Here is a 144,179-nt window from a genome sequence, read left to right as displayed (position 1 = left end):
CATGTATTTGCATGCTGTAAATTAATCCGGATGTAGAAATAAGACTGCTGGCCAAACAACCCATAGGGTAAAACAAAAACAAAAACAAAATAATGAAAGGTGTTTTTGTTTAAAATAACAAACTGAACCCTCCTTAAGGAGTGTGGCTGACAGTGGGTGGGACTGAAATGGTGGGGTGGAGTTCGGGGACTCCATGACACCCTATCACAGAACCACCACAACCTCTACCATGCCCAGGAAAATCTGGAGGATATATTGGCTTGTCCTCCACTAGAATACAAACTGGGGCTTTCAGATTAAGGATTGACATCTGATTCAATATAAAGGCTTTACAGATGAGAATGCTGGCCTATGGCCTTTCCAGAGGCACTTTGGTACATCTTTTCCCTTTGGTCACAAGAACAAAGTAATTTTGAGGATGAAGTTTACCTTGAGACAAACTTGCTTCCAAATAGATGCTGATAGCCATGCCAGGGATGGAGATCAGCATACAGAGTCCCCTGACAAATTTGGCCAATGTGAGTCAGAGCTGAAAACAAACAAACAACATGTATTTGTGCTACACAAATTTCTTCATGATGGGGAGATTCTAAAATAGTAATCCTAGAAAGAAACGTCTCCATTTAAAAAATTTAATCAAGAAAACCAAATTCCTTCATGAGTTATTATAGTAAGTGTTTGGTATAAACAGATTCTTATTGTCTTCCTTCATTTTGTGTTTTTATTAGAGTTTTACCTAAGTGTATATATTTTGTCAATTAATTTTATCCTCTGTTGATGTCTTTTCTTTTTTTATCCATTTCTTTCCTCTTTTCTTCATTTTTCTTTTTTATATCCTTTATCTCCTTTTCTCCCTTATTTTTTTCCTTTTTTATTCATTATTTTGCCTACTTTTTTATATTCTATCCCTTCTTCCAACTCATGTTAGTATACTGTCATGAATATTAAATACTTTTAGTCTATTAATATTATTTATTATCCATTTTTCTTTTGCCTAGTAGAGTTATACAGATCACTAGTAATAACTTTTTTTGCATCTGTAGATACATGGTTTGTTCTCAATGCTATTACTGGTTGTTACTTTCTCCTCTTAAAGTGGAATTGCAGGTTGACCTTAACAATGATTATGATGATCAAATGTGTTGAAGCTAAGATATATCCCCCATCCAGAAGTGTTCCCACAGAAAAGAGGAAGAGGAATCCATCACAATAGATGCACAAACTTAGGACCTCAGAAATCATGAGGAACAGGACAAAAAAAAAAAAAAAAAAAAAAACAACTCCAAAATTTATAACACTCCAGAAACAATCCACAGATAAGAACATGAACTAAATACTGTATAAAGAATTTAAAAAGTTGAATTTCAAAATGATATCTTATCTGAAATTCTACTACAGAACTATCATAATAAACACAATATGGTATAGGCATTAAAACAAACATAATGGTATAGAATATACAGAGACAAATACACATAGATATAGTCACATGATACTTGATGTATTGTGCCAATGTATGGTGCCAAAACATTTTTAAAAAGTGACATTTTTAAAAAGTGCTTCTATGAACCATTTGAATATTCATTGTAGAAGAATGAAACTACATTTCTCTCTCTTTAACCCTGAATAAGATTCAACTGAAAGGGGATCAAAGACCTGGAAATTAGACCAGAAATTTTTCAGTTGTAGAAGAAAACAAAAGCTTACAATACAATATATTGGTAAAGGCACAATTTCATTTATAAAACCACTAAAGCTCAAGATAAAAAGACAAAAATTCATAGAATAAATGGCATTAAATTTAAAAGATTCTGTGTAGCAAATGAAACAATTAAGATTATAAATAGCAAGCCTACAGGATGGGAAAACTTTTTTTCCAGCTACTCCACTGACAGAAGATTGGCCTCCAAAATAAATAAAGAACACAAAAAACTAAACACCAACTAAAATGAACAAACAAACCAAATAATATAATGAATAAATGGGCATAAGACAGAACAGATATTTCTGAAAAGGAGAAATACATATGTCCAATAAGTATATGAAAATATGTTTAACAACAGTAGCAATCAGGGAAATAAAATTCAAAAATACATTGCAAATTCATCTTACTCCAGTCAGAATGGTAATAATCAAGACTTTAAATATTAACAAATCCCGGCATGGATGTGAGAAATAACATTTTCCATGGGGTTGCACATTAGTTTCAACCTATTTGGAAAGCACTATGGTGATTTCTCCAGAGACTGGTAATGGAACTACCATATGACACAGCCATCACACTCCCAGGTATTTATCAAAACTTCTAAGATCAACATACCATATTGATAGACAAATCAATGTTATAGCAGTACAACTTATAATAGTCAAGTCAACAGATGAATGAAGAAAGAAAATGTGACATGCATATATTAGAGTTTTACTCATCCTTAAAAAAAATAGATTGAACTAGAAAACATCATGCTAAATGAAATAAGCTAGACTCAGAAAGTCAGAGATGAGATTATTTTTCTCATACTTTAAATCTAAAAAAATAAAATAAGGGGAGAGAAATGGAAAGCATTCCTTGAAAATAGAAGCGAGATCAGTGCAGTAAAGGAAGGAGATAGCACATTCCTAATGCATGGCTCTAACCACTTGGAAGAAGCTGACCTTTATTCTCTAAATCTGTGTCCTATCTGTCTATGTAAGTTGCACACAGTGTGCCATTGGCTTCAATATTGCAGAAAGATACAATGCAGTGTTAAGGTGAATTGATGATGCTGACACACCCAGAGCAACTCCGAAACATAGTCTTGAAAATAATGTGTATTTACTGAAACCTGTGGAACCCAAAAGCAAGGAGTAAGTTGCTTTCATGTTCAAAAAAACCTGGCTTCAGGCCAAAATTAATCAGAAGAGAAAAAGGTCATTTTATAATGTTAAAGTGAATAATTCTACAAGTAGTTATAACAATAGTAAACATTTATTCCCCAAACATAAGTGCTCCTAATTATATAGCATAAACACTTCTAGGCTCAAATATACTCAAATGTATTACAATCCAGCAATACTGGGAGATAGTAACTGATCTATTTTTATCAATATAGAGGTCACTCAGACACAAATTAGCTAAAGACCCTTCAGACCAAATAATATAATAAATCAAATGGACTTAACAGATATTTATAGATTATTTCATTCAACATTATCAGAATACATCTTCTTTGCAAGTCCTCTTGGAATTTTTTTCCAAAATAGACTATATTTTATATCACAAAGCAAGTCTTAGCAAATAAGAAAATGACAGAATTCCTTGCATCTTATCAGAACATAGTAAAATGAAATTGGAGATATACAACAGAAACAGCAACAACAAAATATCACAGAAACTATATACAGGGAGCTTGATCAACACACTTTTGAAATAGTTGAAGAAGTGATGGGGTGCTATAAGCAACACAACATAGATCAAATCTCATAAACATCATAATTTTAAAATGGCTATGGAAATATTTGATCCTTGAATTTCTGATTCTGGATGATTTCACTTACATTCTGTAACTCCATCCATTTATCAACAAAAGTCATAATTTCATGAATCTTTATGGCTAAGTGAAACTCCATTATATGTGTGTGTGTGTGTGTGTGTGTGTGTGTGTGTGTGTACACACACACACACACACACGCACCACATTTTTCTTATTCAATCATCTGTTGACAGGCATCTGGACAGTTTGCACAACTTGGTTATTGTGACTTTGTCTTCTATGAACATTGATGTGTCAGTATAGTGTGCTGATTTTTGTTCTTTTTGGGATAGGTGGTTCGATTCCTAGCCTTTTGAGGAATCTCTATAGTACTTTTCAAATGGTTGTACTAATTTACACTCTCACCAATAATATATGAATGTACCTATTTCCCCTCATACTCACCAACATTAATTATTATTTGTTTTCCTGATCATTGCTATTCTGACTGAAGTGAGATGAATTTTTAATGCAGTTTTCATTTGCATTTCCCTCATTGCTGGAGATGATGAACATTTTTTTCCCTCTTTTTGTTATGATTTGTATTTCTCCAATGGAGAAGTGTCTATTAATTTATCTAGGAAGATTAGTGGCATAGAGAAAATGGATTGAGGGCAAGAGAAGAGGATCAGAAAAAGGGAGAAATTTTGGAATGAAATTTGCAAAGTCATGTTATATACATATATGAATATCCAAAGTGAACTTTACCTTTATGTTTATCTATAATACAGCAATTTAAAAATAAATTATAAACAAATAGATGTAAGACCAGTAAAGCAGACAAAGGGGAACAGGTGGAGGGAGAAAAGGAGGAAAAGATGAAGTATTATGGACTGCAGTAGAAAAATTTTATCCCATGCTTGTTATGTTCAAAATTTTTATCCCATTTGGTTATGTCCAAACTAACTCAAATATTATGTTTCAATGTAATTTACTAAAAAAAAAGAATTAAAAAAGAAAACAAAAATATTAGGGAAAATATTATGAAAAATACTTGTGAAGAGAAAAATAAGATTTTAATTGACACCAGTATCTCCTATTTAGCTACAGAACATAACAAAATTAAATGTGTCATCCTAAAATTGTCCAGAGTGTTTTAATTCTTTCAGAAAAAATATTCCAAATCAGAATAATCCATTGATTATTTGACTTCTATGTTTTAATTCAAAATTCTAGCCACTTCTCCCTCAAATAACTCTATTAACATGCTAGGGTACATGCAGTGCAACTCTGTATGAATTGATTATAGTAACCACAAACCAAAAATGTTCTTAAACCTGATTTTACAGTCTTTCTTTCAGTCAAGAAAGTTCAAGTGATGAGAGAGAGAGAGAGAAATAGTATTGGGAATTCTGTCATATTTTGTCTGTTAAAAAATTGTTTGTTTACTCTTTTTTTTTTAAGAGAGAGAGAGAGAGAGAGAGAGAGAGAGAGAGAGAGAATTTTTAATATTCATTTTTTAGTTCTCGGCAGACACAACATCTTTGTTGGTATGTGGTGCTGAGGATTGAACCCGGGCCGCACGCATGCCAGGCGAGCGCTCTACCGCTTGAGCCACATCCCCAGCCCTGTTTGTTTACTCTTAACACACAAGGAATAGTTTTAGGGATAAAAATTGTGATTCAATGTTGTTTTTCTTCTTAGCACTTTAAATATATCAAATATATCATCAATTTGTAGTCTGGTTTCCATTATTTGTACTTTTGTCTCATTTTTAAATGTGTTTATTTGTACTCAATTATATATGCCAGCTTTTAAGTTGTGTTTCAGTTCCAAATCACCCATCTACAATTTCTGTAAAATTTGGTCTGTGATGTTGGTTATGAGAATCTTCAAACCACATTTCTGCCTTCGCAGACAGCGCTACAGTAATCTTTGTAAATGGGGGTGATAGAATATAATTGCAAGACTGTAGGGGAAAGTATTTGCTTTTTGTTTGTTTGCTTGCTTCTTAAGTGCTTTCTATTTGTTTAAGAATGATTTCACATATTTAAAAAATGTTCTGCCCCATATTTTTCTGTCTTTAAATATCTTGTATAATATTAAGTTTTCTATGGTTTATATTTTCCTTTAACCATTTAACCCTCATTTAGAGCTTCATTCATTTTCCAAGCTTTTTAAAAATTATTGCTTGTTTTACACTGTACAACTAAAATAAAATTTATGTACCAATATCTATTACTAAAATTTCAAATGTTTTGGGGTACTTACTTTATTTTATGATTATTTGGCGGTGGGGGGGGGGCGGGAAATGGGGCTTGAACTCAGGAGCACTCAGCTACTAAGCACATCCCCAGCCCTATTTTGTATTTTATTTAGAGACAGGGTCTCACTGAGTTACTTAGTACCTCACTTTTCCTGAGGTTGGCACTGAACTTTTGATTCTTCTGCCTCAGATTCCCTAGCCCTTTGGATTATAGGTGTGCGCCACCACACCAGGCTGTTTTATAATTTTTGTATAATTTTAATTTGATATTTATCTGCCATTTAATACTCTGTTAAATATTAAACTAAGCATTATATAGCTATCTTTTCTGTTATGACACAAAAGCATTTTGAAGAAATTATTGTTGATGTTTCTTACTCATGAGAAGCTTGAGATTCTGATAGTATGTATGGGTTACTCCAGTTTATATTTTATGTAAATGTTTGGTTTTCTTTTAGGTCAGAGTAAAACTAAACTATTTCAATAGCATTTATATCAAATACATTTTTTATCATTTGGTTTTAGTTCATCTTATTGATTTATATTTTGATCTCTAGCATCTGTTTACCATACATCTGGCAATGGTCCATACTTTTAACTTGAAATTTCAAATTTCACCCATCCTTAGGACATGTGGTTTCATTGGGAATTCACCTCTACATATAGAATATAGCATGTGTTTTGCATATGTGATATAAGTCATATTATTCTGATTTACATGAAATCATTGTTGATTTTCTTTCCTCCTCTTTCTCCTTCTCCTTCTTTTTTAAAACTTAAAGGCAAATTTGGTTTAGGATTTGAAAGAATATGAAGCAAGAATGCTTCAGTCAAACTGGGACTCTCTGCAAACCAAGAATAAAACCAATACATGGAGCCCAGCAAAGTTGAGCCAAAAATCAGAAGCAAATATATTTTCATGATGCAGCTAATATCCAGGATTCAATCATTCCCAAAGCTAGATTATTTCCACCCAAAACTTATTTCTACAATGTTATTGCTAACCAATTTTTAAAGTGAAACTTATTACCCAAGGCAATAAAAAATATACTGAGTACCTGATATAGTAATTTTAATGCTTAAAACAACAATTAAGGTAGATGATATTGTTATACCCATTTATCAGAGAGGGGAAATAAAGCCCTGTGTGTGTGGGGGGGGTAATTTCTAATATATTAGAATTTAAATAAAGACTTAATTACAAGTATTATTTGTTCAAAACTGTGATAAGCACCAGTTAGTCCTGGAATATTCCTTTCACCTAATGATTTATTTGCTAGCCCTTATTAAGGCAGCACGCTATCTATTCTCAAAGTCTGTTCAGGCATAACATGTGAGTTGAATTTTGCCAATAGTTTTATACTATTTAAAAAAACAGAATTATTTTCTTCATTTTAATTCTGTCTTCATAGTGTTTCATGAAGTTTAGTTGCTAATTTTAGAAATTTGATGGTTAATATTTTAAATAAAGAAAAATAGTATTATGGATGGAAAAAATCTACATTACAGAAATCCCTGCAAGATAACTTCTATATTATTGCTTATAGGTATATTCATGGCAAAATTGTAAGCATGAATCTTTAAAAGTATGAAGGAATAAAAGATAAAATCTGAATAGAATACAAGAAAACATTTTATGTGTGATAATAATGCAATATAACTGCAATTCACTTTGTAAAAAAAAAAAAAAAAAGGATAGCATTGTCCTGCCACAGAAATAAGATTGCATGTTTTTTGATAGGAACTATAAAAAGTTACATTACTTTGTTCTAAATTGAACCATTTAGAAAACCTGCTACTGCAGAATCATACAATTTTCCTGTAAAAATTTGTCTTGTATATCCCAGGATACTATTATTGGAAACAATAAAATACACTATTGTAAGATCAACGAGGGTTGAGATGACTATATTCTCATAAGCTAAAAAAGACAATCAGTATGATAATTAGAGCATGTTAATTACTCTCCACCAGCAACAAAAAATGCAAATGATATACAGCAGGAAATTAACAGCAGTTACTGCTCAATATTGCATGACTTTTCCATTAAGAATAATATGAGAAGTTGTTAAATTATAGAAAATGAGAATAATGAGGCTAGAATATTAAAGAGTTTTAGGTTTCCGGTCTGGCTGTGGAGGGAATCATTAGGAATAATTCAGAGCAAGTGCTACATTCTGTGTGGGTTCAGCAAGCTTGTGGAGTACAATTGGGAAATCTTCGTGTATGCTTTTGTTTTTACAAGACAGAACAAGACTGGGTATTCTGGCTCAGCTAGAAGCAGTTCAGTAACCTTTCCTGAATAATACATTTGCCAAAATCTGCTAACACCATTTCACCCTTTTCTTTCAAAATGTTGGACTGATGGAACAATGAGTATAATTTGCCACAGTCTCAGAACAATCTGAAGAGTTGCAGAAAGTCTTTATAATTGCAAATCATTTTTAAAGAAAAGAAAACAATTATATGACTAAGATGTAGATGAAATATAAATATGGTAGGAAACTAAAAAAAAAAACTTTAACTGCTTTATAGGTACTACAAAGAAAGAGTCATATTAGCTTTCTTTTAGAAAGTTTTAATATGAAATGAAACTGCATTATAATAGACCCCCTAACTTGCTATGGTCCCTATATAATTCTGTCTGTCAAATGTGATACAAACACAGCAGGAGAAAAACCTTGAAAGATTGATGTTAACTATATATTTGAAAAAAGTACAATTATAAAGTATGCTTTAAATTCTGTGGTAAACAATCTGTTCCTAAAGAGAAAATTATATGAATTTATTGAAGCTAGTGGGACACAATTTAGGACAATAATAAGCTACATGAAAATTAAAACATGTTCTTTGAAAAACTGTGGAGGGGTATGGGAAAAAAAAAACAGAATATTCTGCAATATTTAGAATTTTTATTTGTTGGGAATTTTTATAATGATTTGTGGAATTTAATGTGCATTCAGCTTGATTTTGACTAGAGGAAAATTTTTATAATTTTCTATAACTTTATTTGTTTTATTCTTAGTATAAGCACTTATATTTTAAGTTTTTCTAAAATTTCACAACGAAATAAACAGGCATTTAATGTACTCAATATTCTTTATCTGAGATCATGATTATTGTATGGCTTCTAAATAAAATTTCAACTGTGGAACTGTTTGAGACATACCATCACATGCTATTCAGAAATTATAGTTCCTCTTTGAAAATATTTCTTCATTGCTTAAATACAACCTATTTTTCCTATGAAAATATTTAAATATTATCAAAATCCCCTCATTTGACTTATTTCCCCCATAATATCTATTTATGTCAGGTTTCCCTAATGATATCACTTGTGGAAAGCTGTTTTAAAATGTCCTGGTAAGTACTACATCACTAGAATTATTCCAAAGCAAAATCACTGGTATAAAGACATATCATAACTAAATACAATCTGTTGCTAACTACACAAAAACAAGCTAACATGCCTCTTATATAATATCATTGCACTCCAGGTAGGCAATTTATTCCTTTGTAAATATCTACAAAACAGCCCTCAAAATGATTATTTCAGAGTAAATATACATTTTACTGCTTAGTGTCTTGTTTCTGTTGATGATGTTTTTGTTTTCTACCATAGCAGTTTTTAAAACTTTTTTTTTCTGAAATTAATATACCATATCTAAGGTTTAGAATCCATGCCAATTTTTCATCAGTATACACACAGATACATTCATGAGGAAGTCAGATTGTCCTAAAGCATTTACACTTTTCTCCCTACTTCATTAAGATCATTTGATCTTTAACTGAACACCCAGGAAGCAATAAGATGGCTTTCATTAGGAAAGAATTGAACATACATAGTTATGTTTTGAACTGCTGCTAATTTTCACAGCTGATTACATCATGGTGTGACAGTTGCATACCCTGTTAATATTAAAATGAAGGAGTATACAGAGATCACCTCCAGGAGTTTTTAGGAATGTATTGTCCATTAAGTTGTAACAGTATATAGGGGTTTCAGGATCTGTTGTACTGTCAGGAGAAGCACTTCAAATGGAAGAAGATAAAGCAAAGACACAGCAATAGCAAAACCAAGAGAGAATCCTAAATTAAATTATGAAGTTTGGGTGATAATAATATATTAATGTTGGTTTTATAATTGTAACAGTACATAAAGATGATGGTTGGGGGTTATAGATGCAGAGGTGCTGTGTGTTTATGGAGACTATATGTATTTTCAGCTTAATTTCACAGAAAAGTTAATTTTTTTCTCAAATAAGATCTGTTAAAAATCAAAAAAATCCTGAGGGGAAAAAAAGCATAATATGATAATATTGAATTAACTTGTTAACCAGACTTGCATATCAGATCAAAATGAGTCTTTTGCCATTAAGTCGATGTTGTAACTCCAAACTAGGTACTAGGGAATCCTTAAAAATAGTTTTTGAAGCTTACAAAAATTTGATTTCCAGGTCACACAATAACATTATTTTACATTTTTAATTTTTTGGTTTTCAAACATATTTATATAGTTTTCTTTGTATAAAGAGCCAAAAATGCTCATGATAGAAATATAAAAATTTCAATATATCTAAATGTTATTTGCCACCAAAAATTCAAATTGCTGTTTTAGTATCTATAATATATACAATTAATGAAATTTAAAAAGTAATATAAAGAGGCTGATAATTTTGAACAGGCATTTTATAAAAACATGTGTGTGTGTGTGTGTGTGTGTGTGTGTATGGCTAAGAACACAGAAAATATCAAGCTTTAATCATAATGCAGAATTTTACTCCTCTGTATTTATTCAAAGATAAAATTTTATATAAAGAGAAATTATGAGAAAGTTATTAGCAGGTTTATTAATAAAAGATAACATAGAAAATAGCCTAGATGTCCACCAATATGTTAGTGAATTAACAAATTGCAGAGTATTATTATAATGAAAGATACTGTATCCTTGCTGTGAGTGACTACTGATATGTACAAAAGCAGAAGTGTGCATATATGCATATATATGTGTGCATCTGCATATAAAGGCATACATATATGAAATACATATAAATATATACATATAAAATGAATTAATATATGTGTTCATCATTTTACAGAGTTATAAGTAAAGCTAAAACTGATCAATGGTGATAAATAGAACTATTGTTGTTTGACTTCAAAACTGACATTGGACAAAATTCAAGTGGAATAGAAATTTCTGTATTTTGATTATGATGAAGATTACATTCAGATCATCAAAAATTATTTCCTGTGCATTTGGATATATTTAAATTAAACATCAATAAAATCATTTTCAAATATGTACTATAATTGTGTGTGTGTGTGTGTGTGTGTGTCGCGACCCCCTTGCCCGCAAGGAAGACGCAACAACAGGAATCTTCTTTCAGCCGTTTATTCAGGTCCTTGATATTTCTTCTTCTTCCTCTCGGATGCCTCTCCCAGCCTTAATAAAGCATCTCAAGCCCCAATGCGAAGCTGCCACGTGGAGCTTTCTCATAGGGTGTTAAAAAACCATGCGCCAACTCTCCCAAATAAGGAGTTGTTTGTTACAGACCACAGCGGAGCCAGCGCCATCTTGTAATGGCGACCACAGTCCGCAGAAACGGCTCACCACAGTTCCCCCTTTTGTTTTCCAAAAACAATACAGGCGAGAGTAGAGGTCCTATCCCACTGTGCAGAAGTGGCTGCATAGTATGGCTCAGCCCCAAGGAGGGCCCTTCCCCAGATCTGAAGCCATATCAGCCGACGCCTTTTTTCGTGGGACGGGGCGTGGACGCGTCTAACCCGCATGCAATAGGACATGCTCTCCTTGAGGTCCACTTCAAGGATCACTCAAGTGCAGTGCCTTGCCTCGCATCCTGTATCGTGATGATGGTGGACGAAGGGGGATGGCTGAGGCTGAACTGTGGCTGTATAGAAATACGACGACAAACAAGTTGGCAACACCCTAAAAGAAAGGCACGGGTCTTAAGGCGATAGAAAAGCACTAGTGTGGAAACCCATCTGCGTGCAATGGCAGTAAAGCCGGCAGAGTGCAAGGGCTTTCCAATACTAAAAGAATAACAAAGAAAGACATGTCGATCCCAGTGCAATGTTCATAAAACTTGGGGTGCAACGACCATGTCAAAGATTTACTGTTTAATCTGCGCAAGCCAGACTTGAGGTGAGATGCCATTTTCTAAAGCTGCAAGAGCTTGTATTATCATAGCTTTATCTGGACCAATTTCCGGCCAAATATTCGCCAATGATACGGGAGGCATTCCTGGAATCATTAAATCATGAACCGGCATCGGCATTGGCCAAGCCCGTGCCGCTGCCCACCACTGCATTGGTGTCGTCCATGTCATCGGCACCAGCACCAGAGCCAGAGCACTCAGCAGAATGAAGATCCTCATCACGGGATTGCTGTGGTATTTCTTGTTGCTGAGTAGCTGGCGTCAAGACTCTTCTTGTCAGGCGTTCAGGGACCCACAATGGATCCTGGGGAAAAACACATACAGATCCTCGTGCCCATGTCAGCACGGGGTCGGGGCTGTTCCATTGGCCCATAAGAACATCTTTCCACTTAACATAGCCAATCACAGAGGGCTGAGGGGACACATGTCTATCGGCCGCAGAGCGACCGTGAATATCCAAATTCAAAAAATTAATGGTAAAGAGAGCTAAGGACAGGCGTTCTTTAGGAGTATGTTCAGCTCCTATTCCCCCCTTTTGTTTTTGTAAAGTTTCCTTTAAGGTGCGATGAGCACGCTCAACAGTAGGCTGCCGCATAGTGGCAAGCACACATAATTGGAAAGGTTTATCACTCTGGAGCCTGCATAAAGTAGCATGTTGTATAGCTTCTTCTACTGTCATAAGGGCCGCTCTAGCCTCTTTAGTGAGGCTACGAGGGGAAGTAAGATCTGGATCACCCCTAAGAGTAGCATACAAAGGCTGTAGCATAACATTAGAAATATGTAAATATCAGTTTTTGATAATCATTTAGAGTTTGGAGATCCTGAGTTCGTATGGTGATTTTTTGTGGTCGTAATTTGCCATACCCAATTGTTGCTCCCAAATACTTAATAGAATCCCCTGTTTGAACCCTTTCAGGTGCAATATGCAGTCCATATTGAGCTAACAACTTCACTAGGTCTTTATAGGCCTCATGAATTGTCTGCTCTAATTTAGCAGCCAATAATACATCATCCATATAATGAATGATCTTGATGGAGGAATACTTTTGTCTGAGAGGTGCGAGTGTCTTCCCCACATACATCTGACACATCGTGGGACTATTAGCCATTCCCTGCGGCAACACTACCCACTCAAACCTTTGATCTGGTTCCTCGTGGTTACACGATGGAAGGGTGAAGGCAAAACGCTGCGAGTCTTTAGGATGCAAAGGAATAGAAAAGAAACAGTCTTTAATGTCAATAACAATAATGTGCCAGCCTTGAGGAACAGAGGAGAGCAGAGGCAGCCCTCTTTGAATGGGCCCCATAAGTTGCATTTGAGCATTAACTGCTCGTAGATCATGCAGTAGGCGCCACTTCCCTGATTTTTTCTTAATGACAAATATGGGAGTATTCCATGGAGAAGTAGAAGGTTGGATGTGACCCAAGTCAAGTTGTTCTTTAACTAGAGCATGGGCTGCTGCCAATCCAACCGAGGGAAGAGGCCACCGAGGCACCCAAACAGGCTCCTCGGTGAGCCATGCTATGGGTATTTGAGCCCCAGCGGCCCCTAGGAAAAACCCAGACCAAATCTGTCAAGCTTTTCATGACCTTGTACAGGATGCTTACGTCCCTGTAAATGTTTTCCTAGTCCCAAACCTGGCCTATACCCCATACTTTGCATAATTTGTTGAGACACCGGGGAATAATCATTACTAAGAGTGAACCCCATGTCTTTCATCAGATCACGACCCCATAGAGAGATAGGTAAATCAAGCACATGAGGCTGAAAGGTACCATTATGTCCTTCTACATCCTTCCAGAATAGATGTCTACAGCTAATCTGAGGAGCTTGGGCATATCCAAGTCCTCTCAGAGATTGATCAGAAGTCTGCACTGGCCATCCCTTAGGCCAGTCCCTAAGCGCTATAATGCTACGGTCTGCTCCTGTATCAAGTAATCCCACAATAGATTTACCTTCTATGCTTAATTCCAAAGTAGGGCGATTGCTCATATCTAGTGACAAACAAGCACAATTCCCTCCGGTGGCACCAATCTCATTCCCTGTCCGTGACCTTGAGTCAGCAGGGAAGTGATTATGCAAACTAGGCAAAATTAGTAATTGAGCAATCCGATCTCCTGGGGAGATGGACACAATGCCCCCTGGAGCTTCCACCATAACCTTTACTATCCCTACAGTATCAGGACTTATGACTCCGGGGAAAACACGAAGACCTTGTAAAATAGAGGATGCACGTCCAATTAGCAAACCTACAGTGCCAGGTGGTAAAGGCCCTTTGAACTCAGTTTCCACCAATTGGACTCCCATCTTAGGTGTTAATACGAGTCTGGAGGAGGAACAGAGGTCCAATCCCGCGGCACCTGTAGTGGCTCTCCGCGTTTCATGGGATGGCGTAGAGATGGCCATGTCTCGGGTTCGGGTGTAACATTCTCCACTGCCCCATATATTTGTGGGCCCTGGGGTCGAGGGCCCCGTCGGCCGTTTTTTGGCCCAGCTGAAATAGGTTGTCCATGAATGTCCCTCACTGATCTACACTCTTTTGCCCAATGCTTCCCCTTTTTGCATCTTGGACACAACCCCGGTAGACGAAAGCCATTGGAAGGGCCACCGTGAGGAGGTCCAGTAAAATTGTCTTTTTTGGGACATTCACGTCTGACATGACCGGGTTGACCACAATGGAAGCACGTTCCGGCGGCAGGACCGCCCCCTTTTGCAATCCGAAGGACAGCAGCTGCAAGACCTGCATTAGTTAAAGGTCCTCCAATCTCTCTACACACCTTCATCCATGCTTCTATGCCTTTGTTCTTATAAGGAGCGATTGCTGCTTTACATTCCTTGGTGCATTGCTCAAAGACCAATTGCTTAACAAGGGGCATGGCTCTATCAGGATCCCCAAAAATCTTTCCAGCGGCATCCACCATCCTTGCTACAAAGTCTGAAAAGGGTTCTGTAGGGCCTTGTATAATCTTGGTCAAATTACCAGATACCTCTCCTCTGTTTGGAAGTGACTTCCATGCCCGAATGCAAATGTTATTAATTTGATCATATACCTCAAGAGGGAATCCTGTCTGTTGACTAGCAAATCTACCTTGCCCCAAAAGCATATCCTTATCCCAATGAGGATGTCCCGCCGCATGGTTTTGGGCGGCCTGTTCTATTGCGCCCTCTAACACAAATGTTCTCCAGTCTAAATATTTACCTGGGGAAACACAAGCCCGAACAAGGCTAGCCCAATCAGAGGGAGTCATACAGTATCTAGACAGACTCTCCACCTGAGTTAGTGTGAAGGCGGCATCCACCCCATAAGTGCGCACAGACTCCGCCAGGGTCTTCACAATTTTAAAATCTAAAGGCTCATGGAATCTTCCCCTATTATCGTCCTGAAAAACTGGATAAGCAAGACCCATCTCAGCGTGAACAGCCTTCCATGTTTGAGCATGGAAAGCTCTCCCCGAAACACCCCCACCATACGGCGGTGGATCCGGAGGATCACATTTCTTGAGCCCCTGCTTATCTTTGCTCCCTTCTCCTACAGCTAAACTCCCTAGCTGGCGAGACAGCCTCCCAAGCTCCTCCTCCTCATTCTCCTCTTCCTCTGACCCACTTTCACATGGAGGTGTGCGCAGCGCACTGAGATCTGGATACAATCGCCTCTTCCCCTGTTTCACGCTCCGCACACTTCCATCCTCCCGAGATACCTCACTTCCTGCCGTCTCTGATTTCTCCTCATGTAATTGTTCTAGAACTTCCTGTCCTTTAGTAAGTGCGTCATGACATCTGTCCTCTGTGAGGCAACTACGGACTATTCTCCAAAGGGGTATCACCCCGCCCTCTAATATGCCCTGCTCAGAAGCAAAGTCAAGATCTTTGCCTAATTTATCCCAACTAGGTATGGTAAGGCTGCCCGAAAATGCAAACCACGGTGCAGCAATATCTATCTTCTGTAAAAATCTCTGTAAAGTACGATGCTTCACTTCCAGGCCCTTGGAACGTAACAGGCCATCTAGGGCCAGGAGAAGCGGACTTGAAGATGCGGCACCCATGACACAACAACAAAAGAAACACAGAAAACAAAAGACACAGACAACAAAAGAAACACAGAAAACAAAAGTGAAAGTACACATTGCAGCTGCAATAAAATATGAGGCTCTCTCTTTCTTTGTAGAGGAGCTGACCCCGCTTTGGTCGCGGATCCCACTTACTGGGACTATCCCCGCTTTGGTCGCGGGTCCCACTTACCTGGGACTATCCGGTGCACCACCCCTGACGACTGAAAGTTCTGGTTCCCGGGTTTCGGCACCACTTGTCGCGACCCCCTTGCCCGCAAGGAAGACGCAACAACAGGAATCTTCTTTCAGCCGTTTATTCAGGTCCTTGATATTTCTTCTTCTTCCTCTCGGATGCCTCTCCCAGCCTTAATAAAGCATCTCAAGCCCCAATGCGAAGCTGCCACGTGGAGCTTTCTCATAGGGTGTTAAAAAACCATGCGCCAACTCTCCCAAATAAGGAGTTGTTTGTTACAGACCACAGCGGAGCCAGCGCCATCTTGTAATGGCGACCACAGTCCGCAGAAACGGCTCACCACATGTGTGTGTGTGTTTGTGTGTGTTTCTGGAGCCCAAACCCAAGAACCTTACAAATGGTAGGCAAGTACTCTACCACTGAGCTACCCACCAAACCTCTATAAATTTCTACATATTTTAAGTGAATTGAAAAAAATACTTTCACAAGTAGTATTAAAATAATTTCATATGTTCTTAGGATATATCCTAGTTAGTTAAGACCAGTAATCCTCTTTATAAATTATTTGCACTATTTTAAATTCATTTCTTATTAATATAATGCAAGTGTATGAAAATGTATGTGTGTATATTGATACATTTTGCATGTTTTCCATCATTGTCACAGTGAGTCTGAAAAAATAACTAGCTCTTGGTAGGTGATGAATATTTATTTGTTGATTAAATGAGAGTCCAGATATCTACCATTATTAATTATTTTAACTAGTATAAAGAATTCAGGACTGGTATTTATCTCCATATAACCAGACCACTGGTTCTGAACATTCCTATAATCAGCACTCAATAAAGAAACCAAAGATTTGCAGCTCCCATTCATGTCTTTCTTCCCATTAACTATATCTTATTGTTTTGTTAAGCCAATTTCTAATTTTTTTTAATTTTTAAATTTTATTTATTTTAATTGGCCATATATGAGAGCAGAATGCAATTCAATTCATATTACACAAATAGAGCAAAATTTTTTATGTCTGGTTGAACACAAAGTAGAGTCACACCATTTGTGTTTCCATACACATACATAGGGTAATGATGTCTGGCTCTTCCACTGTCTTTCCTGTCCCCATAAACCCACTTCCCTTTGCCCTATCTAAAGTTCATATATTCGGGCTGGGGATGTGGCTCAAGCGGTAGCGTGCTCGCCTGGCATGCGTGCGGCCCGGGTTCGATCCTCAGCACCACATACCAACAAAGATGTTGTGTCCGCCGAGAATTAAAAAATAAATATTAAAAATTCTCTCTCTCTCTCTCTCTCTCTCTCTCTCTCTCTCTCTCTCTCTCTCCTCTCTCACTCTCTCTTTAAAAAAAAAATAAAGTTCATATATTCCTCTCATGCTCCACCCCCTATCCCCATAATGAATCAGCATCCTTATATCAGAGAGGACATTCAGCATTTGGTTTTTTGGGGATTGGCTAACTTCACTTACCATTATCTTCTCTAACTCCACCCATTTACCTGCAAATGCCATGATTTTATTCTCTTTTAATGATGAGTAATATTCCATTCTGTATATGTACCACATTTTCTTTATCCATGCGTTTACTGAATGGTATCTACATTTGATCCACAATTTAGCTATTGTGAAATGTGCAGCTATAAATATTGATGTAGCTGTGTTCTTGTAGTAGGCTGAGTTTTTTTATAATTTCTTTTTTTTTTTAAGAGAGACAAAGAGGAGAGAGAGAGAGAGAGAGAGAGAGAGAGAGAATATTTTAATATTTATTTTTCAGTTTTCTGTGAACACAACATCTTTATTTTATTTTTATGTGGTGCTGAGGATTGAACCCAGCATCCCGCGCATGCCAGGTGAGCACATTACCGCTTGAGCCACATCCCAGCCCCAACAGTAGTAGGCTGTTATTAAGTCCTTTGGGTATAAACCCAGGAGTGGGATAGCTGGGTCAAATAGGGGTTCCATTTCCAGTTTTCCAAGAAATCTCCATACTGCTTTCTATATTGGATGCAACATTTTTCAGTACCACCAGCAATGTAACAGTGTGCCTTTTTCCCCACATCCTCACCCAAACTTACTGTGCTTAGTATTCTTAATATTGGCTATTCTGACTGGAGAAGATGAAATCTTAAAGTAGTTTTGACTTGCATTTCTCTAGTTGTTAGAGATGTTGAACATTTTTTTCATATATTTGTTGATTGATTGTATATCATCTTCTGAGAAGTGTCTCTTTAAGTCCTTGGCCCATTTATTGACTGGATTAATGTTAAGATTTTTGAGTTCTTTATATATCCTAGAGATTAGTGTTCTATCTGATATGTGTGTGGTAAAAATTTGATCCCATTCTGTAGGCTCTCTATTCGCTTCACTGATTGTTTCTTTTGCTGAGAAAAAGCTTTTGAGTTTGAATCTATCTCATTTATTGATTCTCAATTTTAATTCTTGCACTACAGAAGGCTTATTAAGGAAAATTGGGACCTAATCCTACATGATGGAGACTTGGGCCTACTTTTTACTCTATTAGGTGCAGGGTCTCTAGTTTAATTCCTAGGTCCTTGATCCACGTTGAGTTGAGTTCTGCACATGGTGAGAGATAGGGGTTTAATTTCTTTCTTTTTTTTTCTGCATATGAATTTCCAGTTTTCCCAGCACTGTATGTTGAAGAGGGCCATCTTTTCTCCAATAATGTTTTGGCATCTTTTTCTAATATAAGATAACTATATTTATGTGGGTTTTTTCTGTGTTATGTATTCTGTACCATTGGTCTACAAGTCTATTTGGATGCCAATACCATGCCATTTTTTTATGATAGCTCTGTAGTATAGTTTAAGGTCTGCTATAGTTATGCCACCTGCTTCATTCTTCTTGCTAAGGATTGCTTTAGCTATTCTGGGTCTCTTATTTTTCCAGATAATTTTCGTGACTGATTTTTCTATTTCTATGAGGAATGTCATTGGTATTTTGATTGAAATTGCATTAAATCTTTATAGTGCTTTTGGTATTATGGTCATTTTGATAAATATTAATTCTGCCTATCCAAGAACAAGGGAGATCTCTCTATCTTCTAATGTTTTCTTTAATTTCTTTTCTTAGTCATCTGTAGTTTTTGTTGTAGAGGTTTTGCACCTCTTTTATTTTTGATCCCAAATATTTTTTTTTTAGGCCATTGTAAATGGGGTGGTTTTCCTTGGTTCCCTTTCAGAGAAATCTTATATTTTATATTCTGCTACCTTGTCAAATTCATTCACTAGTTCTAGAAGTTTCCTGGTGGAATTTTTGGGGTCTTCTATGTACACAATCATATTATCAACAAATTGTGTTAATTTGAGTTCTTCTTTTCTCATCTGAATCCCTTTAATTTCTTATGTCTGTCTAATTTCTCAGGCTAGTTTCAAGAATTATGTTAAAAAGAAGTGGTAAAAGAGGGCATCCTTGTCTTGTTCCAATTTTTAGAGGAAATGCTTTCATTTGGAATGGTGTTGGCCTGGGCTTATCATAGATAATTTTTACAATGTTGAGATAAGTATGTGTTATCCCTAGTTTTTCTAGTGTTTTGAACATGATGGGGTGCTATATTTTGTCAAATGCTTATTCTGCATCTGTAGAGATGATCATATCATTCATATCTTTAAGATTATTAATATGATGAATTACATTTATTGATTTCTGTATGTTGAACCAACCTTGCATCCCTAGAATGAACTCCTCTTGATTGTGGTGCAGTATCTTTTTGATATGTTTTGTATTCAATTTCCCAGAATTTTATTGAGAATTTTTACATCTATGTTCATTAGAGATATTGGTCTAAAGTTTTCTTTCTTTGATGTGTCTTTGCCTTGTTTTGGAATTAGGATGATATTGGCCTCATAGGATGAATTTGAAAGTGTTTCCTCTTTTTCTATTTCATGGAATAATTTAGAAGTATTGGAATTAGTTCTTCCTTAAAGGTCTTGTAGAACTCAGCTGTGTATCTCTCTGGTTCAGCAGTTTTCTTAGTTGATAGGCTTCTGATGGCATCCTCTATTTATTTGCATAAAATTGATCAGTTTAAATTGTGTATATCATCCTGATTCAATTTGGGCAAGTCATATGACTCTAGAAATTTGTCAATGCCTCCAATATTTTATATTTTATTGGAACACAAATTTTCAACATAATTTCTAATTACCTTCTGTATTTCTGTAGTGTCTGCCATGATATTTCCTTTTTCATCATGGATGTTGGTAATTTTAGTTTTCTCTCTCTATCTCTTCATTAGCATGGCTAAAGTTTTATCAATTTTATTTATTCTTTCAAAGAACTAACTTTTTGTTCTGTCAATTTTTTCAATTGATTCTTTTATTTCAATTTGATTGATTTCAGCTCTAATTTTAATTATTTCCTGTTTTCTACTGTTTTTGTGTTGATTTGTTCTTATTTTTCTAGGGTTTTGAGATGTAATGTTAGGTCATGTATTTGTTGACTTTTTCTTCTTTTAAGGAATTTACCTCATGCAATGAACTTTCCTCTTAGTACTGCCTTCATAGTGTCCCAGAGATTTTGATATGTTGCATCAGTGTTCTCATTTACCTCTAAGAATTGTTTTAACTTCTTCTTTGATGTCTTTTGCAACCAATTCAGTAGCATATTATTTAGTCTCCAGGTGTTGGTGTAGCTTGTATTTTTTATTTTATCATTGATTTCTAATTTTATTCTATTATGATCTGATAGAATGCAGGGTAGAATCTCTACATTTCTGTATTTGTTAAGAGTCACCCTCATTGTTATACAAAATTACATATAAGAGGTTGTGAGGGGAAAGGGAAAAAAACAAGGGAGAGAATTAAATTACAGCAGATGAGATAGGAAGATGGGAGAGGAGGGCTGGGGGGATAGTAGAGGATAGGAAAGGTAGCAGAATACAACAGTTACTAATATGGCATTATGTAAAAATGTGGATGTGCAATGTGGATTCTGCAATCCGTATATGGGGTAAAAATGGGAGTTCATAACCCACTTGAATCTAAAGTATGAAATATGATATGTCAAGAGCTTTGTAATGTTTTTAACAACCAATAAAAAGAGTCACTTTGTGGTTTGATATATGGTCTATTTTAGAGAAGGATCCATGTGCTCCTGAAAACAAAGTGTATTCACGTATTGATGGATGAAATATTCTATATTTTCAGTTAAGCCTAAGTTATTGATTGTTTTATTCAGTTCTATTGTATCTTTGTTTAGCTTTTGTTTGGAAGATCTACCCAGTAGTGAAAGAGGTATGTAAATTCACCCAGATATATTGTGTTGTGATTTATTAGACTCTTAACTTGACTAGAGTTCATTTGATGAAAGTAGATGCTTTATTGTTTGGGGCATATATATTTATGATTGTTATGTCTTGTTGATATATGGTTCCCTAGAACAGTATGAATGGTCCTTCTTTATCTCTTTTAATGAACTTTGGCTTTAAGCCTACTTTATTTGGTATGAGGACAGAAACCCTTGCTTGCTTTTTCAGTCCATGTGAGTATATGTTTTTTCCTAATATTTCACCTCCAACCTGTGTATGTCTTTTCCTATGAGATGAGTCATTTGGAGGCAGCATATTGTTTTATTATTTTTTAATCTAATCTACCAGTCTATATCTTTTGATTGGTGAGTGTAGGCCATTAACATTCAGGGTTATTATTGAGACATGATATGTATTTGCAGCCATTTTTGTTTATTTTTGGTATTTAACTTGATTTGGTTTCTCATCTGATTAGATTTTTCTTTAGTGTAATATCTCCCTCTGTGGATTTTCATTGTTGTTTTTCATTTCCTCCTAATAGAATATTTTGCCAAGGATGTTTTGTAGTACCAGCTTTCTAGCTGTAAATCCTTTTAACTTTTGTTTATCATGGAAGGTTTTTATTTCATCAACAAATCTAAAGCTTAATTTTGCTGGATATAAGATTTTTTTGTTGCAATCATTTTCTTTCAGAACTTGGTGTATGTTGTTCCAGGATCTCCTAGCTTTCAGGATCTTTGTTGAAACCTGTACAGATATCCTAATTGGTCCCCCCCTCTCCTTATGTAATCTGATTCCTTTCTCTTGTGGCTTTAAGATTCTATCCTTATTCTGTATGTTAGGTATTTTTATTATAATGTGCCTGGGGGTAGATCTGTGGTGATTTTGTACATTTGGTGCATGACTCTTGTGTATGGTTTTCCAATTAATTCTTCATATTTGGAAAATATTCTTTGATTATTTCATTGAATAGATTGCTCATTCCTTTGGTTTGAAACTCTATGCATTTCTCTTATCCTAATAACTCTTAAATTTGGTCTTTTTATATTATCCCATATTTCTTGAATGTTTTGCTCATGCCATTAACTATATCTTAAAAGAAAAACTAGATTTTATTTCTAAAAGAATGGATTAGAGTTTCAGAGAATCTATGTGAATAGATTATCTTTAATTACTTCCATTCCTATCTTTCTTACTTTCTTTCACAGCATTTTGTTATCTTTTTTTGGTTTTAAAATATATTACCTTAAACTTGATACACAATCTTTTATTTGAATGAAACTAATAGCTAACTAACATAACAATTTGAAGACTTAAGCCTATTCAATCTGTCATACCATATTAAATCATATTTCATTATTTTATTTAATCTGTATATATGTCTTGTATGCATACCTAACAAGTGGACACATATGCATATACATATGTATGTATGCCAAGCTATAAAACACACACACTTATTTATACCATCATTATTCATACTGTACCATATTCTTTTCACTTATCTATATTTTTTCTTCTCTCCCATTGATCAACTTATTAATTAATTGAAATTTCTTTTATTTTTTAAAATTTTCATCTCTAATTGGAGGTTTTTTTAATGCCACCAATACAAGTTGATCTCTTTTTTTTCTGTAAACACGCAGAATGTTAAATAAATTCATATAGTAGATATTACAACCATACATGAACTGTAATGTGATGAGGACTATATCCCTGGGAAATAAAAGACCCATAAAACCAAAATTATATTGCATAATAATTTTATATTTATCTGGCTACATTGCTTATTTTTTGTGTTTATGTTCATGTCATGTGCATTGAACTATCCTATTGATTTTTTAAAATATAGAAGTCTCCATCTCACCCCATTTGAATACTCAGCTTCAATAAAGGCAATTATGAAAATGTGGATTTTAATCAACACATTTATTGATCATTTGCTGTACTCTATGTTAAAAACCATTGGGCAAGTGAATTACTTATCATGAAAACATTGCATATTCAATTATTCTATTATTCATGTTGATTTATAAATCACACTTCATACAATCAGAAACTGTAATTGAAATTTTATTTCTAAATAGATATCAGCACGTATTATATGTTCTGTGTAGTAGAGACTTTTGTTATTCTATAATTCATTGAAACATCATCTTAGCATAATTCAGCCAGGTGATTATTGACAATATTATCCCCATTTTGCAGATGATGATAATTAAATTGGGAAACATGAAATTGTTTTTCAAAGATTACATCACTTTTAAATACTGCTGTATACTGTATTCTTACAAACTGAAATATACTCCTGGAGCACAAAGAAATACACATAAATACATATGCACTTATAAAATATCTGAAATTAAATGAAAGTCAACTTGAAGCATACATAAAAGTATAAATCACTCTGGAAAATATAATGAACTAACACATTCTGTTTATTCTTTTAGTTAATTCATAAGTGGAAATCCTTACTTCTTAGCAACATGCAGAGCACTTATTTAGTATCAGACCCTAAATGCTAGTCTGTATAAAGTATGTTTCCTATAATCAATATTGTTAAAACAGTGTGTGATGATTCAGGGAAAATAAGTATTTCTGAGAATTAGGCCTGGAATTTGTCTTACTCTTTATGATTTCATTAAACCAAAGAAAAATTCCACAACAAACTTGACAATGATTCTTATTTACTTGCTGTTAACTACGAAATGTTGATATTACAAATACATTTCAAATTTGTTTCAATGTCTCATCTGGATATGTGAAACATTCCATTTATAATAAATGTTTGTATGAGACAATGCTCCTCAGTGGTTCATCTGGATAAATAATAAATTCAAAGTCTATGGTATACAATATTTAATTCTGTAAAATAATTAAGTATTGGTGAACAGCAAAATCTATAGCTTGAAGTTATTTTAGAATAACTTTCTACAGACATTTTATATGTCTTGTCTAATATAAGCCTTATAAAAATTAGAAAGTAGTTATTATTTAGAAATGAATGTAACAAGTACGCAATTTGATTAACTTATCAGTGAGTCATTTTCAGATCTAGAAGAATCTATTTCTTGAAGGTGAGGAAACTTTCTGAATAGTCTATTTTATAGACAATGACTATCAGAAAGATGTTAAAGGGATCATTTCTGTGTAAATTATATATGGAATACATTCACACACACATAGACACACCACATATATACATATTCATATATACTTATGTGTATATGGCTTATGTTCATAGTATTCTGTACATCACATACATATATCTCAGATTCAGTATTTTTTTTACTACATACAGGATAAAATCTTACTTTTATTTTGAAAATGCAGATGAATCTTGTTTCTCCATTGAACAAGCTGCTATTTGGCTGCCTCCTCTGTGAAAGCACTGCATTAGTTGCTGAGAGTGTATTGACCAGGTCTTAGCTCATAAAAGTTTTCTTGGGTAAAAACATGATGATAAAATAATATAATTAAAATTAAATCTTGCTATGTGGTAGAGAAATAATAAAGATTTATTCATATATATACAGTAAAAAATAGGTAAGAACTGTTTCAGGAGATGCCATTGAGGCTCAACCCAATAACAGAAAGCCAGGTGTTTTACACTGACAGTCTCAGAAAAAGGTTTGTGGCACAGTTTCTGTAGAAAAAAATTAACTTGATTTTTTTCCATGATTGGGAAAAAAATAAAATACTAGTTTTGTTTGATCTTAATTGGTTAAAGAACTATAAGCATCTGTCTCCATAAAATATTTTATCACACTTGATTCCTTAGTGCTTTTCAAAAATGGTAAGAGGAGTTGTCAGTACCAGAAAGGTGGGAAAAGAAACAACAATGTTAATTCACATTCTCTCTACATAAAAATCTTATTTCTTTGAGTTGGAAAGAAAATGGAGATAGATTTTACAGTTATGCCTATCAAGATCCAATTTCACATCTTAATTTAATTAAGCTCAGAAAAATGTCTTGTCTATTAACAGTAATCATTATACAGGAAAAAAAGCATAGATAATACATTAAAGAATGAAAAGAGAAAACTATGTAAATAGGAAGGCCATTATGAGTGGTCAAGGAATATGTTTCTCAGGAAGATAAGGGAAGTGAAAAAGTTGAATGCCTTTGGACTAAGTTTAGGCATATAATATTTGAACCACTGAAAAATGATCTACTAATTAAATAATATTGGAATTATCCAAATATTTGAACCATTAAATTCATCCACTATTTCAATTTCAACTTTATGTAGATTTTCTCAGGACATAAATAATAGTATGTGCACAAAGAAGCCACAATCCACATAAGAACATTAAGGATGTCAACATAAAATACATTGTACTATTTAAACTGGACAGAAAGGAGTAGATAGAAACTTAAAAGCAGAAAAATAATACTGACCAGGATTTTTCTGAGGAACATTGGAGGAGGTATTTAGTATTTCTGGGATGGATAACTTTGTGTATACACCTAATGACTCAGGAATGAAGAAAGTAGAAACTGTGAATTCACTCAGTTTTGAAATGCTATTCTTACTCTCAGAAGGGCTTCTGTAGAAAAGATGCCAGAATATGTAAGAAAACCAAAAAGCTATTACTAGAAGTAAGAGAAATGAATTATAGCTATTCTGCTTAACACAGGCACCAAATCCCACTTGGATAGCATATTCAATATTGATGAATATATGTCCTTTCCTTGCATATTCTGCCTAAAATGGTCTTGTGGATCTTAAGCTCACAAGTACCAGGAAAACTGAACTAGAAACATAGGGCATATTTGGAGAAATCAACCATGTGTACAGAGATAAAGGAAAGTTCCTTGTTTAGTAAGAAAAAAATACTTATTTCCATTTCACAAGCAGAGATCTCCAAATGACTTACAAATAGGTCAAGCAGTAAGTAAGTATAAATATATATATGACCATCCCTTAGATATCAAGGCAATCACTATGCAGTCTGAAGAAAAAGGCTAAGCTGGTATTTGATCTATTCCCTGAAACTAGAAAATTCAGAGATTTAGATATGAATGACAGTAGAAAGGTATTGATGAAAGTGAATGATATAAGAACTGTCAGCATAAACTTTTGAGAATGCTCAACCAACCAGATTATTATTTACATTTAGTAAAAGGCAACTTCTGTAGGACACCTGTTCTCTTTATTTATAGGAATGTAGGTTCTTCTTTGATGAAAGCAAGATATAAGTCATGTGGAGTGATGGAAGGAGAGAGAAAGGAAATTTACAAATCTATTTCAGTATTAATGCTGAAAAAGAAAAAGAAGAATAAGTTCTGACTCAAACTGATAAAACGATGACAAGGGAAAAAATAACTAAGTAAAATAATGGTGTAACACTGCTGTCAGCAACCAAGTACCATGAAATGGGTTGGATTTAATGCTGAAGAAATTTAATAGAACAAAATATAATATGTTTTACAGAAGACAAGAATGACAAAACTATGCAATTTTACAGAACATTTTATAATATCTATGAGATTTTTTGATGAACAATGAGATTTAAAGCATGATAGTATTCTTAGTTTTGCTATGTCCAACTGTAGCTTCTGTATAGGTCATAACTGAGATCCTGTGTTTAAGTATGTATATTTGTGTGTTCATAGATATTATTTGATTAAAAGGCTAAACTTGCCATTAAGAATCTTCTGTACTTATGTGTGGTTTACACTTTTTGATCTTCTTTTTTTAAATTTTTTTAATTTTTTTTTTATTGTTGGTCGTTCAAAACATTACATAGTTCTTAATATATCATATTTCACAGTTTGATTCAAGTGGGTTATGAACTCCCATTTTTACCCCGTATACAGATTGCTGTATTGCATCAGTTACACTTCCATTGATTTACATATTGCCATTCTAGTGTCTGATGTATTCTGCTGTCTATCCTATTCTCTACTATCCCCCTTCCTCTCCCCTCCCCTCCCCTCCCCTTTTCTCTCTCTACCCCCTCTACTGTAAATCATTTCTTCCACTTGTATTATTCTTCTCTTACCCCTCCTTTCCTCTTATATGTAATTTTGTATAACCCTGAGGATCACCTTCCATTTCCATGCGATTTCCCTTCTCACTCCCTTTCCCTCCCTGAAAATATTTTAACTATCCTTTCAAATTTATACTAAAATTTAAATAAGATATTGAAAATGTAAATACATTAAATTAATATATATATGAAAATATTATGACTGATAAGAGATGATATCAGCATACTTCAGTAGTACCTGTATTCCAATGGGTAAAGAAAAGGTAGTATATACATGATAAGAGTTCTACTTAGCCATGAAGGAGAATGACTAGCTTATATTTGTTTCCAGTTTGCACATGGAGGAGGTCAAGTACATGTACAACTTCATAGCTTGTAAAATTACAGATGTTTTTGAATATATGTATATTTATATACATTTTAAATATGCACAAAATATTACAAAATATGTATAAGTTGACTTTATCAATTAAAAAATATATCATCTTTTAGACTTTGTTGAAGGATCAAATAGCCAATTCCCCTCAAAACGTGTTTTAGTTAGCTTTTAGGCTGCTGTGACTAAAGGACTCAACCAGCACAACTGTAGGGGAAGAAAAGTTTATTTGGGGGCTCACAGTTTCAAAGGTCTCAGTACATAGCAGGTTCCATTCCTCATGGCTCCAGATGAGGCAGAACATCATGGTGAAAGAGTATAGCAGAGAAAAGCAGCTTACATAATGATCAGGAAGCAGAGAGTCAGAGATCTCCACTTGCTAGATACAAATATATACTGTAAAGCCAAGCCCCCAATGCTCCACCTCCTCCAGCCACACCTCACCTTCCTGCATCTACCACTAAATTAATCTCATTAGGTGATCAATTCAATTATTTGATTAAGGTTCTGATAACCCAATCACTTCTCTGAATCTTCTTGCATTTTCTCACACATGAGCTTTGGGGAGAACCTCACATCTAAACCATAACAGAGCTATTATTGTTTCCCTCCAAATAATTCATTGATTATTTTAAAAATAATTTTGTTTTCTAAAATATCAAGTTACATAATTTGTTATTATTTTAACATTAAAATAATAACAACTGCATTTTGTCATTTCAAATCTTATAACTCTATCCTAAAATATTTCTAAATTAAATTATTTTCATTGTCTTAATTTAGTAAAGTTTTTTTGATGCCACAACAACTTTATGAATAATATGTTATATGATTGGCAGTTGCTGCATTTTTTAGCTGGCATTTTCCCCCAAAGGCTTTGTCTTCACTTGGCAGAGAAAGTTGGAATCTTTAAGAGTGAGGTGTATGGAGAGGTCACTGGGGAAGGAACCTCCTATGGAATATGGAACCCAGTTTCTTCCTTCCTCTCATCCAAGCCATATGTTAAGATTCTGCTGTCTATGATTTCTATCACAATATACTGTCTCACCATAGGCCCCAAATGAGTCTGTTTGACCACAGTCTAAAGCCCCAAAACAGTGAACCAAAATAAATTTTTCTATTTAAAAATTTGGGCTGGGGATGTGGCTCAGCGGTAGCGCGCTCGCCTGGCATGCGTGCGGCCCGGGTTCGATCCTCAGCACCACATACCAACAAAGATGTTGTGTCCCCCGAGAACTTAAATAAATAAATAAATATTAAATATTCTCTCTCTCTCTCTCTCTCTCTCTCTCTCTCTCTCTCTCAAAAAAAAAAAAAATAATTATCCCAGGTTTTTGTTACACTAATAGAAAGGTGTCCAACATACCAAAACAAGTTTAAGGATGACAGTGTTCCACTTGATAAAGCAAAATAGATAAAAGTAGATTCACAGATTAATTACAAGAAACCTTTACTCATATGCTTAGATTTTAATTTTTCCTCTAATGTTAGAAATATTTTTGTTTTAAAATGTACTTTAATACTTATAAAACCCTTTAATATTATAGATAATCGTTTCAATCAAATAAATTTCCATAGACATCACTGAGCCTAATAGAATATAATCTATATCGTGGTGATTTTGAAATATAAAATAAATTTTTATTTATATTTCTTCCTTTTCCCTTGGGAGTGAATACCCTTTCTGAGTTTCATGTGAGATATTGTCATCCTTCTATTTATAATTTTGCACATATATAAAACCTTGCATCATGATATTTTAATTATCTTCTTTATACATATTATATATACATATATACATATATTTTTTATTAATCTTTGTATTCAATTACTGTGCATTCATTTTAACTGCTATATTGTACTCATTGTATGAATATATCAGTATAAATTATATTTACTTATGATGTACATGTAGCTTTATGAGTTCTGGTATTTATGTTTTAAATAATATAGTAATGATTATTAATACCATATTAGCATTTTAAAGCTGTGTATCAAACATTATAGTATTTTAACAAACGTAAGATATATATAACTTAAACTTGATTGTTGATTATTACAAACTCAGAAAACTTGTACATTTCTAGAGTAAATGAAAAACATGTCTTTGGGGATATTTTTGAAATGAATTGTTGGGTTATGCTCAACTTCCTAGGTAATTCCAGGTTGACTTTGTGACTCATTATACAACTTTACATTCGGATAGCTTTATACTTTCCTTATTTTTTTCCCAACTTTCTAGATAATACTAAGTATTGACTTCCCAATGTATAAAACTTTAGTGAGTGTAGAATCCCATTTTAAATTGAATTACTTCTTTTTTTTTAAAGAGAGAGTGAGAGAGGAGGAGAGAAAGAGAGAGAATTTTAATATTTATTTTTTAGTTTTCGGCGGACACAACATCTTTGTTTGTATGTGGTGCTGAGGATCGAACCCGGGCCGCACACATGCCAGGTGAGCGCACTACCACTTGAGCCACATCCCCAGCCCAACTTTTCTGATAAATAGTGAGCTTGAAGATTTTTTTTCTTTTGTAGTTCAGATTATTAAAATGTTGGTGCAATTTATTTGGATGTTTATTCATTTTGACATATTTTTAAATGAATATAACATCATTTGATCCATTATAATACCTCCTCTATTCTCTTTTTCTGATCTCCTAGTGATTTTTCTTGTATTAACTCATTTCTAAATTGGTGCACTATAGTTATACATAAAAATTGAATTCACTGTGAGATAGTCATACATGTTCATAGCATAATTTGTTCAATTTCATTTCCCAGATTCTTGCTTTTTCCATTCCTCCCAACCCCTAGATCCCTTTTTCCACTCTACTGTTCTCCCTTCTATTTTCATGAAATTCCCTTTTTAAAAAATATCATATTTTTCTGTAGCTTCTGCATAAAAGAGAATACATTTGACCACTGAATTTTGGAATTTGGCTTATTTTACTATGTATGATGTTCTTTTCAGTTCCATCTGTTTACCAGCAGATTCCATAATTTTAACTTCAGAGTATGTCTATACCACTTTACCACATTTTCTTGATGCAATCATTTATTGATTAACACCAAAGCTGGTTTCATATCTTAGCTATTCGAAAGTTTGATGTTATAAACTTTGATTGAATGTATCACTATAGTATGTTCACTTTAGATCTTTTGGATAATTACAGAAGAGAGTCATAGGTGAGTCATATGTTAGGCCCAGTTGTAGTGTTTTGAGGAATTTCCGTAGTGCTTTACAAAGTGGTTGTACTAATTCGCACTGCTACTAAGGAGGCATGAGAGCACCTTTACCGCACATTCTAGACAGCATTTATAGTTATTGGTTTTCTTGATAATTGCCATTGTAACTGGATTGAGATGAAATTTACTGAAGTTTTAATTTGTATTTCCCTAATTGGTAAATATATGGATCATAGTTTCAAATATTTGTGGCCCATTTGCATTTCTTCTTTTGAGAAATGTCTGTTTAGTCATTTGCCCATTTGATTGGTTTATTCATTTTATTTATTTTTTTGATGTATAGCTTTTTGAGTTCTTTGTATATTCTGGATATTAATCTCGTATTAGAAGGGCAGCTTGTATTTTTTTCCATTCTGTATGTTCTCTCATCATATTCTTGTTTCTTTCTCTGTGCAGAAACTGCTTGAGGTGAAGCCATCCCACTTATGGATACTTACCAGTATTTATTGTGTGTTCTGAGTCTTATTAAGAAAGTTAGCACCTGGGTCAATATATGGGAGTATTGACACTATTATTATTATTATTATTTTTACCATTTACGGTGTTTATGGTCTAATGCCTGGTCTTTGATCCACTTTGAGTTATTTTTTGTGCATGTTGAAATACAGAGATCTAGTATTGATATTTTCCGTTTTTGAGTTTTTGATGCTTTTGTGGCAGGCCTATTTATACCTCTTTATCATTGTGTACTGTTTTTAAAGAGTGTTTTTATTGTTTCCAATAACAACGTAAGTATTCTTCCTATCAAATCTCAAGATTATAACACTATACTAGTATTTTTTTAACACATATTACAAATTCCTTCTTTTGTTTGTCCATGTATTTGGTGTATCTTTTGATAAATAAGGATTCAAAATTTTATGTACTTACTGTATCTTTTGATAAATAAGGATTCATAATTTTAATGTATTCGATTTTATCAATTTATTATTTTATCCTTTGTGCTTTTGTACTCTTAGACATTATTACTACCATGGTTAAATAATACATACTTCCACATTCTTTTTTCAAGGAACTGAAACTGGTAGTTTTTACATTTAAGTATATAATTCACCTTGAAGAAATATGAAGTTTGAAATTGGTATGCATTTTGCTTTCTTTCTTTCCAACAAGTAGAAAGGTAACAGTTCCATTAATTGACAAATTCATCTTTCTCGCATGAAAATGTGGTGGTAGAATTCTCATACATTTTGGGCCCATATGAGGAGTACCTGTGCTCTATTCCATTGGTCATTTTGACTCTACTTACAACTGCATTGTTTGATGTTATACTGGGCTTAATTACTATTTTTCTATAATAAAAATAATATGACTATAACTAAGCATGACTTGTACTGTCCTTAAAGAATGTCTTAAATATATATAAAATATGCTTTAGTGACAACTGAATTGACACTGTGTGTAGATTACTTTGGAAATAATAATTTGTATGTAGTTACATATATTTATTTACAATTCAATCTTGCTATTCAATAAACAGTGTATTTTATTTTTTATTTTTTTCTGGTTTTAGGAATAGAGCCCAGAACCTCCCATGTGCTTGGCAAATGATCTACCACTGATCGACGTCCTGAGACCTCATTTTCCTGTTGATTTAAGAAGGTAAATTTATTATGGTTTAATGAGTTCAAAATGAAAATCTTGTACATAATTGTTTTAATTTCATATAAAATAGCAATTCATTATTATTAGAAATGCTATATTTCATTTAATTTACTATTTTGTCTTATATTAGTTTCATCATGCAAATGAATCCTTATATTAATATTTACTTGGGAAATTTTGTTATATCTGATTGTTAACTCTGAGACAATATTTGCAGATTTTTGTGGAGTTTGCATGTAGACAGTCCAAATCTGTGAAAAAATCATTTGATTCTTCCTTTTCCTTTTTTGAATTTTATTAATATTTTCCAGTTTCATTATCCTTTATAGAATTCTAATGCATTGTTGATTGGAGGTTGAAATATTAGATAGCTTAATATTGTTTCTTACTTCAATTGTAAACTACTTAAGACACATGAAAAGTATATTTGTTGTAGAGATTTGATGAATAAATATACAAAAGTTAAGTAAGTTAAAGTAATCCATACACTTTTGGCTTGCTAAATTTGTTGAAATAAGTGTTCTTTTATTATATTCTGTTTACTATACGTTCAAATTCACCTATATCCGTTTTAAGTTTTATATTTTCCTTGTTGCATTTATGTAAGTGTACTTTATTTCTTTAGGTCATTACAAACCCTGTATACATTTATTCATTTCATTATTTCTTTAGTAAATCAACTTCTGACTTTGTTGGTAACTGTATTTTATATTTGTTTTCTATTATTTCATTTTCCGGTCTTAAGTTTATTATTTTATTTCTTCATTATTTAAGCTAGCTCTAAAACTAGATGATTAGTTCACTAAGTTTTCATAGGTTACATTAAGAATATAAAATATTTGTCTATATATCGTGATGCAGCTAAACTAATACAATCACTTTTGTCTTATACAATTTTAATTTACTTCCAAATTATAACATAGCAGTTTCACTGTTAAGTATAAACCCTAGAGAAATCTTTTGAGAGGAAATCATTGCAACAAATACTTACAATAGAATTTATAGTATAATTAATTTTACTATAACAAAGAAAAGCATTCATATATATATATATATATATATATATATATATGCATACACACACACTATATCTTTAGCATGTATTGTTGTTGATATATGTAGCAAACCATAAATAACAGGGTAGTTGATATATTATTTCATTTTTGTATATGTTACAGTTATTGTGTCTAGTTGTTTTATCAGTTAGATTATATTATGAAATATAAAAATAATGTTCTTTACTCTCTTATAACTGAAAATGTTCTATTAGATGCCTGTGTAATTCTAATTGATATATTTTCATTATAGCTAAATAGATCATGACAGTTATTATTACATAATTATGTTTAGCAAATGTCACCTAATTACTGACCTTTGTTTATTTAATTTGATTGTACAAATTCATTGCTCAACAGTAAGTTTACAAGTATGCCCAACAATTTTAGAACTTTCCACACGGAGAGTTTTCTCTGTGATGCTAGCCTATCGTACCTTTAGAAATCAAATTAAAGATAGAATTATTAAAGACATCCATTTTTAAGATATCACTTATATTAAGAAAGAGGTACTTTATTCTATCAGAGTAACATTATTATTATACAAATTTCCAAGTATTTTCATTGATCACAGTATTATTTGTCTATTACAAATTTCACTTTCTATTGTTTATTATAAGAACAATACTACTAGATCAAATTGTCGTATAAAGAATATAAACCTAGGACTGCTTTTTCTATTTCTGTGAGGAATGTCTTTGGGATTTTGGTTGGAATTGCATTAAATTTATATATATGCTTTTGGTAGTGTGGTCATTTTGACAATATTAATTCTGCCTATCCAAGAGAAAGGTAGATCTTTCAATCTTCTAAGGTCTTCTTTAATTTCTTTTTTTTAGTGTCCTGTAGTTTTTGTTGTAGAGATGCTTCACCTCTTTTGTTAGGTTGATTCCAAAGTATTTTATTTTATTTTTGAGGCTTTGGAAATGGGTTAGTTTTCCTCATTTCCTTTCAGAGTCTTTGATTTTTGAAAGGCCTTTGATTTTTGAAATGTCTTTGATTTTTGAGTGTTGACTTTGTATCCTGCTACTTTGCTGAATTCACTTACTAGTTCTAGAAATATTCTGTTGGAACTTGTTGGGTCTTCTAGGTAATAAGAGATCAAGAATAGCTAAACCAATCCTTAGCAAGAAGAGAGAAGCAAGTGGTGTCACCATACCACACCTTGAACTGTAGTACAGAGCAATAGTAACAAAAACATCATGATATTGGCACCAAAATAGACTGGTAGACCAGTGGTACAGAATAGAGGACACAGAGAATAACTCACACAGTTACAACTATCTTATATTAGGAAAAGTTGCCAAAAACATATATTGAAAAAAAGATGGCCTCTTAAAACGGTGATAGGAAAACTGGAAATCCATATGCAGCAAAATGAAATTAAACCCTTATTTCTCACTGTGCACAAGTCTAAACTCAAATTGGATCAAGGATCTAGGAATTAAACCAAAGACCCTGTGTCTAAAAGAAGAAAAAGTAGGTCAAATCTTCATCATGTCAGATTAGGCCCAACTTCCTTGATAGCACTCCTATAGCACAAGAATTAAAATCAAGAATTAAACCGACGTGATTCTGCAATCTGCATTTGGGGTAAAATTGGGAGTTCATAACCCACTTCAATCTAATGTATGAAATATGATATGTCAAGAGCTTTGTAATGTTGTGAACAACCAATAAAAAAAAGAATTAATGAGGGATGGATTCAAACTCAAAAGCTTCTTCTCAGCAAAAGAAACAATCAGTGAGGTGAATAGAGAGTCTTTAGCTTGAGAGCAAATTTTTATTACTGGCACATCATATAGAGCGCTGATCTCTAAGCTATATAAAGATCTCAAAAAGCTAAACACACAACACACACACACACACATACAAAAAAATCAATAAATAGGCCAAGAAACTGAACAGACACTTCTCAGAAGATGATAAACATAAATCAACAAATATATGAAAAAAATGTTCAACATCTCTAGCAATTAGAGAAATACAAATCAAAACTACTCTAAGATTTCATCTCCTCCAGTCAGAATAGCAGCTATTAAAAATACAAAGCATATATACACAATGAAATTTTACTCAGCAATAAAAGAGAATAAAATCATGGCATTTGCAGGTAAATGGATGGCATTGGAGATAATAAAGCTAAGTGAAATTAGCCGATCCCCAAAAAACAAATACTGAAAGTTTTCTCTGATATAAGGAGACTGACTCATAGTGGGGTAGGGAGGGGGAGCATGGGAGGGATAGATTAATTCTAGATAGGAAAGAGGGGTGGGAAGGAAAGGGAGAAGACAGGGGATTAGCAAGGATGGTGGAATGTGATGGACATCATTATCCAAAGTACATGTATTAAGACACGGATTGGGTTTCAACCTACTTTATATACAAACAGAGATATGAAATATCCTGGTATATATATGTAATAAGAATTGTAATGCAAAAAGTACATGTATAAAGACACGAATTGGCATAAACATACTTTATATACAAAGATATGAAAAAATGTGCTCTATATGTGTAATAAGAATTGTAATGCATTCTTCTGTTGTGTATTTAAAAAAATAAAATCAATTAAATTAAAAAAAAGAATACAAAGAACAATAAGTGTTGGTGAGGATGTTAGGAATAAGGAACACTCTCACATTGCTGATGGGAGTGAAAAATGGTGCAGCCAATAAGGAAAGCAGTATGGAGATTCCTTGGAAATCTAGGAATGAAACCACATTTTGACCCAGCTCTCCCACTCTTTGATCTATACCCAAAGGACTTATAAACAGCATACTACATGGACACAGCCACAACAATATTTATTACAGCAAAATTCACAATAGCTAAACTGTGGAACCAAACTAGATGCACTTCAGTAGATGAATGTATAAAGAAAATGTGGCATATATACACAATGGAATATTACTCAGCAATAGAAGAGCATAAAATCATGACATTTGCAGGTAAATGGATGGAGTTGGAGAATATAATGCTGAGTGAAGTTATCCAATAACCCCCTCAAAAAAAAAAAAAAAACAAATGTTGAATGTTTTCTCTGATATAAGGAGACTGATTCTTAGTGGGGTTGGGAGGGGGAGCATGGAAAGATTAAATGAACTCTAGATAGGGCAAAGGGGAGGGAGTAGAAGTGAGGGTTGCAAGGGAGTAAAAAAATGGTGGAATGAGATGGACATTATCACCCCAAGCACATGTATGAAGACATGAATGATGTGAATATACTTTGTATACAACCAGAAATATGAAAAATTGTGCTCTATATGTGTTTTATGAATTATAATGCATTGTGCTGTCATATATAAAAATTAGAATAATTTTTTTAAAAAGAATATTAATTTATTCTCAATTTTTTTGTATAGTTTATCTTCTGTGTGTCTGCTTGTTCCCAGAATGTGAAATTTCTGCATTTTCTTGTTCTTCTCAAGTTAATATGATATTTTAATGTTTAAATACCTGAGTGCATGTATTTTTCTGATTTTATAGTGAATACAATGGATGTAATTATGTAGTATCTTAATATATAATTAATATATGCTTTGAAAACAAACATGCTGAAACTGTTACATAGTACATACAAATATGATATAAATATATTACATAAGTGTGGTTATTCACAGTTTAAAATATTTTGCTACTGTATTTGGGAGAGGGTGATTGCAAAAATTACCTTTTATTATTCAATAAAATTTCTAAAATATTTTATCTTATGAATCTCATAGGAAACGTCTTAGGTTATGTGTTTATTTCTTTACCAATCCTTTCGTAAATAATATTCTTTATATTTTCACTAATCTATAAACTGATAATTTGCCTTTAAGTCTGAATTTATTATTTTTCTTTTAAAAAGTATTTAAATTAAATTAATTTCAATTTATTTAGTGACATAAAACATAAAATAAGTAAGATAATGTGTGAACTTTTAATAAATTTATGATTTCCTTAATGTTCAAACCAAGGTAAACCTGTTTATTTCCTTAAATATTTATCATTTCTTTTTGGTAAAACTTTTATAAAATATTATCATTACTTTAGTCACCCTATTGTTTAATAGTGCAGCAGAATTTCTTACTCTTAGTTAACTGAAACTTGGTAAATATTGATAAATCTTATTTACCATCAGATCCTCCTTCACCCTGCCCCTATTTTTTTCAGGCTCTGGTAACCAATATTGTCGCCCCCAACATCTGTGAAATCAAATGTTTTGACATCTTAGTATGTATGAAATAATGTGATACTTGTCAGTCTGTAGTGCATAGCTTCAACCATTTTGTTGCAAATGATAGAATTTCATTTCTATTTACATTTAAATATCATCCCATTGTGTACATGCAACATATTTTCTTTATTCCTTCCTCAGGTAATGGACACTTAGAATGTTTCCATTTCTCGGCTATTTTAAGTAGTGCTTCAGTAAACATGATGATACAGATGTCTCTTTGACATACCTATTTTATTCCCTTTGGATAATGACAAGGAGTGGGATTATTGGGTAACATGATAGTTCTCTTTGTAATTTTCTGAGGAACCTATATAATACTGGCTATATTTTTTTGTACTAAGTTGTACTCCCATCATCAGTGTGCAAAGGTTCCAATTTTTCCATATCTTCCACTAGTATAAAACTTTTGTCATTTTGATAATAGTCATTATTTACTGGAGTGAGATGACGCTTGTGTGATTTCATTTACATCTTCTTGATGATTAATAATATTGAGCCTTTTCTCATATATCTGTTTGTTTTTTGAGAAATGTCTGTTTATATCTGTTGCCCATTTTTGAACTGAGTTGTTTTCTTTTTAACTGTAGAGGCTTTGGGATTCCTTATACATTCTGCATACAGAAATTTCTGTTAGATACATAGTTTGGAAATATTTTTCCAGTTTCATGGGTTGTCCTTTAACTCTATGAGTTTGTTTCTTTCACAGTGCAGATTTTGGTTTGGCATAATTCCATGTATATGTTTGGCTTCTGTATACTGTGTTTTCTGCCCATTACAATGACCTAAAGAATTTCTCCTATGCTTTTGAATGAACTGAAATAAAGAAGTGAAATATGTCTAGAAAAAAAAGCTATAAAATATTGAAGAAAGGTGCTGAAGAGAACACTCACACAAATGAAAAATATCTTCATGGATTTGAAAATTTACTATTGTTTAAATGTCCATAGTATGCAAAATAATCAACATTATTCACTTGCAATCCCTATCAAACAACTAATTACATTCTTCACAAAACTAAAAAAAAAATTATACAATTGTATGAACCTGCAATAAAACTTAAATTACCCAAAAAATGGACTTCTTTTAAAATTAAAATGTTTGCTTTATGAAAGACAATATCAAGAGAGAAGAAAAGCCTCCAACTGATAGGAAATATTTTCAATACACATCTAATAAAGGTCTATTGTGCAAATATATACAAAGAATTCTTAAATATAACAAGAAAATGAGAAACTTTACTAATGATGAACCAAAATTATCTGAGCAGAAGATATATAGATGACAACCATTTAAAGAATCTCAACAATATGTCATTAGGGAAATGCAAAATATAAACAATGACATACATATATATGTTTACATTATATATATATAAGTATAGAATGGCTAAAATATAAGAAAAAAGTGACAACAAATGGTGGGCAGAATGTTTAACAACAGGGATTCTCATTCATTGTTGGTGGGGATGCAAAATAGTACAGCCAATTTGGAACACTGTTTGGCAGTTTCATACAAAACTAAACTTTTCTTACAATAAATACAGTGCAATAGTCAAACTCCTTGGTGTTTGTCCAAATGAATTAAAAGCTTAAGTATACAGAAACCTGTACACAGATATTTATAGAACTTTTATTCCAAATTGTCAACAGATTGCTGCTTTAGAACTGGAAGCAACAAAGATGTTGTTAAGTAGGTGAAAGTATAAATAAGCTGCAGGGCAATGAAAAAGGAAATCTTATCACCTAAATAAAATGACCTAGTAATGCATGAAAAGATATTGAGAAATTTTTGATGTGTATAATAAGCAAAATAAGTGAATCATTGAAAAATACATATTGTATGATCCCAAACATGTAACATTCTGTAAAAGTAAAAATTACAGAGACAATAAAAACATCTGCAGTTTCCCAGGTGTAGGGGAAGGGAAAATTGAATAGGTGGAGCAAAGAGGATTTTCAGGATGGTAAAAATACCATTTGATACACTTAATGGTATAAATATATTACATATGTTTTTGAAATATATTAGATGTATAACACTAACATAACTATAATGTATTTTATGGACTGTTAGTGGTAATGATATACTATTGCAAGATTATCAATTTTACCAAGCATGCTGCTATGGTGCACAGTCTACATAATGTGCATAGGGTGAGTTATACATTTGGTGGGGGGGAGGTAAAATGGATTTACTGTTTAATTCCTACTTAAAATTTATGTTGATCTAAAATATTTTTAAACAAATAAAGCCTACTTCTAAAAATGCACAAGGATTTTGAATAGGTGCTTTTCTAAAGAAGATAGAGAAATAGCTAATAAACACACAAAAAAGTTACTATCATTAGTCATTATAGAATCCCAAATCTAGCGGCTTGGATTGTGGCTCAGCAGTAGCATGCTGACCTTGTACCTCTGAGGCACAGGGTTCAATCCTCAGCACCACATAAAAATAAATAAACAATATAAAGGTATTGTGTCCATCTACAACTATTTTTTTAATTAAAAAAAAGAATCACAAATCTAAAGCACACAAACTACAAGTTTTTCACCATTGACACAAATATTATTAAAAAGAATGATAAGTGTTGTCAAAATATGTAGAAATTATACCTCTCAGGATTCTGATGGAAATAGGATATACTCATCCTCTCTGAAACAATTCTACAATTTTTGAAAAGCTGTACATAAAGTTGTCATATGATTCCAAAATGTAATAATTATATACATCCCAAATAATTGAAAAATGCTAATACACAACTTGCAATCTTATACTTATACACAAAAATGCAATCCTATTGTTTACAGAAACCTTATTTTTAATATACCTAGAGTGAAACCAGCCTAAATATTTATCAATCATGAGTGTATATATATATATATATATATATATAGAGAGAGAGAGAGAGAGAGAGAGAGAGAGAGAGAGATAATAAAAAATATGATATATCCACCTAACAGTATTCTAATTAGCAGTAAAAAGGCATGGAAACTTGATACATGACAAAATATGAAAGAGTCTTGAAAATATTATGCTAAATACAAGAATCCTAAGAAATTAGTTTCTATTTTGTGGATTAACTTTAAAAGAAGTGTTCAGAATCAGCAAAAGTATAGGGATCAAAATCAGGTTAGTGCATTATGCAGTCTGTAGGAAATTGGAATAAGGAGTAACTGGTAATTTATTCAGGTTTTTTTTTTTTTTTTTGAGGAGTAAGGGGATGTTGAAAATATTTACATATTAGAGACTGATGATAGTTCCAAAACCTTGTGAACATGTTAATCACTAATGAATTATATATTTTAGGACAGTGACATTCATGATAAATGAAATATATGCATACATATTTGTGTGCACGCGTGAGCATGTGTGTGTGTTTATACAAAATCATTCCTGTTTTCATCATAATGATTGAAGTTTCAGAGAAAGAGCATCTTATTGAAGTAATAGCTCTGACATTAGTATTTTTGGGTTGGTTAAAGGACCCTCATTTACTAGTAGTGCAATAGTAGGCTGGATATTTAATCACATCATCTGTAAAATAGAATAACAAAAATGCAATCCTAATAAGATTGTTCTAAGAAGCACAGTAAATGATAATGATCATCATCACAGATACATTTCATTGTACAGTTATTACTTTCCTTGCTTAAATTTATTCCTATGCATTTTATATTTCCTGCTGTTGTTCGAAATAAAATCATTTATAAGTATTTTTAGTTTGTTGTTGGTGTTATTTTGGTAGAATAATTTTTTCTGAGTTTTACAGAATTTGTATGTTAAAATATCCATATTGCCCTAAGCAACCTAACAAAGTCAATGCGATTCTTATAAAACTACAAGGACATTTGGGTCAACATTTTTTCACCATCAAACTGCCAGACAAGAACAATTTAGATAAGAAAAACTTCATTTTAGTCTCATGGTTTCAGATTGTTGGACAATTGCATTGCCCTGAGCACAGGACAATGCATAATATCATGGAAGAATGGCATGGTAATGGCAACCTATGAGATCATGCCAACCAGGGAGGAGAGGGAGAGAGAGAGGCGAAGAAGAGGGAGAAAGAGTACAAGGAGCCAGAGACAAAATATAACCACTAAGGGCATGCCCACAATAATTTCCTTCCTCCAACCAAACCCAAACCTGCCTACAGTTATGACCCAGTAATCCACTGAATTTATTAATCCATCTGATGGGTTAATCCACTGATTAAATTACAACTTTTATAATCTGTTCATTTCACCTCTGAACATACCTGCATTGCCACATGAAGTTTTCAGGGTCATTGCATCCCCAAACCATAACAACATATTTCACAAAATTGAAAAAAAAAAGTTAAAATATACATGAAATCACAAACGTTCATAAATAGCCAAAGCAATTGAAAAGAAAAATAGAGCTATAGGTATCACACTCCCTCATATAAAATTAAATTACAACTCTACAGTAATAAATGCAGAAAGATATTAACATAAAAACTGACACAGAGCAACAGAACAAAAATAAACATGTCCCAAAATGAGCAACTAATTTTTAACAAGGTTACCTAAAATAAAAGTGGAGGAAATAATATCTCTTCTATTAACACTGCTGGAAATTTGGACATGCACAATGGAAAATATGAAAGTAGACCTTTGTCTTATACAAGCATGAACACTATCTCTAAATTGACAAAAGACTATTAAAAATAAATGATCTAAAACCATAACATTTTGAAGAGAACTAAGGAAAATTTGACATTGCTCTTGGCAAACTGTGTATATATGTGTGTGTGGGGGGGAGGCTGGGTGTGTGTTTGATACGACACCAAAAGCAAAAATAAACAATAGAACTACACAGATTATGAAACTTCTGCAGAGCAAAGAAAAGGACAATGAAATAAAAATAATAATAATAACCTTCAAAACAGAAAAAAACAATATTTGAAACCATGTAACCTTATAAGTTGTCAATATCCCAAACTCACAGAAATCAATAGAAAAACAAAAAAGGAACCCTTCCAAAAAGCCTAAGATTTGAATAAATTTACAAAAACATATACACAAATAGTCAATGAGTGTATGAAAAATCACTAATTATCAAAGAAATGCTATAATGAGATACCACGTCAAACCTATTAGGATAACTATTACAAAATAATAAACAAAGCCAAATATATATAATAAGAGTTTGACAAAGTGTTGAGAGAATAGGACCCTTTATACTATTAATGAGAATGTAAAATGTTGAGCCAATATAGGTAATAGAATTAATGTTTCTCAAAAATTTGAGAGTAGATCTGCCAAGTAATTCAGCAATCCAATATCTGGCATGTGTGTAAAGGAAAATAAGTCAGTATCTTGAAGAAGTTTTTCAATATCTATACTATTGCAACATTATTTATTCCAAAATAATATATATGGAATAAAACTGTCATTAGCAGATGAATGGATGAGAGAAATGTGATTTATATCTATAATGAAATATAATTCAGCTGTTAACAAGAAGGAAATCTGTCATTTCTGACAATGTGAATGAACCTGAAAGGTATTACACTAACGAAAACAAGCCAGTCATAGGAAGACAAATCTTTTATGATTTCACATATTTGTGGAATCTAAAAATGTCAGACTCATACAGAAAGTAGACTTGTGGTTGGTTACCAGCATCATGGGGAGTGGATAATGAGAAAGATTGGTCAAACTGCATGGTTATAAGATCTGCAAATTCTGGAGAGTTAATATGCAGCATGGATGGTAATGAATGTGTTGATTAATTTCATCATGTAATTATTACATAATATATGCACAACAAAATACATTTTACACATTGAATATGCAAAATTGTTGACAAAACTATTTTAAAATAGAAAACATTAAAATTTTAATAGTTAAGTATTGAAAATTTTTAGCAGAGAATAAACTATTGTTTCTGGAGGAAGAACTATAATTATTAATATTATATATTGAAATTTCAGCAAAGTAGGATCTGCACCCAATTGAAGCAGTTACTACTATCTCCAGAATTTAAAATCCCAAGACAGAGAAGTAATCTCACCTTCGTTTTCTTGTTAAATAGTCATTTTTGAATTAGAAAAGGTAGGTATTTGATCATTAATTCACTTAAAAAATCCTTTGGGTTGAAGACTTTTAATGATATACACATTAATTTTGTAAAATATACCTATTTCTAACTTACCAAATGTGAAGATATTAATATATTTTGGTAAAAATATGTTTTAAGGTATTATTTGAATAAATTCTAAACTTCTTTGAAAATATCTACAATTATGGTGAAAAAATGGCATGTTTCTATGATTCATGGCATTTATTATGCTTTCATCACTAGTAACTAATTGAATTAGATTGGCAATCAGAAAGAAGGAATTCTGATATTTAAAATACCAGATAGATAAAACACCCATTTATTTTCATTTCTCTAGTCTAATATTCTGTTATTAAATCTACCTCTACTACATTTAATTCATTGCTTTTCATTTAGAAGTGTTACATTTTATTTGGCTTGTATAAAATAATCACTTTTGTCTTCATTGGATTTAGTATTCTACCAAAAAACAAACCAAAAAAGTGATATAAAATGTAATAGACAAAGGTGAAGCAAACTTAAATATCCTTCCTAAGATTAATCATGGGTAACCATTAAAAAATATAGTATTTATTCTCATGTATTCTGCATTTCATTGGCAATCAATATTTCTTGAGGCAATTAAAACAAATTTTGTAATTAAAATATTATACATCATGAATTCAGTGACAAATTTGATATGTAATGAAAGATGTAAACCCCAATTTTTTGAGAACATTTTTGCTCTTATAAAATAATAGTTAATTGAGCTCTCAAAAATATTTTATTTCATTTATATATGAAAGACATAAAATAACTTCCAAAGTCATTAAGAGGGCTAAATTTTATCATATATGTAAAATATATATTTTAATATTTCCCAACACCTTATAAATATATAGTGTGTGACACATAGGTTGCCAGATAATTGTTGGCTAACTATATACATTGCTTCACTTTAGCAATACTACTGATATATTTTCTCTGTCTGAATTGGCATTCTTGTCTCTCAGATTTTTTTTTCTTTTTAAATATTTTATTTTGACTAGCCTATGCTAATTGTATGTGTTGATGAGTTTAATGGGCTATGTATCCCATGCATCCAGCATGTGCTGGTTAAATGCAGTCTCCTGTTAACCATCATCCAAACCCTTAATCACTATTCTATACCCAGGCCGATTTTTACTGTTTTTTGAGAGAGAACATGTGATACTTGTCTTTCTATGTATGACTTATTTCATTCAAAATCGTGACCTCCAGTTTCATCAGTGTTGTTTCAAAGGACAGGACTTCACTATTCTTTATGACCCAATAATATTCCAGTGTTTGTTTGTGTGTTGTGTATATATATACATATATACACACACATACATGTACATATATATGAAAAGTGGGTTTTTTCCATTTGTCATAAATGAGCACCTATGTAGACTGAATATCTTAGCTACCATGATTTTTGCCACAAAATAATCTGGGGTGCAGTTATCTCTTTGGTGTACTTATTTTGTTTTGTTTTTTTGATATATAGAAAGATAGCTATATATGAATAGTTCATTCATATGATAGTTCTATTTTTGATTAATAAAATTATTTATTTTTAAGTTTTGTTATCAAATTAATTTTTGTTTAAATTTTATTTACACTGTTTTATTGTAATTTAAAGAACAGGCAGCCAATCAGCTAGGTATTTTACATTCACATACATTTCCTCAAATGTCATCTTTAGTGTTTTGAGGACCCTGCATACTATTTTCTTTAGTGGCTCTAGTAATTTTATTACCAGCATGACATGAGAGTTTCCTGTTCTTTAAAAACTTACCAGCACTCAAGGCTGGGGTTGTGGCTCAGTGGTAGAGTGCTTGCCTAGCATGCATGAGGCACTGGGTTCAATCCTCAGCACCACATAAAAGTAATAAATAAAGATATTAAAGGAAAAAAAAACTTACCAGCACTGCTGTTTATTAATTTTCATAATAGTCTTTCTAACTGGGATGAGATGAAATCTCATTGGATTTTTGATTTGCCCTTCCCAAATGGCTAATGATATTGAGCCTTCTTTAGTATATCTGTTACCATTTATATTTCTTTTTAAAAATATTTTTAGCTGTCAATGGACCTTTAATTAGTTAGTTAATTCATATGTGGTGCTGATAATCAAATGTCATGCCTCACACATGCTAGGTGATCTCTTTACCACTGAGCCAGAACCCGAACACCCCCATTTGTATTTCTTCTTTTAAGAAGAGTATAATCCGATCATTTGCCCATTTTAACTAGTTACTAGTTTTGTTGTTAAGTTTTCTAAGTTCCATATATATTCTAGAAATTAATCCTTTGCCAGATGAATATTTGGCAAATATTTTCTCCCATTCTGTAGGTTAGATCATCACTTCCCTCTTTTATTGTTTCCTTTGTTGTGCAGAAGCTCCAAGCCAAACTTGGAAATGTGTCATTTTATTTGAAAATTTCTCAATAATTCTAACTTTGACCACTCCTCCATGCATATATATGCATAAATATATTAGTATTAATACACATGAGCTTATATTTTAAATATATCTTTTTTTTTTTTTTTTTTTTTAGAGAGAGGGGGACAGAGAGAGAGAGAGAGTTTTAACATTTATTTATTTTTTCTTAGTTCTAGGCGGACACAACATCTTCGTTTGTATGTGGTGCTGAGGATCGAACCCGGGCCGCACGCACACTAGGCGAGCGCGCTACCGCTTGAGCCACATCCCCAGCCCTTAAATATATCTTTAACTTAATTTTTTTCTTCAACTTGATATTTATTTCTGGAAATAAGAGCAAAATTTACAGACTGTTGAATATCAGGGTATTGGATTTGGTTTTGGCACACATTTTTCACAATATTAGGTTGGTGAAAATTTGTTATTGATTAAATGTGCAGTCTAATCACTATTGTATTTTAATTTTAGTCAATCTGTGACTATTAGGAAGAAGGATAAAATGATATTACTGCTTAAAGATTTTGCAAGTGTACTTATATCTACCCCCCAAAATTAGAGTATTCAGGCCAGTTCATGTATATATTTAAGAGAAATGAAATATTTTTTTTTTAATTTCTATTCAGGTCTATGTATCTCCTATATTTTCAGACAGTTCAAAGAGACCTGTGGTGTCTTTACAACTCTGAGAACATTAAACTGACCCACATTAGGGTCATTAGGTTGATTGGATAGGATTAACAAAAGTTGGTTTGCTTCCAAAAGACTTTGAGAAGATTCAGCACTCCAGGTACAAAGTCATAGATCTGGAACTTCAAACAATTTGTCAGCTAATGTTAAGGAGTATTCTAGGATATCTTTTGCAAAATAAATGTCATCACAGTTGGCACCATCTACACCAAATAAAATAGCATGATTAACAGTGAGGATCTTTAGATTATAAAGGAGGTGTACTCCACTTTTCAGAATAATGCTCTGGATCACGTATTGGGTAATTAAACAGCCTACTAGCTTAGAATAGGCCTCAAACTGGGAAATGGTTTCCTGTGTAGTAGATCTGCATTGCTATGAAAAATGGCTTTAAACTTGGTGTTGGAGGTAGAGTTGCAAAGCAGGGTGGTATCAGGGGAGCAGCTTTGTGAAATTTTTGATACATTCCAGTAAAGGAATAATAATGCAGATTCCAGATTTATGTAGAATTTTTCTGCCTTTCTGGCAGAAATAATTTTTGGCAACCTACTGAGCCCTTGTAGAGGCATAAATCCTGAATATAGGTTATCATATGATCATGACACTTGTGTTATACTTTATGAGTTATGTACTGTCAACTCATTGAGTCACAAGAACAAGGACACAAGCAAAAACAAAAATCATATGTGATTTTCACAATCAGGAAGCCCAGATTCCTATATTCTATTGCTGCCCCAGTGCCTTCTCTCAGCTCATACCAAAAGATATGATAGCTATTCCAATATCACCAGCTGAATATAGAGAAAATGTCTGAACATGGATTATGGTAGAGTTGGCACATTTGAGGGATGCTTTTTTCAAAAATAGATAATAACTTCACTAAAGACTCATTGAGGATAGATGTTGAAAGATACTGGCAAAGGAATGCCCTCCAGATGGGCAGAACTTCAAGTAGTGCACCTGTCAATCATTGACTAATGAACCAAGGTAAATTGTGTGGTTACAGACTTTTTGAAGGAGACAAAAAAATAAGATTCCCAATATCAAGAAGGTCTAAAGAAAACATATGAATGAATATATGAAAGTAGTCAGGAGTTAAAGGCAAAAAGAACATCTATTATAGAATAGGAACTAACTAACTAACTAACTAACTAACTAATCACATTAACAAAATATCATACCTGTTGACAATAGACAATTCCCATTGTGCTGGAATAATATTGTGAAGAAAGTGACCATGGTGGCATAAATGAGCTGTCTATACACATGGTGCAAAAATCAAATACTTTGTTAATATCATTAAGTTCTATATTTCTACCTCCAGATTTCTTCCCTACTAGGTGCTGGCACAGATGTTGTACCTATTACAGGACTCATTATCTTGAGATGATCATTGTGCTTCTTGATGGTAACTTACTTAGAGTGGATCTCTTTAATCTATGAAGCAGTTTGTTTTCACAGGATTAGAAAACTCTTCTAGGTTTAAATGTGTTTTATCTGCCATCAGGACCTTTGTACCAAAATCCAATATTTTACATCCTTTAGTCTTACCCTTAATATGAATCAATTTATTTTCTAAGTCAGGTCTTACTGCTTAGTTCATATATTTAGTAAATGACTTCCTAGAACAGACACAGGAATGTCATCTAATGAGGGACCTGTGCCTTCTCAACTGTTCCTTTGCCTTATGTCAGAGAAAGGACATGATTCTGTTTTTTTTTTTTTTTTCATGTGTCTAGAAAACTGTCAACTATTGAAACAAACAAATAAACAAACAAACAAACTCTCTAGCCCACAGTTTCCCTTCTGAACACAATGGGGCAGTTTGGTGCACAAGATGTAATTAAAACAGGAGTGAGTCCAAATGCAAATATTAAATGAATTTAAAAAAATAACAGTTCACAATATAGGTGCCTTTTTTGACATTTTATTTAGTTATTTGTTCAACACTGCAAATATTTTACATGTCTTAAAATTCTAAATTAAAACATTAATGCAAATATGTTTGTAATATCGATTATATTTTCACCAACATATAAAAATAACTAATACAAGACCTGTGGCCAAGAGGAACTTTTGGGCCAATTGTATAGTAATCATCAAAAATATTAAAAGTAATTGTTCTATTGTTTGACTAGTTCAGAGGAAATCACAGTCACTATAAATTAGGGAATGGCTTCTTTAGGGCCTAGCAAAGGGAAAGTAATTTAAGTTCAAAATTATAATTCTCACTAAATTGACTAAATGTAGTTTTTTTAACTTCATAAGCTACATTTCACTTGGCTTTCAAAGTCTGCAGGTGGTCTGAAATATACAGTTTTCTGTTAGATTTGGTCATTAGTTCCTCTGGCCCCTAATGGACTACAGAGAAAAGGCCTACTTACCACTTCATTTTTGCTTCAACAGATTACTACTTCCCAGGGTATCTTCATTTTTAAAAGATTATTCCATTTATATTGCACTGACTTGTTCAAAATAAATCATTCATAGGAACCACTTCATTTCTTTTTCAGGAAATGAAGTAGGGATTTCGCCAGAGAAGGCAAATTCTTTTTTTTTTTTTTTGGATTCCTTAAATTCAAATGATAGGCTCCATGGGTGCCTCTATCACAGAATGGTTGGTTTAAAAAGGAAATTTTCTTTGGTTGTGGTGCTAAGCACTGGAATAAAGTCTTCTTAGGGAGTTGCCATGGCAACATGCACGCATCACCTGTCTTGCTCACATTTAAATTTGCTACCTGAGATCTTCCATGTGTATTTGTTTTTGCACTTTATATAACCTGTGCTAACCATTTGGTGGGATTAATCAAGCTCAGATCACAAGTCAATAAAATAAACTGAATTAAAAACTTGTATACATAAATAAAAATTTACCAAACTCACAGAAATGGGTGTTAAAAAAAAATCTGCCAAATATTAGTACTCAGTATTTTAACATTAGGTAAATTTTTAAAACTATGTATGGTTCATCAGTTTAATTCAGTTCCTTTAGGGTAAACTTATCTACATAAAAGCTAAGAGGAACAGTGGGGTGTGCTGAATGAAGACAATCTTGTTGTTATTGTTACAGCTCTTCCTGCTTTATCACCACCTCTACTATAAATATGTAGTTTAATGATGGCTTAGTTTGTGTGATGGATTCTGGTAAGCATTTAGTATTACTGTTTTTGTCTTATTATTAAAACAGCCCTGTGCAATAAACATTGTCATTATTTTCAAAGAAAAAAAATGGGAAGTTTAAATGTTAAGCTCCTATCTAATACCACACTGGTTATATAGAATTCAAAACAAGCCTAACTTCAAAAAGCACATTTTCAACAATGTGATGCATTTTAATTTCAGAAAAATTCTTATGAACATTTGTTGGAAAACAAAATTCAGAGGATGAGTTAGACGTCAACAAATAAAGACTTGTAAGACATACTTTAACAAAGCAATGCAAAAAGAAAACACCACATCCTTAAGAAGCTATGCTCTGGATATTTCATGATACCATATTTCTATCTAATTAATTTTGAGACGTTTGATAAAAAAGTATAAAGCAGAAGTTGAACTGCATAGCAGGAGCTATCCAATATTTGGTAACATTATCTGTTGTGGGGAGGAGCTATGTATTTTTGTACTTATGTGCAGCGTTTATGCTGCATGTATCATAAAACAATTTTGACACCACAGCCTGACTCTTCTAACCTGCTTTATTTTTTTCTCAGAAGGATTTATCACCTCTTAATATGCATATTTTGTACTGCATATAATGCAGTGTTCTATCCAAACCCTTCTTCAGGGCAAACACATGTCCCAGCTGCTAGGAAATTTGGCAATTGATGGAATATAGCTTTGATTGTCAGTTGGAATTGCTTTATCAGAAGAATCAACTCTTCCAAAATTACCTTCATATCTAGCATTCAACCAGTGTCCAGAGATTCAGGAATTCAAAGTCCAGCTGCCTTTCATCAATTTGAGACAACTTGGAATACTCATCCTAGATCGTAAGTGCCCAGTATAATTGACTGAATCCTCCCCTAGAACCACATACTAGTACCTTCTTGCTCTTGTCAATCTTTTTCCTTTACTTCCTTAAAATGCATTTTTTCTCTGGACAGTTTCTCAATAAAATTTCACAGGCAATAGTTTATCTCAAAATAGATAAACTTGCAGTTTGCAAATTACTGTGGCTACAAAGCAGAAAAAAATCTTTATTTTCTCCTAAAAATGTATAGAACCAACTGTTATTGCTATTGTTGTGTGTCTTACCTGTGGTCTCAGAAGAGAATATGCATCTTTAATTTCTCCCTTTTTCATAGCATCAGTATCCTATACCGTACCAACAATGAGTTGAAACCACTGTCCTTGATTGTTCCTAGTTGTTAAGTTCTAATCCTTTCCCTTGTCATTTAATTTTGAGCATCAACTGTGTGAGAAAAAAGTTATCATTTTCCATCCAAATTAACATTTAAAAACATAGGTCAGGTTATCTAATATTTCAGAAAAAAATCACATAGGATAAGAAAATAGGAATGAAAGGGATATTGCAACAATATTAAATGTTAATATTTCACCTAAAATTCTCTTAATTTCTTTATTTTCATGAAACCTCAAGTTCTAATTTATCTTTTAACACAGGCGATCATGGTGTTTAACTCCCACTACTTAAAGTTCTTTAGATAAAAATTATTTAGCATTCCTAGAATTATATCTTTCCTGTTTGAAACAACCACATAATAATGCCAGCAAACACAACTAGGTTGCAAACTTTACCACAAAATTTAAAGAAAAACAATGTAACTTGATTAGCAGTCATTAGAGAACTATGATTTCAAGAGCCTGATGATGTATCTGGTGTCTTCTAAGCAGGAACATGCATGTTCTACTAATTCCCATTTTGGGTCACAAACAGTGCTAAAATGACACTGCTGCTTGTTGCCATATTGGAGCAAAAGACAATACACATATCATTGGGACAAAAAGATACCAAAATAAACTAATACTGGGAAACTCTTTTTCTAAATCTTTATAGAAAAAAAGTCTTTGTACATTTGGACAACATCTTTGTTCACTGTAAAATGAAGTCTTTTAAAAGAACTTCACAAACATTAGGAGAGAAGATTGAGGTCATTTGATGCTTGTATGCAAACATATCACATCTGAACTTCACATCATTTATTTAAGAATATTGAAGGTTATTGATTCCAATATATTTAGAAGTGCACTATATAACTTGAAATTTGAGCAATTTTTAAATAATTCATTTATCTGAATCTTCCCAGAAGTAAATTATTGGGTATTACTCCAATGATCCCCAAAATTTTAGCATTTAAATATTTTATCATGATAATTTGAATACTAATCAAACATAATTTGATATACCATAGATAAAATATTCTTTAACTTGGTGTACTCAGGTATACAAGATACAGATACTTAGGGGTAGTGAGTTAATGTTTTATTCAAATTATCTTTAATTCTGTATGGAGCAAAATTGCTTTAGTGATTTTTTTTTTTTACTGACTGTATTTTAACTATTTAAATTGCTACTACATTTCAAACTATTCATTTTTGTTTTTGATTAGGACTTTCTAATCAACGTGTTAAATCTACCTTGAATTTCCAACTAGTTGTGTTTTTAATTTATTTTCATTTTGCTATTTAAAAGCTAAATAAAATTACAATCATAAAAAAGTAATTGAGCAAACTTGAGCAGGTAATTTAATATATGCGGGAACACCTATCTGGAATACAGAAAACTTATCTCTAGGACTAAAAATCCCAGAAAAATGTTTTATGCTGATGATTATCATATTTATAAGAATGTATTTCTCTGTTTTCCTTCTAAGCTCATGAACAATTGCAAAGCAGCCTAGAAGTATTATGTGGTGCAAAGTCAGGAGGATAAGGATGCTCTGTGTGATTGAGCTCAATTACTGGGAAGCAGCAAGGAGCTTTGTGGAGAGAGTGTAGGTGAAAAGTAAAGATTCCAGACAGCTAAGCATGAAGGTTGGTGAAAAGGGCATCAGCAGGAGTAAAAATCTCATTGCTCTAAGAAGTGCCTTACCTAATGCCTAGGCAATACAGCACATAAGTAAATTTAGTAAGAAATTCACAGGTGAAAGGAATTTAGAGCAAATACTTTTTCTGTCTTAAAATGTGTGCAGAGCATATTTATGTTTTAAATATAGTTATATGTAGTATGTGTATGTACCTATCTTGTATGATTAAATATATCTTAACATACATAAATTCATATTTTTTTCAGTTGCCTAGAAGAATATATGTTTTTATTTTCTATCTTTACCAGAAATGTACTTTGACCAATTTTATTGTCACACATTGAATTATAATCATCATCACAATATCTTCAAGACAATCATCATCAAAATGACCCTCAAAACAATGTTTATGATTTTCTTTCTAATTTTATACTTTCCTTAAAGACAGGATTATTAAAAATAGATTGAGAATGATTCTTACATAATCTCATCATGCATTGTCTGGGGGTACATGGTCCTTTACATTAACAGCCTTGCTATGGGAGACTTTTGAGTAATGATATTTTCTACAAAGGAATTCCTTAAATCAGAAATTCCCTTACTAAAATTGTTCAAAGCTTCATTAACCCAATAGTATGATTTGTTAAATAGATTAATTGGGAGTTATCTTTGTCTCTGGACCTAAACTAAAATTTAGATGTTTCAGTGTGAATAGTTGGTAGAATTAGGAGGAGAAAAGTTTATAATAGCTTTTGCTGTGTCTGATCAAAGACAGAAATGTAAATTTATTCTTATGACTGCCATTATTTTTTACCATTTTTTTACTATTAGTTCTACTGCTATTTATTTCTACTATAATCAGAATTTTATTAGTACTTCTATTAGTATTTTTTTAAAGAGAGAGTGAGAGAGAAGAGAGAGAGAGAATTTTTAATATTTATTTTTTAGTTCTTGGCAGACACAACATCTTTGTTGGTATGTGGTGCTGAGGATCGAACCCGGGCCGCACGCATGCCAGGCGAGCGCGCTACCGCTTGAGCCACATCCCTAGCCCCAATATTTTTTGCCGTAAGAATATATTATTTATCTGTTTTTTTCTACCAAATTTATAATAAAAATTGTAGGACTCAAATTATAGCATAAAAGATGTCTATTACAGGAGTGGGATTGTATAACACCAACATAGTATGAGTTAGAAGCAACATTAATAGTCAAGTGTTAACTGTAGCAAACAAAAATCAAAGGGAAACTTAGGTAAATTGTGACTAATATAAAGGAAATTTTGGAAAGAGTTTTAGATACCAATGACTAAGAAGAGAAAACTAATAATAACTAGGAAAATAATCACAGCTAAAAGATAAACTTTTTACCATAAAAGGATTTGTAACTATCAAAGGCTCCATCCATCCTACTACCAGCAGACACCCTCAGAGCCCAACCTCCTCATGGGCCCTCCTCTTTGGACCAGCAGACTGTAGAAGGAGAGCAGAGCTGGCCCAGATCCCCCACACTGGTCTGCACAGGAAATAGACTCAAAATAGGCCTTGTCCATCCTGCCACCAGAGCTCAGCCTCCAGCACAGGACTGCCCCTTCAGACCATCAGACTACCAAGGGAGCTCAACCCTGGACCAGATCTGTCCTTACCAACTTCTGCAGGACCCAGGTCCAAGATGAAACAAAAAAAAAAGAAGAGAGGAAAATTCCTCAGACAAACCTGGATACTACAATAACAGAACCCATGGACTGAACCCTTGAAATGAGGGATAGGATAACCAAAATAAAAATCTCAATAGAAAACATAACCAACAAACTAGATCACTTGGAAGAAAGAACATCAGATAATGAAGTCAAAGTATAAAATCTGGAAAAAAAAAGTTGATCACACCATTGAAGATAGTAAGAAATAATGAAGAGAACATCCAGGAATTATGGAACAGCATCAAAACACCAAATCTAAGAGTTGTTGGGATAGAGGAAGGCACAGAATTTCAAACAAAAGGAATGCACAATCTCTTTAATGAGATGTTAAGATGTCAAGAGAATATCATGATTCAAAGACCATTAAAATACACAGAAAATTAGCATCACTAATGCTTTTACATTATTCTATTTTCTACAGTGATTTGGTATCTATTCTGTGGCAATTAGAAGATTTTTAGGATTCTCATCAGGTGATGTATGCAGATACATATACATTTTTCTTCTGATTTTAAAATTTAAATAAATGACTTGTTTTCTTTATATATTTTTTAAAGTCTTTGTTCCAAATGTTAAATTTAAATGTTCTTTATCATTATAATCATAGTTTTATTCTAATTATTTAATTTCCAATTTTATCTATATGCTTAGACAAAGTATTTTATTAGTTGTGTTTTATATTAACATCCTGATATTAATATTTGCTTTGTTTAAGAAACATGTTATTACCTTTATCTCCAGTGTTTATAAATTAGAGTTTTTAAAAATCTACATTAGTTTAATTTTATTTAAAAATACATTTTCACTGTTTCTTAGTCTTTTTTTTAGTTTTAGATTTTACATGCTTTAAGATTTTTTGTGTTAATTAATTTCTTTTATTTTGTCTTGAATTTGTAGATGTATTTTAATTCACAAAATAATGAAACTTTGGAACATGTTTATTTTGAAAATATTAATGGTCATTTAAAACTCAGTTAAGCTTTAACTAAAATCCCAAGAGTAGTTTCATGAGTCTGAACAATAGGATCCAAAAACAACAAGTGGTAAATTTATTCACATAATATAATTTGGAGGAAAACAAAGTTTGAAAATAGTCAAGTTTTTTTTTCTTGGAAGTATTACATCTGAAATGTTTATTAAAAATACAAATGAATATGTTACAAAAAACAGCTTGGTGTCTTAGTCTAGACTCAAAGATTAAGAATAAAATTTAGAATAGTCACCGTGTTATTGTACTTCAAATTGCAAATCAGGAATACAATTAGAGAACAAAAATATATTATTACAACATTTAAAGGGAAAATGATGAAATTCTTCTGAATATATAAGAAAGAGTTTGTAAAACATGAAAATAACCTAGGGAATAAAGCTGAGGTTTCAAAGAGCTAAATATCACCATTAATAAATAACTCCTTTGAGAGAAAATACACTGAAGATAGTTGTATCCATCAATATGACAATATTAAGAAGTTGAGTGAAAGTGCTAAATATTATTTCAGTGGGATGGATTTTTCAAGTTCATTGAGACAATATTATTTACAAAACCACATAATCAAATATAGATAATTACCTCAGGGTATTTTGGCTAATAATGGGGAGCTTAGAAATGAAATGGTAACTCAAAGAGAATCCATGACCCAGGGAGAATATGATTAACAACGTTTTTATACTGATGACAACAATCTAGTATACAGAAACTCTGATTAAACATAAAACAGAAGATGAAAAAAGCAACTTCAGGAGTACCGCTAGAGAAGGGGATGGGGAATGGGATACAGTGCACAGTGCAAGCATCAGTAATCCCTGAGGATGTAGATGGGTCACTCATGAAAACAAGAGATAAAAGAGAACAGACATGGGTGCAGTTAGGTAAGGAAGGCTGATTCACTTCTTTATAAACGTTCCTATGTGAGTTGAATTGATTTTTGTGAAATAAGAAGTCAAGTTAAAATCCGTGCTTGAGTTTGGTGGTTGAGTTTGAGGAAACTAGGGATTAATACTAAAATAGTCTAAATGTTGGAAAATAAACAGAGATAGAGAAGTGTCATGGATATTCTGGGGAGTGCCAATAATTAGCTTTCATAAGTAAGTCATTAACAAGAAAAAAATCAGAAAGAAACCTATGAATTTGCATTCCTCAACTTAAAATAAATATAATGCAATCATTATCTTAAATAAACATAAATTCAAATGTCTTACCACAACTTGATAACGTTTCAAACCCAACATATTGACAAAATTAAGTTTAAATTACCAAATATGATGTAATATGGGAAGTTAGGGGCCTTCCTACACTGATGGAGGATGCTATTTTTACACAAGTTTTGAAGAATTGTTGGAAAATATCTTGTCATATATATATTTTACTTCCATTCTTAAACAGATATTTTTTCAATCATAAAGTGATGAATATTTTAATGGATATACTTAAATACATTATACAAATTTATATGTGTAGCTAAAGTATAAACATCAGTAAAAGATAAAATGTGAATTATGTGTATGGTTAACTCTGGGGAGAAATGGGGACAGGCTTGAATTGGCATCAATTGTATCTTTAAGATGTATTATCTTTTTTACTCAAAATTAAACTTGGCAACCTGAGTAAACTTGGTGGAGTATTAATGTATATGTCTTGCAGTAATTTGTATACTTGTTTTTTTGACTGCTTTTAAAAATATGTTTTTTTTTTTTTTTTTTTAATATGGATCTGAGGATCGATCCTAGTGCTTCTCATGTGTGAGGCAAGCACTCTATTACTGAATTATAACCCCAACCCCTCTATACTTGTTTTTATTTTGGAAATATGCCAATTTAAAAATAATTATATAAAATAATTTTAAAAGAGTGGTTCTATTTGAAAATATATAAAAATATACATGTTTTCTCTTTTACCTTCAGTTCCCCTCATTTGTCCTTACAGTTACCTTCGATTCTCTAGAAAGAAGGAAATTTTGAAAACAATCACATTATCAACAATAAGAAGAAGCATAATTTATGGAATATATCCCTTTATCTAAAATATTTGGCCACCTGTGATGGTGCATGCCTGAAATTCCAGCGCTCAGGAGGCTGAAGCTGGAGGATCCTATGAGTTCAAAGCCAGCCTCAGCACCTTAGTGAGCCCTTTAGCAACTTAGCTAGTGGCTGCAGTCTGGCTGCAGCAAAATAGCGGGGGGTTGGGGGGTGGGGGGAGCAACTTTGTGGCGAGCCGCTTCTGCGGACTGTGGTCGCCATTACAAGATGGCGCTGGCCTTGTGGTGGTCTGTGATAAACAACTCCTTCTTTGGGAGAGTTGGCACATGGTTCTTTGACACCCTACGAGAAAGCTCCACGTGGCAGCTTCGCATTGGGTGTTTGGATACTTTATTAAGGCTGGGAGGGGCTTCTGGGAGATTAGAAGAACTCTCGAGAGCTTGAATAAACAGCTGTAAGAAGATTCCCGGTGTTGCGTCTTCCTTGCGGGCAAGGGGGTCGCGACAAGTGGTGCCGAGACCCGGGAAAATCAAAACTTGCAAGTCGTCAGAGGTGGTGCACTGAACAGTCCCGGTAAGTGGGACCCCATAGTCCCGTGGGTGGGACCCGACAGTCCCGGTGAGTGGGACACGATAGTCCCGGTGGGCGGGACCCGATAGTCCCGGTTAGTGGGACCCGCAATCAAAGCGGAGTCAGCTCCTCTACAAAGACAGAGAGAGCCTCATATTTTATTGCAGCTGCACTGTGTACTTTTCTTTTGTTTCTGTGTACTTTCGTTTTGTCCTCTGTATCTGTTCTGTTGCTGTGTCATGGGTGTCACATCTTCAAGCCCGCTTCTTCTGGCACTAGACGGCCTGTTACGTTCCAAAGGCCTGAAAGTGAAACATAGTATCTTACAGAGATTTTTGCAGAAAGTAGATGTTGCTGCACCGTGGTTTGCATATTCGGGCAGCCTTACTATGCCTTGTTGGGATAAATTGGGCAAGGATCTTGACTTTGCTTGTGAGCAGGGCATATTGGAGGGTGGGGTGATTCCCCTTTGGAAGATAGTCCGTAGTTGCCTCACAGATGGCAGATGTCATGACGCACTTGCTAAAGGACAGGAGGTTTTAGAAAAGTTACATGAGGAGAAATCGGAGACAGCAGGCAGTGCGATATCTCAGGAGGATGGGAGTGTGCGGAGCGTGAAACAGGGGAGGAGACGATTATCTCTGACAAAAGGTGAGGTATCTCGGGAGGATGGGAGCGTGCGGAGCGAGAAGCAGGGGAGGAAACGCTTGTATCCAGATCTCAGTGCGCTGCGCACACCCCCATGTGGAAGCGGGTCAGAAGAAGAGGAGGATGAGGAGGAGGAGCTTGGGAGGCTGTCTCGCCAGCTAGGGAGTTTAGCTGCTGGAGAAGGGAACGAAGATAGACCGGGGCTCAAGAAATGTGATCCTCCGGACCCACCGCCGTATGGTGGGGGTGTTTCGGGGAGAGCTTTCCACGCTCAAACATGGAAGGCTGTTAACGCTGAGATGGGTCTTGCTTATCCAGTTTTTCAGGATGAGAATAGGGGAAGATTTTCGGAGCCTTTAGATTTCAAAATTGTGAAGACCCTGGCAGAGTCTGTACGCACTTATGGGGTGGATGCCGCCTTCACATTAACTCAGGTGGAGAGTCTGTCTAGATTCTGTATGACTCCCTCTGATTGGGCTAGCCTTGTTCGGGCTTGTGTTTCTCCGGGCAAGTATTTGGACTGGAGAGCATTTATGCTAGAGGGCGCAATAGAGCAGGCCGCCCAAAACCATGCAGCAGGACATCCTCATTGGGATAAGGACATGCTTTTGGGGCAAGGTAGATTTGCTAATCAACAGACAGGATTCCCTCCTGAGGTATATGATCAAATTAATAACATTTGCTTTCGGGCATGGAAGTCACTTCCAAATAGAGGAGAAGTGTCTGGTAATTTGACCAAGATTTTACAAGGCCCTACAGAACCCTTTTCAGATTTCGTAGCAAGGATGGTGGATGCTGCTGGAAAGATTTTTGGGGATCCTGATAGAGCCATGCCCCTTGTTAAGCAATTGGTCTTTGAGCAATGCACCAAGGAATGTAAAGCAGCAATCGCTCCTTATAAGAACAAAGGCATAGAAGTATGGATGAAAGTGTGTAGAGAGATTGGAGGGCCTTTAACTAATGCAGGTCTTGCAGCTGCTGTCCTTCGGATTGCAAAAGGGGGCAATCCTGCCGCCAGAACATGCTTCCATTGTGGTCAACCCGGTCATATCAGACGTGAGTGTCCCAAAAATGTCAATTTTACTGGACCTCCTCACGGTGGCCCTTCCACTGGCCTTCGATCACCGGGATTGTGTCCAAGGTGCAAAAGGGGGAAGCATTGGGCAAAAGAGTGTACATCAGTGAGGGACATCCATGGACAGCTTATTTCAGCTGGGCCAAAAAACGGCCGACGGGGCCCCCGACCCCAGGGCCCGCAAATATATGGGGCAGTGGAGAATGTCACACCCGAACCCGAGACATGGCCATCTCTACGCCATCCCATGAAACGCGGAGAGCCACTACAGGTGCCGCGGGATTGGACCTCTGTTCCACCTCCAGACTCGTGTTAACACCTAAGATGGGAGTCCAATTGGTGGAAACTGAGTTCAAAGGGCCTCTACCACCTGGCACTGTAGGTTTGCTAATTGGACGTGCATCTTCCATTTTGCAAGGTCTTCATGTTTTCCCTGGAGTCATAAGTCCTGATACTGTAGGGATAGTAAAGGTTATGGTGGAAGCTCCAAAAGGCATTGTGTCCATCTCCCCAGGAGATCGGATTGCTCAATTACTGGTTTTGCCTAGTTTACATGATCATTTCCCTGCAGACTCAAAGTCACGGACAGGGAATGAGATTGGTACCACCGGAGGGAATTGTGCTTATTTGTCACTAGATATGAGTAATCGCCCTACTTTGGAATTAAGCATAGAAGGTAAATCAATTGTGGGCTTACTTGATACAGGTGCAGATCGTAGCATCATTGCACTTAAGGACTGGTCTAAGGGATGGCCAGTGCAGACTTCTGATCAATCTCTGAGAGGACTTGGATATGCCCAGGCTCCTCAGGTTAGCTGTAGACATCTTTCCTGGAAGGACCCGGAAGGACATCATGGTACTTTTCAGCCTTATGTACTTAATTTACCTATCTCTTTATGGGGCCGTGACCTGATGAAAGACATGGGGTTCACTCTTAGTAATGACTATTCCCCAGTGTCCCAACAAATTATGCACAATATGGGGTATAGGCCAGGTTTAGGACTAGGAAAACATTTACAGGGACGTAAGCATCCTGTACAAGGTCATCAAAAGCTTGACAGATTTGGTCTGGGTTTTTCCTAGGGGCCGCTGAGGCTCAAATACCCATAACATGGCTCACCGAGGAGCCTGTTTGGGTGCCTCAGTGGCCTCTTCCCTCGGTTAAACTGGCAGCAGCCCATGCTCTAGTTAAAGAACAACTTGACTTGGGTCACATCCAACCCTCTACTTCTCCATGGAATACTCCCATATTTGTCATTAGGAAAAAATCAGGGAAGTGGCGCCTACTGCATGATCTACGAGCGGTTAATGCTCAAATGCAACCTATGGGGCCCATTCAGAGAGGGCTGCCTCTGCTCTCTTCTGTTCCTCAAGGCTGGCACATTATTGTTATTGACATTAAAGACTGTTTCTTTTCTATTCCTTTACATCCTAAAGACTCGCAGCGTTTTGCCTTTACCCTTCCCTCGTGTAACCACGAGGAACCAGATCAAAGGTTTGAGTGGATAGTGTTGCCGCAGGGAATGGCTAATAGTCCCACAATGTGTCAGATGTATGTAGGGAAGACACTTGTGCCCCTCAGACAAAAGTACTCCTCCATCAAGATCATTCATTATATGGATGATGTATTATTGGCTGCTAAATCAGAACAAACAGTTCATGAGGCCTATGACGACCTCGTGAAGTTGTTAGCACAATGTGGGCTGCATATAGCACCTGAAAAGGTTCAAACAGGAGATTCTATTAAGTATTTGGGAGCAACAATTGGGTATGACAAATTACAACCACAAAAAATCACCATACGAACTCAGGATCTTCAAACTCTAAATGATTTTCAGAAACTGCTGGGAGATATTAATTGGATACGAGGATATTTACATATTTCTAATGTTGTACTACAGCCTTTGTATGCTACTCTTAAAGGTGATCCAGATCTTACTTCCCCTCGTAGCCTCACCAAAGAGGCTAGAGCGGCCCTTATGACAGTAGAAGAAGCTATACAACATGCCACTTTATGCAGGCTCCAGAGTGATAAACCTTTTCAATTATGTGTGCTTGCCACTATGCGGCAGCCTACTGGAGTACTATGGCAAGATGGACCTTTGCTATGGATACACCCACATGTATCCCCAGGAAAATCCTTAGAATATTATCCTGATGCTGTTGCAGCATTAGCACTTAAAGGGATTCAACAAAGCATTCAATTTTTCGGACAATCACCTTCTTCTCTTATTATACCCTATACTAAAGCTCAACTTAATGTTTTGTGTGCTACTCTAGATAACTGGGCTATTCTATGTTGTTCGTTTCAAGGGGATATTGATAATCATTACCCTTCTCATCCGTTACTCCATTTTGTTAAGGAACATCCTATTATTTTCCCTAAAGTAACTTCATCCAGTCCAATTCCGGGGGCTGTTAATATTTTTACTGATGGTTCCAAGTCTGGAATGGGAGCTTATGTCATTAATGATTCTCCCCCTGTCCAGCATCAATTTACTCCTGGAAATCCACAATGGGTAGAACTGCAAATTGTTATTGAGGTGTTTAAACAGTGTTCTTTTCCTTTTAATCTCATTTCGGACTCCATCTATGTGGTGCAAGCACTAAAAATCCTAGAGGCTGTGGGAGCTATTAGTGATGCCCGTAATGTATCTGCTTACTTTAATCAGCTTCGACAGCTTATCTGTAGCCGCACTGCTCCCTTTTATCCAATGCACATCCGGGCTCACACCTCTCTCCCTGGTCCATTATCACAGGGTAATGCCTGTGCGGACTCAGCCACTCGAGGTCAGTTGATCTGTTTGGCTTCCTCCTTAGAGGAGGCTAAATTGTTTCACCAAAATTTCCATGTTAATGCTTTAACACTGCGCAGGCGTTTTTCCATTTCTAGAGCAGATGCTCGGCAGATAGTATTGCACTGTCCCCATTGTGTCACATTTCTTCATCCCCCTACTTATGGAGTGAACCCACGGGGGTTGAAGCCACTGGTTGTCTGGCAAATGGATGTGACACATATACCTGACTTTGGTAACCTCAAGTATGTCCATGTTTCTGTTGATACGTACTCTGGAGTTATTCATGCTTCTGCGTTATCAGGAGAACAGGCACGTAATGTCATCACTCATTGCCTGGAAGCCTGGGCGGCGTGGGGTGCGCCCACGTCCCTTAAGACTGACAATGGACCTGCTTATACTGGCAGACAATTCACGTCCTTTTGTTCTACTATGGGAGTGCAACTTACTCATGGTCTGCCTTACAATCCTCAAGGACAAGGCATTGTTGAGCGTGCTCATCGCACCTTAAAGGAAACTTTACAAAAACAAAAAGGGGGAATAGGAGCTGGACATACTCCTAAAGAATGCTTGTCCTTAGCTCTCTTTACTATTAATTTTTTGAATTTGGATATTCATGGTCGCTCTGCGGCCGATAGACATGTGTTCCCTCAGCCCTCTGTGATTGGCTATGTTAAGTGGAAAGATGTTCTTACGGGCCAATGGAACGGCCCCGACCCCGTGCTGACATGGGCACGAGGATCCGTATGTGTTTTTCCCCAGGATCGCACGGAACCATTGTGGGTCCATGAACGCCTGACAAGAAGAGTCCTGACGCCAGCTACTCAGCAACAAGAATTACCACAGCAATCCCGTGATGAGGATCTTCATTCTGCTGAGTGCTCTGGCTCTGGTGCTGATGCCGATGACACAGACGACACCAATGCAATGGTGGGCGGTGGCACGGGCTTGGCCAATGCCGATGCCGGTTCACGGTAATTCCAGTGTCCTTCCCACTCTTTTCTCTACCTCGTGTGAGATGTCTGCGCCCTGTGCCTCTCCTAGAGGGGACGTGGAACGCATTTACAATCAATCTCAAGTTAATCTCACAGGAGTGTTTTGTTTTAGCCTTGGGAACGCTCATTGTATCCGTCTTAAGACCAAGAATTTGACTAACTGGGACAATCCATTGCAGTCCAGTCAAGTCTCAGGGAGCATTCTCAGTACTGTATTGGGCCAAGTAGTCTCAGGGGAACAATCAGGCTCAGGAACCTCCGTAAATAGCTCTGCTTTAACCATAACTACCTTGGCTAGTATCTCCGAGGTACTAATTCCAATGCCCCCATATTCTAGTGGACTTCCTTATGCCACTCATTTTAAGGCTTCTCCTTACTGTACCCCTAATCTTGGTTTCCCCCCAACATTCACGCCTTGTCAGGATTATTCTTGGGAGAAACGTCAAGTTGCTAAAGGTTTCTCCCTTTCCCCCTCTCTTAAGAGGTATGTTTATGACTTTAGCAACAGTGCCAACTCCTCTACAGGAGTGGGTTGGTCCTGGTTTCAATGGCTGATTTCCAACACAAAGGGGGCTTCAGCTGATATTTCTGCACTGGCTCAATTGCTGGGAGCCAAAAGTTGGTTGGCTAATGTTTCTGGCACTGTTTACGAGAGTGAGCGAGGTAGTAGACTCACATCTGTTTCGTTCAACTCTCTGTTGGATAATGCCACATTGCCCCCTGCAGCGGTTTGTGTTCAATCTCCGTTCTTACTCCTTTTGGCTAATGACACCTCGTCAGAAATGCTGGATTGTTTTAATGTTAATTGTTTCTTATCTGAATGTTGGGATGGTTCTTCGGCTGTAGCAGTGGTTATGAAAATTCCAACCTTTGTTCCAATCCCAGTTATTGCGGACCCTGATAAATTCCCCATTGTTGAGCTACTTAGAGTCCGCAGGGATTTTGGAATCACAGCTGCTATAGTGACAGCCGTGGCGGTATCTGCTGCTGCAGCGGTCGCGGCCGGAGTGGCCATGGCCAATCAAGTGCAGACTGCTGCCTCCGTTAATCAAGTTGTTCAACAAACTTCTATGATACTTGAGTCCCAAAATGCAATTAATCAACATATTTTGTCAGGGATCTTAGCTGCCAACCAAAGAATAGATTTACTCCAAGCTCAGGTAGAAGAATTGGCTGATTTGGTGCTTTTGGGCTGTGTTGATCAACGTGCACATTTATGCATAACCTCTGTCAGATTTAATGATTCCAGGAATGCCTCCCGTATCATCGGAGAATACTTGGCCGGAAATTGGTCCATGGCAGCGGAAGACATGATCCAGTCTCAACTAACCCAGATAGCTGTCTTGAATAGTACCCACGTTGATCCCATAACGTTGGGTCAATTCACTGATTGGATATCTTCTGCCTTTTCCTTTTTTAAAGAGTGGGTGGGGGTAGGCATTTTTGGCGCAATGTGTTGCTTCGGTATGGTTCTCTGCTTGTGGTTTCTCTGCCGCCTTAAGGCCCGCAATGCTCGCGATAAAGCTATGATTATACAAGCACTTGCAGCTTTGGAAACTGGCAACTCACCTCAAGTTTGGCTTGCACAAATTAAACAGTAAACCTTTGACATGGTCGTTGCACCCCAAGTTTTACGGACATTGCACTGGGAACGACATGTCCTTCCTTGTTATTCTCCTAGTGTTGGAAAGCCCTTGCACTCTGCCGGCTTTACTGCCATTGTACACAGATGGGTTTCCACGCTAGTACTTTTCTATCACTCTATGACCCGTGCCTTTCTTTTAGGGTGTTGCCAACTTGTTTGTCGTTGTATTTCTATACAGCCACAGTTCAGCCTCAGAGACCTAATCATGACTGGCTGAGTAGATACCATTAAACGCCTTGGCAACAACGAGCTGATCTTGTAGTACCCAGAGACGGGCAACTTTCACGCTTGCACTGCAACCTAAGACAGGGGAATGGGGCCTCCCCAAAGACGGGTAAGCAATGTAAGGGCAGTGAACGACCTAAGACAGGGGCTACTTGATTCCCTTTGACGTGCTATAAACAGAAGGAAAAAACTGCTGGCAGTGGATTCCCCCCGGCCCCCAGGGCTTGGATCCAGCCCTGATTTGTATGCACGTCAAGGAGGCCAGCTCACAGGGCCTTAACAGCTTTGTGGTGTCTGTTTTCATATTCAGCCAATAACGGTCATGTGGGAACGTCCTGACCTGCTTGGGTCTGATGAGGTTCCTGGTTGAAGGCTTCGTATGAGTAATGGCGATTCACCTCTACTCTTGCCTGTTTTGTTTTTAGTAAACGAAAGGGGGAACTGTGGCGAGCCGCTTCTGCGGACTGTGGTCGCCATTACAAGATGGCGCTGGCCTTGTGGTGGTCTGTGATAAACAACTCCTTCTTTGGGAGAGTTGGCACATGGTTCTTTGACACCCTACGAGAAAGCTCCACGTGGCAGCTTCGCATTGGGTGTTTGGATACTTTATTAAGGCTGGGAGGGGCTTCTGGGAGATTAGAAGAACTCTCGAGAGCTTGAATAAACAGCTGTAAGAAGATTCCCGGTGTTGCGTCTTCCTTGCGGGCAAGGGGGTCGCGACACAACTTGTGTAGATTGATACAGCAGGAGTGGGAGCCCTTTATTGTAGGACAACAGAGGTACTTATACATTCCACACAGCTTATCTTAATTAACATAAACTAGATACAGCAGTCAACCAAAAAGGAATCTCCACACTTAATGGCTCCTGGGGTTACTTCACAAACCACTCCCTCTGGCAAATTGCCAGGTGCCATCCTGACTTGTTTACAGACCTTAACATTAACCATTCCCTCTGGCAAAATGCCAGGCGCCATTCTGACTTGTTTACAGACTCTAACAGCTAGTCTCAAAATAAAATATTGAAAGGGTTGGGGATGTGGCTCAGAAATTAAGCAACGCTAGGTTCAGTTCCAAGTACCAATAAATAGATAGATAGATAGATAGATAAATAAATAAATAAAATATCTGAAGAGTTGCCTGTATAATCCCACATTCTTTTATTGTAGGTTCATGAAGAAAGAATTACTTTTTCACATTTAAGAGTTGAGGGAATTGTGCATCAGAGAGTGCATATGAATTAAGTCCCATCAAAGGACTACTTAGTGGCTAAAATGTCCATTGGATCTACCTGTAGGTCATGCTCTGATCAACCACTAAAATGTTTTCTTCTAAAACACCTCATTTAAGCTTGATCTTTTATAACAGATAAATAAAATGTCAAATTTTGGTAGACTCTATAACTTAAATCAGATGGCTAATATGACTTGAAATATGATAGCACTAATAATGATGCTAGCTTGTATGAAGTGAGTTTAAAATGTAGTGATTATATGTAAGGCTCTTAGTAGGGCTTGGAAGTGTGTTAAGTGCAAATATTTGCTAACATGGCTATTTTCCTTATCCTCACAATTACTGCACAGAAATAGACATTGTGAGAAACAAAAATATAAGATAAAACATCTGGATTTTTAAAAGATCACTTAATGCACTCTAGACTTAAATTCAAAAGGAAAAGTAATATCAATGTATAACTACATGTAAACCAAGAGCATTAGGAAGATACTATACCATAAGTGCAAGATAAATTTGGCTACCTTTGTAGAAAAATTAAAGTATGAACAAGGCCAAAATAGAGAATATTTCCAGTTGAGGACAGAATAAAAATAATGATAGAAAAGGATGTGTATCTGTATAGGCTGAGGTTGGAGGGAGATATATGCAAGAAGGAATATGCAAGACATATTGGTCATATATAGTTCTGTAGTCAAGCCATGAATGTGTGCTGGAGATTTTATGCTAAAATTAATGAAAACATAAAAAAAATATTTATTGGTTTCTTATGCTCTCAAAAGTCTTGTTTGGTCATCTAATTTAGGTGTCATTCATTGAGAAATTATATTTATTGAAAATTTATTTTAAAAAAACTGATTTTCATATCATTCTTTCTTTCCCCTTGTTTCTGGATGTAAGGTTTCAAATCTCCCTGCCCTTGTCATGCTTACCAAAAGACTACAACAACTGTAGGTATTATGGTTATTTTCTCCCTCACAAACTAAGTGAGGTTAGTTATTAGTTATTATTAGTTATAAGATTAGTAAAGTAAGTTTAGAAATTGTTCCTAATTTCTCTTATAATTAGTCTGTTATTTTATTAATCTTCCTTACTTTCTTCATTCCAAATTTCTTTATTAATTTTAATTCCTATTTTTTTCCATTACTTCACTATTTTTATTAATCTTTCTTTTTACTTCTTATCAAAGTAAAAGTATTTTTGAAGCAGTATCCTTAACAGGATAAGTAAGTATCTTGTGTTTTTCTTGTCTTCATGATTAGAAACTTTGATTAAATGAGTTTCTTTTTACCTGAGAATATAACCAGAACTTCAAAAGCCTGAATATTTACAGTTTTAGGAAAACCATAAAGCATTAGAAATTTCTCTCTGAGAGGCAGCCACCCAAGTCTGATTTAATTAATGGAAGACCTTATAAATATGTTTTGCCCTGATTAAATTGGATTATATAATATTGTGAAACTTAGCAGAACTCTACATCCTAATGTAGAGTAACCTTGAAATTTTTTAATATATGATATGCATTCAATGTTGATTATTTTTAAAAAACTCACATAATTATATTTATAATGGCTACATGACAAAGAAATCAGTTTGCATAAAAGGGGTAATAATTACTTCAAAATTTGAATTTATGGTTACTATACAGCAATCTAGGAAATGATTGATTCTCAAATCAAATATTTTTTGAATAGTAAATGTAATCATTCAAAACCCTGAAATATGTATTGATTTAGATTTTGTTCTTATTGGCAGAACATAATGCTTCATAAATTTACTAATAGTTACTAAAGTTATTTTTACATGAAAAATTACATTTTTTCAAACTTATTACCCAACCATACCTCTTACAAAATCAAAGATGTTTTGTGATTATGTATGTATTTAAGTTTTTTCTAATACTTTTAGAAGATAAGACAAATTCCAAAAATGTCCTTGTGTTGAATTTTTGGCAATATAAAATATTTTAAGGCATTCTTAATGAATTAAACACTATCTTAACGCAACACTATCGGATCTGTCAGGATTCTTGATTCCATCATCTTTCTAAAGTTGAAGTACATACCTAGAGACAATGTTATCCTTTACCTTTTCCCAATACTTCAGTTTCTTGCTTTCCTCATTTTTAATTCAATGTTTATAACTCTTTATGCATAATGTTTTGCAGTATGGTGACAGAAAGTCTCAGAAGGAAAATTAAATTAAAGAATGTTAATAAGCATAAAAATAAATACATTATATAATAATTCATAAAAATCTAATAAGTAATATGATTTTATGTATAGGCATGTAAAATAGAGAATAATATTAAATTAAATTCTGAAGACTCTAATTACTAAGAAACCTTTTCCAGCCCCATTTATATTTCATCCTTGTCATGAGAATTGATAAACGTTGTTTTAATTTCTGTTCTTTATTAAATTTGTCATAAGAAATGAAGAACTGTAATTTTTATACCCTAAAGTGTTTAAGAGTTAATGAACCCGAGTCTCCCAATGCATAATCTACTTCCTAGACCAAATGTAAGAAATAAATGACTGAAACACTGAAATAATAAGTTATCAGATCCATTTGATCATTTTTCTAGTCTACCTGTTACCAGTTGTTTTGGCAGATGCACTCTTTTGGTTACTCTATCCATTATCAACATATTTTGATTGTTTAAAACCACTCATGGAAATCCAAGATGGCCCATTTCATTGGCCATATTCTAATTCTATTTTTTTTTTTTTGGCACCCGGTATTGAACCCAGGGGTGTTCTTAACCAGTGAGCTACTTCTCCAGCCCTTTATATTTTATTTTATTTTATTTATTTTGAGACAGGGTCTCAAAAAGTTGCTTAAGGCCTCACTAAATTGTTAAGGGTGGCTTTGAATTTATAATCCTCATGCCTCAGCCTCAAAATCACTGGGATTACAGGTATCCACCACCATGTCCAACTAGTCCAATCCTTTTAGTCATATAAAACTGACCTATAGATACACGTACGCTATTACCCCTAAAGGAAATTCCTAAATCTTTTAATCTGCCAATTACTGAATTACTCCTTCTGTGCAATAGAATTAAGTCAATTCTACTGCTTTTTGGATTATTTTACTATCTAATTAAGCAGACATTTGTCATTTTTTTTTGTTTAACTTTGAGGGAAATGAGATAATTGCCTGACAGAAGAATCAATTTAAGACAAAAAAACTATGTGAATATAGCTATCAGTAATTTATTCAGCACAAATTCCAGTCCTATTCTATCTTTTCTTTTTAAACCAATTGGTCTTTCAGGCACCCTTTAAACAAAGAGCTCTAACCAAAGTTATATTAGTTCAGAATGTAAAAAGCACTCATTCATGTATATATGCATGCACACATGTGACACACACACACACACACACACACACACACACACACACTCCTTTTAAAACACTTTTAAAACACATAGAAATTTATTCACTTTAGTTCAAATGTCTTCCTTCATGCTTCTTTTAATATGGTTCTTCCCCTATTCAGGTTTTCAGGGATATAGGATAACTTTCATAAATTGTTAATTATTAGTTAATTAATGAATGTATACTATACAAAAAATTATGCTAAACATTTATTGTTTGCCCGTGTTGATGAAACACATTTATCTGTGCCAGGAAACTGAAATAAAATAACCATTTCTGAAACTTTTCAAGATATTAGGTGTATAGATAAGTCATCCAATACTCTGAAGGCATTAATTTGCTTGATTTCTAAGGACTATAATGTGAACACATGAAATTTACAAGAAAATTTATTCTTCACTATGCTTAATTTCTAACTTCTCTCAATGGAAGATTAGAAATCCCCAAGTCTTGAATTTCCAGTATGTTACTTAAGATCTCAAACCATTTCTTATCTGATAATCGATCTTTATAATTAGATTTTAACTGTGGATGCACTTTTCCATCTTTAATATAAACCTATTAATTATTTGTATTTCACTGGGTTTACTTAGAAATTGAATAGTCTATCCTATTTGCTATGAATAACTGGAAGTATAGCAACTTCTCTTTCAAAAGTTCAAAGAATTTTAAAACAAATACCACTATTGAGATAATTTATAAATATTACATATCATTAATACTTATCAAACAGTAATTTATGGAGAACAGGGCATTAGCATTGGAACAATGTCAGGATCGGTTCAATTGCTAAATCTGACATATGCTAAGATATGTCGCATTAAAAATATGAATGATAAGTATTAAACGGCATGAGTTAAAAACTGTTGACCTTCCTTACCATATGGCAGAAATCAAGATTTAATCCCCTCCAAAAATGAAAGTTACTGAATAGAATTTGGCAAGGACAAGTGAATGAGATATATTTCATCTAATCACATAATTCTGGGAAACAACTTGCAATGATTACAAAGGAATACTTTTCCAGTATTTTTTTAAGTGGATGACTTTCTATAATGACTTTCTATAATAACTGTCTATAATTTTCTATAATGATCTTTCTATAAAGACCAGAGATAAATATAAATTAAAGAGTTATACCTGTGTTATACAAGCAAAGGGTAATACCTGTAACAATGATTACATACAATAATTTACTTTGATTATATTTATTCCAAGCTAAGTTTTTTCTCCTGTTTAACCTATTTTCCATCAACGATTGTATTTTTTAAAATATTTTTAGCTGTACATTGGCACAATATCTTTATTTTGTTTTTTCATTTTTATGTGGTGCTGAGGATCGAACCCAGTGCCTCACATGTGAGAGGCAAGCACTCTGCCTCTGAGCCACAACCCCAGCCCCAAGGATTGTATTTTTGTCATTGATAGTTTAATGATCTTTTATACAGAGTTCTACTTTAAAACACTGCATTATTAACATGTGTCAGAGTAACCATGGTGAATTGGGAAAGGATGCTGATAGCATATCACTGAATTGGGAATCCCTGGTGATGGCAATAACTATTTCATACCTCATTTCACTCTTCAGGCTATTCACCATAACTTCACAGTTATTCATCAACTCAGTAGGGAGTTATGACCCATTCCCTACTCTTTCTTCATGAATATTTTATTTCATGTAAGTTAGAGAAAGTTTTATTCTGTAAATCTTACAAAAGAGATCATTAACTCTTTGTCTTACTTGTTATTGAAAGTTTACTACTTATTTCAAAGGCTCTAAATTATTTATTCAATTATTATTCAATTTCAACATATGTACTTATAGGCAAGGTTTTAAACCATGTATAGTGCCTTCCATGTTCTGTTCTGTGTATCTAATGTTCCTCCATCAAGTGTCACATGTTGTTGCAAGATGTTAAATAAATGTCTCAGGAGAATCATATACATTTATATATATATATATATATATATATATATATATATATATTTGACATGTTGATACATATTATGAATGGGACAATAAAAGTGTAAACTGTTTAGGCTTAGTTTATATTGGGATTTTTTGGAAGTACTCTAAGTATTAACAATAACGAAGAGATATATAGACATTATAGGCAGTACAAATGAAAGTAATATTTCATAATTTTAACAAACTTTAAAAAATGTGATATAAGAATATCCAGTAAAACAGTCAACAGGAAGATCAACAAAGGGAAACTAGTCTTATCAGATATCAAAACAAATCCACTCTTATTAATCTAAACAGGTCTAAAAATAGAAAAATCAAAGAAATTGGAAAGAAAATTTGGAAATAGCCTAATTACAGAAAAAATACAATTATGACAACAGTTATGCCTCAAATCACTGAGACAAAGATAAATTTTTGGCAAATTAATGACATTGGGACTGCTGAGTAATTTTTGAAAAAGCTAAAACTTCTCACACCACACACAAGAATAGACTATAAATGGATCATTCACACATACACACACACACACACACACACACACACGCTCACACACACAAAGTTTCAAAACAATGTGGAAAAATTAAAATGTTTTTTTACCACAAAATTCAAATGTGATCAACAGAAAATACTGATTGATCAAAAATGAAGAAAAATATACCATGGTGGAAAGATCCAGAAACAATGTCAAACAACAAATAACAAACCAATAGAAAATATTTACAATATATAGCACAATTACTATCCTTAATATATAAATAACTTTATAAAATTGAGATAAAAGTTCACAAAATCTCTTAGAAATGGGAAAAATATAAAAAAGCAATTCTTATAAAATGGCTCTTAAACATATGAAAGGATGTTCAGCTTCTCTCATACTGAGTGAAATGCAATTAAAAGTACCCTGCAATCTCATTTATCACCCATGGGACTGGCACCACATCAGAAACCTAACAATTGGCAAGGATTTAAGAAATAGGGCATTACAACTCTGATAGAAATGAAGAGTGATGTGATCCTTTTGGAGAGGATACTGCCTGGTTTTTGCCTTTCAGCTCAGCAATCCCATTCCTAGGAGTATGTCTTGCAGATACAATACCAGCAACACAAAATCCCACCTGCATAATTCTGTGGAGAATTATTATAATCATAAAATATTGGAAGAAATAATAGGCTGCAGATGGATAAAATCTGGAAGATACAACTCATAATGTACAAGTAGAATATTTAGCTATGAAAACTGAATATACAACAATTAATGTGTTATTATTTCTAGGAAATAGCATGAGGGAAAATTAATGCTAAATATGTGTAAGAATATTTACCATTTGTGTAAAAGGGAAAACATAGGATAATGTATTTGTATATGCATATATATTGTGTGAAAATGATATTTGACAATATACAATGTATTATAATGGAGAGTGAAAATTGCAAATTAATTTTCAATTGTTTTTAGAAAATTTATTTTAATCATGGTATGGAAATATTTGAAACAATTTTAGTCATATTTAGGACTGGACAAAAATTTTTATGTGTTTATATTAGGAGTGAAGGTAATTACCAATGAAGAACACATGACAAATATGTGGAGGAGAAAGGCAAAATGGACCACATAGTGGTGAATTGGAACTAAAGGCCCTATTTTACACTCACAATTTATAAAATATTTATTTGCATAATTTTATTCAGGTGTATTTTACATATGAATGTGTATATGTAGGGGTATATGTGCACTCGTTTAAGCAATATATATTTATGTACTGTATACACGTGTTTTATATATATATATATATATGTGTGTGTGTGTGTGTGTGTGTGTGTGTGTATGCAGATAGTTTTTAGCTCTCTGTATGCAGATACTATTTAACCCAAAAAGATCAAGACAAATAGTATTCCAATAATAATGATCACATTTAATATCTGAATATTGGTTACTAATACTATTCTACACACACACACACACACACACACACACACACACACACACAAAGCAAAAAACAAAACAGAGAATCCAAAAATAAATGTCTCTTCTAGGTTCAGGGATCATACAAGATGAATATAGATGTTTTATGCCAGAAAATAAAGAATTAATAATAGCAATAATGTGAAGCATTTTGTTGAGAAAATCTGAAACACTATGAGATGCAAAAAAATAGTTTAATACATCAATAAGTTATAAGCTATTAAAATATGAAATTTATTATTTAAAAATAAATCAGTAAATAAGAATGTGAATATGTAGCTGCAGGAGATAGATAATGTAAAGTTGAGAAACCAGCGATTTGTAGTTGTCATATTAAAAGTGGACAAAATAAAAATCATCAGTGGATAGTATAATTATGAGGAAATTATTATGAGGAACAGGTTATTTGCATATTTTTACAGTGTTGTTCCACAGACTGCTAATTAGTGCAAAGGTAAAATAGAGAGTATAAATATGGAGAAGAAATCAGACAATATCTTGATAAGCTCATCAGAATAAACATCACTAACCAGACATGACAGACATATTATGCATTTAAATGTAAATTCCTGAGAAGGACAAACAGCACTGATTATAATCCAGCCAATAATACCTATTATAACCTGATTATAATCGTGAGGAAAATATTAGACAAATGCAAATTAAAGGAAAAGTTCTATTTTTTAAAGGGGAAGGCAATAATGCTCTTTGAAATATATCAATTTTATGAAAGACAAAGAATGACTTTGAAAATGTCCCAGATTAAAGTAAACCAAGAAACATGAAAACTAACTGCCTATGTCTACACTAAATTTTGTATTGGAGAACAAAAATTGTCAAGAACATTGTAGCATCTTTTGAAAAACTGAAGTATGAATATTACATCAAATAAAATTTGGAATCAATAATAAATTTACAGAAGAATAACTATACTATGATTTTGAGAAAAACATTGTATTTTGAGAAATTTGCAAATGATGTTTTGAGGGCAAAATGCCACAAAATACAAAACTTAACCTAAGGACTGAAAGAGAGAGACTAGGGTCACAGAGACAGAGAAAGTGAAGATAAAGTATATTAAATAAAATATTAAGTGAAATGGAATAAAGATTATATATATACACACACACACAAACATATACATTTGGTTTTATTTTTATTACAAATAAAAAAATTTTAAATAACAAAAAATTACATACATATTACCATTTTTCACTAATTTTAGGAAAAAAGGAATAAACAGATTAATTGAAGATGCTTTTGATGCCTGAACAATTATTTGAGATACATACTATATTCTTTTAAAATACATTTTTATACAATTAAAGCAAGTTTTAATTCAAAATGACACAATTAAGACATTTTCAGCTGTATCAAATTTCTATAAACTTCTCACCTAGCCAGACTCATCATACCTAAGCTATCTGGTATCCACAGAAGCATGTCAAGAAGTCAGAGGAGAAGCTATGGTAAAGATAATAAAAAATAAATTTCAATAAGAATTTATTGTGTATTTTAGAAGGTTGTTTTCCTTCCATATCTCTGAAGAGCAAGAGACCAGTTAAGCTTAGAATGTCACATAAAAATCACTCTAACAGATAAAAATTTTCTCTAATGTAAAGTGAGAGCATAATAAAAATGACTAGTAAAATATTAACCAGGAAGAGTATATCTCCGGTGTAAAATAACATCTGCAATCTGCTTAAATTAGACAAATCAGCATTATAGTTCCTCATGAAAATGACTACTTAAACTCGTGAGTTTTATAAATTCAGGTGAACTAATCATCTAATATGTACAAGTACTACATTTCTACATTCTAGAGGAATAATATCATTTCTAAGTTTTCGGGATGACATTAGCTTCATATCAATAAAAATTAATATTGATACAATGTAGATAGTATACTTTATATCTCAAATCATAAACCAAATTATAGATTCCTTAAATGCGGTATGGTGATTTGTCATTTGTTACACTAAATAATCTACTATATATTCAATAAATATTTACTTTGATTTATTCATTAAATAGATGCTGAATATTTATTGTTTGTAAGTCACTATGTTAAATTCTTGGGACATAATTATAAAAAAATGTGATCCCTAACAAAGAAAAGCTCAATTTAGTGGTGAATACAGAAATGTAAGCACAATTTGTTTTGCTACAGAAACATAGAGTGGTACCCGATTTAGTTTTTTGTGGTTGAGAAATATTCTGTATATTCCTTGTATTAGAGATTTGATTGTCTTAGTTGTATGTGTAATGCAATGGAGGGAGAGATGTTCCAGAACAGGAAAAGAGCCCATGTGTATGCATAGCGGAGGAGAGTATGAACTGCTTCTATCAGAACTTTAGTGTGAACTGCAAATATTTCAGTGTGGTTCACACACACACACACACACACACACACACACACACACAATTTGAAAGATTAAGCTTAAGTGGAATTCAGTGGCCACATCACCAAGAACCTCAGAGTTACAGAATGGTCTTTATCATAGAATTATATTAGGACATGATTATCCATATCAACTACTGTATACAGTTTGAATGCTGAAGTCTTTGCCCTTTTAGAGTTTATATTCTAGATGCTAGAGAATTTAATAGACAACAGTCAAGGAAGCAATAAATTGAATAGGTAACATGTAAAGAGATGAAGCAATTTGTATAATGATTTAATAATGAATATAATTTTTTTTTCATTTACAAAATATTTATAGTATACATTTTGTGGGATGTATCTTGGAAATAAGGTAATGAGCTGAAGACATATACATCTATCTTCTAGTGTTTATAGTTTCATGGAAATAGGGAAACTTATGAAAATAACCCATTCTTTAGCACTTATGTGCCGGGCACTGCTCTAAACACTGTCTAATGTTAAGTCTTTAGAAGTTTATAATATCTTGTAAGAGAGCCCTATTATATTCTTATTTTCTATACAAGCAAAACAGACATAGAAAGTTTACATAACTTGTATAAGAATGTGATACAGAGGGAAAGCAGAAGTTCTGGGGAATGTTACTGGCCAAATTATATTGTATGCATGTAAGAATATGTAACAACAAATGCCACCATTATGTACAACTATAATGCATTAAGAAAAATATGGAAAAAATGTGATATAGACATAATACTTATTTTAAAAAATAAAAAAGGAAAAAAAGGCATATATATATATATAATATGAATTTGATTGAGGCATAATGTTCCATATTGGGGAAAGAACATATGAAAGAATGAACAGTGTAATAGAAACTTCAAAGCAACTGGTAGGGAAACCAAAAACCATGAGCTAAATCATGCCTTCCACTTGTATTTGTAAATAAATTTTAACCAAATCCCAGCCACATTCATTGGGTTAAATATTATATATGGTCTATGATTTAATATGTGCTACAGCATTAGGATTGATCTGTTGTGACTAAGACCATATCTCCTATGAAGCCTAAAATATTTATTATCTTACTATTTACAGAACAAGTTTGTTGACCCTTGCTGCAGGCATTAGAAAGAAAATCAAGGGTGTGAAACTGAAAAATGACAAGATACACTTTTACTTGAGAGTATCATTATGTATGCAGTGTAGAAATCAATTGGAGAGGGGATGGATTAAAAGTAAATAATGAAGACATTTCAGTTGTCGTTCATAAATAAAGCGTAATGGTAGCTTAGCCTAGGGTATTCATAGGGAATATAAGGAAACCCATAAAGCTGATAGAATGTATGGGCTGTGATGATTAACAGTAATGGAAAGTGATAAAAGAAGGAAGCACAATGATATTGGATTCCTTGTTTAGGTAACTGAGTAGGTGGTAAGTGAGTAGAGAATGATAGAACTGAATACAGATTAGCAGACTTAAATAAGATTTCAAAGAAACATGAGAATTAATGATGGACTAGGTGTCACTACCTAAGTCAGAGTTGAATATTACATTAGTTGACCCAAAATAATGGTAGACTATTATGATTTTAACTCTATTTTCTAAATTTTCAATAAATATAAAAAAATAACTAAGTCATTAAATGATATACTATATATTTTAGTGACTGATGATCCAGGAAAGACCTTAAGGAATGAGAAATGTTCTAAATCCCAAGTCTGAGTTTCCTTGAACAGGCTAGTCTGTAAGAATGCTCAATTATCATTTATAGAGTAATAAGGGATCATATGTTCCTACTAGGCTAATGGAGTGGGAGAAATATTCACTAAATAGCACGAGAATATGTCACAAATTATTTTTCATTAAGTTTAAGTATAAAAGTTGTATCAATGAAAATAAAGAAGATGGGAGAACAATTTTTAAAAATATGGCCAAGAGTTCAGTGGTAGAGCACTTGCCTAGCAGGTTGTACAGGACCTGGATTCAGTCAATGTCATAAAAAAAAACCTAAAAATAAATATATGTTGATTTACAATTATATTTAAATGTAACATTCATTGTGACATATTCATACGTGAATGTAATATTATTTGGTCAATTTTATGCCCCAGTACTTTTCCTCTCCCTCTCCCTTTCTTTCTCCCTCATCCTTGAACACACACACACACACAGACACACACAGACACACACATATACACTTTGTGGATACAATACCAAATTCATAGAGTAGAAGCAGCAGGTTGTGGGAGGGTGGATGGGGGGAAAAGGGTAAATATTGGAAAATGAACTAGAACAAATAATGTTATGTGCATATATAAATTCATTATTATGAACTCCACTAAAATATATAATTATAATGAACTAAAAAAATAGAGAGAGAGTGATTCATTAATTTAAAACATACAAAATTAATGCAATATAAAAATAGACGAATATGTGGTCATCTAGGGAATGATTAAGGATTACAGGAGTGTGAAGTTGTACAGTATTGTTTTATTACTTTCGGAAGATTCCATTCTTTCTGATTTGACCCACATGGAATGTAACATGGTGGATTCATAATGTAACATGGAGTATGGTTTCATGTGGGTTCTTTGTTTCACAAATTCAAAGAATGAGATCCAAGACAAGGAAGAATAGCAAGATTTATTTGAAAACGAGTAAGATTCCTGCAGAATCAAAAGGTACCAAGAGAGGGTACTATTCACTGTTATCTGGGAGTTTTTAAAGACTGTTCTAATGGCCCAGTAGAGGTGATTGGTGGAAATTATGTAAATGAGGGATGCTAGCTAGCATGGACCAGTCAAGCTTCTTAAACAGTGAATTTGAATGTAAAAATAGAAGTGCACAACTTTAATCCCTTATTTTCATAATTAAGAGAACAGCCCAGCCTTAGGATTTGGCACTTCTGTTCGTGAGAGGAAGTGCTTGAAGAAGAGGCCAATTTAGGGCTTAGCCACTGTTAGAGCTAGCCAAGGAAGAGTCATTCTGGAGTTGACAGGCAGCAACAGGATATTTCAAGGCCAGGTCCTCCTTCTAGGATGGTATGGTCTCCTTCTCTCCTTTCCCTTCTCCCTGCCTCTCACATAAATCAATCTATCCTATTTCTAGAATTCCAGGTAAGAAAGTCTATCCCTTATTCCCTGAATCTAGTTCAAAAGTTCTTGCCAGGATTATAATCCCAGGGTTTGGAAGTTTGAGGCAATAGGATTGGAAAGTCAAAACCAGCCTCAGCAATTTAGCAAAGCCTTAAACAATTTATTGATACCCAGTCGCCCCATTCCCCAAAATAAGGTGGGGAGAGGGAAAGGGGATGTGTCTCATTGTTTAAGTATCCCTGGGTTCAATTCCCACTACCAAAAAAAAAAAAAGTTCTTAGGTCATCACAAGGGTAAGACTCTTGCCAAGCTTGCACTAATATTCAGGCCTTGGATAAGGCTTCAGATGCACTACACCAGTTCTTTTACCTTTGGGAGAAAGTCATCTATGATATGTAAATATGACAATTAAAAGTACTACCTCTAACCAAATAATGAACTAAGATTTTTTCCAGATTCAAACATAACATTCTGGCTTCTATTTCTTTTGTGTAACTGAATATTAAAAATTTCCACTTAAATGTCCTATTATTGCTTCAAAGTCACCCATGCCAATATGAATACAATTTTGTCAGGTTTTTTCTCTGCTTTACTACATTATTTTCTTCAGTGATATCATTATTCTTCACATCTCCTGGGTAAGACAATTTAAAAATTATTTTTAAATAATTCTTCTTTTTTATTTTCATTAGTACATTACATATAACTACATAGTTATATAGTTAGTGAGATTCATTGGTTATATTACATTTATTTTCAAATTTGTTTTTTAATTGTTTTCTGTGATTAATTGGTGGCCAAATCCTGCAACTGAAAGTTAAGTCAAAATACAAACATCACTAGTTATATGAATTATTGAGTAAGTGACTTAACATCTCTGGGCATCAATTTCCTTAATTAACAAATCAAAATAAGTATCTTTCTCATCATATGGATAATATAGAAACTGAGCAGGAGGTACTATATTGAACAATATCCAGCATGATTGTTGGAGCCAAATTGCCTGGGTCTGACTCTTTCCTATGTTCTAAACTAGCTCTGCGAACTCTAGCAAGTTATTTACTGTGTGATCTCCATTACTCATTTAAAGGAGAAGTAAGAATATGTAATCAATGTCCCTGACATTTAGAAATTGCTATATATTTGTTAAATAAAGGATGTATCTATGTATACAGCATAGCATAATTCTGGACACATTTTTACACTCACCAATGTTACTTGGATGTCTAATATTTGCTTTGTATATATGATTTACTCATCTTCTCAACTTTCCTTGCCATTTCTCAAACACATTTCTAGTTCACCTGTGAATTAGAACCAATGCTAACCTTCCCATGTATCTCAATTTCTCTGCTGGGTTATTTGTGATTGGTTTAGCATTATCTCTGTTCCCATTACTCTGACAAGAAGCAAGCAAACATAGCCAATGATTGTATGAGATCAGCCATCAGTTGACAGAAGCATTGTCAACAGCTTCAGATCAACCTGCTGTGAAGACCACATATTTCCTCAGTGCTATTAGCAACTGAAGGGATAATCAATGACTTCTTTCCCACTTTTTCAATTCTGGAGTGACTTACATTTGAAATGATGTTCTAATCTTTCTTTTCCCACATTTCCACAATTGTGTAACCCTTTCATACTCCAAAAACCTAGAATATTTCTTTTATTTTTCATACCTAATGATGGAATGTATGTTTCCTATCAAACCTCAAAATAGCTTATTCTCAAATTTGAATGAGTTTAGATTTTTTGTTTTGTTTTGTTTTAAGTACTGAGAACCTAGTGGTACTCTACCACTGAGCTACATCCCCAGAATTTTTAATTGTTTTTCTTTGGAAGCACAACCTCACTCAGTTGCATAGGCTGATCTCAAATTTACAATACACTTGCTTCAGCCTTCTGAGTCGCTGAGATTACAGGTGTGTGCCACTGTGTCTGGCTTAGACAGTTTAAAACAGATGCTTGTGCTTATTAACTTTTCAGTGCATATCACAGGATTGTAAAATTAAGAAATGTTTCCTGTCTTATGAAAATCATAGAAGTGTTTCTCAACAAAGACGAAGTCTGGTATTCTTTTGTTTAAGGCGAGAGAGAGGGAGAGAGAGAGAGAGAGGAGAGAGAGAGAGAGAGAGAGAGAGAGAGAGAGAGAGAGAGAGAGAGAGAGAAAGCGCAGAAATTTTAATATTTATTTTTTTAGTTTTTGGCAGACACAACATTTTTGTTTGTGTGTGGTGCTGAAGATTGAACCCAGTGCCGCGCACAAGCCAGGCAAGCGCACTACCGCTTGAGCCACACCCCCAGCCCCAAAGTCTAGTATTCTTAAGAGGAAAAGATAAATGATGGTAGAGAGAAAACAAAGAACTTCTTCCAAGCAAAACTCTCTTCCACTATCATACATTTTAACTATGAATACTGTCCTAGTTATTGTGAATTGTGCTGCTATAAACATTGATGTGGAGGTGTCCCTGTAGTATACTGTTTTTAAGTCTTTAGGTATAGACCTTGGAGTAGGATAGCTGGGTCAAATGGTGGTTCCAATTTCCAATTTTCCAAGAAATCTCCATATTACTTTCCATATTGGCTGACCAATTTGCAGTCCCACCAGCAGTGAATGAGTGTACCTTTTCCCCCACATCCTTTCCAAGATTTGTTGTTGTTTGTATGCATAATAGCTGCTGTTCTGGCTGGAGTGAGATGAAATCTTCGAGTGGTTTTGATTTGCATTTCTCTAATTGCTACTGATGATGAACATTTTTTTATGTATTTGTTGATTGATTATACATAATCTTCTGAGAAGTGTCTCTTCAGGTCCTTGGCCCATTTACTTATTGGATTATTTGTTGTTGTTGTGTTTTGTTGTTTTTGAGTTTTTTATATACCTAGAGATTAGTGTCCTATCTGATATGTGAGAGGTAAAGATTTGCTCCCAAGATGTAGGCTTTATTTTTACCCTCATTGATTGTTTCTCTTGCTGAGGAGAAACTTTTTAGTTTGAGTACATCCCATTCATTGATACTTGATTTTTATTCTTGTGCCACAGGAGTCCTATTCAGGAAGTTGGGGCCTAATCCCACATGATGGAGGTTAAGGGCTACTTTTTCTTCTATTAGATACAGAGTCTCTGGTTTTATTCCTAAATCTCTGATACATTTTCAGTTGAGTTTTGTGCGTAGTGAGAGATAGGGGTTGAATTTCATTTTGTTGCATATGAATTTCCAGTTTTCCCAGCACAATTTGTTAAAGAGGCTATCTTTTTCTCCAGTTTATGTTTTTGGCACCCTTGTCTAACATAAAATAATTGTAATATGGCATGTATACAAAATGAAATGTTACTCAGCAAAAAAAGAATAAAATCATGGCATTTGCAGGTAAATGGATGGAGTTAGTTAACACTAAATTAAGATATATAACCATACATAAAAGTCACATTAATTATTCATTATAATAAGGTAAATTAAAATCTCTAAATATGAGGGATGGAGTTGTGACTCAGAGGTAGAGCTCTCACCTAGCACATGGGAGGCCCTGGGTTTGATCCTCAGCACCACATGAAAGTAAAATAAAAGTATTTAAAAAAATATTTTTAAAAAAATCTCTAAATACATACATTCTTACAATATCTTTAATATCAGTGCTCATATGGTCTAGAATTAATGAAATTTTAAATATAATTCTTAAAAGTCCCAGTTACTTTCTCTATACAATAACAAAAATTATATATGTCTGTGGTAAAATCTTCAGGTACTTACATATTAAACATAATTATGTTTGCAACTTAGTACAATGTTCTTAATATTGAAGGTGCCTTTGGAAAGACACAGAGTATTTTCCTTTTTATCATTTAACATAATCTATTTAGCATCTTTAAACAGTGAATGGTAAATGAATGGTGTTTCAGCTAAGAAAAAAACTCAGGGAAAAGAAACTATGACATAAACATAATTTGGTCCAAGAAGTGGAAATTGGAAATATTAGGACTCATTTACTGTAAGGAGGAATAGTTATACACAAAACAAATCATAGAAATAGGATATATACAACATATGGATGATTCATGGGGAGAAATGAATGCCCTTGAAATACATTTCTCCTAATACATTTAACAATTCACAATCAGTTCCGTCAATAGTTTAAAGACAAACATTGGAAGAAATTAGTTTTTGCCCGAAATGTTTTGATGGTTTCATTTTTGAGATGCTCAATATTCTTGATCTTCCTTTGCCCTTTTTGGCTCATTTGACCTATATATAACTTTAAACAGCTCCCTGGCTGACAGGCAGGCTATCTCATCATATGGTAAATGGTAATACACTCCATTACACAGTAACTCTAAAATCATAGCCCCAGTGAGAAGCTACTCTAAGAGTTTAACTGCTCTCCTGGCAGATATCAGCCAATATCTAGATATATTAGCAAGGGAGATTCTATTGACCACAAAAGGATCTGGGAGGGGACAGTTCTTATTTCGATTCTGTATAAGAACCTTTGAAAGTTCTAACACTTAATCTATTTTTTATTGAATGCATATAGGAAAAAATAGTTCAAAAACTCCATATCAGACAAAATCTATATTCAAGTCTGTTCTTGTTCAGTACTCTAAAGATTTTGACAATTCATGGAATGAAGGGTGAAATACTATTAAAAGACATGTAATTAAATGTTTTTTACTAGTTTTATATAACAGATATATATATGTCAATATGAAATTGGCAGGAGCAATAACTCCATAAGGATAGTTACCCATGTTGAAATAGCTAAATAATATTTTCAATCTTGCTGAGATTTGTGCTGGTGAGCTAGTTTTTATTTAATGATTACCTTTCATTTAGTGTGCAACATCCAAATATATAATTGCATAGTAATATAAAACTCAGCAATAACAAATTAGAAGCAAGTACACTGTATTTATTTTTCTCATTCCTATTACAGAAATTTAAAATTCTTGGCTGCATCCACAAGCACAATAGAATAATAAATTTCATTCAGTTTCCATAAAGATACTTTTTAATTTTTATTTTTATTCTTGATCAGAACATATTTTTAGAAATAAATTTGGGAAATAAATGAGGTAATTAACTGTGTGACTTTGGAATACTTGGAAGAAGCCTTTCTACACATAGTGGATATAAAGGAAACTACTAGATTGGAACTGGTAAAACACTCAATTGAAAATCCTCATAATAATGCAGTTATTTACTCTACTAATTATTAGTGGTATTGATAGTACGGAAAAGTGGTAAGAACTTACCCATGTGACATATCAAGGTAGCATCTGGATTTAGAAAAAAATGTATTTATAAAAACAGTTGAGAGAAACTATTAGATTTAACAATTTTAAATTTTAATGTTTTCTCTCATATGAGGAAGATACATGGGACAGAAAGGATGTCATGAACGCAGAAGGGAAACCATTGGGATAGAGGAGGGAGAGAAGTGGGAGGGAGACAGGTGGGTAAAGGGAAGTAAAGTGGACTGAGTCTGATCAAACTGTGTTATGTGTAAGAATTAATAAAAAAGTACACATATTAGTGTAAAAAAAATAAAAGAATGAGTTACCTAAAAATAAAAAGAAAGGAAGAAAAAAAAAAGAATACTTTGAGATTTCCTATCCTTCAAGCCACGTGGCTGCCTAGTATTGCAGCACATCATGAGGTGGCTATTACTATATTGTATGTTCTGAGGAGACTGTAAGTCACAGCAAAGGATAATGATCAAAACTACTGAGAAGGAGCAAATGAAGATTACAACTGTGTGTCCTTCCAAAGGACAAGTTTCCCTCCCTTGCATGGGAAATGTATAGCTACTTGGAAAATCTATAATTTTGAGGAAGTACCCAACAAAATTATATATCTCTGACTGATAATTCTTAAGTTTTATTTATTTCAATTATTTATAATACAGGATGCTTTGCATATGAATGTTCATGACTCTATTAAAGTAATAAATCAAATATCATCACAAACTAATTAAGAAGCTTATATATATGTAAAAATTATGTAAAAAATTTATGATGTTTTAAAAAATATATACTATTTTGTATATTGTATATTGTATAGAAAAGTATATATATGCAGTGCATTCTTTCTACCACAGCCATGTGTTACATATACCTAGTCATATAACTAATTTGACTATTAAAATAATAAAGATTAAATTATATATATTTGTATGTGTGTGTGTGTATAATTATTTAGGTTTCAACATATATGAGGTGCATTTGAGTATGTTCTCAAAGGGAAATATTTTCAAAAGAAAAAAATCAAGTGCCATCATTGGACACTTCCTATTAAAAAATATCCAGAAAAATGTTCGGAATACCATTCTTCAATTCAAAATTCCATATTTTATTGAACTGAGAAATCTGTAGTCTAAAAATCATAATTTTAACAAGATATACTGCTATTAGATTCATGTATTATTCCTTACATAAATGGAAAGCATAGATATAGAGCAACAAAGAACTTAATAAAATTGCATTTCATTCTAGCTTATTTTGTGCATTAGTTTTGCAGATTGCAAAGTGCTTTATCCTGTGTTATTTCTCCAAGCAGAAACAATCTTATGAGGTAAATAGAGTGATATCATATTCCCAGTTCTATATATATTATATTCCAAGCTCTGAGAGATTAAGAAAAAATTCTAGATTCCAACATGGCAGCGGGCACGGAGAGATCAAGTCTCTGACCTCTTCAGCTGTGAAGGCATAGGGAGCCCTAAACAACCTAAATCTGTTTGCTTAGGATAACTAGGCAATGCTGAGCTGACGTGGATCTTTTTTCTCAGCAGCACATGGATCCTTCTCAAAACTGGAAATCCATATGCAACAAAATGAAACTGAATCCCTTTCTCTCGCCATGCACAAATGTTAACTCAAAATGGATCAAGGAGCTTGATATCAAATCAGAGACTCTGCGTCTGATAGAAGAAAAAGTTGGCTCGGATCTACATATTGTGGGGTCGGGCTCCAAATTCCTTAATAGGACACCCATAGCACAAGAGTTAATAACAAGTATCAACAAATGGGACTTACTTAAACTAAAAAGTTTTTTCTCAGCAAGAGAAACAATAAGAGAGGTAAATAGGGAGCCTACATCCTGGGAACAAATTTTTACTCCTCACACTTCAGATATAGCCCTAATATCCAGAGTATACAAAGAACTCAAAAAATTAGACAATAAGATAACAAATAACCCAATCAACAAATGGGCCAAGGACCTGAACAGACACTTCTCAGAGGAGGATATACAATCAATCAACAAGTACATGAAAAAATGCTCACCATCTCTAGCAGTCAGAGAAATGCAAATCAAAACCACCCTAAGATACCATCTCACTCCAGTAAGATTGGCAGCCACTATGAAGTCAAACAACAACAAGTGCTGGCAAGGATGTGGAGAAAAGGGTACTCTTGTACATTGCTGGTGGGACTGCAAATTGGTGTGGCCAATTTGGAAAGCAGTTTGGAGGTTCCTGGGAAAGCTGGGAATGGAACCACCATTTGACCCAGCTATTGCCCTTCTCGGACTATTCCCTGAAGACCTTAAAAGAGCATGCTACAGGGATACTGCCACATCGATGTTCATAGCAGCACAATTCACAATAGCTAGACTGTGGAACCAACCCAGATGCCCTTCAATAGATGAATGGATAAAAAAATGTGGCATCTATACACAATGGAGTACTATGCAGCAATAAAAAATGACAAAATCATAGAATTTGCAGGGAAATGGATGGCACTAGAGCAGATTATGCTTAGTGAAGCTAGCCAATCCCTAAAAAACAAATAACAAATGTCTTCTTTGATATAATGAGAGCAACTATGAACAGAGCAGGGAGGAAGAGCAGGAGGAAAATATTAACATTAAACAGAGACATGAGATGGGAGGGAAAGGGAGAGAAAAGGGAGATTGCATGGAAATGAAGGGAGACCCTCATTGCTATACAAAATTACATATAAGAGGTTGTGAGGGGAATGGGAAAATAAACAAGGAGAGAAATGAATTACAGTAGATGGGGTAGAGAGAGAAGATGGGAGGGGAGGGGAGGGGGGATAGTAGGGGATAGGAATGGTAGCAGAATACAACAATTACTAATAGGGCATTATGTAAAATTGTGGATGTGTAACCGACGTGATTCTGCAATCTGCATTTGGGGTAAAATTGGGAGTTCATAACCCACTTCAATGTAATGTATGAAATATGATATGTCAAGAGCTTTGTAATGTTGTGAACAACCAATAAAAAAAAATAATAAAATTAAAAAAAAGAAAAAATCCTAAATCAAACTCCTACAAAATAGCAAAGAGTCATAGTAAATCTGTGCTAATTAAATAGAATTCATACTCTATTAAGCTTCAAAATATTAATATTAATATTGCTTTCATAGTAACTAGGGAAAATTTTCAACCTCACCAGTATTTCTATGAATATGTTTATTTTACAGACATGTAAGTTTGAGAGATGCAAAATTTACAACTCTGCCAAAAGTTGTCATAAATTTCAGCATGATATTTTAATATTTACTTCTCCAATATGCTTATGCATAGCTGAAATCAACACTTTATGAGTTAACTGCTAAGGTTCTTGGATAGAATTGGATGATAAAGCAAGTGGGAACACACATTGAAGTGTAAGAAAGTGGACCAAAAGAAAACAGGACAAAGAAAGAATATAAGAGAAAGCTAGGAAAAAGAAAAGTCATGACTCCATCACACATTTATTGCACTTAATTGCCAATTTTCATGGAAAAAAATCTCTTTGGAATAAGATGCAAAAGTGATTCCTTATCTTCATGTTTTCTTAGTGCCTGCATTTTTATTGTGTTCAGCCATGTTCCACCCACTAGAAGGAAAAGGGGTACTGTAATGTTGTTAATTTTACTTATGTTAGCCTGTTTAACTTAACCATAATTCTTTGAGACATTATTTATATTAATTCTTCTATAACTACCACTGCTGCTCCATAAGAAACAGCAATAACAGCAAAGAGCATGGTTTAGGAATTTTTATTATAAGCTTCTGTCATCTTATAGAGAGCAAATATATTTATTTTAATGTTTAGCTTAAAAAGTAATTTTATGAGACTGTTATTATCTGCACACAAAGTTAGAGAAAGACACTGTAAAAATAAAACACTAAAAGTCAATATACATGATGAACATAGATGTGAAAATTCTCAACAAAATTCTAGCAAATCTAATTAAACTACAAACTGAAAATGTCACATACAGTGACCAAATGGGATTTATGTCTGAGAGGCAAGGATGGTTGAATATGTGCCAACCAATTAATGCAATATGCCACTTTATCAGAAAAAGAATAAAAATGATCATCTCAAAAGATGCATAAAAATAATTTGACTAAGTTCTACAGCTTAACATGCAAAAATTATTAACAAAGTAAGTATAGAAGAAATTTACTACTACTAAAGCTAATAAAACTAATAAAAGAATGCAGGAAAATTCCAGTATATAAAATAAAAATTAAAAAATATATATGCATTAGAAACAAGTATGCATAAAGGAGATTCAGAAGAGAGAAATATCCTACCAAAGCCCTAAAGAAAGAAAACTGCAGACCAATATCTTTCATAAACCCAGACGCAAAACTCCTCACCAAAGTATTAGCAAATCAAATCCAGATATTTAAACACCATACAATTTTGTATTCCATATATGTATACAACTTTAATTTGTCTATTTAAAGTAAAAATATACAAGCACCAAAACAAGTGGAATTTATTTCAAGCATGTAAAACTCATTTTTAGTCTACTGTATAAACATAGTAAAGAAGAAAAATTACATAAAATTATCCATAACTGTAGAAAATAATTTGAGAAAATTCCATAATCATTCATGCAAATTTAGGAATGAATTCCTACAACTTGATAATGAATTAACTATAAGAAGTATACAGCTAATATCATACCTATTTTTGAGGAAAAAAAATATAACTTTTCATAAAATCACAAAATAAGAATGTGCTGTTCTCACCACTGATTTTCAAAATTATATACAAAGTTTTAGGTAATAAAATGAAGGTATACATATTAGAAACAAACAAAACTGTTTTATTTAAGATGATATGATAATTTATATAGAAAATCTAAAAGTTTCTATAAAAACATGCTAAAATGAATAAGTGATAATGTCTAGATTGTGGAATAAAAAGCAAACATACAAAAGTCAATTGTTTCTCAATATAACAACAATGAACAAATGGAACTTAAAATTCAAAACACAATACCATTTACATTAGCATCCAAAATGAAATACTGAACTATAAGTCTAACAAAATATGTAGAATTTCTATGTTATGAAAATCACTTCAATGAAATGAATGAAAGAATTAAATAAATGGAGAGAAATTCTTGTTCATAGATAAAAGGTCAAAATATTTCAAGATGTTGATTCTTCCCAAATTGTTTCAATATAATCCCAATGAAAAATCCCACTTACCATGAGGGCTTACTGTAAATTTTTTTAAAAATTTTTTTATTGGTTGTTCAAAACATTACATAGTTCTTGATATATCATATTTCACACTTTGATTCAAGTGGGTTATGAACTCCTATTTTTACTCCGTATACAGATTGCAGAATCACATCAGTTACACTTCCACTGATTTATATATTGACATACTCATGTCTGTTGTATTCTGCTGCCTTTCCTATCCTCTACTATCCCCCCTCCCCTCCCCTCCCCTCCCCTCTTCTCTCTCTACCCCCTCTACTGTAATTCATTTCTGCCCTTTGTATTATTTTTCCCTTTCCCCTCACTTCCTCTTGTATGTAATTTTGTATAACCCTGAGGGTCTCCTTCCATTTCCAAGCAATTTCCCTTCTCTCTCCCTGTCCCTCCCACCTCTCATCCCTGTTTAATGTTAGTCATCTTCTCATGCTCTTCTTCCCTACTCTGTTCTTAGTTACTCTCCTTATATCAAAGAAGACATTTGGCAATTCACAATAGCAAGACTGTGGAAGCAACCTAGATGCCCTTCAATAGACTAATGGATAAAAAAAAATGTGGCATTTATACACAATGGAGTATTACTCTGCATTAAAAATGACAAAATTATAGAATTTGGAGGGGAATGAATGGCATTAGATCAGATTATGCTAAGTGAAGCTAGCCAATCCCTAAAAAACAAAGGGCTTACTGTAAATTTAAAGTTCGTGAGAGCAGAACTCTCTCAAGGAATAGAAAAATAAATTTAAAAAATACTAATAGAAAGCTAAAGAATTCACCTACCTCAACATGGTTAAACAGTCTTTGACAAAAGAGAAGATAAATCAATAAAGGAAAAAAATAGTCTTTCAATAAATAGTGTTGGAACAAATGGATATCCATATTCAAAATAGTGAATCTAGATACAGATCGTAAACCCTTCTAAAATTGAAGCATAATGGATCACAGATCTAAATATAAAAGAAAAAAAATATATGAACTCCTGGAAGATAATATAGAAGAAAATATAGATGACCTTGAGTTTGGCAATGACATTTTAGATACAACATCAGAGGCATGATAACCTAAAGAACAATTGATAATCAGGAAGTATTCATTAGTACTAAAAATATTATTTTCTGTGAAATGTCAATGTCAATATCAAGAAAATAAGAAGAGAGGCCATAGATAAGACAGGGGAGAAAATATTTCTACAAGAAATATCTGATAAAGGACTATTATGATGTCTGGCATGGAGTTCAACCCTGTAATTCCAGCCACTCCAGAGACTGAGGTAGGTGTACCTGAGTTTAAGGCTAGTCTCAGCAACTTAGTGAGACCCTGTTTCAAAATAAAAATTAAGCAGGACTAGGGATGTATCTTAGTGGTACAGTACCCCTGGCTTCAGCATCAACCCCCCTCCCCCCCAAAAAAAAGAGAAGAGAAAAAAATAAAGGACAATTGTCTTAAATAAAGAAACCTGAAAACTGCTGAAACGGGATTTGTAGTATTTGCACAACAATAGTGATATATGCATATACCCTTGGAATCATCCATATGGTCAAAATAATGAGCACACATGAGCACATCCTTCATTTCCAAAAGTTTCTTCATACTACTCATTTACTTTGTGTATCTCTATACATGTGAGTGTGCATGTGTGAGCGGGGTGGGGGTGGCTCTGTGAGTCTGGTAAGAACAACTAAGCCTGTGCTACAATACTGCTTTACAACATAGTGCCTATAGAGAATAATGCATTATGGACTTAATATATAAATAATATGCCATTGCTTGTAGAAAGTTCCTATCCATTTTTTTCTGACAAAAAAGTATTAGTTTTTCCATATTTGGTTATTGTGAATAATATTACAATGTACTTTGGAAGTCCAGACACCTCTTTGTGATGCTTACTTTAATAGTTTTTTATATATACCAAAAGTGTGACAAATGGATTTACTGATAGTTTGATTTTGAGTATTTTAGGGATTTCCATACTGATTATTGCATATTTTATTATTTGTAAATTGTGTATTTCATATCCTCTGTGTCAGAAAAATTTTATAACAATTTTCTCCATGTATAAATAAAAAAGGATGTACAATCTAGTAAGAAAGTGAGCAAAAGGACATTATACAGTTTTACTTTTATCAAAAATTACCTTGTAAAAATCAAAGCACAAATTAGAAACTAGATAAAGATATTTGAAGTTCATGAATGAATAAAGAGAATTGAGTATATATGAATAATTTTTCTACATCAAAGTAAGATAAACATAGACAATAGGCCATTATATTCATAAAAATTCAGAACAGGATAATCCCAAATATATGAACACTGATTGCCATGTGGAAAGATGTTCAAATTCACTAATTATGTAAATTAATTAAATAACAATAACAATAAAACCATCATATTGAAAAGAATCAAATTATTAATGTTTGTCCATAAAAATTTTGTCTAGAATGTAGAACACTTAGAACATATGTTACTGACACGATTTTACTTTGCTACTAATGCTTGGGAGAATTCTTTAATAAAATCTCATAGCTTAGAAAAAGTGCATATCCTTTCCCAGCAATTTTACACCTATGCCCATACCTAGAGAAAACTGGCACATGTAAGCAAAAAGATTGGTTTGTGAATATTCATGTTATTATTAATAAAATAAAACTGAAAGTAGGTTGGAATATTGCATAACAATGAAAAAAGTAATAATAAAAGTAATAAATTTTAAAAAAGTATAAAAGTAATAAAAAGTAATAAAAACTATTGTTCATATATTTTTAAATTAGCATAATAGGGATCCGGAAATCTAGTAAATATATCTTCCTCATTCATTTCTCCATTTGCTCAACATTCACTTTGGTTAACCCTTTCCCTAATAATAACCTCAACAGAATTTATGAGTCATGTTTTAATTTATGAGTATACTGTGCTGAGGCATAATTATGTGACTTGTTTGAAAAAAAATCTTTATATATATCACCTAATGGACACTTTTTAAATTACCATTCTTTGTTTATTAAATTATTTGACATTCTTTGTTCTAATATATGAAGAGCAGTACTTAAAATATCAGTGACACAATCATTATTCTTTCTTATTCTTATACAAAACATTGAAGAACTGGTAGAGAATTTAGTCAGTCCACTTCCTTTTTTATTGACAATTTTCATTTTTGAATCAACAATCTACATTTAATGTAATTAAAATAATAAATTGTATATAGTACAATAGATATTTTACTTATTAGACATTTCCTGCACAGATTCCTTTTTACATGCTATTCACCTGTGTTAGTCAACATTTTTCATTTCTCTGACCAAAATACCTGACAAGAACATCTTAGGGGAAAAAGTGTTTATTTGGAGCTCAGATTTTCAGAGGTTAAGTCCACGTTTGGCTGACTCCATTATTCTAGGCTCCAGGTGAGGCAGAGCATAATGGCAGAAGGGTATGGCAGAGGAAATCTTCTCAGCTCATAGCAACAAGGAAGCAGAGAGAGAGCAGGAACACCAGGGTCAAAATAAATAATCCCCAAGGCAGAATCCCCCGTGACCTATCTTCCTTCATCTACAGTTACCTCCCAGTTAGTCTATTAAAAGTATTGATCCAATAATTCACTCATTATGTTACAGATTACATAATCACCCCTGAACATCCCCACATTAATACTGAGATTTTGGGGAACACCTCATATCTAAACCATATTAATGCCCAATAACTACAGTGAATTTTCTGTAGTGTGTCCCATATTTTTTTTTCAATGCCATTCTTTTAATACCTTTTGTATTTCAAACATTCTTTTGTTAATTCCTATAAACATCCCTATTAATTTGGTTGATTTCACTTTAGCAAGAATGTAATGACAAAAGTAGGAGAAAATTAACCTTTTGGAATTCTATGCCATCTCAATAGCTAAACATACTATGTGCATACCAAGGAAATGAACACATTCTAAATGTATAGCTTAATAATTTTTGTCAAAGGTAAACACTTGTGTAACTAAATAAGTTCCACTTTTTTCACTTCTCACAACACCTCTCCCACTTATTCCTAACAACTACTAGTCTATTTTCTATTACTATTTTCTAGTGTCAAATGAAAGATTTTTATTATAGTATCCTAAGTAAAATGATTCTTCAGATTCTTTTTAATTTATTTTATGATGGATTATTCTTATTTGTGTGTGTGTGGGGGGGTATGTGTGTGTGTTTATTTGTCCTCTCTCCATACTTTATGTAAGTCACTATGATGGTAGGAAAATACTTCATCTCATCAAGTTTTGATTGGTATTTCTCTGATATCTAACAAGCTAGAGAAACATTCCATACACCCATTGACCATTTTCTTAAAAAATACAAAAGTGTTCACCTATATGTTTACAGAAATGATGCTTTTGTATTTAAACATAAAAATTTTTATTCATTTGTAGTAAGTTTTGGATATGGAATACAGAGGGTAGAGCTACACTTTTTCCATGTAAATACACTGTTGCTTTACAATTTTTTTTATTGGTTGTTCAAAACATTACAAAGCTCATGATATATCATCTTTCATACATTTGACTCAATTGGGTTATGAACTCCCATTTTTACCCCAAATACAAATTGCAGAATCACATCGGTTACACACTCACATTATTACATAATGGCATATTAGTGACTGTTGTATTCTGCTACTTTTCCTATCCCCTACTATCCCCCCTCCCCTCCCCTCCCATATTCCCTCTCTACCTCATCTGCTATTGTTCAATTCTCTCCATTGTTCCCCCCTTCCCCCTCACAACTGCTTAAATGTAATTTTGTGTAACATTGAGGGTCTCCTACCATTTCCATATGCTTTCCCTTCTCTCTCCCTTTCTCTTCCCCCACTCGTCTTTGTTTAATGTTAGTCTTTTCCTCATGCTCTTCCTTCCTGTTCTGTTCTTAGTTGCTCTCTTTATATCAAAGAAGACATTTGGCATTTGTTTTTTAAGGATTGGATAGCTTCGCTTAGCATAATCTGCTCTAAGGCCTTCCATTTCCCTGCAAATTCTATGATTTTGTCATTTTTTAGTGCTGCGTAATACTCCATTGTGTATAGATGCCACATTTTTTAATCCATTCATCTATTGAAGGGCATCTAGGTTGGTTCCACAGTTTAGCTATTGTGAATTGTGCCACTATGATCATTGATGTGGCAATATCCCTATAGTACGCTCTTTTAAGATCCTCAGGGAATAGTCCGAGAAGGGCAATAGCTGGGTCAAATGGTGGATCCATTCCCAGCTTTCCCAGGAATCTCCATACTGCTTTCAAAATTGGCCTCACCATTTTGCAGCCCCACCAGCAGTGTACAAGTGTACCCTTTTCCCCACATCCTCGCCAACACTTATTGTTGTTTGACTTCATAATGGCTGCCAATCTTACTGGAGTGAGATGATACCTTAGGGTGGTTTTGATTTGCATTTCTCTGACTGCTAGAGATGGTGAGCATTTTTTCATGCACTTGTTGATTGATTGTATGTCCTCCTCTGAGAAGTGTCTGTTCAGGTCGTTGGCCCATTTGTTGATTGGGTTATTTGTTTTCTTATTGTCTAATTTTTTGAGTTCTTTGTATATTCTGGATATTAGGGCTCTATCTGAAGTGTGAGGGGTAAAGGATTTGTTCCCAGAATGTAGGCTCTCTATTTACATCTCTTATTGCTTCTCTTGCTGAAAAAAACTTTTTAGTTTAAGTAAGTCCCATTTGTTTATTCCTGTTATTAACTCTTGGGCTATGGGCATCCTATTAAGGAATTTGGAGCCCGACCCCACAGTATGTAGATCATAGCCATCTTTTTCTTCTATCAGATGCAGTGTCTCTGATTTGATATCAAGCTCCTTGATCCATTTTGAGTTACCTTTTGTACATGGTGCGAGAAAGGGATTCAGTTTCATTTTGTTGCATATGGATTTCCAATTTTCCCAGCACCATTTGTTGAAGATGCTATCCTTCCTCCATTGCATGTTTTTAGCCCCTTTATCAAATATAAGAAAGTTGTAATTTTGTGGATTTGTTTCTGTGTCCTTTATTCTGTACCATTGGTCCACCTGCCTGTTTTGGTACCAGTACCACGCTGTTTTTGTTACTATTGCTTTATAGTACAGTTTGAACTCTGGTATTGCTATACCTCCAGATTCACACTTCCTGTTTATAATTGCTTTTGCTATTCTGGGTCTTTTGTTTTTCCATATGAATTTCATGAGTGCTCTATCTATTTCCACAAGAAATGCCGTTGAGATTTTAATTGGCATCGCATTAAACCTGTAGAGAACTTTGGGTACTATCGGCATTTTGATGATGTTAGTTCTGCCTATCCATGAACAGGGTACATTTTTCCATCTTCTAAGATCTTCTTCTATCTCTCTCTTTAGGGTTCTGTAGTTTTCATTATATAAATCTTTCACCTCTTTTGTTAGGTTGATTCCCAAGTATCTTATTTTCTTTGAGGATATTGTAAATGGAGTGGTTTTCCTCATTTCCATTTCATAAGTTTTGTTGCTGATACACAGGAATGCCTTTGATTTATGCGTGTTGATTTTATATCCTGCCACTTTGCTGAATTCATTTATTAACTCTAGCAGTTTCTTTGTAGACCCTTTTGGGTCTATTAAATATATTATCATGTCATCCGCAAATAGCAATAATTTAAGTTCTTCTTTTCCTATTTTTATGCCTTTAATTTCTTTTGTCTGTCTAATTGCTCGGCTAGTACTTCGAGAACTAAATTGAATAGAAGTGGTGATAGAGGGCATCCCTGTCTTGTTCCAGATTTTAGAGGGAATGCCTTCAGTTTTTCTCCATTTAGGATGATGCTCGCCTGAGGTTTAGCATATATAGCTTTTACAATGTTGAGGTAAGTTCCTGTTATCCCTAGTTTTTCTAGTGTTTTGAACATAAAGGGATGCTGTACTTTGTCGAATGCTTTTTCTGCATCTATCGAGATGATCATATGGTTCTTGTCTTTAAGTCTATTGATGTGGTGAATAGCATTTATTGATTTCCGTATATTGAACCAGCCTTGCATCCCAGGGATGAATCCTACTGGATCATGGTGCACAATTTTTTTGATATGCTTTTGTATTCGATTCGCCAGGACTTTATTGAGAATTTTTGCATCCAAGTTCATTAGAGATATTGGTCTGTAGTTTTCTTTCTTTGAAGTGTCTTTGTCTGGTTTTGGGATCAGGGTGATGTTGGCCTCATAGAATGAACTTGGAAGAGCTCCTTCTTTTTCTATTTCTTGAAATAGCTTGAAAAGTATTGGTATTAATTCTTCTTTGAAGGTTTTGTAAAACTCCGCTGTATACCCATCCGGTCCAGGGCTTTTTTTGGTTGGTAATCTTTTGATGAATTCTTCTATTTCTTCCTTTGTTATTGGTCTGTTTAAATTGTGTGTGTCTTCCTGACTCAATCTGGGCAGATCGTATGACTTAAGAAATTTATTGATATCTTCACTATCTTCTATTTTATTGGAATATAAGGTTTCAAAATACTTTCTAATTATCTTCTGTATTTCTGTAGTATCTGTTTTGATATTGCCTTTTTCATCCCATATGTTAGTAATTTGAGTTCTCTCTCTTCTTCTCTTCATTAGCATGGCTAAGGGCCTGCCTATCTTATTTATTTTTTCAAAGAACCAACTTTTAGTTTTATCAATTTTTTCAATGCTGTTTCTTTTTGTTTCAGTTTCATTGATTTCTGCTCTAATTTTAATTATTTCTTGTCTTCTACTACATTTGCTGTTGTTTTGCTCTTCCTTTTCTAGGTTTTTGAGGTGTAGTGTGAGTTCATTTATTTGTTGTTTTTTTTTCTTTTTTGAGGAAAGATCTCCAAGAAATGAATTTCCCTCTTAAAACTGCTTTCATTGTGTCCCATAGATTCCAGTATGTTGTGTCTGTACTGTCATTTGTCTCTAAGATTTTTTTTATTACCTCCTTTATGTCTTCTGTAACCCATTGATCATTCAGTAGCATATTGCTCATTTTCCATGTGAGGTAGGATTTTTCCTTCCTTCTTATATCAATGATTTCCAGTTTCATTCCATTATGATCAGATATGGTGCATGGTATTATCTCCATGCCGTTATATTTACTAAGAGTTGCCCTATGGCATAATATATGGTGTATCTTTGAGTAGGATCCATGTGGTGCTAAGAAGAACATGTATCCACTTGATGATGGTTGATATATTCTATATATGTCAGTTAAATCTAGGTTATTGATTGTGCTGTTGAGTTCTACAGTTTCTTTACTCAGTTTTTGTCTAGAGGATCTGTCTAATGGTGAGAGCGGTGTGTTGAAGTCACCCATAATTATTGTGTTGTAGTCTATTTGACTCTTGAACTTGAGGAGAGTTTGTTTTATGAACGTTGCAGCTCCATTGTTTGGTGCATACAAATTGATAATTGTTATGTCTTGTTGGTGGATGGTTCCTTTTAACAGGATATAGTGTCCTTCTTTATCCCTTTTGGTAACTTAGGTTTGAAGTTGATTTTATTCGATATGAGTATGGCCACTCCTGCTTGCTTCCGAGGGCCATGTGAGTGGTATGATTTTTTCCAACCTTTTACCTTCAGCCTGTGTATGTCTTTTGCCCTCATATGAGTCTCCTGAAGGCAGCATATTGTTGGATTTGTTTTTTTGATCCAGGTTACTAGCCTATGTCTCTTGATTGGTGAGTTTAGGCCATTAACATTTAAGTTTACAATTGAAATATGATTTGTACTTCCAGTCATGTTTATCTATTTATTTATTTATTTATTTTAGTTTGGCTAGTTTTTACTTTTTGGTTATTTTCCTCCCACTTTACTGAGATACCTCCCGCTGTTAGTTTTGGGCACTATTTTTCAATTCCTCTTCTTGTAGTATTTTTCTCAAAATGCTTTGCAGTGCTGGTTTTCTGGCTGCAAATTCTTTTAGCTTTTGTTTATCGTGAAAGATTTTAATTTCATTGTCAAATCTGAAGCTTAATTTTGCTGGATACAGTATTCTTGGTTGGAATACATTATTTTTCAGTGTTTGAAATACATTTTTCCAGGATCTTCTCGCTTTCAAAGTCTGTGATAAAAATCAGTCGTTAACCTAATTGGTTTACCCCTGAATGTAATCTGCCTCCTTTCTCTGGTAGCTTTTAATATTCTCTCCTTGTTCTGTATGTTGGCTATCTTCATAATTATATGTCTTGGAGTTGGTCTATTATGGTTTTGAATGTTTGGGGTCCTGTAGGCTTCCAGGATTTGGCAATCCATTCCATCTTTCATCTCTGGGAAGTTGTCTAGAATTATTTCATTTAATATGTTGTCCATTCCTTTGGTTTGCATCTCTATGCCTTCTTCTATCCCGATGACTCTCAAATTTGGTTTTTTATGACATCCTATATCTCTTGAATAGATTGCTCATGGGACTTAAGCATCTTTTCTGTGTTGACTATATTCTTTTCAAGTTGATAAACTTTGTCTATATTATCTGATGTTCTGACTTCTACTTGATCTAGTCTATTTGAAATATTCTTGTTTGAGTTTTTAATTTGGTTTATAGTTTCCTGCATTTCTATGATTACTGTTTGATTTTTTAAAAGATCTCTATCTCCTGGTAAAGCTCGTTCTTTGCCATTTGAATTTGTTTGTTTAATTCATTTTCAAAATATACTTTTATTGCTTGGACTTGCAGCCTTATGTCTTCTCTAATATTCCTTTCCATCTGAGTTAGGTATGCCTTGAGTTCTTTCCCTATCCCTGTTTCTGATGCTTCTAGGTCCTCCTGTATAGTTAAGTTGTCCTGCATTGTTTGTACTCCTTTTTCCCCTTGTTTTTTTCCTGATGTTCACGTTACTTTCCAGCTCTATTTGATTGCTGTGTTTCTGCTCTCTTCTATAGATTTGTTTTGGTTTTGTATATCTCTGTTGTCTCTCCTTTGTGTTGGTAGACTATGCCTGCGAAAGTGGAGTCCGCTAGGAAGGAATTCCGACGGCAGAGCTCCAGTGACGTCACCTCTCTGCTATGGCTGGCCCCAGGCTCCTTGCCAGGGTGTCCGAATGGGGGGGTGGGACTGGATTGTCTCTGGTTGGTTTCAGCTCCCGGTTGCTGGCGGGCGGGCGGTCTCCAGCCACCCAGTCGCGCGGGCAGCCGGCAGGGGATCAGTCGCTGGCGGGCAGGCAGTCTCTAGTTGCCCAGTCGTGAGGGCCTGGGCTCAGTCCCCTGGTTTCTCCTGCTAGTGCTGGTTTCTCCTGCTAGACCAGATTTCCCCTGAGTGATGCCTCTCGGCAGTTCAAACTGTACTCTGGGCCTGCCATTTGTTGGGTGTGGAGGGTGTTTATTGGGCACCCTGGCACTCTATTGTTTTGATTTCTTCTGCTTGCCCCGCCCCCAATGCTGTCTAGACAGGTTGCGTTTTCGCCGCTGATGGGAGGGGTAGTTGAAGGTCAGGTGTCTCTAGTTTTCCCTGCGTTTATGCAGGCTTGCTCTGATAATCCCTCCCCCAGAAAGCCTAGGAGAGATTTTATGCTAATTCCCTGCTGTATGGGAGATGAGCTGAGTAGCACACACCTGTTTTATTGTTGCAATTGTCGGAGAGTGGCAGTGGTTACTTCAGTTCTCCAGGATGGTGGCTTCTGGTTTCCTTGGTGGAGTTTCCATTGTGGGGGATAGAACTGTACTGCTTCCTTCCCCGTCTGAAATCCCAAACTCAGCCCAGGGCTCAGTGGGGGCTCAGCCTGCAGGATTCCACAGAATCCGAGGTCACGTTTCTCCCTGCTTGCTGGTTGCTTCCCGGTGGTGCCCCGCCGTCTGTAGCTGCGGGACGGGCCACACGGATCAGTCAGCCCAGATCTCCAGAGGGCACTGCTTTATAATTTTTTTAAAATATTTATTTCTCTAATTTCTTGAGTTGGTTATTTTGCTGAAAATGGCAGTCATATACTTAGTTTATTTGTGATCACTCAGTTCTGGTCTTGTCTGATTATCAATTTATCCTCACATGCATATGAAGCAGTTTTGACTAAATGGATTTAGAATCAAAATTAAAATATGTATTGTAAATCATATTTTCACTTTTTTCTAGATTCCATAATACCTTGATATATATTGATACAAATTCTGGAATAAAATTTTAGATCAGCAATTTAATTTGTTTTAAAAAAAGCTGTTTGGTTATTGGTTGGCATTATACTGAACTTTTAGCCTCATATTAATAATACTGGATATTTCTTAATCATATGGTACATTTTTGTTAGAGTCTGTAAACAAGTCTGGATGGCACCTGGCATTTTGCCAGAGGGAGTGGTTTGTGAAGTAACTCCAGCGAGCCATTAAGTGTGGAGATTCCTTATTGGTTGACTGCTGTATCTAGTTTATGCTAATTAAATAAGCTGTGTGGAATGTATATATACCCCTCCTGTCCTACAATAAATGGCTCCCACTCCTGCTGTATCAATGTACACAACTTGTTCATCACCCCCCAGTTATTTTGCTGCAGCCGGACTGCAGCAGATGGTGGCCTGTTACAGGGAGCCCCAGGACACTCAGGGGTAAGTGATGAAAAAAAATAGATGCCTGTCCCTAGATAGTACGGGAGCAAATCTGCTAGTCCATAGGCAGATAGGGCGAGAGGAAAAATGGCCATTTTGAGAAAATGGAGAAGATTGATACAGTATGTTTGTGTCTTGTTTTGTCTAAGTGTATTGTATTGTCTTTGTGACGAAAATATTGAAGGGGTGAGAAGTAAATTACTAAGGGAAGAAGGCACCCCAGTGGAACCAAGAATAGTTAGGGCATGTGTTGATAAGAGCCCAGGAACTCTAGTCAGAAAGAAAAAGAAAGTTCGGAAGAAGTAGAATTATCAGGAAAAAAGTTGCAGCAAAAGGCTATTACTGAATACTTTTTGTTACCAGAGGGTGCGTGAATCCTTGCAGTGGCTGCCATGTGCACAAGCAGGTCATGGCGCAGCAAGGACTTTCCAAGGAGAGGCAGCCAGCTCTTCCCCGTGCCTCCCCGCACCCGGTGAGCAGGACGCCACTGCGAGAGCCCAAATCCAAACCTGACCCAGAGGCACAGTCTCGCAGGCTCTTGCTCCCTGTGCCCATTGGCAGTTTGAGTCTGGGACACTCCCCAGGCCATCTGGGGCTGCCCGGGACGCTACAGCCAGCAGAAGACACTACCAGCGTTCCTGATGTTTGGTCATTTTCAATACCAATAACTAAGCTACAATGGTTCTCCCACACCTGGAGGCTGATGAGTAATGAGCACTATTAAGGCTTATTTCAAATGTAAAAAACCTTGAGATAATGTACTAAATTGTTCAGAAGGTTGTTTTCTTAGTGGAATACTATAGGATTTTCTTTAGCATCATTGCTGGAGTTCCTGCCTTCATCCCAGTGCCAGTGAGGACGAGGGTGGAAGAATTTCCAGTGTTGCTGAGAACCGGAGGAGACTTCGGATCAAGCTAGCTGCCTGAAGAACTTACCTGGACTGTGATTTAAACTAGCTGCCTGCAGAACTTACCTTGACTGTGATTTAAGCTAGCTGCCTGCAGAACTTACCTGGACTGTGATTTACCTGGACTGTGAGTTAATCTATTGAGACACTGCTTTACCTGGACTGAGACAACAAACTGTAATCTACAACAAATTGTAACTCCGTATCTTTGCTAATGGTATCATTGCTGGTATAATTTTTCCAAGGGCTTCTTGCATAGAGCCATCAATTAGCTTGGTATTGTGGCATTTTGTATCCTCCCCTTCTGCTTGTAGCAGATTATTTATGGTGTTTGTGCAAGAACCACTATGGTCATTGTTTAAATTAAACAAAAGGGGGAAATGTTAGAGTCTGTAAACAAGTCTGGATGGCACCTGGCATTTTGCCAGAGGGAGTGGTTTGTGAAGTAACTCCAGCGAGCCATTAAGTGTGGAGATTCCTTATTGGTTGACTGCTGTATCTAGTTTATGTTAATTATGATAAGCTGTGTGTAATGTATATATACCCCTCCTGTCCTACAATAAATGGCTCCCACTCCTGCTGTATCAATGTACACAAGTTGTTCATCACTCCCCAGTTATTTTGCTGCAGCCGGACTGTAGCAGATGATGGCCTGTTACAGGGAGCCCCAGGACACTCAGGGATAAGTGATGAAAAAAAAAAAAAAAATAGATGCCTGTCCCTAGATAGTACGGGAGCAAATCTGCTAGTCCATAGGCAGATAGGGCGAGAGGAAAAATGGCCATTTTCAGAAAATGGAGAAGATTGATACAGTATGTTTGTGTCTTGTTTTGTCTTGAAATGTTGTATTGTCTTTGTGAAGAAAATATGGAAGAGGTGTTAAGTAAATTGATAAGGGAAAGAGGCACCCCAGTGGAACCAAGAATAGTTAGGGCATGTGTTGATGGAAGCCCGGGAACACTAGTAAGAAAGAAGAAAGTTCAGAAGAAGAAGTATTATCAGGAAAAAAGTTGCAGCAAAAGGCTATTATTGAATACTTTTGTCAACTCCAGGTTATTTTGCTGCAGCCGGACTGCGGCACATTTTCCTATTTATTTAGGTTTTTGTTTTCTTCAACTTTAATTTCTTTGAGCAGTGTACTGTAGCTTTCCCATTAGACTCTACTCACCTGGTGTTGTGAGTTTACTTCCTAGGGTTTTATAATTATTGATGCTTTTTTATATTCATTTGTAAATTTAAGTTTCTAAATGTTTGTTGCTAATTATAGAAATAAAATGTTTTTAATTTATAATATCAGTTTCTTAATCTTGGAAAATACAATTTATGCCTCTTTACCTTTCATTTTAAAACCACTTTTTATATAATATAATGTTGGCTAGAAGTAGCGAAATTGGAAAAGTTTATTTTATTTTTGTATCTTATGGAAAAGCATTTAGTTTTTTAGTTGATATGATGATGTTGGAAATCAGATTAATATAAATGTCCCCACTCAGATTGAATAAGATGAATGTATTTCTTGCTTTCTAATAGTTTAGATCATCAAAGTCTACTAAATTGTGCTAAATTATTATTCTATGTAAGATGCCTACTTCATCATATTGTTAACTTGGTGAATTACATTGTTTGAGTTTTTAATGAAAAATAAATACTGGGGCTGGAGATGTAGCTCAAGCGGTAGCGCGCTCGCCTGGCACGCGTGCGGCCCGGGTTCAATCCTCAGCACCACATACCAACAAAGATGTTGTGTCCGCCGACAACTAAAAAATAAATATTAAAAATTCTCTCTCTCTCTCTCTCTCTCTCTCTCTCTCTCTCTCTCTCACTCTCTCTCTTTAAAAAAAAGAAAAATAAATACTTGTATATCTTTAATACAGTTCAGTTTGGCATAATGTATCTCATATTTTTATAAATTGTTAATTTGTTTTACTATTATTTAAAAGGAATTACCTTTTATATTCATGAGGAATATTATTTCTACAATATTTTTTGTAATTTCTATTATATTTTGTTATTTTATTTATAGAGGACTCATAAATCTTTCATTTTCTGAAAGTTCTTATTTTGCAAATTTTGCATCTTTGTTGAGTATTTAATAGCAATCACTGCTAAAACTATGTGTGCCTAGAATTATTCTTATATAAAGTAATTTTTTTTTATGTTGGATGCTTTAATACTGAGAAAGCTGTATCAAATTCCTGTGTCTTTTTATAGGTTGTACTTTTTTCAACATATGTCAAATCAATTTTTTTCCAAAACTGTTGACATAAACATTTTAACGTGCTTAATCATTTCTAAATATTAATATTTTTGTTAATATTTAGAAATGATTAAGCACATTAAATAGGGATCCAGAAATCTAGTAAATATATCTTCCTCATTCATTTCTCCATTTGCTCAACATTCACTTTGGTTAATCCTTTATCTATTTAATATGTTATTATTCACCTGTGTGTTTATTAATAAATATCTAGGGGGCTGAGGATATAGCTCAGTTTTTAGAGTGTTTGCCTGGCATGCACAATGCCCTAGGTTCAATTTCCAACTGTTTCCCCCCAAAAGATCCATAAATATCTACATATATTGGCATTTTTATTAGTGATTATAATTATATAGTAATGGGATTCTTTGTGATATATTCATATTCACACATAACATTATTTGCTTCATTTCATTCCACAGTATGTTCCTTTCCCTTACCTTTTCCTCCCACAATTTGCTTTCTCTACTGATATTAGATTTCATTTTAGAATTATGTAAATATTGTGGGAATAGAGGCAGTGATTGCATAGCATTGTAACCATCATGGGTTTGTACACTTTATATCATTACAATGGAAAAATGGGTTACATATATACTGTATATATGTAAACAAACACTGAGCATTTACATGTTATGTTTTTATTTCTATTCAATGAAAAGTATTTTCTAATATTTATTGTATTTCTTTGATGTATTACTAAGAGTTAGGAGCAGAAATATGCATAATTTCCAAATTTTCATTATTAAATTTTTTATTTGTATTGATTTCTGTATTAATTATCCTGATACAAAACAAATTCTGTATTTTTACCAGTTCTTCAAAATTTATTAATAAGAATTTTACAGCTCAGATTTTGTTTTGTATTACTTCATCTCTGTACCGGAACAAAAAAAAAATGTATATTCTGGCATTGTCAATTATTTGTTTTGCTTCATAGTACCATCCAAATTGTATATATACTTAATTTTCAAAAATATATGATCTATTAATTTCTAAGAAACTGGCATTAAAATATTTTGTATATTTATTAATTTTTCAAATTAGCTTTATTTTTGTTTCACATTTTAAAGATGCTTCCTTCATATACATCTGCATTTAAAATGGTGTGGTGTCCTTGATGCCTTTGCCCTTGTAATAAGATAAAATGCCTTTTTCTCTAATCTGAATAGAGCCACACCTTTTTTGTTGTTGTTGTTAATGTTTCATGGTATAGTTTTCCCATCCACTTACATTCAGGTATTTTTCTTTATATTTAAAGTGTTTTCAGTTTCTGCAATTGTGTATGTGCATGTGTGCAATGCATTTTTTTTCTTTTTAATGATTTTAATTTACAGTTCAGTGACATTAAAAATGTTGCGCAATCACCATTTCCATCTGTTTCCAAAATATTTGCATAATTCCAAAGTAAAATCCCTTACCCATAAACCAGTTTCTCCCATTCTCCATGTCCTTTCAGTTCCTGGCAACAAACAATCCATGTTATGTCTATTTTGAATAATTCATGAAAATAGAGAAAAAAATGTGACCATTTGCATCTGGCTCCTTTCCCCTAGCAAAATATTTTGAAAGCATATCTACATTATGACATATATCATATATACACATATGACTCACATATACACACATATATATATACACACACACATAGAGAATATAATGATAAATTTAAGTTCTTTTTTAGATTTTCTCATATATTTATCTTGTTTGACATTCTTTATTCCCTCCTGTAGACACAGACTTCCATCTGGTATGATTTCTCTTATACCTTATGTACTGGAGTAGTATAGGCCTTTTAAGGACAAATTTCCAGCTTTTGTCCATTTAAAAAAAATCTGTTCATATTTAGTTTTTACTTTTATTCCAAATTAATTTCTAGATGGTTACTGTCTTGACAAAGTAAAAAAAGGTCATTGACAAAGGAAAAAAACTACATAATTTAAACTTAAGTTTTCAAAAGGACTTTGATGTGGTATATTTATTACTTCATTAAAAGAAGATAAGAAGAGCAGCTTACCTAAAATCAATAGAAAAAATTTAAATTGTATACTGGCTTATTACTTTAATAAATTACTCATTTTATAAGCTCCTTAGAGGAGAAAATTTTCATTTAGTTTTTTGTTTTGTTTTGTTTTTGATACAGGGGATTGAACCCAAAGGTGCTTTACCACTAAGCTACATCCCCAGCCCTTCTCATTTTATCATTTTGAGACAGATCTCTATGAATTGCTTAGGGCCTTGTTAAATTGCTCAGACTAGCTTTGGAATTTGTGATCCTCCTGCCTCAGCCTCCAGAGCAGCTGGGATTAAAGGTGTGTGCCACTACACATGGCTATTTTCATTAATTTGTAATGGATTTATGCATAGGAATATTTCTCTGCACAATTTGTATATTTTTAATTTTAAAAAGGATATTTTACAACTTTCAAGAAGATCAGTTCATGTTGTACAGATTTATGTAGAATCAAACATAAGTAAGATCTGATTGCCATGTTCTAAGAAATGTTCAATTAAATATAAGTGTGACAGTGTTGTCTAAAAATAACTCTTCAAAGGAAGACAGAGAAATGAGTTCCTGGTTTAAACTGTACCATTACGGAATATCAAAAGATAGAAGACTGAGGATCTTGTGAGCAGTTTTTGAGATTTAGTTTCAACTTCCTTGCAAAGATATCACATAAGGGCAGACTTGTGACTCCAAGACAAAATTTGAAGAAAATTTTAAAAGCACATGTCTAAATACAACACAAAGTACATCTTTGAAAAGTATCAAAAGACTAAAAAATTAGTGAGTATCTAATATAAGTCAAAATGCAAGGAAGTATAAGAATGAAGCCAATGATTCATTCAAGAGCAGATGGAAAGAGGGTAAACTCCAATCCCTTGTTTATGCATCTTTCTTTTGGGGTTTGTAATCTGGACAACATGAGAGACCCAGAAGTAAATGAGTCTTCACCATTGCTGAAACAGGGCTGGCTTCCAAGTTGCTGTGATTACAAATTCTGAAACTGTTGATTCCCTAAATTATTTCCCCAAAGTGATAGCTTTGACAATGCAAGAGGCATTAAAAATAATTAAATTCATATAAAATTTAAATTAATTACTGACCAACAAATTGAAATTATGTTACTTTTGGTATACTTATAAAATATATCTTCAAATTATTTTCAAAATGTAGTACCATAACTTTAAAATATTAAATTACATATCAGGTATAATAAGCAAAACAAATTCATTAGTTTGCAATGAAACATTTAAAATATCATTAAAATGTTTCTTGATATATCTATGTAGCTTATTACTTAGTCAAATCAGATTTATGACTGGTTCAGTACTTTTCTTGAGGATTTCTTCAGTATTTTATTTATAAGTTTAATATTTCAAAAATTACTAGCATTTTTCTTTAAAATTTCTTATTATACATAAATCAAATTAAAACTTGTTTTAAATAATTTTTCTGTGTCACATAATTTAATCTAAGGTTTATGAGATTTTTCAATAATGTAAAATCAAGAAAAATTATGCTGTGGAAATCATTCTCAAATCTGTATTCTTTTCATAGTGAAACATGTAAATATTTCAGCCAAATTATATTTACAAATATTTGTATTTTTGCCTCCTTTTAGAATTTAAAATGTTTAATTTTTTTAAAATTACAAATGTATCCATAGGTATCTCTTTATAGTTATTGAATGTTTTCACATTTTATATTCAAATTTATGAGCCTTTTTGATTTTGCTCTTTCATCGTTGAATACCAATTTATTTTATTGAACTGAAATACTCATTTTAGAAAATCATATCTTAAATTATTTCAATCATTTTGAATTGTATACGAGAAGTAAACTCTCATCTTTAATTATAACAACTCTTTGATTTTATAGGAATATTTTAGTATTACTATTTGAAAATTTGAAGTATATTTCTGTGTTTATATATTACTTAATTTAGAAATACATTATGTTTTCATAATACTCTGCCAGAATTTTTATTTGCTTTATCTCTGAAAACATGATTTTTTGAATAAATGTTGAAGTTTTAAATTGTATTTACAGTAGAATTCACAATAAGTTGAATGTTTCACTTATGATAATTAAATTGCTGAAAGATTTATTTTGATTCTATTTGGTTGAGAAGGGTAAACAGATCTTCAGACTTTTGTCTTAATCACTTGACAGCACTGTTAGAAACCATAGCTGGGGAAATATTTTCTTGAATTTTTAGAAGTAAAATACACTTAATTTTCTATTTCAAGACACATAGTTGGTTTAATATTACACTATAAATATGTATAATTTAGAAATAAAGTTGTTCAATATATAAAAATTACTTATACCTATTACTTGTGAATGTTAATATTATTCTGGTGCAAATAGATAAATAATCAAAGCTTCAGTTATTGAGTCAGCTTTCCATATATTTGTTCAATTTTTAAAATTGCTAATTGTTTAAGTGTGAAATATATGCATACTCTACTGTAAATATTGCTTTATGGTAAAATATTTACAAGTTAGGATGGAGTAGAGAAGGAAGAAAACAAAAAAATAGAGTATACTTTCAATGAAATTTATAAATGTATTTAAATTATATTTAAAATTTTCAGCTCTCCATTTTTTGTATGAGGTTACACTGATTTGTAAAAAACAAAAAATGACAAGTCTACAATTTCCTATAATGCACCGAGAAATGGTAAACTGCAGAACCTCCACTGAGTAAAATTCATCAGGAAGCAGCTCATTAAACAGAAATGCCTTTGAGTTGCTGGGACTGGGAAATGTTTAATGGCTGAACATAGGAGAGTTAAATGGGCCCAAGCAGGAAGAAAATATTTTCAGGAAATTACTCTTCATACAAATTGGGAAGAACTGCCCCTCCTTTGCCTGGAGGGCACAGAGATTGCTATGATCAGAAATAATGTGACCATCAATGAAAAGATGGATTGATTAAGATGGAGAGACAGTTTTATAATTCTATTAAACTTGATCTTTATTGTTTCAAAAAAAAAAACATTGAAGGAAAGTCAAGCCTTCTATAGAAAATATATGATACAGGCTCAGTATATAAAGACACTTTTAAAGTATTTTTAGTGTTTTCACAGGCAAGTTAGTGAACAGACCTAATAGACTTAAATGAGGAGACCTAACAGAAAGACACCAAATCTTGGTGCTAGATGCCACAGAAGATATAGAAGTGGAATGCAAATCCTGGAAGTAACACAGCACAACCAAAATAGAACCATTCTCTTGAACCAGAGTTTGAAGCTTTCCATATATTAGCATCACTTAAGAATACTTCAGAAACTATCAAAAATAGCCAAGCCCCAACACAAATTAAATACACGTATCACTTGTAAAAATTAGGAGATAGAAAGCCATCAAGAGAAGTATATTGTTTCTGCTTCGTTTTGTGGCTAGGTGTGCTTTATCTATGGCTATGTATGTATAAATAAGACAGAGATTTTTTTTAATGTGCCCATATAAATTTGATATTTAGTAAAACTTTTTTATGTTAGATTTAGTGGACTATCTTTGATCCATAAGCTTACAGAGCTTTTCATCCTCATATGTTTACACAATACAACAAAATTAATATATAAATATATACATATATAATTTTTAGCATGTGTTTAGTCATCTTCAATAAATCTTGCCTTGTTTCTATAACATTTAGAATTAAAAATAATTCCCAAGAACTCTACAGTGAAAACTACAGAACACCAAAGAAAGAAATTGAAGATCTTAGAAGACTGAAAGATCTCCATGCTCTTGGGTAGGCAAAATTAATATTGTCTAATGGCCATACTACCCAAAGTACTGTAAAGGTTCAATATGATCCCAATTAAAATCCCAACATCATTCCTTAGAGAAACAGAAAAAGCAATCATTAAATTTATTTGGAAAAATTAGAGATCCAGAATATGAAAAACAATCCTTAGCAAGAAAAGTGTAGAAGGAAGCATCACAATGCCAGACCTTAACCTATAATAAAAAAAATGGCATGTTATTGGCACCAATATAGACATGTACACCAATGGTACAGAATAGAAGACACAGAGACAAACCCACATAAATACAGTTATCTCCTACTTGACAAAAGTGCCAAAAACATAAAATTGGAGAAAAGATAACCTCTTCAAAAAATGGTGCTGGCAGCACTGGAAATCCATATGCAGGTAAATGAAACTAAACCCCTATCTCTCACCATACACAAAATTCAACTCAATGTGGATCAAAGACCTAGGAATTAGACCAGAGACCCTTTTCATAATAGAGAAAAAAGTAGCCCAAATCTTCATCACATTGGATTAGGCCTGACTTCCTTAACAAGACCCCTAAAGCACAAGAAATAAAATCAAGAATTAATAAATAGTATGGATTCAAACTAAAAAGTTTCTTCTCAACAAAAGAAACAATAAGGTGAAGAGAGAGCCTACAGCTTAGGAGCAAATTTTTGCCACATGATCGTCAGATACAGCACTAATCTGCAGGATATATAAAGAAATAAAAAAAAAAAAACTTGGAACACCAAAAAACAAACAACCCAACCAATAAATGGGCAGAGGAGCTGAACAGACACTTCACAGAAGATATACAATTGATCAGAAAATATATGAAAAAGTGTTCACATCTCCAGCAATTAGAGAAATGCAAATTGAACTGTTCTAAGATTTCATATCATGCCAGTCAAGTTATCAATACAAAGAATAATAGGTGTTGGGGAGGATGTGGGGGAAAAGGCACATTCATTGCTGGTGATAGTGCAAGTTATTGCAACCAATCTGAAAAGCAATATGCAGATTTCTTGGAAAACTGGGAATCAAATCACCATTTGACCCAGTTATCGTACTCCTTTGCCTATACCTAAAATCATAACACTATACTAAAGCAGCCACATCAATGTTTATAGCAACTCAATTCACTATAACTAAACTGTAAAACCAACCTAGATACCTTTAAATAGATGAATGGATAAAGAAACTGTGGTATATATACATAATGGAATATTACTCAGCATTAAAAGAGAATAAAATTATGACATTTGAAGGTAAATGGATGGAGTTGGAGAATATCATGCTAAGGGAAGAAAGCCAATCTCAAAATACCAAAGGCCAAATATTCTCTCTGATACGTGGATGCTGATTCATAATGGAGGAGAGGGAGGTGACAGGAAAAATGGAGAAACTTTGGGCAAAGGGAAGTGGGGAAGAAGGGTATATGGGGACAGAAAAGATGGTGGAATGAGATGGACATTATTACCCTAGGTATATTTATGACTGCACATATGGTGCAATGCTACATGTTGTAAAATCAGAGAAAAGAAAATTTGTGATGCATTGTGTACAATAAATCATAATGCATGCTGTTATCATATATACCTAACCAAAATAAATACATTTTTTTTTTAAATTACTAGATTTACACACATATGGACTGGGGTATATCCTATTTTTCTCTAAGATGGAACAGCAAGAAATGAGAGTAGAGGATCCCTTACAGAATGTTTTAACATGATCTGTCTTCTGACTGTCATGGGTTGTTTTTGTTTATGAGTACAACATATGGCATTATGACTTTCTTCTTCCAGGTTAAAATGAAACTTGAGATACAATATTTCTTTTTTTTGTGTGTGTATACACACAAGTGAAGTTGTGTACATTTGAAAATCAAAGAGGAAAATATTACATTTTATAATTTCTGGACTGTGCCTGTCATCTGATTATCTGAGAATAGCATTTAGAGTTTCTTATGTACGTTTCAGAAGGAAAGGAAAAGTCAGAATGCAAAACTGATCCAGGATTGACTTTATGAAAATAATAAGTTAAAAAAATAAGAGAAAAACATATGTTAACCTGTGGAAATTCGTCAACCTCGATAATACAGATGAAATAATGTCTGAAAGTGTATTCTACATAGGATTTAGGGACACTTCTCTCATATAGTTTTCTTTTAAACATCATAACAAAACAAGCCCAAACACTACATATAAATAATATCAGAAAGTTTCTTACGTTATAGGAGAACTGCCACTAAAGTGACAATTAAAAAAAAAAAAAAGAAGAAGAAGAATAGAATACAGAGGTTCTTCTGGCAGAATTTTAAACAACAGTAGCTGGTCAGGGTGAAAAATTATGATGAAAAATAAAATGAGATTTTAAAAGGGCAACCTGAAGTTAAGTCTGAAAAGGTAGACAATCACAGATTCTTATTAATTCTGGAGAAAAAGTTGAGCATTTTTTTTTCTTAAAATTAGCAACAGGGAATAATTTCAACTTGAAGCTAATAAATTTTTAAAATCAGATTAGTCTTTGCATTGTTACTCCACTACAAGTTTTATGAATTTCAGAGAAGTATAATTGAAGGTAACTTCTAAACCAAAGGTCAATCCCATAATCCAAGGAATGCTTGGGTGGCTTTAATGTAAGGGAGGGCAACGGGAATGAATGGGGAGAATTTGTTGAATGGGAGGAAAGTTAATGAAGTGAAATAAAAATATAGTGTGTGTTCGTAGAGTAGAGGGTAAGAGTGACATTACTCTTTGGTACTGATTTACATGTCAGGAGAAGAAAGTGTCATTAACTACTATTAGAAATGCTGGGGGGGGGGATAATGAAGTGAGTACATTAAATTAGATCTCTTTCAAGAGAGAGCTCAGTGGAAATGTAATTTAAAAATTAACTGGTACATGAAATGGTAGCTCTTTGAATGATGAAATGATGGGTAGAGAACAGGATTAAAAGAAGAATGAAGGTCACAAACACTAATAGCCCAGGCAGAGGAAGAGGAACATACATAAAGGACAGGCAGAAAAGGTCATGAAGGTGAGAAAATAAAGATCATTGGTGCTGTCTGAACAAGCACAGGAAGAGAGGAAGAAGCAGAGGCTGGTTCACAGAGTGAAAGGATGCAGGCAGCAGTTACAGGGAGACAGCTAAGAGGTCTTTGGATACAGCCACTGCAAGATCATTTTACATACTTGCCAGAATATTTTAGTGGAATATAGAAATGAAAACCAGATTGCAGCGGGTGGAAAGAGCAAATATGTGAGGAACACAAGGCAGGAAATATGTTATCATGTTACCAAAAGAGAAGTTTTGAGGAGAGCAATAAGGTTAAAGTTGTTATGTTATTGTGCTTTACCAAGTAAAATTTCCGTGTCAAGTATAAATTTATAAAAAACTTAAAACATTTTGTTCTCACATGCTATTTTTTAGAAATTATTGAGAAAACTTTCATCCCATGTTCAGGAATGATTAAAACATCCTGGATATACCAAAAACACACTCACATGCACAACTTATTCTCTGGAAAAGAAAAGTAGAGTGATATAATAAGGGAATCCTGTGTTTGAGAAAGAATTGATCATTTTAAGAGAACAAGGGCTTTTCTGTTTTCTTTCATTAATGAGGTAAATCTGATTGAATATCTGATTTTAGTAGGTATTATATAAAATTGACATCATGCTACATACAATATTGTAAAACATTTCCCCTTAAAAATCAGAGTTATCATTCTCTGTGTGTGTGTTTTTGAGTGTGTTTACATATATTTATATATATATATATACTACACACATACACACATATGTGTATATGTATTAGATTTTTTATATATTTAATATGTGTTAAATTTTGTTGTTAATCAAAGTCTTTGCACATGCACATAAACACACAGTAAGAATAGCTAGTTGCTGAAAAGTTTATGTTCATCCACCAAAAAGTGCTAGGAAGCCCTTTGTGCTGTCTGATCTAACAGACTCTATAAAAGTTAACAATACCTGCATGGGTTGTCTGGGTCTTAGTGGAAGTTGCCAAGTCACTGAACTTCTTGTCCCTTTAGGGCCCTAACAGCATTCTCTCAAATCTCCAACTGAATGGATCTTAACAACTCACATGTAAAGTGAGACTATAAAAAGTGCAGCATGTTTTCTTTTATTGTGCAGGAGATATTCCTATAGACTGCTGGGCACTGGGGAGCTTTGTTGAGAAGGCAAGTCATTGTATTTTCGTGGGTTGTGTGTCCTTCACTTTGACATTCATGTACCAACTTAACTCTAGATGGTTGCTCCCTGCACACGGGGATCTGTCAGTACAATTTGGGTCTCTTATGGCCAAGAAACTTGTCCTGTTAGAATTCCAATACCTACACTGAATCACAGAGATGCTAAGCTGACACCAACCTAAAGCAAAAGAGCACAATTTCCCTGAATGTGCTGTGATTTGACATTTAAGAAAATAAGGCTGGTGATGAGTGAGGACTCAACTGGCGTCACTTTACAGGATAACTTCTTCAGGTGAGGTGTTGAAGAAAAGGATCAACCACCTCAGTATCAAAGGTAAGAACAGCCAGCCTAGCTGGCAAGACAGCTCAATTCATCTTGGGTGACTCTTGTTCATCTCATATCTAGTTCAAACACCAGGGGCCCTTCCTGTTATCACAGACTCAGTCCTTCGTTATCAGCGCACCCAGTTTTCATACATTATTCAGCAATGCTGTGTATTCTATTTATGTAATTCAGAATTTAGGCACTCATTAGATTCAATATTTTTTTTTAATTTAATCTGCTACCTTGGATAAGTCCTTTTACAAGGTATAAATGATTTGAGCACTGAAATAGATAACTTCTCTCTCTTTTTCTGTGCTGAAACAAAGAGTGTAGGATTATGAACATCTCATTCTCATTTTCACTCCCCTGTGCTTTTAAAATAATCTGCCTAACTTCTGTTTCTTAAATCTTCATGTTCTTCTAGCGGGTTAATAAAAAACGAAGCTTTGTTTAACTGATCCTGGCTTTAACAAAAAATCATTCATAATTATCCCTTAAAAACAAACAAAAAAAAATTGGAAAATGCTAAATCAGATAAAGCACATTTACTCAGGCAATCTCCACAGACACCCCATCAATATGATCCACAGTTGCTGTGCTGTTGAGCATAGACAAGAGGGAACATGAGGACATGCAAAAGAAAGTAAAATCCTGGGGCTCAATTTTATTCTATATATAAGTTTTCAAATACAATATTTAACTCAAAAGAAATCAGTAATTTGGAAAGAAAAGAAAAAAAGAGTAGGAACAAACAAAAACAATAAACAATAAAATCATTTCTATAGATACCTCAGATAATGGATTATAAAACACAGATAATAATTACTAATACAACTCTGGAGTTTTTCTTAGAGAAATGGAAACTACAAAAATTGAACTAAAAGTTAAATAAGTACTTTAACAGTTAAGTAAATACTTTCATAAATGTGAAAATTGATAAAATTTAAAATTTACTGTAGAATTTTAATATAATTTAGTTATATATTTTTATCAATTAAAACATTCAATTGTTGACACTAATTCTAATATGAACCCTAATTATAATTCCTTTTTATTTAATATCTTTGTACCTCATAGAACCCATTTTCTCTTTAATTTTATATTCTGTGTTATGACTATATAACATGTCTAATTTAGTTCTTCTTCAGTCTTAAGTTTCATGTTATTTATTTTGAAAAATTATTATCCAATTATCCCAAATCTTGTCTGCTCCCTTTTTTTTCTTTTCTTTCTTTCTTTCTTTCCTTCCTTCCTTCTCTCTCTCTCTCTCTCTCTCTCTCTCTCTCTCTCTCTCTCTCTCTCTCTCTTTCTTTCTTTCTTTCTTCCTTTTTTCACTATTTTTTTAAATCGGAATCATTACACATTCATGTAGAATGTTGTCATTCTTCTTTATCATCATTTTATTGTTTGAAAAACATTTTCATGATCATAATAGGTAGTAGTAACTGAAATGATTCATGAAATATATACCAGATACTATATATTACCTTACATTTTATTTCTAGTAATCACATCAGAATCTAAGAAACATACATAACTTCCTGATGGCTACAAATTAGCTCTTTTGATATTTTTGGGTGGTTTCCTCTTTTCATTTCTTTAAAGCTTCTCCTATCATAGTTTAGTATATATTTCAATGGTTAATTTTTTTATACTTTCATCATTTTAATTTTTTTAATTCATATGCTTTTGCTTAATGTACCATTCTTGCTTTATCAGTTTGACTTTAAACTTTTTGAACACACAATCACATTTTTAAAAGCATCTTTCACTTAATGTGGTACCTGCTTCCTGAGTGTCAAATTTCAAGTAGTTTCATCTGCTGATTCTTCTCTTGGAATTTGTTTCTGTTTGTGTTTGTAATTTATAATGTGTAAGAGTCTTCAGCGGACTTTGTTTTTCAATGAGATACTCTTTTTACTCTGATTCCTCCACTTAAGTAGTTTTCTTATCTCAGAATACACTTAAATAACATTGTATTTGTGTGTAGACCTGTATCAGCATGTGGTGTCGCTAAGTTTCTCATTTGTTACCAGTGACACTTTTTACCTGGCACAACCTCAGCAACAGTAGCTCATTTATGTGACATATACCTAGAACAAAGGCTGAAATTATTCTTAGACTTTTTACATGAGACAATCTGTCTTTGCTTGTCATTTTAGCTCCACACTGGAAGGGGCATTTTTGACTCCACTAATATGAATTGATAACTTGTTTATTAGCCATAACCCTGCTTTAAAAAACTACTACATTTCAATATTCTTCAAACTTTTGTGGCTTTACTTTGTGTCCTTTTTTACGTTTGTAAAATTAGTACTAATGTGGAAATTCCCTTGGTTGCTATAGAGATAAAGTATATATTTAAAGCATTCTATGGCATTTAATCAGAACTTTCAATGTGTTTGAGTGAGGGAAAGAGATGTCTGAAGTCTATGTTATCCTATATAATTTTTCAATGCAGTTAAGGTTTATATGCACCAAGAATTTTGAATTTGAATAATTTTCTCAAACCTCCTTTTTATACATTTGTGATTCAGCTTTCTAAAATGATATAATTGCCGTATTTTAAGAACTTCCTTACAAGAACACAAATTAACATTATTTTTTCTGAGTGTTAGGTATGTTTAATTAATATGGAAGATAGTTTCAGCCATTTTTTATGAGATTGCCTAAGCAACATGTAAGCAATGTGATTAAAAACAAACCATCATTGCTGCTGTGAAACTGAAAAAAATGTAACTGTATTCCTTTGGCTTTCTTTTTAATTCACTGGGGACACAGCAGTAGTTTAACAAGAAACTATATGGCAATGTGCAATATTGCAATAGAGAGGTATATTGGTATAATCCATACCACCAGGTACCAAATGCAGACTCTTAGCATCAGGTCTATGGATTTTTTGGTATCGTCAAAGTAATTCCCAATGAAAAATAATTTAATTCATTTCAACAAACTTACCTTAATACTGTATGTGTATCTGGTATTTGGAATTGAACCCAGTGGCATTTAATTACTGAGCCACATCCCCAGCCATTTATTCTATTTCATTTAGAGACAGTATTTTGCCAAGTTGCTTAGGGTGTCTCACTAATTTTCTGAAGCTGGCTTTGAACTTAAATCCTCCTGCCGCATCCTCCCAAATATCTGGGATTATAGGCATGTGCCACTATACCTGGCTAAAATTAAATAGTTTTAAAAAGAGAGAATTCATCTACTTTCCCCCTCTCTGCAGTTAAATTTACTTATGTGTAAAAAAAGTAATGAGAATTATCTTATCTGTATATGAACATTTTATTTTATGTATAGAAATTTCTACATATGACTGAATGCATAAAAATACATAATTATATAAAAATACTTCTTTATGTTGTGTACAATAATGCCTACATAAATCTAAATCTACTAGTTCTAATTCAAAACCCAATCTCTAACTGAATAAATTCTTTACTCTATCCACATTATGGGACATATTGATGATTTTACATTTCTGACATGCTTGCATATCTTTATAATATATCTAGAGTCCATTCTGTATTGTAAAACTAGATTACAATACCATGAAATTATTCAATTTTAAGAAAATACATTTGTAAAAACAGCATTTTAATTTGAAAAATTTTCAATACAATCTATATAAATCTAACACAAAATTTAATTTTTCTGATACACTTCATATATGCATCATGTACACACAAAGTATTAATACATTAATAGATAAGCAAATGCTATTTGCATCAGTCATGAGGTTAATACACTAATTATAGCAGAGAAAAATCAGGGTTGAGATAAAAAAATAATTAGAAATAAATAAAAATCTCTTGGATTTTATGAAGGCAGCTCTATTAGGAAGTTCATAGCATTGAGCTTATATGTTAACATAGCAGAAATATACCAAGTAATCTAACATTATTTCTCAAAGACCTAGAAAAAGTAGAACCAAACAACATCAAAATCAGCAGAACACAAGAAATAATTAAAATCAAAACTGAAATCAATGAAATTGAGATTACAATATTTTTAAAATCAATGAATCAAAAAGAAGTTCTTTGAAAAAATAAACAAAGTTGATAAATCCTTAACCAAGCTAACCAAGAGAAAGAAACAGTTCAAATAACTGATAAAAATCCATGATAAAAATGGAAACATCACCACAGACACTACTGGAATACAGATGATTATCAGAAGCTAGTTTGAAAATCTGTACTCAAATATGCTAGAAAATCTTGAAGACACTGTTAAATTCCTAGAGACATATGACATACCCAAATTGAACCAGGAGGATATAGAAAATTTAAACAGATCAATTTCAAGTAATGAAATTGAAGAAGTCATCAAGAGCCTATGGATAAAGAAAAACCCAGGACCAGATGGATTCTCAGGCAAGTTCTACCAAACCTTTAAAATAAAACTAGTACCAATCCTCCTCAAATTATGGCATGAAATATAAAAGGAGAGAGATTTTACAAACTCATTTTATAAAGACAATATCATCCTAATACCAAAATTGGACAAAGACACTTCAAGGAAACAAAACATTAGACCAGTATCTCTGATGAACATACATGCAAAATTCTTAATAAAAAAAACTGACAAATCACATACAAAAACATATTAAAAAGATAGGGCATTGTGATCAAGTGAATTTTATCCCATGAATGCAAGATTGTTTCAATATATGGAAATTGATATGTGTAAGACATTATATAAATAGACTTAAAGACCACATGATTATCCCAACAGATGCAGAAAGAGCATTTGACAAAACACAGCATCAATTCATGATATAACTAGAAAAACGTAGGAATAACAGTATTGTGTCTCAACACTGTAAAAGCTAAGTACTACAAACCCAAGGCCAACATCATTCTAAATGGAGAAAAACAGAAAGGATTTCCTTTAAAATCTAGAACAAGACAAGGATGCCCACTTTCACCACTTCTTTTCAACAGAGTCCTCAAATCTCTAGCCAGAGCAATTGGGCAAAATAATTAAATAAAAGGAATATGAATAGGAAAAGAAGAACTAAAACTAGCTCTGTTTGACAATGATATGATTTCACATTGAGGAATATCAAAAAACTCTACCAGAAAAATTCTAGAACTTATAAATGAAATCATTAAAATAACAGGATACAAAATTAACACTCATAAATTAACTGTTTCTATACTCCAATGATGAATCAGCTGAAAGAGAAATTAGAAAAATCACCTGAGTCACTATAACATCAAAAAAATAAAATATGTGGAAATCAATTGATCAAAAGAGGAGAAAGACTTCTACAATGAAAATTACAGAATAAGAAGGAAATTGAGGAAGACCTTAGACAATGGAAATACATTCTATGTTCTCAGGCACAATTAATATTGTTAAAATTATTATAGTATCAAAATTACTACACAGATTCAATGTCATTCCCATCACAATTTCATGACATTCTTCATGGGAATAGAAAAAGCTTTAAAGAAATTCATCTGGAAAAACAATAAGCTCACAATAGTCAAAGAAATTCATAGTGAGAAAACTAAAGCAGGAGGCATCATAATACCATATGTAAAATTATACAATGGAACTATATTACCAAAAACAGCATAATATGGAACCAAAACAGGCAAGAAGACCAATGGAACATAATAGGAGACACAAAGACAAACCCACAAAAATAAAGTTTATCTCATACCAGACAAAGGTGCCAATAACATACATTGGAGAAAAGATAACTTCTTCAACAAATGGTCCTGGGGAAGCTGGAAATTCATAAGTAGTAGAATGAAATTTAACCCCTATCTCTCACCCTGAACAAAACTCAGTTCAAAGTGAATCAAGGATGGAGGTATTAGACCAGATCCTGCACATACTAGAAGAAACAATAGGCCCAACAATCCAAATTATCAGCTCAGGAACTAATTTTCTTAATAAGTCCACAAAAGTGCAAAAAAGGAAAATCAATAAATGGAATGGCATCAAAAAAGGCATCATAAAAAGGCTTCTTTACAACAAAGGAAATGATCAAGAATGTGAAGAAAGAACCTACAGAATGGAAGAAAATCTTTGCCACCTGAGTCTCAGATATAGCATTAATTTTCATGACAAAAAAGAACACACACACACAAAAAAACTTACACCAAAAAGCAAACAAATGTTTAAAAAGAAATTGTTCACTCATCTAGAGAAAGGCAAATTCTTTAAACTACACCGAGATTCCATTTCACTGAAGTCAGAATGGTAATTATCAAGAACACAAGTAACAATAAATGTTGGCAAGGAGGTAGGGGAAAAGGTACACTCATATTGCTCTTGCAACTGGAAATTGGGCCAAACACTCTGGAAAGCAGTACGGAGATCCTCAAAAAAAACTAGAAATGGAACCACCATATGACCCAGCTATTCTACTTGATGCTAAGAGCCACAGCCAAGTAATATTATGCATGGCACTTTTGGTTGTAAGGTGATGCCAGCTAGCCATTGAGATGATATGATTATGTTAAGATTTGCATTCATATGGATATTGGACTCCTGCTGTTCACCTCGGCCTGCTACGGGACTCCTGGAGAGTTCCCATTGGTTGGGGAAGTACAGTAGGAGGGAATTCCAGGGCAGGAAGTTCTTCTGGGGTTCCGGTAGAACACCACCGCATGGATGGACCGGCTTCTTCCCGGACATGTGCGTGGTATTGGCGGCATTTTCAAAAATAAAGTTTTGTTCCTGCTTGAGTGGCTCGTGATTCTGTGCCCAGCCATAATGCGGCTGCGGCAACTTGGTGTATATATCAGCATAATACAGTGATGCAGCCACATCAATATTTATAGTAGCTTAATTCCCAATAGCTAAGCTATGGAACCAAACTAGGTGCCCTTTCATAGATGAATGAATAAAGAAAATGTGGTATATATACACAATGGACTATTATTCACCCTTAAAGAAGAATGAAATTATAGCCTTTGCCAAAAAATGGATGGATTTGGAGATTATCAGGCTGTGCAAAGAAAGCCAGTCTCAAAAAACCAAAGGTCAAATGTTTTCTCTGATATGTGAAAGTTAACCACAATAAGGGGGCTGGTGAGGGAAAGAATAGACATGCTATAGATTAGACAATAGAGAGTGGAGGTAAAGGAGGGGGAATAAGCAAAAAAAGACAGTGGAATGAATTGGGCATAATTTTCCCATTTAGATATATGAAAACAATATTCTGAAACCTACAATCGTGTACATCCACAAGAATTAGACCCTGATTAGAATAACACATATTACATGCTTATATAATTATAACAAAATGGATTCTGCTGCAGCAAAATAACTGGGGGGTGATGAGCAACTTGTGTAGATTGATACAGCAGGAGTAGGAGCCTTTTATTGTAGGAAAGGAGGGGTATATATACATTCCACACAGCTTATCTAATTAACATAAACTAGATACAGCAGTCAACCAATAAGGAATCTCCACACTTAATGGCTCGCTGGCGTTATTTCACAAACAACTCCCTCTGGCAAAAGGCCAGGCGCCATCTTGATTTGTTTAGAGACTAACATTTCCCCCTTTTCTTTAATTTAAATAACGACCATAATCTTCTACAAGCAGAAGGGGAGGATACAAAATGCCACAATACCAAGCTAATTGGGCTCCATGCAAGAAGCCCTTGGAAAAATTATACCAGCAATGACACTGTTAGCAAAGATACGGAGTTACAATTTGTTGTAGATTACAGTTTGTTGTCTCAGTCCAGGTAAAGCAGTGTCTCAATAGATTAACTCACAGTCCAGGTAAATCACAGTCCAGGTAAGTTCTGCAGGCAGCTAGCTTAAATCACAGTCCAGGTAAGTTCTGCAGGCAGCTAGCTTGATCCGAAGTCTCCTCTGGTTCTCAGCAACACTGGAAATCTCTCCACCTCGTCCTCACTGGCACTGGGACAAAGGCAGGAACTCCGGCAATGATGCTAAAGAAAATCCTGTAGTATTTCAGCAGGCACTAAGAAAACAACCTTCTGAACAATTTAGTACATTATCTCAAGGTTTTTTACATTTGAAATAAGCCTTAATAGTGCTCCTTACTCATTAGCTTTCAGGTGTGGGAGAACCATTGTAGTTACTAGCCTTGGAAATGATCAAACTTCGGGGCTGGGGATGTGGCTCAAGCTGTAGCGTGCTTGCCTAGCATGCGTGCAGCCGGGGTTCAGTCCTCAGCACCACATACAAAGATGTTGTGTCCGCCGAAAACTAAAAAATAAATAATAAATAATTCTCTCTCTCCTCTCTCACTCTCTTAAAAAAAAAAAAAAAAAGAAATGATCAAACTTCAGGGACGTGGGCCATCTTCCACCTGCAGGCCTGCAGCGTCCCTGGCAGCCCCAGATGGCCCTGGGGAGAGTCGGGGGAGTGTTCCGGACTCAAAATGCCACTGGGCCCAGGGAGCCTGCGAAACTGTGCCTCCGGGTCAGGTTTGGATTGGGGCTCTTGCAGTGGCATCCTGCTCCCTGGTCAGGGGGCGGGGAAGAGCCAGCTGCTGCCACTTGGAAAGTTCTTGCTGCTCCATGACCGGCTCGCTCATGTGGCAGCCACCACACCGACTCACGCACCCTCCGGTAAAAGAAGTATTCAGTAATAGCCTTTTGCTGCAACTTTTTTCCTGATAATACTTCTTCTGAACTTTCTTCTTTCTTACTAGAGTTCCCGGGCTTCCATCAACACATGCCCTAACTATTCTTGGTTCCACTGGGGTGCCTCTTTCCCTTATCAATTTACTTAACATCTCTTCCATATTTTCTTCACAAAGACAATACAACATTTCAAGACAAAACAAGACACAAACATACTGGATCAATCTTCTCCATTTTCTCAAAATGGCCATTTTTCCTCTTGCCCTATCTGCCTAGGGACGAGCAGATTTGCTCCCATCCTATCTAGGGATGGGCAGCTTTTTTTTTTCATCACTTACCCCCGAGTGTCCTGGGGCTCCCAGTATGGGCCACCATCTGCCACAGTCTGGCTGCAGCAAAATAACCAAGGGTGACGAGCAACTTGTGTAGATAGATACAGTAGGAGTAGGAGCCGTTTATTGTAGGAAAGGAGGGGTATATATACATTCCACACAGCTTATCTTCATTAACATAAACTAGATACAGCAGTCAACCAATAAGGAATGTATAACTAACAATGTATAACTAAAAGGAACCTATAAAAATATGTTAATCCTACATAAATCTCTCTTCTGATCATTTTGTGGGCAAGATATAACTGTGGCTAAAGATTCTTAGAATATGTATATGGGCACAAATGCCATCACATACCTCCATACTCCCTGCCTCTTCTTCCAGTCACTTTCCTGAGGTTTCCAGCAGGAATGAAGGAAGGAAACTACAAGTCCTATGTGATTGCCAGCTGCATGGTGGCTGTCCTCTTTCTTTGGGTTGCTAGGGCTTCTTACAAATGGCTCACAGATTTTCCTTGTTTAACCAGTAGATCAAATGATTTTTGTTACATATATTTTAAATATCCCCGTGTGACTTTCTTCACTGTGCATTTCTCATTCAGATAAAGTACCCTGCCTTATTTCAGAGTTTCTTCACTCTTACTTCTACTGTCCTGCACATTTTTGCTCTTGAGTGTTATTTCCCCCAAAATTAAACTATTGAGTGGGATACAAGAGTGGCAGGTGAAGTTACCTGTACGTATAGGCCTACACTGTAGAAATGCATTGAGGCTCATTGGCAGATCCTATACTCTATAATTTCTCCCTGCCTATTTCTCTATAGTTCTGATTTATGGATTGGATTGAGCATTTGGGTCATCATGATTTTTGTATATATACTGGGCAGTGAAGAGGATAATCTGCCTTTTTCAAAACTGACCATCTCCCTCAAGGAGACATTACCTTCCTGCTGCTATTCCTTGTATCATTTATATACACCAGAGAGTAAATATATTAAAGAGCTGTCATTTTCCATAAATGCTACAAGTTAGCCAACACATAGGGGAATTACTTGTCCTCAGAGTTTACTCTAAAATGTGGAGTAATTAGTTTTCTATGTTCTCATATTTGTTTTTTTTTCTTTGCATGTCTGAATTAGGTAAAATACATTCTACTCTACTTGCTTCATATGGTTTTTCTATGGATACTCAAAGGAAAACCCTATCAGTCAGCACTGCTTACCCTTCAACAATATCATCATAGTATCTCTCATCATTATTAAAATAATCACATACCTCAGAATATTTTTCAGTATATAATAACTTCCAAGACTACATTGCCTGGCAAAGAGTAGCTCCTTGGCCTATAATATTTAACAATACTTATGTGGCATACTTTTTTTTATCCATTCATCTATTGAAGGGCATCTAGTTTGGTTCCATAGTTTAGCTATTGTGAATTGTGCTACTATAAACATTGATGTGGATGTGTCCCTGTAGTATGCTGTTTTTAAGTCCTTTGTGTATAGACCAAGTAGAGGGATAGATGGGTCAAATGGTGATTCTATTCTCAATTTCCAAGAAATCTCTATACTGCTTTCCATATTGGCTGCACCAATTTGTAGTCCCACCACAACGAATAAGTGTGGCTATTTCTTCACATCCTTGCCAAAATTTATTCTTGTTTGTCTTCAAAGTAGCTGCCATTCTGACTGGAGTGAGATGAAATCTTAGAGTGGTTTTGATTTGCATTTCTCTAATTGCTTGTGATGATGAACATTATTTCATATATTTGTTGTTTGATTGTATATCATCTTCTGAGAAGTGTCTGTTCAGGTACTTGGCCCATTTATTGATTGAGTTATTTTTTTTTTTTTTGGTGCTTAGTTTTTTGAGTTTTTATACACAATGGAAAAGTACTCAGCAATAAAATAGAATAAAATCATGGCATTTGCAGTTAAATGGATGGAGTTAGAGAATATAATGCTAAGTGAAGTTAGCCAATCCCCAGAATGCAAATGCTGAATGTATTCTTTGATATAAGGAGGCTGATTCATAGTCAGATAGGGATCAGGAGCATGGGAGGAATAGACAAACTCTAGATAGGGCAGAGGGGTTGGAAGGGAAGGGAGGGAGCATGGGGTTAGAAATGATGTTGGAATGTGATGATCATTATTATCCAAAGTACAGGTATGAAGACATGAGTTGACATGAATATACTTTGTATACAACCAGAAATATGAAAAAATGTGCTCTATATGTGTTATAAGGATTGTAATGCATTCTGCTGTCATATGTAAATAAAAATTAAAATTAAAAATAACAATAATTAAAATAATAATAAATGTTAGAATAGTAACATTGTATATGTATCAAAAATATTTTAGATCATGGACTTGTCTTCAAAAAGTGGTACTAATTTGGAAGTAATTAAAAAACCAAGCATAACAAGAGAAATCATAAATGTTGGAATGATTCATTTAATCATGTTTTTGGAATGTAACGTATTTCCACATTTTCTACTTCTGGAAATCCTCAGTGACTACTTTGACTCTTTAGCATATATTAGAAATTGACAGCTCATTAACAGCTCATTAAGAATGCTGTTAACTGTGCAAAAGAAATACACTCTGCACAGTAGACTTTTAATTGTGAAATGTATTGAAATTTTGTTAGTTTCAGTATTTCAGAGAGATAATATATCTGCCTCAGAATTAATGCAAGAGCACATAGATGCATTGCTAATGACAAAAAACAAATCCACAAGTTGCAACATATTTCAAAAGGTACTCCAACTTTACACATTTTCCTTTTATGTTGTATTTTCCTCTAACTGCCAATTTAAAGCAGTTGTCTGTCAATTTCCAATTATCTTCAAAATTTATGCACTCATTACTCATTCCAGATTCCTAAACATAAAATCACTTCATTTAAATTTCAGAAATAATTCAGATTAGTTAAGTCACTAGAGAAAAACAAATAAATTTTATATATAAACACATGAAAGTAAGATGTTAAATTTTTTTTAATTAAAATCATAAATTGAAAAAATACATTCATGATTTAAACTTAAACTTAATTTTTAGGAAAATTAAGCAGTAGTCTATACTGGGGGTAGCAAAACTATGGTCTAGTTACCAAATTCTGTCCATGGTCTTTTCCCCAGGTAAAAATTTTATTGGAACACAGCCAATTTTCATTCACTGGCTTCTGAATTATCTATAGTTTTGCTTTTCTGTGCTGCAAAGGTGGAGTGGAGGAGTTGTGAAGGAAAACCTAACATCTTTAAAGTTTAACATACTTATTTTTGCCATTTTTTATTTGACTCTTCAATGGTTAAAATGAGATTACTTTTCTTAAGATTCATGCCATTTGATTTATAAAGTAATAGTAGAATATTTCTTTGAATAGATGTACACAAAACTGGTCATCTTTAGCCTTGTGCTTTGGATACAAAACTCTGGACAATTTTAAATATTTAGTTTTAAGTAAATTGTAGACAAATCAGATATTTATAAACCAAATTTGTAAGTCTTCTTTCCACTTACTTTGTTTTTTCAAATGAAGATTGGATCCACAGCTAAGAATCACAGTCAACTTAAATACAATAATTTCTATTTTGAACCCACAGACCTGAAGAATCTTAGAAATTTAAAATCATGCTGTGAATTTCTCTCTGAACTCTAGCATTATTTGGAGGAGTATTTATGGATGTCTGCTCCATTCTCTCCCAATTTCATAATTTTTATCAAGTTTTTGACATTAATCCACATATGGGATCCCAATGCTGCCAATTCTATTTGGGCCCAAGTCATGGCAGTCAGACAGTTCAACCTGACACATTTCTCTTCTACTCTATAGGCCTTTACATATCTGTTGGATCTTCTGCTTTAATGCCACTCACATACATTTGTCATGTCTATAATAATTTTCTCATGTCTGTAATAATCTATGGTATAGAAATCTGCAGGTCCTATTGATTTGTTTTATCTCTGCTTCTTAGTTTTCCTTGCATGTTTGTGTGGCTCTGCCTCAGAATAAAGAGCTGAGGTTCTGTTCTACAACATGCCAATGCCCGGTCATCATGGGGTATCCCTTCACACAGTACAAAAATGAAAACCATACTTTTCCCAAACCCATTTGGCCCATACATTCATTCATGTCCAGTAATCTCTCCCTTTGAAATATAATGGTGTACATGAAAGAAGCCCCAAAGGATAAGACGTGTTATAACTCTTGATTTAATTTCTCTGCAACAGCAAAGAATTCAAATATCAGGACTGGTTGAAAGAAGATGAAAGAAATAAATTAAGCCAAAACATAAAATTCTGTTCATATTTCCAAAATAATACTTTTAAACCTGGTCTTTCTGTTGCTATCTGACTCAATCAAATATTAATTTTCCAAATTATTTTCCTTTTTGCACGTGTGTTATTATTTAGAATTCATTAGGTTAGAACAATGTGGTAAAGAATGATATCACTTGAACAGATCTACTGCAATTTAGTCTGTAAATATGTTCCAAAAAGCCACCTACAGTTTCAATGTGATTGAGACTCTACTATTTTGAGATTTACTTTCTCAAAAAAGAGCTCTTTCTTATCTTTCTCATCCACTAAGAAGAAGAAGAGCCTGGAAAGTCATTCAGGGACTTTTCTCTGATTCAGCCAGGATGGGAATTCACCACTGTAACTCACTTATTATTTGTACTTTTTTATACTGTATTTATTTGTATTGTTTGTATTTATTACTTGTATTTAGCCATACAACTTAATTGTCAATGGTCAGAAAGTGAGTTATCTACATGTACAGGAAGGAGAAATTTGTAAAGAAACCTTATATGCACATAATAGAATTTCTAACACAGATGGTATGATGTTCAGTTTCTAATTCTTTCCAATTTTAGCACAAGGATTTTCAAGTTTTCAGAGAGCACATTTTTTAACCATTTGATAAAACATCACAACTCAAGGGAAATTTTTATCTTAAGGAAAAAGGGAATAAGCTAAGAAAAATAATGTACTTCTGTCTAATTAGGAGCAAATGAGAATGTTACCTCATTCTAGAGCAAACAATTGAAGGACCACCTGTTCTTTCCCCTCCAATATTGTATTACCTATGACCTCAAAAGGCTTGTGAAATTTAACTCTTTTTTCTAATTTTGAATTATTTTCATTGTGCAAAAAAAATGCATAGCATAAAATTTATCATCTTCCTCATTTTTAAGAATACATTTTGATGTTATTAAATATATCCATAAAGTTGTACAACTGTAACCAGCATCCATGCCCAATTCTTTACTCACTCAACAATGATTTCTTTTTCTTTCTACCTTATCCAGGAAATCCCCATTCTGTTTTCTGTCTGTATTACTTTGACAACTCTAAGTACCTGATCTAAGTAGAATCACACAGTATTTATCTTTTCACCACTTTCATACTTCGCTTAACATATGTTCTCAAGGTTCATCCATGTTGGAATATTTGCAAGAAATCATCTTCTTCTTTATTACTGGATAACATTCTAGTGTATATTTGTGTGTGTGCCTGTGTGGGTATGACATTTCCCTCCTTGAGTCATTTGTTGATAGACATTTGGTTGCTTGGATGATTAAGTTGTTGGGAATAGTATTGCTATGAATATACTTGAACAACTAGTTCTTTGATACCCTGCTCTTAATTCTTTGGGAAGACATATTTAGAAGCAGAATTACTAAAACAAATAGCAACTCTCTTATTTATTTATTTTTGATTATTTAACAACTAACATTTTGTCATCTACTGTATTTTTATCAGTTTTATTTCCCCAAAATAATACCCAAATGTTCCAATCATTCCAATAGTCACCAGTACTTGTTATTTTCTATTTTTTTGACAGTATCTATCCTAACAGGTATGAAACAGCTTCATCATAAATTTCATTTACATTCCACTAATGTTTAGTAATATTGAATATTATTTTATATTCTTATAAGCATGTATACATATTCTTGGAAGAAATGTCTGTTCAAATTATTTGCTCAGCTCTGATTTATGATTTTTTGTTTGTAATTGAGTTTTAGGACTTCTTTATTTGGGATCATTAGATATGAGATTTGCAAATATTTTCTCTCATTCTGTATATTGCCACTTTACCCTTTTGATTGTATCTTTTGATACAATTTAAAAAAATTGTGAAGTCCCACTTGTCTAGTTCTTGTCTTCTAACATGGACTTTAAAGCCACAACTAAATAATTCCCACCAATTCAAACACTATGAGGCTTTTACTCTGTGTTTTCATCTGAGAAATTTCTAGTTTAAATTATGATAGTTGAATTTTTTATTCATTTTGAGTGAACTTGACTATATCATGGGTCTATCTTATCTTTTTGCATGTGAACATCCATTTCCTAATGACAATTTTTGGAGCAATTGCTTTTTACCCTTTGAATGTTCTTGGTTCTCCTGTCAAAATTTTCTGATATTTATGCAACAATTAGTTTGGGGGCGCTCCAGTGGATCCACTGGTGTTCTGATCTCTCTTTATGCAACTGCTGTGATGTTTTGATTACAGTAATTTGCATAACTTGAAATCAGGAAATGTAGGTTCTTTGTCTTCTGTTTCAGTTTTTCCCCCCCTTTTTTTCTATTTGGGGAATTTTGAGATGCCATATGAATCTTAGAATTGGCATTTCTATTTCTGCTAAAATGCTGTTAAGAGTTTGATAGTAATTGCATTGAATTTGTAGAAGAACATGAGATTTTGTTTGTTTCTCTCATAAATTTATGATAATTACATAAATACATTTTATATTTTAGAAAAATACTTATATTTGTTTCATTTCATTTGAGATGAAGGATTTGAAGAATACAACAAATAAAATTTAAATAGTGAACAGAATAAAGAAAATTCTTCTATTTTAACATAATATAATAATTTATAATATAGATATTTAGGAAAATCAGAAACATACATGCATCACTTATTATTGATTTTTCTGATGATGTTATAATTATTTTTGCAGAAAAAATAGTGTTTGTTACATGTGCTAGAAAATTTAAAGTGATCTTTATAAGTAGTTACGTATCTGGAATTATAAACTATAGTTCCATCAGTCACAAATATATCACAATGTGGAAAAAAAACTAGTTGGACAGAACATGTAAAGCAAAATAGATTTGAGTCAGCAAGCAGCCTACATTGCTGCAAAGTCCTCATTCACTTCCTTTCATTAGTTTCCTCTATCAAGTAAACTGAAGTTTAAATTACCATCTTCAAAGTTTAATTTATTTTCTTAGTCAAGCAGTTAACCACATTTATGGAGGCCTGACTCTTTTAGGAAGAAAAAGTGCTGAGAGTAGCACCAATATAAGAGATCTGAGATAAAAAAAAAAAAGTAAATCTTAGTTTAAAACACTAATGAAAAGTTATTCAAAATGCGTGTAATTTTCAACAAAATTTTACCTTTTCTTGAGTTTTATTAATTTACATTTAATCATCATTTCTCTTTTATTTATTTAATTAATCTTGATTCAAAATTCTACCATCTCATTTCAATAAATACAAGCTTACTGTCTGGAAAAAGAGGGAATAGTCTTAGCTTGGAGGATGAGTTGTTTTTATTTTAACACACATGGGAAAATAGAAAAATAGATCAATTTATTGTATGTCCATTACATATATATACATACACATATGAACATGGATAAAATTCATGCTTATACATATTGTACACTTGCAATCATATCCTCATCCTATGTAAGAATTCTCTTCTGTTATAAAACTTGGAGTTAGCATAATCTGTGCTTGTTTCTGGTAATAGAGAGCACATTACACTATGACATATTCTTCTAATGACTTTAACTTTATAGACATTTTTTCTTAGATTGGGCTGCCAAAGTTTCCTTGTAGGAGGTTCATTCAGTGTAGGAGGGAAGTGCCCTTGGAATCAACTTCTGCAAGGGAATGAAAGAAGGATTACACAGAGAGAGGAATTAAACTGGCAGGCAGTTGCACAAAGGCCTCAGTCACTGTGCAGCAGAACTCTAGGGCTAGCATGACCCTTTCTCCAGAAACAGAAGCTCATGCTTTATGCCACACTAAAAACCAATCACTGAAAATACAGTTCCCCTGGGGAGGCCCTATGACCTCTACAGAGGCAGCAATTCTTAGAGAACAAGTTAGTTGTGAGTTGTCTGCTTTCAGCACAAGTAGCAGCTGAGATAATGAATGTTTGAACCCAAAAGGGTGGAAATGTGTGAATTAGGGATGATTTTCTTCAGCTCAATCATTGAGTCTCTTAGAGCCATTGCCTTTTCTTAACAATTTATCATTATTTATTATTGCATTGTAGTTAGACATAACATTGAAGTTCATTTTGATATAATTATACAAGGATGTAGTGAGATAGTTCCAGTTCAGTCACCAACATTATCACTTTCCATCCTTTCCTCCCTCCACCATCCTCTTTCCTCTAGTTTAGGGGTCTTTCTTCTCTTTATTTATTATTTTTTTTAAATTAATGCAGTATAGTCATATATAAAGATGAAATCCGCTGTGGTATATTAATGTACATCATATATACATACATATAGCAATTTGGGTCAGTTTTATTCTCCTATTGCTCCCTTTTTCTGTCCCTCCTCCCTCCCCCATAACTTGCTTCCTTCACTCCAGTGATCTCTATTTTATTTTCATGGGATTACCCATGCCCCTTTAAAAATGAAACTTTCAAATAGTGAAATAACGTTCTGCTTAATCCCCTTTCTTGGGAATACTTTCAAAACCTTTAGTGGATTAAATTGCATCTTATACCAAACTATCTCATCTCTGGCATTGAATAGAGTAATCAACTGATATTTAAAAACACTTTCATTCAAGATTTTTCCTAACATAGACTAATGCTTTTGTGGATAAATTGTCAAGAATATCGTTTCTATATCCCTGGAAACCATGTCCATTTCCAATCATGGCAATTATAATGGCCATTTATTAGGAAATATGCATGAAAGAGTACCAAGAGATGCCCTAAAAGGTCATCTGAAGAGCCACATGTCTTCCTCCATGTTCCCAAACTTTCTTAGCAGTCATATACCCTGTTAATTGTGGTCAATTACCCTAGACAAGAGAGCTTTCCTTTTCTTTCCATGTGATGTTTTAGCAAAGGGAGCCTGAACTAATTAAATGGAAGTCATCTCCCAATGTTATTAGGAAAGTTATTTTACCCTCTGGAGTGTTCATCCCTCTCTAATAAGAAATACCTCTAATATAGATAACCAACAGGAGAGGTACAAATTCCTTATGCAGATATAAGAAATTAAGCAGACAAGGGTATGATGGTAAGCAGGGACACTTCTGTTTTTACAATGAGTCCAAGACACTAGTTTGCTTCCAATTGGGCACCCTTTGACTTAGGATGGAGGAAGCATCCTAAGGGATAGCCGTCCATGCTGGCAGTATCTACTTAAGTCATCACTCATTTATCCCCTCAAAGACAATGCTAATGCTTTCAAGTCAGAAGCTACTGGGTGACAGGACTTTGATATCACCCATTTGTTAATTACTTTGTGCTTCTATGAGGAGATACTCAGGACTGAGTAATTCATAAAAAAAATAGAAATTTATTTCTCACAGTTCTAGAAGACAAGATGTTCAAGATCAAGACATGTTGGGATTTGGTGCGGGTTTTTTGTTGTTGTTGTTTCAAACTGGCAGCTTTAATGCTATTCTTACATGGTAGAGTAGGACAGAAGGGTAAAAATGACCTAGATAGTTCCATTTATCTTTTTTATAAGGCATCAGTCCCACTCATGAGGCTATAATCTTTATGGCCTAATCACCAGGAGGTTCTATCTCTAAATACTCTCATACTGAGAATTAAGTTGCACCAGATAAGTTTTTAAGTCACATTGAGACCAGAGCACTGGTGGATCTCACTGCCATGTTTCCATGCATTTATTTCCTGTGCTACCAACTGCAATTGGATCTCTCTCTCTCTCTCTCTCTCTCTCTCTCTCTCTCTCTCTCTCTCTCTCTCCTTTTTATCTCTCTCCTTTTTATCTCTCTCTTTTGTATTGGGGATTGAACCCAGAGGGGCTCTACCATTAAGCTACAACCACAGTCTTTATTGTTTATCTTTCAATATTGATACGGGGTCTTGTTAAATTTTCTAGGTTGGCTTTGAACTTGTAATTCTCCTGCATCAACCTCCTAAGTCACTGGGATTACAGGAATGCATCACTGTGTCAGGCTCAATTGGATGTTTTTAGTCAGATGAGATGTTAGAAGAGTTCTCCTTTCAGGAAGTCAAACACTATATAAGCACTCTGATAGTGGCTAAGAGCCTGAGAGTAGCAAGAGCTAATCCATGCCAGGGACATATGTACATTTAAGTTAAGGTACCAAAGATTAAGTAGCCTAGAGTGCCTGACAGGTCTTCTTAATGGTGGTGCCTTGCAGGGAAGAAGGGTTTGTCTCTGTTGCTGGCAGGATGAATGTTCAGCAAGAAATGTTGACTGAGTCCCAAACTGTAGGCTCTACATATCATTAACATCCATGCTACCATGGGAACTCCACTGCTGCAGCCATTGCGCCAATACTGGACACTGATGAAAGAGGCTGGCTGGTAGAGCCATGTTATTTTCCTGATTGCTTAGTGCCTTTCCCTAGATGATCCTTAATTAACATATAATGCAAAGAGCCTCACAGATTGTAAAATGTATGCATACTAAATCTTTCCAAATATCCTTGTCACTGATAATGAAGTCCTTCCACCTTCAACACCTCTAATCATCTAGTCCAGGCACTTATGAGTCTTTATATGCATATTCTTTTCTTCAGCTGCTTCTCTTCTTACAAAAGTAGATGAGAAGGATCCGTATCCAAAGGTCTGACACTGGGAGCATTGTTCCTTGTCATTGCTTTTTAGGGCCATATAAAAAACTATTACACTATTTTCAATTTGTACTCATCAATGCCAACACCTCTTGACCCAAGCTGATCATTTTTGCCTTCAATCAGATAGGTTAGAGGTTGACCCACCCTTTAATGCATGAGCTGAGTGGGAGTACAATGAAGGGTAGTGGCTCCAGGTTCTTGGGCACCTGCTTATGAAACTTGTTTGCGAATATAGAACATTCTTATTTTCAATCCTGAGCACAGCCTTTCTATAAAAAGATGCAATGCTGTTGAGTTTAACAGACGTTGGTCTATGACAGGATGCTCTGGCTACCTATCCACCAGATGTCTCAAAGTCAGGTGGCTTTTGTTGTTCCAAGACTCAGTAGGACACCATATCTACTTTTAAACCAGTATGATTTAGATGTCTTCTATCTGCTGTAAGCCTTTTTCCTTCTCTGGAACTCACTAAAAGCTGGCCCTATTCCATGTCACTAAGAAAATGTGTTGAACTGTGATGAGTTTCCCTGTGATGTTGCCACTTTCTTCAGCATAGTGTGAACTGCTTTGATAGACACAGAGTCCTCAGAGTACACCTAGCATCCAGAGAATGTGGCTTGTGAGTTTTCAGATATTACTTAGAATATCCAGTCTTTTCTCTGAATCTTTTGATCCTTTTTTCCACTGATCCCTAGGGTACTTCTCTCACTTAATGTTAGGTATTACTGTCCCCAAGCTTCCAAGGGCCATAAAAAGAGTGTGAAAGCACAATTTCTTGGGATTTTTCCAGAGTTAAACCTTATCCCATAAAAGAGTAAGACCATTTTGATAATCTCTTTCTCTTTCTTATATAAGCTTTTTATTCTTCTTTCAGCCCTATTTGATCCTGTGGGCTTGTGTTGGTACATATTACATAGTTCCTATAGGTCTTGTAAGTGTATTCATTTTCTCCATTAGAAAATATTTGTATACTTGCAAAGACCTGCCATAGAATACAAGTTGGGGATAGGGCACAAAGTGACATTTTGATGAGACCATTCTGTTTAGTCAATATTTGTACAAATGTTGATTTGAGAGTGATCATCTACTAAGCACTTCCAGAATTTTGGGGGGAATGCCTGGATGGGAGATCTGGGTGGTGCAACATATGTTTTCATTCTAACATTTCAACATTCCTATTCACATTTCCCATCAGTTTTCACAGAATATTTTCTCTAACACTTATGCATGTAAGTGCACATGCATTCACATATGGCCTTGATTACAAGTCCACCACAGAACTTACTAGATATATCTTAGAACACATTGTTTCACATCACTGCCCTCTGAATTTTGAATCTTATTTTGTTCCATTAGGTTTCTGATAAAAACCTTTATGTGCACTAACATAAGGACTTAATTTTATATGACCTCAGATTCAATACTTCAGAATGTCTGAGTGATCTCATGAAATACTATATTAAAATTTTAAATGACATTTTTAAAACAGTGTTTTATGCCCTAACAATTTAAAATTCTAAATTTAGTAAAATGGAATGCTCTTTTAGAATTTGGAGAAAATATCCAAGTAGAAATGATAAGAACATTTAGAATACAAAATACTTCTTTCACTCATCAGAATTTCAGACCCTCAAACTATGCACACCTTTGAAGAGTTTCAACAAATCCCTTCTTTTTTCATTAAAGACATTTGCCTGAACAGAAGACATTGTTTTTAACAGTTCACAAGCTTCTGCTGTTTTTGTACTATCTGAGGGCTGTATCATCTTTTAATGTCAATGCAGTTGGTTGCCATAGAAATTATAATGATGTCACTCACTATTTAAGTCTAGAAATAAACAGTGGGAACAGATGGGTATTGGAGAATGAAGGACAGACATTTAATGCAAAAATTAAAACATAAAGAACATCAGGTTAAAAATCCCATATAAAATAAAACCACATAGTACAACATTAAAAAAGTATGATAACGATTTATGTTGCTGAGTTGAAATCAAGAACATAAAAGCAGAAGAAACAGGAAAGTTATTCTCACCACAAAGACTGAAATAGAATCTTAGGTAGAAACTGGATTATGGTTACCATATACATTCATAAATAACCAATAATCCTAACCAAGAATGCCTGAGAGTATCTAGGGAGAAATATGAATTCAACTTCAAAGAAGTCAGGAAGTGTGTGATGAAAGTTTTTTAACAAGCCAGTAATGTGTGTGAGTACATATAAAGACATGTTCAACCAAAGGTGCCCAGAGATTCAAAGAAGGAACATTTTGTATCTAGGTCTAAAATTGCTTTCAAAATACATTGTTACAAAATTGAAACACAATTTACCTAAAAAAGATTTACAAATATGTCTATGTTCCTTGCTGAAAACTCACTTGCTGACATAATATTCACAAATTATTCAACATATAATATTTTATAATGTGAACACAAGTATATTGGAACCAAACCAGTCAAGTTAAAAAAATTTGAATATTCTTAATAAGATATTTACTATTCATAACTCCTAAAGAGTTATTAAAATGCCTTAATATTAAATATCCTCCTTTATCCCTCTTACTAAAATACTTGTAAGGATTTAGTTAATTACATATTTTCTATCCAATCATCAACTTGTTTACTGAGAAGGTTATAAACACATCATAATTTCTAATTCCCAAGTGTTCATAGTTTAGAGAAAAATAACATTTCTATCCACCCAATAAAATGAGAAATGGAATTAAAGCACAGAATAAATCTCTGAATACATAAAAATTATTCTGTGTGACACTAAGAGGCTATGATTGGATTACTAATTTTATCTGTTTTTTTTTCTTGATGATGATCTTAAGGGAAAAAAATAGAGGGTAATTTTGAGATGATAAGAAAATAAAAAATTTCTGAATGTACCAAAGCTAACATAATGTCTCTGTTGAGCATCTACTTATCTAATTTTGCTAATTATACAATTATACTGAATACATATCAAATGTTAGACAATGATATTCAGAATACTGGATGATATTTGGGAGGGGGTGTATTAGATTGCATCAATCCATAAATGATTTACCACTGAGCTATACCTTCAGTAATTTTTAGTTTAGTTTTTTGTTTTTGTTTTTGTTTTTCTTTTGAGACAGGATCTTTCTCACTTGCAGAAGAGCTCACTAAATTGCTGAGACTGGTCTTGAACTTGCCATCCTCCTGCCTCAAACTCTCATTGCTGTGATTATAAGCATGTACCAGTCTACTTTGCATAAGAATTTGAAGACTTTTGTTCAGTTAATAAATTTTGCAACATTTTCCTAAGAGAAGAGATATTTGTCTGTCTGGAAAAATTTGAATGACATGTCTGGTTTCACTTTTTAAACAATGTGTGAGTGTAGTTGAGTTTACTCTCTTGCTGACTTGGCATGCCTTCTATAAACTTTTGCCACCCTCCTAACACAAATAATGTTTTTAAAAGTTTACAAACACCTTTGTTGATTGATGTATAAACTGTACTTTTAGAGAATATATTTAAATTGTTTTGCATCATTTGTATCCTCTTTCCACATTTCATTAGCTACTGAGTGACAAACTCATTTTTCATTTTCAAAATCATAATTTTTTTCTATATTCAAAATCCCTCCTTTTCACTTACCTTTGCATAATTTCCAAACCACATTAATGGAAAGAATAGATTAAACTAACACTTGTCACTTTCTGATTTCTCATTTACTCTTCCTTTTTTTTATTTCTGATAATGACTGGCCCTAAATACTATATTTTTTAGACTAAAAAAAGATGATGTGGATAAATCTAGAAGACTTATATTTATAAGAAAGTAATATTTGATCAATTACTTATTGAAAAATGCTATAGGAAAATGATAAACTTCGTGTAAGAAACTCTGGAAAAATAATTTAGTGGAACAGGAACAATAGACTTAGTACAAAGAGGGTTGGGAATGTAGTTCAATGGTAGAGTGTTTGCCTAGCATGGTTCAAATCCCAGCACTACCAGCCATCCCCCCCCAAAAATACAAACAAACAAACAACCCCAGAACACTGTTTCTAATACGTTGGAAAAATAATGTTAGAAATTCATAACTTGGAAAACTAACAAAAGTCTAATATTTACATATTATAAAAAAACTAGGGCTGGGGATGTGGCTCAAGCGGTAGCGCGCTCGCCTGGTATGCGTGCGGCCCGGGTTCGATCCTCAGCACCACATACCAACAAAGATGTTGTGTCCGCCGAGAACTAAAAAATAAATATTAAAAATTCTCTCTCTCTCTCTCTCTCTCTCTCTCTCTCTCTCTCTCTCTCTCCTCTCTCACTCTCTCTTTAAAAAAAAAAAAAAAAAAAAAAAAAAAAAAAAAACTACAGTAAAATTTTTAATAGAGTAGATATGCCATTAGGAAACTTAAAAAGTAGGGGTTAAAAACACATCATTACAATTCAGGAAGTAAAAATAAAAGTCACTACAAAAGAAATTGAATAAAATAATAATATGATAATTTTCTTCTCAGAAAATAAATTTAAATCAAACTGATTCGTGAAAAAAATCAGCATTGTAAGTGCATATTCCTCTTCTTTCTCACACTCATAACACACACAAACACATACACACAAAAAAAGATGTTTCACATGTGAATTATATTTTTTCTCAAAGTAAATGTTTCCAAATTTTTATTTAAAATGTGATGTAAACTAGGAAGCCTTCTGTCAGAGAATAACCCTAAAATAGTACCAGTAAATGATGGCAGATCTTGCTAGAAATGAACATCTCAGGTCCCACCAAGAATTGTTGAAACAGACTCTGGATTTTAACAAGACATGGTGGTTTATATACATAGGAAGAAAGTATGAAAAGCCCTGTTAGAGTAGTACACTGCCGTGCTGTCTACACATCAGGATCCCCCTGGAAAGCTACAAAACAAACATACAGAGAAGAAAACATGTGGATTGGATGACTGGATCACAAATCAAGAATTTTAAATACATCAATTTGGAGTAGATTCTAGGCAATGATAATTTTTTGAAAATATTATTCTATATTAGAGAACCAGACTATAATAAATCAGGTAGAAATTGCATATAAATGTGCAAAATTTTGTTTTTATGGAAAAATTATGTCAACCTCGTGTGTTTGGATCATAACAGCTTGATAATTGTGTGGACATTTTTAAGTTGCCAATTAATTATAAGGCCTACATCATTTCTTACTTCAATATCAGAGTATTCTTATTTCATGATATTTCCCTTCCTTTTACTTTGGTCCTTTATGGGGAGGGAGTGCCAGGGAAGGAACTCAAGGCCTTATGCATGCTAGTCAAAAGGAAAGAGCTCTACTACTGAGCTATATCCCCAGAAGTCCCACTTTTCTAAGCACAGGCTGAGTATACAATTATAAAATATGGGAGGAGATAGGCATAAGGGGTTGCAGTGAGAAGTTCACTACAGGGGATTACTTAATATGAAAAAATATTAATATTGTTTTTTCATTAATAGATATAAAACATGATATACAATCATTTCTTAGTGTAGTGCTATGAACAAATTATTAATATTAAATGTAAAATGGTTTTATTCTGAATATTGTAGTTGTCCAATAATGTAAATTTCAGAGATTTTCATGTCACACAATGTCTTCAAGATGAGTTGCCGCAGTCTGGCTGGGCACAAATAACCGGGAGATCACGAGCCACTTGTAGATTCAAGCAGGAACGAACTTTATTCCACAACCCACGGGAACTCAACGGGAACTCCTTGAGAACTCAATGAGAACTCAACAGGAACTCAAATGTAGCGGGCACCCGAGGTATCAGGAGCCGCCCTATTGCCAGACATCAGAGGTTTATATACACAACTGAATACACAGCTTGTTTCAATTTAGCATCATCCAGTTACAGCAATCAGTCACTATCCCAATAACTATACACAGCTCAACCTAATTATCATTATCCCAATGGCTCACTGGTGCTACCCCTCAACCACTCCCTCTGGCAAAATGTCAGGCGCCATCCTGACTTGGTTGTGGGTCTCTCATCAATTTTCATACTTAGCTGATAATCACACTGTTTTTCCTCACTGAGAAAGTTGAAGAATTTAGAAGAGAAACTCTTGATTTGTCTACATATATGAGCCTAATTGCATCAGAAGCCATATACTTTGTGTTCTGGATAGACAGATCTTGCTGTTTCCCAATGCCAACTCTGCCATATCTCTATTAAATGCTTTTTCATCTCATTATGTAATTAAATCCACTTACTCCTGGACCGCTACCTATGCCTTATCATCAATTATCTCTGAAATAGGTCCTAAACAAACAAACAAAAAATGTTATGTAACTTTAATCTTTAAAATAGAATTCATTTTTAAGGTACCTTTAGTTCTTGCCTCCTTAACACCATTTATCACAATACTCCTCAAAGGGGTTGTCTATGTTTGCAGCCTGTATTTTCTCTCTTCTACTTCATTAAGCTATCATTCTCATTTTTCACCCCAACTGTGCTTAGCAGAGATACAAATGATGTTGACTCTCCCCTTCCTGTGGTCCTCTTTCAGAACAGGGAATATTGTTATGATCAACATTGTTTATCCTTTTTGATTAATTATTTTTTCTCTTTCTCCCTCTTCTCCCTGACCCCTATCTCTCTCTCTCTCTTTTTGATATGAGGAATAAACCTAAGGGCGCTTAACCACTAAGGCACATCCACAGCCCTTTTTATTCTCTATTTTGAGGCAGGGTCTCGCTAACTTGCTTAGGGCCTTGCTAAATCACTGAGGCTATGCTTGAACTTGTGATCCTCTGCCTCAGCCTCTTGAGCCTCTGGGATTACAGGTATGGGTCATGGTGCCTCTTGGATTACTCTTTTGGACCAATATAATATTTTTATTCCAGAAAACTCTTGTAACACCTTTATATTTTTTAAAGTATTTCTCAATTTTCAAAACAAGTGGAGTAATGGCCACTGCATGCACACACTCATAGATTGCTCTTTCAAAATTTTAGATGCCTTTTCTATAATATATGAATATCTTAATAGTATGTAACTACCTTAAAGACAAATTCATGTTTATTCTTTAAATTACCACAATCCCAGTGTTTAACATGATACTGGCATGTCACAGTTGCTCAATAAATATGTTAAAATGAATAAGTGAATGTATGAATATTTTATAAAGCATCTCTTGCTTCTTTTCCCTGGTCTCTCTCACACTCTATCAGTTCTATTCTTATTAGTCAAGAATAAAGTGTCCCAGAAATTCTTTACACATCTTGACTCGTCCTCTTTTATAACCATGAAATCAAATGAGATAGGGATCCAAAATATCAATTAGTTATTTAGCAAGAAGAAAGAAAAACAGTAAAGTTCCAGTAATATTTCAAAGTAATATATGCCCTGGTGCAGGCCAGGGGTTATAAATCATTTGGATGAATAACATTACATTCTGTTTAGTATTTCTGTTTATGAAATAAATATGCATTGATTGTAAACTTAGAAATTTGACTACCTAACACATGAGGCAATTAACTTTAAGACTCTTATAATTTGTGTTCTTAGACTGTTTTATTCCTTTTTGAATATCCAGGTCAAGTTGAGCCTCAAAGTTTTCCAATTTTCTGGTTTGGAACTGTCTTTATAGGGATCTTCATTCAATTCATTTCCTCACCTCCTTCAGGTGTTTGTTCAAATTAAAATTGCGTCCCTTCTCCAGCACTACCTTGTCAGTTTCATTGTACACAAAACATAACATCATCTCACATACTGCATATTTTACTCAATTGTATTTGTGTATCTGTTATTTTCCTCATTAGAATGTATCTTTTTATGTAAATTTTTATTTATATACAACAGCAGAATGCATTACAATTCTTATTACACATATAAAGCACAATTTTTCATATCTCTGGTTGTATACATAGTATATTCACACCCATTCGTGTCTTCATACCTGTACTTTGGATAGTAATGATCATCACATTCCACCATCATTAATTACCCCATGCCCCCTCCCTTCCCCTCTAACCCCTTTTTATATGCGCACTAATTTTTATCTAATTTATTCACTTTGATATACATGGTGTTCTAAAATAATAGCATCTGGCACAAAAAAGCATTCAATGAGTATTTAAATGAGGGTTTTAACCCTGTTCTGTCTTTTCTCTAAAAGAAATATTGCTCACTTACTTTCTGAGGTAAATTCCCCTTGGTGTAAGCCTAAATTGACTATGGTAAAATAAATCAACTAACACTCATTAAGGTTTGTCTGGTTAGCAAAACTTGCATCTCAAGGCATCTGTGGGTTTTTGAGGAGATGACAGGTTTGCATGGTTATCTAGTTTTGTATAGCATTTTCCCTTACATATTAATCACTGTAGTTAGTTGTATTTTTTGATTTTTTGTCTTTGGTCAATGGAAAATCTTTTGTTTATTTCTCAAATACAGGTGTAACAATACACATTGCTAAATACAGTTAACTCTTACACAAGGAGAATATTTGGCATGCAATATATTTATTGCAGTATAATTGTTTTAAATTTATTTACCACATACTTATAAGAAAACAAACTCAATGAAGGTTGTTTGGCACAGTTCAGTTGAGCGGCCCTTAAAATATATACAGTTACTTGCTTTGCTAAAACCATGAAGAGGCAGCTGTTACGGACAGATGGCCTGTGTTGACTACAGTGCAATAAACTATATTAAATGCAATTAACACATTTTCTTACTTCTAACAGGAAATAGTTGAGTGCCATCTATTTCAGCCCAAACTACCTTTTGGGTTAACACATGCATTCGTAAATTCTCAGATGCCATGCATTTTCTAAGTGAGCACTTCTGTCAGCATTTATAAAAATGTCTATGCTTCTTGATCATAATTGCTACTAGTTACAAAAAATAAAAATAGGGGAAAATTCATACTGACCATTTTGAATTTGTTAGCATACTGGTTGAAAAGTCATTTATGTTTATAATTCCTGGTTTACTTGATTTTTGTTAAATAGCCATTAAACAAAGAAAAAACAATTTGGTTTATATTAGATAAATGCAAAACAAAGAAATAACCTGTTTTTCCATTAAAAAATCTCAATAAGCTCATGGAAAGTTTATAAAATATGTAAAATAAAAATATGTGTATATCTCAGTGTCTT

This window comes from Spermophilus citellus (genome assembly GCF_964194105.1).
Source record: "Spermophilus citellus genome assembly, chromosome: 5".
NCBI lineage: Eukaryota > Metazoa > Chordata > Mammalia > Rodentia > Sciuridae > Spermophilus > Spermophilus citellus.
Note: the sequence above shows the minus strand (reverse complement) of the source record.